Raw genomic sequence first — 144,179 nt, forward strand, 5'->3', positions numbered from 1 at the left:
TTTTTTTGCTCCTTTTGTGTCATTCCTTTATGGTTATGTGCCTGTATTTGATTTTGCATCTTTTTTTGCTTGTTTTGTATCTTTTTGCTTGTTTTGTGTCTTTTTTGCTCGTTTTGTGTCTTTTTGCAGGTTTTGTGTCTTTCTTAGCTTGTTTTGTGTCTTTTTGCTTGTTTTGCGTCTTTTTTGCTCCTTTTGTGTCGTTCTTTTATGGTTTTGTGTCTGTATTTGATTTTGCGTCTTTTTTGCTTTTGTGTCTTTTTGCTGGTTTTGTGTCTTTTTTGCTCGTTTTGTGTCTTTTTTGCAGGTTTTGCATCTTTTTTTGCAGGTTTTGCATCTTTTTTTGCTCGTTTTGTGTCTTTTTGCTCGTTTTGTGTCTTTTTTGCTCGTTTTGTGTCTTTTTTGCAGGTTTTGCATCTTTTTTTGCTCGTTTTGTGTCTTTTGGCTTGTTTCGTGTCTTTTTCAATCATTGGTTCCCTGGATGTGTTTCTGTTTGACGACAACAGCAGTTTGCACCAAATATTTTGAACTTGAACCAACAAACTACTCTGAATTGAAGGAATAAGGTTTCCGCTACAGAATCATTTTTTAATTTGATTGTCAGAGATTGTCCGGTTGTGTTTAGATGAAGGCGATGTGTCCAGTGTGTCATGTGATACCAGCAGCCCGCTCTGATTGGATCGTACCTGTAGCTGCAGTTTATTGTGATTGGTGGTAAAAACAGCAGCAGAACTAAACAGGTGGATGTTTCCTGTATCTGCGGGATGTAGATTTTGGTTTCTGTGACCTTCCACAGTGAGTCTGAGATGTAAAACCAGCAGATTGGCTCCTGAGCCGTCAGTCTTGAGGATCATCCAGAACCTGACAGTGAATAAAGAGGTGAAATCAGACCTGAGAGCAGCTTATTTCCTCCATCACAGCTGAAGATTTCCATCACGACAGGCGGCCGATCGGGTATCAAAGAAGATTCGGCCGCATTGTCTCCAGGATGGACGGGATAATTCAGCCGCCGCCTTCCACCAAACTGGCAGATGAAAGCAGCCGGACCGGGCCGAACGCCGGAGCCGCCTGGAGACGAAGCTTTCAAAGGCCGCCGGAATAAAAGTGAGCTTTGAGGCGGCCACTCAGGGGAAGGCCGGCATTCAGCTCTAATCTCAGATGCAACAAAGGAGCCTTTATTCCGACTGGAGGAAATCTTAGATCCACTTTCAGTGTCAGACTCACATCCAGAAGCAGCAGGTCTTTAACCTGCAGCAGAAGAACACATTCTGCTGGTTCTGGTCCTCAGAGAACATCAAAGCCCATGTAGAGGCGTCTACAGAACAGCTTGAAATATTTCAGCAGAGTTCAGTAGATCTACCTCACGAGGATCTGAAACATAAAGATGCTGGTGTTGAAGGAACTTGAAGCATTTCTACTTTATTAGTCTTCTTCAGTGACAGAATCTGTCCAACATCTACAGCAGGAGTGTCAAACTCATCTTAGTCCAGGTTCCACATTCAGCCCAGTCTGATCTCCAGTGGACCAGACCAGTAAAATCACAGCATAATAACCTATAAATAACCACAACTACAGATGGTTCCTTTGTTTTAGTGCAAAAAAGTGTATTCTGTTTATCATTTCCACATTACAGCTTCCAGATCACAGTTTGTCCATAAAGTATTTAGTCACAGGTGTCTGGAACGAAACGATGCAGTATTTTACCTTATGATCAAAACGACAAAAGTCAGACAAAATATTACAAAAAGGAGACACAAAATGACTAAAAATGAAACAAAAAATTTACAAAGCAACAAAACAATAGACAAAAAATGAACAAAACCACAAAAAAAGACAAGCGAGAAAAAAGGAAACACAAGACGAAAACAAGAAACAAAATGAGACAAACGACATGAAACAAAACAAAAAAGAGACAAAAAACTTACAAAGGGACAAAAAAATGACAAAACTGAGAAACAAAGCGACAAAAAAACGGACAAACAACACAAGCGAGACAAAAAACCCCCCACAAAATGATGCACAAACAACGAATAAAGCAAAACACAAAATGACAAAAATAAGACAAAAAACATAAGTGAGACAAAAAGGAAACACAAAATGGCAAAAACAAGACAAACGGCAAAAGTCAGAGAAAAAAAAAACCAAGACAAAATATAACGACAAATTAGACACAAAATGACAAAAAGGAGACAAAAGGCAAAAAATTTGACATAAATTTACAAAGCGACAAAAAATGGACATAAACGAGACAAAAAGGAAACACAAAATGACAACATGAGACAAACGACAAAAGTCAGACAAAAAAGACAAAAAACGACAAAAACAAGACAAAATATTACCAAAATGAGACACAAAATGACTAAAGAACAATGAACAATCTAGTATTTTACTTTCTGATCAAAGCAGCTTGTCATGGTCTAGAAATTATTTTAAATTTATAGTTTTACTAATTTACAATCTGCAGTTAATGTCTTCTCTGGGATTTTTACACTTTGAGGACCGGATGGGACCCTCTGGAGGACCGGTTTTGGCCCGCGGGTCACATGTTGGACACCCCTGGTCTACAGGATTTGTGTTTATTTCTTGTTTGCTAGTGATGTTCCTGCATTTCTGCTCTTTCTCCTTCCTGCTGCTGCAACTGTGGAGTTAATGAAGGATTAGTGAAGTGAAACCAGACTCCTGGACTTTCATTTTTACGTAGTTTTATGAGACTTAGTTTCACGTCTAAGTTTCTATTCATGGCTCTGAACTCTGCACTCTTGAGTCTGACACACCGTGAGGCAGGAAGGTGAGGAGAAGGTTTGGTTCTGGAGGGGTTGAGTTGTGGCTTGGAGAGTTGCATGATGGTTTGTAGGTTCCTCTCATATTTTGTAGGTTTCTCTGATGGTTTATAGGTTCCTCTGATGGTTTGTAGGTTCCTCTGATGGTTTGTAGGTTTCTCTGATGGTTTATAGGTTCCTCTGATGGTTTGTAGGTTCCTCTGATGGTTTGTAGGTTCCTCTGATGGTTTGTAGGTTCCTCTGATAGTTTGTAGGTTTCTCTGATACTTTGAGGGTTTCTCTGATGGTTTGAGGGTTTCTCTGATGGTTTTGTAGGTGTCAATGATGGTTTGAGGCTTTGTGTTGTGATTTGAGGGTTTGTGTTGTGGTTTGAGGGTTTGTGTGATAGTTTGTAGGTTTCTCTGATGGTTTGTAGGTTCCTCTGATGGTTTGTAGGTTCCTCTGATGGTTTGTAGGTTCCTCTGATGGTTTGAGAGTTTCTCTGATGGTTTTGTAGGTGTCAATGATGGTTTGAGGCTTTGTTTTGTGATTTGAGGGTTTGTGTTGCGATTTGAGGGTTTGTGTTGTGGTTTGAGGGTTTGTGTGATAGTTTGTAGGTTTCTCTGATGTTTGAGGTTTTCTCTGCTGGTTGCAGGGGTTTGTGCATCTCTCTGGGGGTTGTGTTGTGGTGGGAGTGTTTCTCTGATGGTTTGAGGAGTTGTGTTGTTGTTTCAGGGGTTGTGTTGCAGTGGGAGGGTTTGTGTAGTGGTTTGAGGGTTTGTGTGATGGTTGCGGGGGTTGTGTTGTGATGGGAGGGTTGCATGATGGTTTGTAGGTTCCTCTGATGACGTCGGGGGGGTTTGTGCATATCTCTGGGGGTAGTGTTGTGGTTTGAGGGGTTGTGTTGTGGTTTAAGTGTTTCTCTGATGATTTGAGCGTTTATGTTGCGGTTTGAAGCCTCGTGTTGTGGTTTGAGGGTTTGTGTGGTTGTTTGACGGGTTGTGTTGCAGTGGGAGGGTTTGTGTAGTGGTTTGGTGGTTTGAGGGTTTGTGTGATGGTTGCGGGGGTTTGTGTTGTGGTTTGTAGGTTTCTCTGATGGTTTGAGGGGTTGTGTTGTTGTTTGAGGGTTTGTGTGATGGTTTGAAGAGTTGTGTTGTTTGAGGGTTTGTGTGATGGTTGCGGTGGGAGGGTTTGTGTGATGGTTTGAAGGGTTTATGTTGTGGTTTAAGCGTCTCTGTGATGGTTTGAGGGTTTATGTTGCGGTTTGAAGGATTGTGTGATGGTTGCGGGGGTTGTGTTGTGGTTTGTAGGTTTCTCTGATGGTTTGAGGGGTTGTGTTGCGGTGGGAGGGTCTGGCTGTCAGAGGACATGAGGATGACGGGTTTGGCTGCCACTCACGGCGTCTCTCGCTGATCATCGCTGATGTTGCAGGACGGACATCAGCCCAGCCGGCGTCTCTGGCGTCCGGCCGTCCGTCCATCTGTCTGCCAGACAAACTGAACAACGTCTAGTTGGAGGCGAAGTGTCGTGGCTCTTCTGGCATCCCGCTTCATCTGGCGGTGCTCCGACGTCTTCGGGGTCCGTTTGCGGCGACCTGAAGCGCCTCCGTGTGTTTTTGTCAGGAAAAAGTGCCAAAGAAATCCGTCCAAAAGTTCCACGTCGGTGCCAACGTGACCGTCAGCTGCGACCCGCGGAATTGATGGTTGGCTTCTGATAATCCATTAAGACACAGCGAAAGGTCGGCGAGTATAAATAGCCTTCAAGGACGCTGCGTGATGATGAGGAGGCTGAGAGGACGCAGGAAGCCGCTCATTAATCTGCACTCGGAGCGTCGCGCTGACATTTGGTCTCCGGTGGACAAAATAACAGCAACACCTGAGAGCAGCTCTGACCCCGATTAGGAGGTTTTACTCAACAAAGTTTTCAGCAGCTTCCAGCTTCTCCTGTCAAACAGAATCATTCGTGATGAGCTTTTACTTACTGCCCCTGATGGGAGGACGGAGAGGAGTGTACTCTCCGAGAACCAGGAGAACTTTGAGGAACTCTGAAGGAACCTTTAACAGCTCAATGCAGGGAACAGGTTCCTGATTAAAAAGATGTTTTGTGGAGTTTATGTCGACCTCACTGACACTTTAACCTGCATTTGTCTTTGTTTTATTTATTTTATTTCTATTTGCTGCCATATTTCAACATGTATTTAATCAGTTTGGTTAATTTTATAATAAAAGAGAAACACAGCTGACAGAATTAAAACACTTTATTATCTGGTGGTGGAAAAAAGTTTTTGGACACCCTTAAAATTTTACACAATCTCAAATATTACCATGAAATATTTGTGGAGAAATCTTTTTAGTGTTCCTGAAGGTGCAGCTGCACCAGACACACAAACAAACACAAAAGATTTTTTATTTGGTTTATTGTTTACAAGTAAAACTAAATTCTACCAAAATGACCCAATACTCAAAATTTCTTCTGTATTTTTATGGAACCAATTGGTTTTAAGTTTCTAATGTCTTTTTTTTTAAAGTTATTTTTTTGGCCTTTTTGTTGGCTTTATTGGATAGGCACAGTGAGAGAGAGACAGGGGAAGACATGCAGCAAAGGGCCACGAGCGGGAATCGAACCCGGGCCGCTGCGTCAGGGACCAGCCCTGTACATGGGTCACCCACTCAACGCGTTGAGCTATACGGGCGCCCCTTTAATGTCTTTTTAAGGATTTGTTTCGTATTCTTGTTGTGACTGGACTAAAATAAATTACACTTGAAGAATTAAGAGTGATTTTAAATGCAATATTTCATAAATGTATGGGATGTCCAAAACTTTTTTCTACTTCTATTTGTAATCTGCCCTTAAGCTCTGGACTGAACTTAACCAAGATATTTTTTCGTGACCAAACCAAAACCACTTGGTTAATTTTAGGTACTTTAATCCTGGTTAGACTCAAAGAAGGATCCTGGTTCTGGTTAGAATACATCCGTTTTATTACACCTTGTATGTTTCCATGGTGACGATCTTACCTGAAAGTGTTCATCTGATCATCAGAGGCTCCAGATGTGACCAGTGACCCTGAGGTTTACTGACCGGTGATGATAACGGGTTCATTAATGGGTTCATATAATCAGACCTGTAAGCACCCGGTGAGGTCTCAGTGGGTCGGACGGTTCAGGTTCAGACTCTAATTGCTGCATGTTGTTTACACTGGTGTTAAATGTGTGTTTGGTTATGTTTAGTTCTGGTTCTGCTGCTGCAACCAGCTGGAAACTGGACCATCTGACAGCAATCAGAACCAGCATCAAAACAAACTGACTGCTGCTTAATGACTGAAGGACAGAAACTGGATGCTTAAAGTGGAAATTAATGCTTTTTTCTGTGATATTTTTTACTTATTGTTTGCAATTTAACTAAACAGGGATAATTAAAACACGTATGACAGTTAACACAATAAAAACACAGACCCAATTTATATAATTCTGCACTATAAGAAGTGAATCAATCGTTTCAATTGATTCACTTCTTATAGCGCAGAATTATGGAAATTGGGTCAACATTTTTCACACTAAAACAGAAAATATTTCATGTAATTTGTATTAATAAAATAATCTGTATGAATATTTCAGATTATAATCTCACATTATTCTGTATTTAAGGGAGGTTCAGGTTTTATTGTGGTCGTTTGATTAAAAGTTAGGAATGTTTATCACATCAACACAATGTAAAATAAACCACTTTAAGATTAGGTCTGATTGTGATTTATTAGATTATGAAACGAACGACTAGATAATTTAATTAAGTGACTAATGAGACTCAAAACATTTACCTTGAGGCTGGAAATATTTTAGAATGAATTAAAATAACTCTAAATATGGATAAATTCTACTGAGGTTCATATACGTGTTTGCAGATATAAATTAGAAATTTTTTTCTGTATAATTACAGAAAACAAAACAAAACACTGACGTTAATGAGTCACACAGCAGCAGATTTATTCTGGATGTAGAAGGTTTCAGTTCCAGAGAAAAAGTCACATCTGATTTGATTTGAGAAACTTTTCTCCGAGTTGAAGCAGCAGAAGAAGATGAGAAGCAACACTGCCTCCTGCTGGGAGCTCAGAGTCTCAGCAGCTTCACATGAAACCAGAACAGAAATCTTTTCTTCTGACTTTTATTGTTTAGATCAGGGGAGTCGAACACATTTCAGTTCAGCGGCCAGATTCAGTCTAATCTGATCTCCAGCGACCAGTAAAATCACAGCATAATGAGAGATAAATAACCACAACTCCTAATGTTTCCTTTGTTTTAGTGCAAAAAAGTCCATTCTGAAAATGTTCACATTTAAGGAATTATCTTTATACAAAATATTATGAGCAACGTGGAATATCTGAAGAAAATTAAGTTCAATTTCAACAATACTATGCCTCAGTGCCAAAAAAGGAACAAAATGACAAAAAAATAGACAAAAAACACAAGCGAGACAAAAAGGAAACACAAAACGACAAAAACATGAGAGACGTCAAAAGTCACACAAAAAAAGACAAGAAACAACAAAAATGAGACACAAAATGACAAATAAATAAAACAAAACAAAAAGAGACAAAAAGACAAAACAGTCAAGGTGACAAAAAAAATGTGACAAATGACACAAATGAGCCAAAACCCCCACAAAATGACAAAAATGATACACAAAACAACAAATAAAGCAAAACAGAAAATGACCAAAATAAGACAAAAAACACAAGCGAGACAAAAAGGACAAAAACGAGAAACAAAAAGACAAAAACATAAGACGAACAACAAAAGTCAGACAAAAAAACCAACAAAAACAAGACAAAATATTACAAAAACGAGACACAAAATGAACAATCTAGTATTTTACTTTATGATCAAAGCAGCTTGTCATGGTCTACAAATTATTTTAAATTTATAGTTTTAGTAATTTACAATCTGCAGTTAATGTCTTCTCTGGAATTTTTACACTTTGAGGGCCAGATTGGACCCTCTGGAGGGCCAGTTTTGACCCGTGGGCCGCATGTTGGACACTCCTGGTTTAGATCTAAACTCCACAAACAGCTTCTGAAACCACCAGCTGCTGCTTCACACTCAGTTTCCTCTGAAAGGTCACAAGACTTGCCACAGGTGAAACATACATTCTACTAAAATATGACCCAAATCACAGCTAGCACAGAGAAAAACATCTTTATGGTGAGAATATGAAGATAAAAACACACAGACATCCACTCAAACACTTGACTTTATATCTTCTCTTTGTATAAATGCATTAAATTAGATCACATTCAGTGCTGAATATTCCATTCAAAGACATTCACAAATTGCCATTTGCTGTAGATATCAGTCTGAAATAACTAGTTTAATTTGATTACAATTTTACATTAATCTTGAATGTTTTTATGTTAAATGGTTATAAACATCTTTACATAAAAGCAGCTGTGGCTCAGTTACAATATGGATAAGTGTATTAGTAATTTAACTGATTTTAACAACATTTAAAATGTAAATAATGTAATCCAATAGTAATAATAATAAGTGAAACTGGCACGCACTGAAGTCATAATAACCGACCGTTGAGCAATTTATACACGTTATTGTAAAGAATCCTGAATAAAATCTAAGAGAGAATTGAACGTGTTGTTGTGTAGAAGAACTAAAACCTTCAATAACATTAATAAACACCTATAAACCTGAAGTCAGCAAACTTATTAACCAGTTTAAATTAGATGTGCCTGGTATTTATTTACTTGTGCATGTGTTAAGTGCAGTAATTAATTAAATGAGCAAAACTGATGTTAAACCTGTAAATGTTCAGACTGTTTTATATGTAAAACTAAGAAATTATATTCTGTGTGATGATCCTCTGAGCTGTAATTCCTAAAACATAACTCCGTTGAATGAAATCAAGTTATTTTGATGCATGTTGATACATTTCAGTCACACTTTATTAGTTGTAAAGCTAAGTTAAATTGCTCCTTTAAAGCGATTTCAACCAGTAAAAACAGCTGGTTTGGTTATGATGTAAAACAGCGCAGGTAAAATACTACAGAAAAAAAAATCTTTATGACCGATAACAGCAGCTGTAGACGGATATAAATGGGCGTAAGTGGTTTATTTCAGCAGCTAAAACAGTTTCACTTCAGCTAATGTTTAATTCTAAGCATTATTGTTTATTCATAAATGGCTAAATTCAGAGTAACTCAGGTAAACGTCAGTGTCTTCTGACCTGTTTATTCTAGCAATTGAACAGTTAATTTCAGGTTAATTATGCTGTTTTACCCACTAAAGCTTCTAAGTTAGCTGGTAGTTGTTAAATATTAGCCCACGTTAGCAGCTAAGCTAAGCAGCTAGCATTTTATTTTAGCCACAACACATGAACATATTAGCAAATTAAATATTTCAGCAGTTATAACATTTCTGTTAAAGTTTTCTAATGTTTGATTTTAGCTGATAAGACTCTGAGGTTCAGGTTTGTAAGCATTAAAGGTTTATTGGGTTTGCTAACTGTTTGTTTAGCTCTTAAAACAATTGAATTCAGTTAGCACATTTTACCCACTGCAGCCTTTAGCTCAATAAGCTAACGTTTTTAGCAGCTAACATTTTTTTTCAGCCACTACAACATCTCCAATTCAGGTAATATTTTACTTTAAATAGCAAAGCTTTTGCCAGAATTAATTCTTTGTTTAAGAATGGTTCAATTCAGTGTGATCCAGGTTAGCTTTAGCATCTTTTAAACAGCTTGTTTTAGCAGGTAAACTTCTGTTAGTAAGGGTCCGTGTTAGCAGCTGAGCTTAGCTGCCAATTTTTAGTTTCAGTTGATAAAATTTTCACGTTCAGGTCTGCCAGCATTAATATTTTATTTTATAAAAGTCAGGTTGGCTTCTGAACTGTTTATTTTAGCATTTAATACAGTTGAATTCAGGTGGGTTAGCTTGTTTTCCATGCTAAAGCACTTCAGTGGAGTTAGCTGCGCTCACTTCAGTAGCTTAACTAAATAGATAATATTTAATTTAGCATCTACAAGAGTTCCAATTCAGCTAATGTTTTATTTTAACTGATTACATGTGTAAGTTCAGGTTTTCCAGAATTAATGTTTTACTAAAAACGGATAGGGTTAAATGTAATCCAGGTTAGCTTCAGTATAATTTCAGAAGAAGCTTCAGCTAACTGTTTAGCATTTTAAAGGTCATCTGTATTTTAGCAGCTAAAACGGTTTCTGGTAATGTCAGTATTTTAAGCTGTTTAAATGAATTATTATCTAAGCTCAGGTTAGCCATTTCTTATGTACAAACTGCTCTCGTGTTATTTATACATAGGTCAGTGGTTGAGCAGGTAAGTTAAGCTAAACACATGAGCATATTAGCTAATTAAATATTACAGCAGTTAGAACGTTATGTTCAAGTTGGCTAATGTTTAATTTTAGCTGATAAGACTGAAGTTCAGGTTTGTAAGAATTAATGGTTTGTTTGGTTTGCTAAATGTTTGTTTAGCTCTGAAAACAGATGAACTCAGGTTAGCTCATTTTACCCACTGAAGCCTTTAGATCAACAAGCTAACGTTTTTAGCAGCTAAGCTAATTAGTGAATTCTGGGTTAGATAGGGTTAGAAATCCATTCTAAACAGCTTTCAACACATTACAGACACATGTTGGATCACTCTGGCCAATTCTGTCTTCATTAGGATGATGTTTAGATATGTTCCAAAGCAGTTTAGACACTATTTAACTTATTTTGAACACAATTTAAGCCATTTTTGGCTATTTTGAGTCAATTTAAACAACTTCAACAGCTTCAGACTCATTTTAAGCAAGTTTCAAGCCATTTTGGGCAAATTTAACTCTGTTAGGAATATCTTTGGCTCATTTTGGACAAGTTTCAGGTCATTTTGAAAAAGTTGTGGGTTACTTGGGGCTTTACTACATTGTTAATGTGGTAAATGACTATTCTAGCTGGAAACGGCTGATTTTTAATGGAATATCTCCATAGAGGTACAGAGGAACATTTCCAGCAACCATCACTCCTGTGTTCTAATGCTACATTGTGTTAGTTAATGGTGTTGAAAGGCTCATTGATGATTAGAAAACCCTTGTGCAGTTATGTTAGCACATGGATAAAAGTGGGAGTTTTCATGGAAAACATGAAATTGTCTGGGTGACCTCAAACTTTTGAACAATAGTGTATATTTTTACTGTATTTTTTTACTATATTTTTACTATATTGTTAATATATTTTACTGCACTTTCTTTCTGCACTTACTTTATTTTACTTTAGTTTTTGCTAATTTTAACTGCATTTTAATGTTTTACAATTTTTTTACTGTATTTTTACAAAAATTTACTACATTTTTACTATGTTTTACTATATTTTTAATATATTTTTAAAATATGGTTTTCTGTATTTTTTTACTGCATTTTTACTATGTTTTACTGTATTTATACTATATTTAAAAATGTTTTTCTATATTTTTTACTGTATTTTTACTATATTTTTACAGTATTTTTACTGTTTTATGAGATTTTTCCTTTTTTGATTATATATTTTTAAAATAATAATACAATTTTTACTATATTTTTACTGTATTTATACTGTATTTTTAGTGTAGTTTTACTATATCTTTGCTGTATTTTACTGTATTTTTTGCTATATGTTTACTATATTTTTACTATATTTTTTCAATATCTTTATTGTATTTTACTGTATTTCATGTGACTCCTTTGACCCTAAACTTTAACGATAGTGTAAATCTGAATTATAATGGTATGCTTTAAACCGTCTTGTCAGCTATAATCTGAGGAAGAACCTTCAGTTCTGTAATAATTTGAGGATTTTGCATGTAAGTCCTGTCCAGCAGCCAGCTCAGCTAATCAGAAAACACCTCGGAGCAGATAATTAGTGAGTGTTTACAGCTGCTTTAACATGTCGGACAGCAGCTTATTGTGGTTCCAGAGAACATCTGAGCTGCTGAAGATCACAGAGGCTGAGAAATGAGACCGACTGTCCAGAACACAGAGACAATAATCAGGTTCCTCAGCTTAGATGTAAATAAAAACACAGTGAATATGATTAGAAACAGGATGAGACTCTCTCTAAACGCTCTCCGAGTTGACATGATTTAATTTCAGTCTGATCACAGTGGTTCTGGTTCCTCCAGGTTTCCAGAGGCGCCTCCCCCTCCTCACCTCCTGGTGTACCTGAAACCCCCCCAGCAACCCTCCATATCTCCGGCTCAATCGCATTCCTCCGTTCGGCCGCCACAAAGGGAGGACTGTTTGACGACGGCTCTGCCCTGGTTCAGGTATTCCCCCTCTGATTAGCAACCTGAGCTCCAGACCCCCCAGCTCCTCCTCCAGACCCCCGACTCCCACAGATACACCAGGTTCTAACGCATGATGCTGCCTCCGTCGGTCCTGGAGGGGGAAGAAAAAGACAAAAACATCCGGATTCTGTTGGTTAGAAAACCTTAAAACACACGTTTCTGTAGAAAAACACCAGAGAAGGAGACGTTTGTGCAGAGAAATGAATCAAACTTAATTAATCTAACTGCATTTACACACAAACTATAGTATAAATATACTAAAAACAATATAAATATTACATAAATATAAACAATAAAAGAGCAGAATGTAAAATAAAATACAGAGCTTAAAAATACCGTTGTACTGTGGATAATTTCAGAACAAGTAGATTTTGTTGACATTTGAAGGTAAAAGTTTTTCTAAACAGCAATAATATACAAATATAAACATCATCAGTACATCAATAAACAGTTCCCATTTAATAATATATTGTAGTTTTCTATTTACAAATATATAAGATTTAAGACATATTTTCTATTTTATACGTAACCTCCTAAATATATCCTCACATATCTGGTGTCTTTCTGTCTCTATGTGAAATTAGAAGTTAGTTTGTTAGTATTAGTTTTGTATTAGTATTAGTTTGTTTGAATTTTTAAATTAAAAATGAATTCATAAAGTCTTTATCCTAAATGTTTAAATTGTTCACAGACATTATATCCATAGAAAAGTGGAGTGTATCTCACTGAGGGACAGTTTAAGGTCAGAAATTGATTAAAAATGCTGAATAAAATCTTTAATTATGTTTAATAATCGTTTATTAATGCTTGTTATTTCAGTTATAATCCATAAATATAAACAGTCAGGCTTGCTTTAACCTTTTTAAGCTTTAATTTACTAAAGGATCCTTTAACTCTGAACTTCTGAGAAAACAGAATATATGGAGCAAAAATATTCAGATTCAAAATAATGCAAAAATAAAAACTACATTAAATTAAATACAAAATAGTTTAAACAGAACATTTCTTCAGAGACTGTAAATTAATTTAATCATTTCAAATAAAGTCTCTTCTATCATCAGTATTAAACATTTTATAAACAGGAATAAAATCTTAAGATATCTGCTAAATATTTAGTTTCTGCACAGCTATCCTGAAAACATAAAGATATAAAAACCATAATAAACGTTCTATTTTAATCTACTTTCACTATAATTAAAACACAAATCCAGCCTGAAATAGAAGCTATTCGTGTTTTAAACTGAAGTTCGAAGCATAAAAATGTTAAACAATCTGTTTTTTCTGCTTTAAATGTAACAAAAGTCTCTAATTTTAGTGTATTTCTGAGAATATTTAAGAGTCTAAGCTCTGAATGAAGCGGGTCACTCACTCTGATGTTCCAGGCTGGTGGAGCTGCTCCGTCCGGAACCGAAGCCTCCAGTCCGGACGTATTTATGGCGGAACACCGGTGCTCTGCTGGGGGTGGAGGGGTGAGGATGGAGGGGTGAGGGAGGGGACAGCCTCCCCCCTGCTTCCCCCCCACATTAAAGCGATGAAGAAGAAGTTCGGGTCCAGTTCTGGTGCCGCTGCCGGAGCCCCAGTGGAAGCATCAGGACGCGGGGAAGCGATGCGTAAAGCTGCGGTCCTCCGGCGGAGCCAGTGGGAGTGTTCCTCCCGGAGCAGATGATCCGCTCACCTTGCCACGGGGTCTGCAGGAGATTGGTCCATTGTCAGCAGCAGGCTCCTCTTTTTTTTTTTTTTTTTTCCCATGATTCCATATGGTTCCGAGCGGGCTACATGTTGCCCAACATGCCACAGCAAATGTTTTCTCAATTAGGCATCTTATCTCCGGTGAGCGGCCGCAGCAGATGAAGCTCGCTGACAGCGCGATGGCAGCGAAGAGCTCGGACGGGTCCATCAAGTGGCAGCTCTGCTACGACATCTCAGCCAGAACCTGGTGGATGGTGAGTTGGCACCGGAACCTCTCTTCTTCTTCCTCCTCTTCTTTTTTTCCTCTTTTTCTCTCTCCTCCTCCGCTCGACTCGGCAGCGGGTTTGGGGTTTTTAGCGGTTCCGCTTCTGAGGAAACTTGTGCGTCGGAGACCCGCCGCCCCGGTGGTGTCCCGGGATGTAGCGGGGAGTAGCGGGGTGGGTGTGGGTCTCCATGAGGACTTCGGTCCGCCTCGCGCTCCTCCACTCCGACTGGTTAACGCTAACTTGTGCGCTTTGACGCTGCGTCGGAGACCCTCTGTCCCGGTGGTGTCCCGGGATGTAGCGGGGAGTAACGGGGCGGACGGGGGTCTCCATAAGGACCCGGCACGGAGAGGGACGAACCGGGGCGGACTGGGTCTTCATGAGAACTCCAGTCCGCCTCCAGCTCCTCCGCTCCGGCTGGAAACTTGTGCGCTTTGACGCTGCGTCCGAGACCCGCCACTCCGGTGGTGTCCCGGTATGTAGCGCAGAGTAACGGGGCGTACTTGGGTCTCTACGAGGACCCGGGACGGAGCGGGACGAACCGGGGCGGACCGGGGACGGCGGTCCGCCCCGGTTCGTCCCGCTCCGTCCCGGGTCCTCGTGGTCAGCGAGGCCCAGCCGACCTCTGACACTCCGGCACCGGCTGGGTGAGGATCCAACCGGGGGACAATGGGGCTACTGTGGCCGGTGGACCGAACCGGGACATGAAAGAGGTTCATTAGAGGACAGCTCGTTATTACCGACACTTCTCACACTGCAGCGGCACCGGAGCGGCGGCGGCTCCGCACCGGACCGGTGCCGCTGCTTCTGGCGCTTTCTCCGGCCGGAGACAAAGGCGGCTTTATCCAGGACCGGGACCGTGAACTTGGAGAATTCCTACCGAACACACACACGCACACACAGACACACACACACAGACACACACAGACACACACACACTCTGTCCGTCCTGGATGCCGATGATCGGTGCGGGCCGCGGCGCTGCTCCGGCCGGTTGTCGTTGTTTGTTTGTTTTATTTATCAGAATTAAAAGTAGAAATGGATCCGTTTCTGTCCGTATTTTCCTCGAGTTTTTCTGCTAATGATTAGATCAGTTTTATTAGTTTTCCTGCTGTTGTTGGTCGATCAGTTTTCATTTGGTTTTAATGAATTTTAGACCTTTTAGGATCACAATTTCTTTCATTTCTCGCTGAATTTTTCACGTTTGAGCTCAAAAATTTAACCAAAAATCTGTTTGGGTGTGTTTTGAATCTCACATTAAATGCACTGAAACTGATGGATTTATACTTTAATGTTATAAACGGATTCATTGCGTATTTATTTCATAAATTACAGAATCAGAAAAGCCTTTAGTGGAGTTATAATACTCAGCAAAAACAACAGACAATAAAGGAATAAATACCGAAATCTAAATGTGAGAAACTCTAAATAGAAATGCTAGAATTTTAAGACGTACTGCGTAAAAAGTAAAGTGTAAAAGCAAAATACTGTCAAAAGAAGGCATGCATTTGCTTCAACCAGGGAAATAAGTTAAAATAGAATTTAAATTACAATATTGCACATTTAGATTTTAATTAAAAAACATATATTTAAAATTACAGACAATTCCTTCCTTTCTTTTTACCAAAATATAAAAACACCCCAGTGATAATCAGACAGTAAAACAGTTAATTTATGGATGTTAAAATAATTAAAAGGCTCATTTATCTGCTGCTTTTATTCTCATTCTGTTTCCGGTGAATCTTTTCTTCCAGGAATCAACAGTTTTGGTGTTTTCTAACGAGGAGCTGCTAATTAGCTGGACTTAAAGCTGTGAAGCAGCAGAAAAAAGGTTAAAGTGGCTGAAAGCACAAAGAGGATTATCTGCTCACATTTAAAAAAAAAAAAAAGCAGCTGTGATTATTCCAGATGATTTCTCCTTTCAGGCCACAAAGAGCGGCTTTTTAATTCTGAGCTGGGATGGATTTTAGTTTTTTAATCACATCTAAATATTTTTTATTATTTCTGGATTTAATTTGCCCTCGATTCATTCTGTGATACGGTTAAAATAATGATATAAAACCCTAAAATGTGGTCATTTCAGCCTTTAGAAGTGTTTAAATTCACCCTGTTTGCCTCAGATTAATTCCTCTGGTGTAAAAAAAGCTCCAACAGAACATTTAAATCCAGCCGAGGAACTCAAACTGATGCGTTTTGAGTTTCCAGTTCATGAGAAGATGCAGGTTTCTGCGTCTCTCTGATTCAGTTTCTGTTCTTCTTCTGTTCTTCTGCGTCGCTGCACATCCAGGACAATCACGATTAAATGAAGCTCTTTATTAACCGGAGCTGAATTATTGCCAGTTTGTATAAATTGCTGCTGCTGGTCGTCTGTAAACACGTCTCCTGGTTATTAATATTTATTAATATTAACTGTGTGGCGCTGGAGCAGAGGAAAGCGTCCAGAAGTACAGGAGTAGAGGACCGTGGATGAATAAATTAGATTTATTTAAATAATAATTCAGGTTTGAACTGATCCGGTGACGACGTTTAGTTCATGTGCAGACAGAAAAACTGTAGAGAATCAATCAGAGAATCAGAAATAATGAATCCTGCTGCTGCTGCTGATTGTTCTCAGTGTGAAGAAACGTTCACACACTGCAGGAGATAAACACACACTAATGCACACATACCAAAATACACACACACTAATACACACACTAAAATATACACACACTAATACACACACTGCAGGAGATAAACACACACTAAAATACACACATAGAGAAACACACATAGAAACAACCCACATTAATACACACATTAAAACTCAGAAACACAGAAACACACACACACTAACACACCGCAGGAGATAAACACTCAAAAATACACACACACATTAAGTTACACACATAGAAACAACACACACATTAATACGCATGCTAAAATACACTAAAACACAGAAACATGCACTAAAATACACACACACATGGAGAAACACGCATTAATATGCGCACAGAGAGACACACTAAAACACACACACATTAAGACACACAATAAAACACATAGAAACACACACACTGCAGGAGATACACATTAATACACACACATAGAAACAACACACACATTAATACACACACATAGAAACAACACACATTAATACACACTAAAACACAAACACAATAAAACACATACACACACTGACCACAGACAGACAGACACACACACACACAGTAACTCACACTCAGTTGTGGAAAAAAGTTTCTGGACTCCTTTAAAATTTTCCACAATCTCAAATATTATCCTGAAATATTTGTGTTAAAATGTTTTTGTGTTTCTAAAGGAGTGGAGAGTTTAGTGTCATTGAAGCCGTAGTGAAGAAACTAACAGCAGAGAATTTAAAAAAGAGGATTTATTGCTGATGAGAATAGACTGGTCGGCTGGTTATGATTTTGCGGCTGTGTAGCTACTTAGCCTGTTTTTTTTTATATATATATATATATATATATATATATATATATATATATATATATATATATATATATATATATATATATATATATATATATATATATATATATATACACACACACATATTATTGTTATTATTATTATTTAGTTTTATTTATTTTTGCTCATTTTGTTTCTATATTTGGGTCTTACAGGGTTTTAATAATACGACTGTTCTGTGTATAAACTGTGAATACGATGCAGACAACTCATTAATATTCACTGGAGCTCATAATAAAATGTCTTTAATGTCATATAAAACTGATAAAACAGCAAATATTCACAGTAGAAACAGTTTCTGGATAAAGAAAAGATTAATCTGGTATAAAAATGTCGAAAACGAGACAAAATGACAAACACAAGACATTTTTATATGAAACATGAATCAGATCTCCTTTTTGAAGGTTCGTATGTTCAGTTTTAGGCGTTTCTATGATTTAAAACAACAAACTGGAGCTTCATGATTCGCTGCAGGACTGTTAGCAGGTGGAATGAATTCATTAATATCTGAGTGAGTGTTTACTGGACCTGCAACCATTAACTGTTCAATTAATCACTCATTACTTTAACAGTCATTTTAAAAATAAAAATTCTGTGATTTTAGCTTCTTAACGTCTGAATATTTTCTGCTTTCTTCCCTCTTGACGATAAACGGAAGAGCTTTTTAACATTTGATGAAACTGATCCACTTTTTACTGTTTTAATTCATCTATCAGACTAAATTCCATAAAACACTGAAGGTTTTCTTCCCTCTCATGTAGTTTTAGTCCATATAATCTGATTGAATACAGAATATCAAGGTCATTCCAGAATTGAAGGACATCTGGGTTTCTAAATGTTTAAAAATAACCCTTCTGTTTTCCAGGTTTCTGCTCCATAATGATCAATAATAGGTATTGATTGGCTCAGCTTCCACATCAATGGTAGCATTTTTATTCCATGTTTTCTGTGTTATTTGCTAACCCTACTCTAATCACAGTAACAGGGATGCTAATCCATGCTAATGTTAGCTTTTTCTCAGCAGTAGAAGCTAGATATTTAGCTGCTGTTACTGCTGACCAAGAGGACAAACTGACTGATGGAAAACAGTCCAAAGAATGAGTCTGATCCTGATAATATGAGGTAGAATGAGACATTCAATCAAGGCTGACAATGGGATGAAATTATGAAAAATAGAAGAGAGGACATAGCTTTGCTCTACACATTCTTTAGGAACACTGTTGGATGATGTTAATGACAAAAACAAGACACAAAACGAGACATAAAATGACAAAAATAAGACAAAACGACTATAACAAGACAGAGAACGACAACAACGAGACACAAAATGACAAAAACAAGACACAAAATGACAAAAACGAGACACAAAAGGACAAAAATGAGACACAAAACGACTAAAATAAGACAGACTGACAAAAACGCGACACAAAAGGACAAAAATGAGACAGAAAACAACAAAACGAGACGTAGAAGACAAGACACAAAATGACAAAAATGAGACACAAAAGGACAAAAATGAGACAAAATGACAAGAAAAGAAACAGAAAAAAACAAAAACAAAACCTAAAACGACAAAAACAAGACATAAATGACAAAAATGAGACATAAAGGACAAAAACGAGACACAAAATGGGACATAAAATGACAAAATGGGACATAAAATGACAAAACGAGACATAAAATGGGACATAAAATGACAAAACGAGACACAAAATGGGACATAAAATGACAAAACGAGACACAAAATGGGACATAAAATGACAAAACGAGACACAAAATGACCCAAAAAAGGCATAAAACCGACCAGAGTTCTTCCAGCTTCTGTCCTCCGAGGTCAGAAAAACCCTCCGCTGGTAGAAAACTGAATCAATCTGCAGACGAGGACTGAATGAGATAAAAATAACCTTCTGGGTCCATCAACAGCTCAGAATGCAGGAGGAGGAAAGTGATGAATAAAAGACGATGAACCCTGTTAAAACATGATATTATCACTGATCACTGTGTAAAATCCACTAAAAGTTCTAAAGAGTGAATAAATAAAACAGCACATCGTCTGAACATCATCAGGTCATTAAACAGGATGACCAATAATAATAAGAAGATAGTTTCACAGTAAAATATGTAAGAATATATCATATATAAAGGAAATACTGTGTGTGCAGCTTTATGTACACCTGGTATTTATCAGGGAATAACTACTAATAATTTATAACAGTAGATGCATATTAAAGGATAATTATAAACTGTAAATATGTGTAATGTTTATTTATAATTATTTTATACGTTTAATGTCTAGATATATGTTGTATAATATAAAACTATGACCGAACGTGTCACAGGATTCTCCATCTCTGCAGAAATAGTGTCAGTTTTCTTTATTTTTTTAACAAGTGTGACCTAAATAAGTGTTTAGTAAAGTCACAGTCCGGTCGGCAGCGTGTCGACCTTGAACGTTGCCGGATTATTAATGATGTATGAATTATTTATACTGAAATATGTTTAATTTGGACTAAAATCTCTGACTTTAAAGGCCTCCTGCCGTGTTTCTGCTTCACCTGCAGGTTTTCTGATGCTTTCAGAGGAAACTTTAAGGAGATTTTCTCTCTTGAAGTCAGAATAAATCGGTTTTAATTTGATGTTGAGCTGAACTTCCAGCTTCATGATGTTTCCTCTTTTCTGGTTTTGCTGCTTTAACGTAGTTTGTGTTTTTCACTTCTTTGTTCCACCAGACCTGATGTAGAATTGTGGACAGATTTCATCTCATTTAGGACAATTGTCACTTTTTAAATCACTTTGGGAAGGTTTCATGTGACTTTAGATGATTTTCAGTCATTTTGAACAGGTTTTTATCACATTTTTGACAATATTTGCATAGTTTTGCACAGGTTTCAAGTCATTTTGAACAATTTTTAGTCATTCTGGGCAGTTTCTGAATCAATTTGAACCAGTTTTATCACATTTTGGATGATTTTCAGTTTTTTTGAACAGATGTTATTGCATTCTGGACAATAATTGAATAATTTTGCACAGGTTTCAAATCATTTAGAACAATTTTTAGTCATTCTCAACAGTGTCATTTTGAACAGTTTTTTAAATCACATTTTGGACAATATTTGAATGATTTTGCACAGTTTTGATGTAGTTTTGAACAATTTTTAAGTCATTCTGGACAGTTTATGAGTTAATTTAAACCAGTTTTATCATTCTGGACAATTTCGGAGTAATTTTGAACAGCTTTTAACACTTTTTGGACAATATTTGAATAACTTTGCACAGGTTTCGTGTCATTTTGGACAATTTTTGAGGAATTATGGACAGATTTCATCTCATCTAGGACAATATTGGACACATTTTGAGTCATTTTAGGCATATTTCATGTGATTTTGGACATTTTCTGAGTCCTTTTGAACAAGGTTTATCACATTTTAGATGATTTTCAGTCATTTTGAACAGGTCTTTATCAAATTCTGGGCAATATTTAAATAATTTTGCACAGGTTTCAAGTCATTTAGAACAATTTTTAGTAAATCTGGATGTTTTCTGAGTCATTTTGAACATGCTTTATTGCATTTTAGATGATTTTTAGTCATTTTTGAATATTCATAGTCATATTGATTATTTATTGATTCTTTGAGTATTTTTAAAGGAAAACTCTTTAATTTTGTGATTGCAGCTGAAGCTTCTTCACTGTTTCTGGTCTTGTGTCTCATTGCTCTCATTTTCCATCTTTTTGTGCTGATTTTGTGTCTCTGAGGTCAGTTTTTCTCAGGCGTAGAAGCTAAGTATTTAGCTAGCAGTTTGTTAAACACAAAACGACAAAAATGAGACAGAAAACGACAAAAGCGAGACACAAAATGACAAAAGCAAGAAAAAACAACAAAAACAAGACACAAAATGACAAAAACAACACAAAACGACAAAAACAAGACAAAATGACAAAAATGAGACAGAAAACGACAAAAATGAGACACAAAATGACAAAACAAGACAAACGACAAAAACGAGACAAAATGACAAAAGCAAGACAGAAAATGACAAAAAACAAGACAAAACGATAAAAACAAGACACAAAACGACAAAAACACGACAAAAACTACAAAAACAAGGCACAAAATGACAAACAAGGCACAAAATGACAAAAACAAGACAGAAAATTACAAAAAATGAGACACAAAACGACAAAACAAGACATAAATGACAAAAGCACGGCACAAAATGACAAAAATGATACACAAAATGACAAAAACAAGACACAAAACGACAAAAAATGAGACACAAAACGACAAAACAAGACATAAATGACAAAAGCACGGCACAAAATGACAAAAATGATACACAAAATGACAAAAACAAGACACAAAACGACAAAAAATGAGACACAAAATGACAAAAACAAGACAAAATGACAAAAAATGAGACGACAAAAACAAGACACAAAACGACAAAAACGAGGCACAAAATGACACAAATGAGACAAAACAACAAAAACAAGACACAAAACAAAAAAAATGAGACACAAAATGGCAAAAGCAAGACAAAATGACAAAAGCAAGACAGAAAATGACAAAAATAAGACATGAAATGACAAAAACGAGACAGAAAACGACAAAAAATGAGACACCAAATGTCAAGAACCCGAAACCTTACCATTTTTCTTGTGTTGCAGCTTCAGGTTTAGCTGAACATCGCTGCATGTTTTGGTTTTAGCTGCTGATGTCTTTATTGATCCAGAACCTCGGATTATTGATCTTTCTGCTCGGCCTGTCGGTGTTTTGGGGTCATGGGTTCAGCGGAGGCGATGCTCGGCTCTGTGAAGCGTTGAGTCGTGGCGGCGGCTCGGTTCTGTGTTTTGGTCTGTGTGAGGTCCGCTTCATTAGCTGGAGTCCACGAGTTAGAAAAGCAGCGTTAATGAGCTCAGGGGAGAGAAACTCTGCAGACAGAAACAGGAGCAGTCAGAGGAGCTAAACCAAACGACGAGTCCAGAAACTTCTACAAACCGGACCGTTGTTTGGGTCAAACTCAGGAGTTAAAAATGACATTTCAGAGCACGTTAACCAGCAGGTTTCACTGTCAGTATTAATTATCTGCTGCTGGTGGCATCTACCAATGCTGTAAAATAAGTGGTTTGGTTCTAGAAGATGTTTCCTCACCCAGTGCACATTTCAGCCAGCTGAATGCAAAACTTTACTCATCTTTGATTCCAGTTTAAATGTAGTTTTCAGACTTTTTATGTACTGAACAGTGTCAGCCTGATTCAATGGCTGTTATCTCTTTATGCTATCATTCTAGCTAATGTTATTTAGTCTAATGTAGCAGCTAACATTATCTTGTTAACGTGGTGGCCAATGGTATTTAGACATAATGTAGCTCATAATATTAGCAGCTAACTTAATGGCTAATGTTATCTTGTTCAGTCTAATGTAACAGCTAACGTTATCTTTTTCAGGCTAACGTGGTGGTTAATGTGATCTAGATTAGACATAATCTCTTTAGGCTATTGTTCTAGCTAATGTAATCTTGCTCAGACATAATGTAGCTCATAACGTTAGCAGCTAATTTTCTACAGAAAACAACAAAAACAAGACACAAAACAGCAAAAACAAGACACAAAATGACAAAAACGAGATGTGATGTAGCTCATAACGTTAGCAGCTAACATAATGGCTAATGTTATGTCTTTATGCTAATGTTCCAGCTAACGTTATTTAGATTAGACATAATGTAGCTCATATCGATAGCAGCTAACATAATGGTTAATGTTATCTCTTTAGGTTAATGTTCTAGCTAACGTAATCTAGTTCAGACATAATGTAGCTCATAATGTTTGTAGCTAACATAATGGCTAATGTTATCTCTTTAGGCTAATGTTCTAGTTTATGTAGTCAAGTTGAGACATAATGTAGCTCATAACGTTAGCAGCTAACATAATGGTTAATGTTATCTCTTTAGGTTCACGTTCTAGCTAACGTAATCTAGTTCAGACATAATGTAGCTCATAATGTTAGTAGCTAACATAATGGCTAATGTTATCTCTTTAGGCTAATGTTCTAGTTTATGTAGTCAATTTGAGACATAATGTAGCTCATAACGTTAGCAGCTAACATAATGGTTAATGTTATCTCTTTAGGTTCACGTTCTAGCTAACGTAATCTAATGTGATCTAGATTAGACATAACCTCTTTAGGCTGTTGTTCTAGCTAATGTAATCTCGCTCAGACATAATGTAGCTCATAACGTTAGCAGCTAACATAATGGCTAATGGTATCTCTTTATGCCAATGTTCTAGCTAATGTAATCTAGTTTAGACATAATGTAGATCATAATGTTAGCAGCTAATATAATGGCTAATGTTATCTTGTTCAGGCTAATGTTCTAGCTAATGTAATCTAGTTTAGACATAATGTAGTTCATATTGTTTGCCGCTAATGTCGCTACTGCTCAATTGGTCAGAATTAGTTAGACCTTGATAATATGTTGCAATCTGTTGTTGTGATGAATTCTTGTTGGTGTTAAATTTGAGATCATGAGGAGTTTTTTCTGTTATTTTGAGGTCTCCGGTCCACACATGTGGAATAAATCTGTTTATTCTGACAGACTTTAAACCCAGCAGAATCTGCTTTTTATTAGCGTTTCATGTAAGTCTTGTTTTGTCTTTCCTCCAACTGATTCTAGGTGTATTTATGTTGTAGTTCTGTCTTGATGAGATCACCTCTCCAGCCTGTTCTCTGTTAGTCTGTTTTACACTTGTACAAATAAGCAGTGCTAGCTAACGTCACCTGCATGTTTCCACCGCTGTCAGAGCTGATTAGAAAGACACAGATTGTTATTCTGCTTTATGACCTAATCTCTAATCTGCTGCTCAGAACGTCGCTGTAAAGTTTCTGAATGAAGCTGGATGTGTTTCCTCCTCTAATACCTCAGAGTTTACTCGGTTTGATCCGTCAGCTGATGGAATGAGTCACTTCTTCACACTGATTTCACCTTTTCAGCACCGAGAGCACATGGAGAAAACACGGGAAGGTCACATGAACGCGTGTGTTCATGTGTGTGTGTCATATTGAGCAGGAGATGTTTCCAATTTGGAGGTGGCCATGAGCATTTTGTTAGACACAGAACGACAAAAATGAGACACAAAACGACAAAAATGAGACAGAAAATGACAAAAATAAGACAAAAACAAGACACAATATGACCAAAAACGAGACACAAACCGACAAAAATGAGACACTAAATGACAAAAACAAGACAGAAAATGACAAAAACGAGACAAAAACAAGACACAAAATGACAAAAAACAAGACACAAACCGACAAAAATGAGACACAAAATGAGAAAAACAAGACACAAAATGACCAAAAACGAGACACAAACCGACAAAAATGAGACACAAAATGACAAAAACAAGACACAAAATGACAAAAATGAGACATAAAACGACAAAAACAAGACACAAAATGACAGAAATGAGACACAAACGACAAAAACGAGACATAAAATGACAAAAACAAGACACAAAACGACAGAAATGAGACACAAACGACAAAAATAAGACAAAAGGACAAAAACAAGACACAAAATGAAAGAAATGAGACACAAACAACACATATGACAAAGAACAACAAAAGCAAGACACAAAACGGCAGACACAAGACACAAAATGACAAAAACGAGACACAAAATGACAAGACACAAAACAACAAAAATGAGACACAAAATGAAGAAATGAGACACGAAACGACAAAAAATGAGACACAAAATACAACACACAAAACGACAAAAGCAGGACACAAAATGACAGAAATGAGATACAAAACAACAAAAATGAGACACAAAACAACAAAAACCAGACAGAAAATGACAGAAATGAGGCACAAAACGACAAAAACGAGACACAAAATGACAAACAAGACACAAACTGGCAAAAACAAGACACAAAATGACAAAAATGAGACAAAATGATAAAAATGAGATATAAAACGACAAAAACAAGACACAAAATGACAAAAATGAGATACAAAACGACAAAAACGACATAAAACAACAAAAATGAGACGCAAAACGACACCAGAGTTTACTCGGTTTGATCTGTCAGCTGATGGAATGAGTCACCTCTTTACACTGATTTTACCTTTTCAGCACCGAGAGCACACAGAGGAAACACGGGAAGGTCACATGAACGTGTGTGAACGTGTGTGTTCGTGTGTGTGTGTGTGTGTGTGTGTGTGTGTGTGTGTGTGTGTGTGTGTGTGTGTGTGTGTGTGTGTGTGTGTGTGTGTGTGTGTGTGTGTGTGTGTGTGTGTGTGTGTGTGTGTGTGTGTGTCATATTGAGCAGGAGATGTTTCCAATTTGGAGGTGGCCATGAGCGGCCAGAGATGATTAGAGAGGAGGAAATTGGGGGATTAGAAATGTCTGCTTGAACTTCCTGAACACGCCGTGCTCGCTCGCCCCCTCCCTCTCTCCCTCTCTGTCCATCCGTCCTGCCGTGGTTATTCCGTGTTCTTCCCATGTTCCTCCCATGTTGGTCCCGTTGTCGTCCTGCCGTGTGGAAAGTGTGAGGACACATCTTGTCCTGAGCTCCCGGCGTTTCTCAGGCTGTCGGACGTGACTCACTCCTCTGCTCACCTTTTTCCTTCATCATCCTTTTTTTATTCCTTTACTTTCTTCTGCTGTCATTCCAAATTTAGCTTTTCTGTCTTTCAGGGCGTCCTCCCTCCTTTTCTCTCTCCTCATCTTTGTTTATTCTTTAATCTGTAATGTACATGACCTACCTGAAATCTTTTACATTCTTTCTTTTTCATCTTTCCTTTTCCACTTTTTGCCTTTTCCTTGTCTGACGTTATTGTGTTTAGACTAACAGCAGCTAACAGTATCTTATTTAGGCTTACAGTAGCTAATGTCATATTTAGGCTAACTCAGTGGCTAACGTACCTTCTTCAGGCTAACAGCAGCTAATGTTATCTTGTTTAGGAAAAAGTAGTGGCTAACATTAGCTTGTTCAGGCTAACAGCAGCTAATGTTATCTTGTTTAGGAAAATGTAGTGGCTAACATTAGCTTGTTCAGGCTAACAACGGCTAATGTTATCTTGTTTAGGAAAACATAGTGGCTAACATTAGCTTTTTTAGGCTAACAGCAGCTAATGTTATCTTGTTTAGGAAAACATAGTGGCTAACATTAGCTTTTTTAGGCTAACAGCAGCTATTATGACCTTGTTTCATATAAAACAGTAACTAACATTATCTCGTTTAGGCTAACAGCAGCTAACAGTGTCTTTTTTAGGCTTACAGTAGCTAATGTCTTATTTAGGCTTACAGTAGCTAATATCATATTTAGGCTAACTCAGTGGCTAATATTATCTAGTTTATGCTAACTCAGTGGCTAATGTAATCTAGTTTAGGCTAACTTAGTGACTAATATCATCTAACTAAGACTACCTCATTGGCTAATATTATCTTGTTTAGGCTAACTCAGTGGCTAACATTATCTTGCTTAGGCTAACTCAGTGACTAACATTACCTTGTTCAGACTAATTTAGTGGCGAACATTACCTTATTTTGGCTACCTCAGTGGCTAACATTATTTAGTTTAGGCTAACTCCTTGACTAACATTACTTTGTTTAGGCAAACTCAATGACTAGCATCTAGTTTAGGCTAACTCAGTGGCTAATATCATCTTGTTTAGGCTAACTCAATGGCTAACATTATCTTGTTCAGGCTAACTTAGTGGCTAACATTATCTAGTTTAGGCTAACTCAGTGGTTAATATCTGTTTTTAATATTTTTTCTTGTTTTAATAGAATTACTGTTGTTTTTGCTGCAACTATAATAGAGAAAACATTTTTTTTGTAGTTGTGAAACAGCTGAACTGTTACTGTCAGGTGTTTCAGGTGATTTGTATGTTTTGGTATTTGGCTTTTTGGGTTTTATCTTTAGTTTTGTCTTTAAGTTTTTCAAGTTATTTCAGATGTTTCACTTCTAATTGACATCTTGTAGAGCTGTGAAATAGCAAAACTATCCCTAAAATTAAATATTCTTGACTCAGAACAACAACCAATGCTGGTAAATAATGAAGAATGTTGGAGTCTGACTTTCATCTTCCGTAGTTTTTTATCTTTTTAAAATCCTGTATTTCAGTTTTCTATCTTCCTGTCATCGGGTCAAAGGTGTGTAAACTTTGACATGTTGTGAATAAAGCAGCAGCTGGACGTTAAAGTTTTACTTCGACCTTCTTCACGTTGTTTGACAGGTTCTTCTGAGAGCCTTCTGTCTTTGCCGTCTGCAGCGTTGGTTCGAGTGTCGGTCTGTCCTGTGGTTTGTGCTGAAGTTGCTGAGCTGTGATTCGGATCTAATGCTGAACAGAAGTTGGGCTCTGCAGCTTCTTTCTCTAGTTTCTGTCCAATAAGAGCTGCAGCTGGAGGCTGTAATATCCGCTGGTCTTAGTGAGGGAAGCTGAGCCTCAGGCGGCCGAGGAACCTTTAAGGAACGTTATTCTGCTCCTCACCTCTGAACCAAAGCTAAACTTATGACCCAGATCTGCTACATGACCAGAAGTATGCGGACGGCTCAGCTTTACATCTGCTGGTGCAGTCCTTCATCAAACGTACGGCTTATTATTGATCCACCGCCTTTGGACACTTTTAAAACTAATTAAAACTTCTCTGTGCAGTTAAGACTTTATGTTGTTTGTTACCTGAGGCCTTGAGCTGCAAGTCTGGTGTTCAGTGTTCCACCCGACTTTTAGATCATGGCTCAAGGTCCTACAAGGCCGTCAAGAAGCCCCTGACCAATGTTCGTTGGGCCCAAGCACTCAAGAACTGGACATCCAGGAAGTGGAAGAAGACTATGTGGTCAGATAAATCCAAACTTGGTCCAGAATAACTCAAAACTACTCCAAATTGAATTTAAAAGTTCCATAATTACTCAAAATTTGTCCAAAATGACTCAAGATTAGTTTAAATAGCTCAAGATTAGTTAAAACTAGTTAAAATATGAAAAAACAATCTTAAAGTTTGTCTAAAATTACTTAAAACTTGTGCAAAATGACTCAAACTGTTCAAATTTACTTAAAATTTGTCCAAAAAGAGTTAAAAAGGTCAACAAATGACTACAAATGTGAATAATATTACTTGACATTCATCTGAAATATCTCAAAATTTGTCCAAACTGACTTAAATTTGTCAATGTTTGTGGACATTTGTCAAAAAATACTTGAATAAATATGATCTGAGGCAGAAATTGCCTAAAATTACTCAAAATTTCTCCAAAATTACAAATTCTGTTTGTCCAAAATGACCTAAAACTCATGAAGAACGACTCGAAAACAAGGAAGCCAATGCAGGAAACACACCTGAAGATCCAGAATCTCAGACAGGAAGTGCGGATGCAGTCCTTCAGCAGCTGAGGACGGACAGATTGAAACTGTCAAGAATTTAGTTTTGTTAGTTTTTCTTGTAAACAATAAACCAAAAAATTATCATTTTATGTTATTAGTTTGTGTCTGTCTAATGCAGCCACACCTTTAGAAACACAAAAAAAATAATTTTCCACAAATACTTCCTGATAATATTTGAGATTGTCAAACTTCAAGGGTGTCCGAACACGAATATTTTTATCCTTTTTTAGGTTTGTGCTCTTTATAAAGGGCTTAGTGGTAAAACAGTCTCAATAATTTCTACAGAAATTCCTTCGATAACAGATGAACAGAGTATTTTAGATACCTGTAAACACCTGTCGACTAAAACACACACAGTGTTAGAAAAGTATTATGAAATCAGATCTTTGGTATAAATTTTCTTTATCTACGTCTTCTGAAAACAGTTTTGTGATAAAACGATCTCAATCATCCCGGAGAAGAACAGATTAATTAGATAAACATGTTCAGGCTGCAGCAGCAGGAGACGAAGTCCAAACAACAGAAACAAGAAGATGTCTGAAAACTGAAACTGTAGAGAGTTAAAATCAGCACGAGACGAGGCGGCCGTGGTGAGGACGTCATGAGATATCAGTAAAGTTTGGATTGGTTTCCTCCTTTGAAGGAGCCGGACTGAGAGCTGAACGTCCTGGAGGGAGATGAAACTCAGATCCATCCTCTCATGTGAAGCTCTAAAAGTCAGACGGTTCCTTGAATGTGTCTCTGAAGTAAACCTGAGTGAGCAGGTGATTCCTGAGAGGAGACGATCTGTTCGCCGGCGTCTTCCTGCTGGTGGCTTTTTGGCAGCAGCTTGGATGGAGGAGGAAACAAACCGGTCTGGAGCGACTCCAGACCGGTAGAGATGCTGAATTCAGCCGATTATTTCTGTGACTGAGAGGATTCAGACAAGTTCAGCTGAATCAGTTTTCATTTGTCGTGAACTTTGGCTCCTCGGCAGCAGAATCAGGACAGTTTACAGAGACATGGTGAGGACATGGATTCATTCTCTCTGGTTGAAACAGCTCATTTTATTAGTATTTAGCAAATTAGAAGGTGGTTTTATTAAATTCAGACAGTTATTTAGTTGACATTTTAGTGATATCCAGTCATTTTTTATGAAAAACTGAGACAAAAAATGACAAAAATAAGACAGGAAACGACAAAACCGAGATGCAAAATGACAAAACAAGACACAAAACAACAAAACTGATACACAAAACAACAAAATTGACATATTAGTGATATCTTGTCATTTTTTATTTAAAACTGAGACACAAAATGACAAGAACAAGACAGGAAACGACAAAACGGAGACGCAAAATGGAAAAAACAAGACACGAAACAACAAAACTGATACACAAAACAACCATATTGAGACAACAAAATCGAGACAGAAAACGACAAAACCGAGGCACAGAATGAAGAAAACAAGAGAGAAAACGACAAAACCGAGGCACAGAATGACAAAAACAAGACAGAAAAGGACAAAACTGAGACACAAAGCGACAAAACTGAGACACAAAGCGACAAAACTGATACACAAAACGTCAAAAACAAGACACAAAATAACAAAACGAGACACAAAACAACAAACTCGAGACAGAAAACAACAGAACCGAGACACAAAATTACAAAAATGAGACAGAAAAGGACAAAACTGAGACACGAAATGACAAAACTGATGCAGAAAATGTCAAAAACGAACCAGAAAACGACAAAAACAAGACACAAAGCAATAAAAACGAGAGACAAAATGACAAAAAATCCGTTTTCATTTGTTGTGACCTTTGGCTCCTCGGCAGCAGAATCAGGACAGTTTACAGAGACATGGTGAGGACGTGGATTCATTCTCTCTGGTTACCAAACCCTTTGAACGGTTTGCAGGAAGTTCAGGCTTCTATTTAACTCAAACATGTGGATCTCAGTGGTTCATAGTGTTCCTGTTTTAAAGCGCCTCATGGATATTTAGTTTAACGTCACATTTCTTGGGGACTACAGGAGGTCCTCAGTTTACGACGTCCTTGACTGTTTCGTCGTTACGTCAGAACTGGTTACATGGAACTAGTTGACCAGCAGATGAATACGTCGTCACGCAGTGCTATAAGACAGCTTTATTTCCATTCTCTGGTTGTACGCCACCTTGGATTGTGCTACATTCACTAAGTTTTTGCCCTTCATTATGGCTCCAAGTGTAAGTCAGACTCTTCTGATGCTTGCAAGAAAAGGAAAGCCGCCTCCATGGAAGTGAATTAGACAGAATAAAACGCTGGGAACAGGTGAAGCTAGTATTTAGCTTTTTAGAAGGTGGTTTTTATTAAATTTTGATGGTTATTTAGATGACATTTTAGTAATATCCAGTCATTTTTTATTGAAAACTAAGATACAAAATGACAAAAATGAGACAGAAAAGGACAAAACGGAGACACAAAATGACAAAACTGAGACACAAAACCACAAGAACGAGACACAAAATGACAAAAACGAGACACAAAATGCTAAAAGTGAGACACAAAATGACAAAAATGAGACAGAAAAGGATCAAACCGAGACACGGAATGACAAAAACGAGACACAAAGTGACAAAACTTTTTCTGAATCAGCTCATTTTATTATTGTTTAGCTAATTAGAAGCTGGTTGGTATTAAATTTGGACGGTTATTTAGTTGACAGTTTAGTGATATCCAGTCGTTTTCTATTCATAAGTGATTCTTTCCATAATGAATAATTACGGAATTTGTAAAGACATGATCATAATGAACATAAAAAACATTACTTTTTTTACTTTTAATAAAAATGTATGCAAGATATATCCCATGGACTTCAGAAGTCCCTCAGTTATAGATTGACCCAGACAAGTTTTGAGTCATTTTGGACAAATTCCTTGTAATTTTCAACAAGTTTTATGTCAGTTTGGATCTTTTCTCATCATTTTGCTTAATTTTTGTGTCTTTGGGATCATTTTCGAGTTATTTAGGACAAATTTCATGTCATTCTGGACGAATTTTCTGTATTAACTATCATTTTCGAGTCATTGTGGACAATTTTTGAGTCATTTTAGACATTTGTCAAGTCATTTTGGTCAATTTTCAAATCATTTTAGATGAATTTTCTTGTCATATTCAACAAGTTTTATGTCAACTTCAATCGTTTCTCGTCTTTTTGGATCATTTTTGTGCCTTTTGATAATTTTCGAGTCGTTCAGGACAAATTTCTTGTCATTCTGGACTAGTTTTTTATAATAATCAGTCATTTTCCAGTCATTCTGGACGGGTCAGTATATGATTACGGGACTTATTGTATCATAGTTGACATTTTAGTGGCATCTAGTCATTTTTTATTAATCAGTGATTCTTTCCATAATGAATAATTACTGAATTTGTAAAGACATGATCATAATGAACGAAAAAAAACCCAATAGTTTATTTACTTTTAATAAAAATGTATGCAGATATATCCCATGGACTTTAAAAGTCCCTCAATTATAGATTGACCCGCACAAGTTTTGAGTCATTTTGGACAAATTTCTTGTAATTTTCAATAAGTTTTATGTGATTTTGGATCATTTTTGTGTCTTTGGGATAATTTTCGAGTCATTTTGGACAAATTTCATGTCATTCTGGACTCATTTTTCATAATTATGGATCATATGGATAAAAACTATTTAATTCAACCCAGTAAACTATTTTTATTGAACTCATATATCATTAATTTCTGTCTAGTTCCTCCTTCTAATGCTCCTGCAGCTCCTGTCATCCTTCTCATCCATTTCCAGCTCTTTGCTCCTCCTCCTCCTCCTCTTCATCCTGTCTTTGTCCTCCTCCTCCTCCTCCTCTTCATCCTGTCTTTGTCCTCCTCCTCCTCCTCCTCTTCATCCTGTCTTTGTCCTCCTCCTCCTCCTCCTCGGCCTCCTGCTCGCTGTCTGTTCCTCCCTGGAGAAACGTGGCTACCAGCCAAGACAGCTGCTTCTTCTTCAGCCGCTCGCCTGTTTTTCTGCTCCGGAGCTGGACGTCCTGCTGGGAGCTCAGACAAAAAGCCGCTGATGAAGATGATGAGGAGGATGACACGGAGCTTCCTGTTTAAAAACACCTTTCAGATAGATTCGCTGCTTTTACTGGGACTAGTTTCAGTGGCGGATTAATCCACGTTTGGAGCTCTGTAGTGAAGCAGTTCCCCTTTTTCTGAAGCCCTTCATCCTTTTCCAAATAGAAAAACTGCAGCTGATTTTAAAATGTAACACTGATAATTATTTCAAGTTATGTAAAAAAGTTTTTTATATTCGTCAGCTGTTTGAGAGACATTTCATAACTTCTCACTTTTTAGAATTATATTTATAATAATTATTACAATAATTATTTCAGCTATTTATTATGTGATTTTATTCATTACTATTGTCTATTTCAGATGTTTATCCAATGTTATTGACAATATTAGTAATTATTATGATTATTTCTGCTGTGTAGCTGATACTTTGATTACCTTAATATTCCTTAATTAGTATTGATTCAATATTTTTGACATTGACACTGATTATATTGATTATATCTGACATTATTATCTATTTATAGTCCTTAATCACCTTAATCACACAACATTAACAATAACTTTAATGATTATTTCAGACATTAATCTGATCGTTTCAACATTTATTAGAATTTGAAGCTTAATGTATTAATTCCTGTTTCAATATTAACAATATTAATTGTAATTATGATTATCTCAGAAATTTATTTTACACTTTTCAGCATTTATCCATTAATAATCGTCCATTTCAAGCTAATGCTTATCTTATTTATTTATTTTTTAAATGAACTAATTATTTTTTATTGTTAAATTAATTAAAATTTATTCTCTTTATTATTATTTCATTATTGTTAGCTTTAGTAATAACAATTGGAATGATTATTTGACATTTATCTGATGATTCTCGACATTTATTTTTTCCATTACTTTGTTTATATTTAACTATTTATGTAAAACCTTTGATTATTTCCACTATTTATGAGTTAATTTGTGCTATTTGAACATCTATGCTTTAGTTTTAGTGATTTAAACTGTTACTGTTTAACTAGAACTGTCTCAAACATTTATTATTTCCTTCATCTGTTCATACTTTGGTCTTTAACTTACCTGCCTTCTGTCTAAGTGGTTTTCATGCCTCTCAGGTGTTGCTGTCGGCTCTTATGTGGACATCTTGAGTCATAATTTATTTACGTGTTTTCAGTGGCTTTTCTCTTAGTGGTCTTAATATTTTAGCTTTTTAAAATAGGGATTTTTCTAACCTGAGGACAGTTTATCCGTGAGGCCGATGATAAACCACTGAACTGTTTTGTGGTGGAGAAACCTCTGCGACTCGGCTGGTAAACTCGGTGTCGGTTTGAGTCTGTACATGAGCAGGAATATAGAATTTCGCTGCAGGTATCCTGTCATGTGACGGAGTTCAGGTGTGTGGACAGAGGAAGGATCTCTGTGAACAAAGTGAGCCTTGTCTCCGAGCTCGGAGCCGTGGATGGCTGCCAGCCGAGGCTCAGTATCACAGGTCCTGGATGCTGCTGCTTTTAAATAAGCTGCTGCTTTCTCTGCTCAGAATCACTTTAAACCTGTGGTGATGTTGTCCACCTTTAGGGGAAACCATCTCATAAAAATATCCTCCTGGGCGGCACACCTGCATTGAAAGGTTATTTCCTCCCAGAGATTTCCAGTTTGAAGGAGCTGCAGTGATCGATTAGCTGTCAACGGTTAGATTAAGGTTTCATCTCTTTTCGCAAACCAAATAATCAGTTTGAGTTGTTTTTAACAAAACAGCAAAAATTCTATGATTCTTATTATCTGTAATGTAGGTATAATAATAATAATGATAATTATAATGTCAGACTGAGAAATATTAAAGAGAACCTGATCGGTTAGTCAGGATCAATAAATCTGCAGATCTTTACACTGCTTTAGTTCCCGGTTCTCTGAGATGTTCCTGGTCTTCATCAAGCTGTAGATTTGTTCTTTGTGTCCAGCAGGTCGAAGTATTTGAGTTAATAAACTGTTCAGTTGTTTGTTCTTTTTGTTCTTTGTTGTTAGTGGAAAACCAGATTTTCTGTAGCATTTGCAGGGTTCATATTCAGAGGTGGGCTGCACAGTGGCGTAGTGGTTAGCACTTTCGCCTTGCAGCGAGAAGGTCCCTGGTTCGCGTCCCGGCTTTCCCGGGATCTTTCTGCATGGAGTTTGCATGTTCTCCCTGTGCATGCGTGGGTTTTCTCCGGGTACTCCGGCTTCCTCCCACAGTCCAAAAATATGCTGAGGTTGATTGATTATTCTAAATTGCCCGTAGGTGTGAATGTGTGAGTGCTTGTTTGTCTTTGTATGTAGCCCTGCGACAGACTGGCGACCTGTCTAGGGTGTCCCCTGCCTTCGCCCGAGTCAGCTGGGATAGGCTCCAGCACCCCCCGCGACCCTAGTGAGGATTAAGCGGTGTATAGATAATGGATGGATGGATATTCAGAGGCTGGTTGGTTCGATGTTGGTTAGATGTTGGTTGGTTAGATGTTGATTGGTTAGATGTCGGTTGGTTAGAGGCTGGTTGGTTAGATGTTGGTTAGATGTTGGTTGGTTAAAGGCTGGCTAGATGTTGGTTGGTTAGATGTTGATTGGTTAGATGTTGGTTGGTTAGATGTTGGTTGGTTAGAGGCTGGTTGGTTAGATGTTGGTTGGCTAGAGGCTGATTGGTTAGATGTTGGTTGGTTAGATGTTGGTTGGTTAGAGGCTGGTTGGTTAGATGTTGGTTGGCTAGAGGCTGATTGGTTAGATGTTGGTTGGTTAGATGTTGGTTGGTTAGAGGCTGGTTGGTTAGAGGCTGGTTGGTTAGATGTTGGTTAGATGTTGGTTGGTTAGAGGCTGGTTGGTTAGATGTTGGTTGGTTAGATGTTGGTTGGTTAGATGTTGGTTGGTTAGAGGCTGATTGGTTAGAGGCTGGTTGGTTAGATGTTGGTTGGTTAGATGTTGGTTGGTTAGAGGCTGGTTGGTTAGATGTTGGTTGGTTAGATGTTGTTTGGTTAGATGTTGGTTGGTTAGAGGCTGGTTGGTTAGAGGCTGGTTGGTTAGATGTTGGTTGGTTAGAGGCTGGTTGGTTAGAGGCTGGTTGGTTAGATGTTGGTTGGTTAGATGTTGGTTGGTTAGAGGCTGATTGGTTAGAGGCTGGTTGGTTAGAGGCTGGTTGGTTAGATGTTGGTTGGTTAGAGGCTGATTGTTAGATGCTGGTTGTTAGAGGCTGGTTGGTTAGATGTTGGTTAGATGTTGGTTGGTCAGAGGCTGGTTGGTCAGATGTTGGTTGGTCAGAGGCTGGTTGGTCAGAGGCTGATTGGTTAGAGGCTGATTGGTTAGATGTTGGTTGGTTCGAGGCTGGTTGGTTAGAGGCTGGTTGGTCAGAGGCTGATTGGTTGGTTGGTTAGATGTTGGTTGGTTAGAGGCTGGTTGGCTAGATGTTGGTCAGTCAGGCTGTTTTCAGTTTAGTCTGGTTAAAACATGACGTCTTTTCTTTGCTGTGATGTTTGTTTTTCTCAGCCATCGGTTCTGAATCTCCTCCGGTTCAAAGGAAGGTAAACCTGCCGCATGGAAGCTTTCCAGCTCAGATGCTCCGAACTGTCCCATTGGACGGATTTCAGTCGTTTGTCAGAGAACCGAGCCAGTCAGGGCCGAGTCCAGCTGTGAGGTTTTTACTGAAACGTAAAAGTTTAAATTTAAACCATGAGTTGATCTGTGATCAGGTCTGTGTGAATGAGGCAGAAAAGGATGTTTGTCTCCAGAGGAGCAGCTCGTAGATGTGAGTGTTGCTGATTTGTGTCTGTGGTTTTACACACTCGCTCTTTTGTGATTGTAACACAAAAAAAATTGGAAACAGAATCCAGAAACACCATCTGGTATTTGTGAGTGTGTGTCTGTGTGTGATCGTTTTGTGCCACACAGTTCTTGGTCTGCAGCCATTCGGCGTTTGGCTGCCAGCGGAGGTGTCAGTCTTCAGGCTGTTTGCTGTTTGCTCGATTGGCAGAAATGGATTTCTGCCATGTTTTTTTCTCGGTAAATATCACCTGTTCTGTCGCTGCGCCGTCAGCGCTCTGGCCGGGAAACAACGCTCTCAGGATTTACACTTTCCTGCCATAGTTTCCCTCCTGTGGGCCTGTTTGTTTGACAAATTCAGAATCTCAGAATTCTGCTTTTGTGTGAGAAGATTGTTCGTCTGGAGTCAATCCAGAATCCTCTCAATGTTTACAAATTCTGTTTCTGGACTCCCTGTGCTTTGACAAATTGAAGGGAAATTATGGAATATATCAGAAACATATGTGATGTGAAGCAGTGGATCTCTGTTAGATCATTTTACGGCTCATCTTTTTCGTTTTCAGCAAATTAATGAAGGTCTAACATTTCTCCACATTTAGTGATTCAGCTCCAAACACCACAGAGACGTTTCTTTCCTCCAGGACTCTATAATCCTGGTTTTAGTTCTAAACTGTTTCTGTAGCTATAAATAAGCTGCTGCTGGCCCTGCCCCCTTCAGGACGAAGACTCTCTCTGTCTGACACATGAATGAGGCTTTCTGTCTTCTGACTTTCTCTCTGAGGATCATTTTACAGTAAATCTGAGTGAATGTTTTTAACTATTGGCTGGTTAGATGTTGGTTGGTTAAATGTTGATTGGTTAGATGTTGGTTGGTTAAATGTTGGTTGGTTAAATGTTGATTGGTTAGATGTGTGAACTGCTGTGTTTCTTGCTGCCTTCACTGCCTGTAAGACAACAGAAACTCAAGTTTTCAATAGTTTTATTGTTATTATTATTATTTTTATTTTTATGATGTATTTTATGACTTGTTTTATGATGCTACTCTATTTTTAATGTTTGATGATTTTTATGTAAAGCGTGTTTGAGTGTTTTGAAAAGTGCTATACAAATAACATGTATTATTATTATTATTTAGTTTGGTTCCAAAGAATCTGTTCTGGCTGCACTTTAGCGCCCTCTAGCTGCACAGCAGTCCAACAACATGTGAAATCGTTGTTACATAGTTTTGTGGGGGCTGCACAGTGATGTAGTGGTTAGCACTTTTGCCTTGCAGCTAGAAGATCCCTGGTTCACGTCCCGGCTTTCCCGGGATCTTTCTGCATGGAGTTTGCATGTTCTCCCTGTGCATGCGTGGGTTTTCTCCGGGTACTCCGGCTTCCTCCCACAGTCCAAAAATATGCTGAGGTTAATTGATCATTCTAAATTGCCCGTAGGTGTGAATGTGAGAGTGATTGTTTGTCTGTATATGTGGCCCTGTGACAGACTGGCGACCTTCACCCTAAATCAGCTGGGATAGACTCCAGCCCCCCGCGACCCTGATGAGGATCAAGCGGTGTATAGATAATGGATGGATGGATAGTTTTGTGCTAAGTTTGTGACTCCATCGATGGGTTCTGTTGGTGTGTTGAGGAGGTTCAGAGTGTGTTAGCGGGCTGACAGGTGTGTGCTTTCACCTACATCACTTCGGGTTGTTCAGACACGACTGAACATTCACAGCTTCGTCCTAATTAATTATTTCCCATCGCAGCAGCTGTGCAACGCTGTGAAACGTCCCTCTAATCACATGGGTTTGCCCCGCTGCAGTTTAACCTGCTAATGCTTTAATAGCAATCCCAGTGATTAAACAATTAAACAAATGGAAATAAAACCAAGAGTGCTACTTAGTTCATTATGATCAGCGGCGGGGGATTAATGGAAGCTGCCAGATGTTTGCATATCATCAGCTGCTGATTAGAGTTAGTCAGTTAGAGCTGCACATTAACCCTTGGATGCACTACATGGGTCAGAAGGTTCCCATATTCAATGGAATGTGGGAACCTTTTGACCCATGTTGCACATCAAAGGGTTAATCAGGAGTTAATCCGTTATTTCAGTTAAAGTACTGATACCACACTCAAAATGACACGTTCAGAAGATCTGACAAACTGCTGCAAAAATCATCTGCAGAAAATAAAAAGAGACGCTGATGGAGGCTGTAAAAGAACCAGAACCAGAACCGGACCTTACTTACACGCATACATACATATACATGTCATGCACATTTTTTTCACTGACATGTATGCGCTTCCATGCTTTTTACTAGTTGACCTGTTCTATGTTATGTTTATATGTGGTTTACAGGTGTATTTGTTCCTGCTGGAGCTTCTTGGTCATGTTCACAAATGAAAACTGGTTCTCAAACATTTTTACCAGATAAAATAAAGGTCAAATAAATAAATAGACTGAGAAAGTCCACAGAAACAAACAGGTTAAAGGCTAGTTGGTTAAATGTTGGTTGCTTAGATGTTGGTTGGTTAGATGTTGATTGGTTAGATGTTGGTTGGTTAGATGTTGGTTAGATATTGGTTGCTTAGATGTTGGTTGGTTAGATGTTGGTTAGTCAGATGTTGATTGGTTAGATGTTGGTTGGTTAGATGTCCTCTATGACAGCAAGCTGAAGATCTTTGGACCAAACAAGACATTTTAGAAACTCTGATCACATTTTAGACAATTTTCTGACATTTTAGAGTCGATCAGCTGATCGATTCATCAATGAAAGGAGGTGAGTGTTAGTTACAGCTTTCATATGGTAACTTTAGTTTTATAGTTTTATTGCCTCGCTGGTGTTTAAATACAGATTAATTCAACATTTTAATAAAACAGAGACAAATATTAGAGAACTAAACTCCACTGAAACAGCTCAGTTCCTGTTGGTTCCTTTAATCTGTGAGAATCTGCAGAAAACCAGCTGCAGCTCAGAGCGATGCAGCGTCGCCGTGGTAACATATGTGTGGACATCAGAGGTCCATTTAACAGCGTCCAGGGCATTTGTCAGCAGCTTCATTAGCAGCCGCCTCGTTCTGAGAGCTCAGCCTCTAATTAAGTTGATTCAGAGGCTGCCTGGCTGCCTGCAGGACCCCATTACTCTGCTGCCGACCCGCTCAGCCTGTCGCCGTGTTCCGACCCGGGGGGCCGAGGACCGGCAGCTGGTCGGGGCATCGTGGGAGACCTGGGAACTCCCACCGCCCTGCTCCTGAAGGGGCTCAACATGGGGTCCAGAGACCTCCGGGGGTCCTGACTTCCTCCTCAAACACAACAAACTGAGGCGAACAGAAAGTCAGACAGCAGAAATACAAATGTTTAGTCATTTTCAACACGTTTAGAGTCATCTAGGACACATTTTGAGGAACTTCTGAGTTATTTTTTGACAGATTTTAGATGTGCTGGTCCCCTTCGACAGAAGGAAATGTGCTCTTCATTCCATCACTTTAACCCTCTAAAGTCCATTGTAGCGCTATGATTGCATATTCATGTCTGATTGGTGGTAGATGTGAAACCAGATCACATAGATCCATCATTCTTTCTGCAGATAAAATCTGGGGAGTTCCATGAACATTTCACACATTCAGCAGGTCTCAGAGCGCACAAGACAACAAAAAAGAGACACAAAATCATCAAAGCGAGACACAAAGTCACCAAAACAAGACACAAAGTCGCAAAGTAATCAAAACAAGACACATTGCAAAAATGAGACAAAAATCACAAAAATGAGATGCAAAACGGCAAAAATGAGACACAAAATCACAGAAACGAGACAAAATTACAAAATGAGACACAAAATCATCAAAACAAGGCACAAAATGGCAAAAACAAGACACAAAATGGCAAAAATGAGAAACAAAATCATAAAAACAAGAAACAAAAATCACAAAAATGAGACAAAATTGCAAAACTTTGACACAAAATGGCAGAAACGAGACACAAAATCACAAAAACAAGACACAATCACGAAAATGAGACTCAAAATGACAAAAATGAGACACTATCAAAATTGTCAAGTTGTTTTTTTTTTACAGTTTTTGTTTTTAGTGTAATTTTGGTTGTTTATTGTCTAACTTTTGCTCATTTTTGTTGTTTTTAGTGTAATTTTGGTTGTTTTTTTGTCTGGCTTTTGCTCATTTTTGTTGTTTTTAGTGTAATTTTGGCACTACAGTATGTAGAAATGTCCTGGTGGATTGGCACAGTGATAGGTCTTAAAGGTCTACGGGGGCTCAACATGAGGTACAGGGACCTCCAGGGGTCCTTCAGAGGCCCACAAGGGGTCCTGACTTTCTCCTCAGACACAACAAACTGAGGCGAAGTCAGAAATACAGACAGTGGAGGTAAACATTCTGTCATTTTCAACACGTTTAGGGTCATTTAGGACACAATTTTAATAACTTCTGAGTCATTTTCTGCCGTTCCCCTTCGACAGGAGGAAACGTCCTCTTCATTCCTCCACTTCAAAGGGGCTCCACATGAGGTCCTGGGACCTTCAGGGGTCCTTCAGAGGCTCTACAGGGGGTCCTGACTCCATATCTGCTCATTTTGTGTGACTTTATAAACTCTGCTGCTCTCCAGTGGCTCCGCCTGTCGAAGGTTTGATAAATTAGGTTTGTTGCAGTCAATATTTTACAGATTTACCTTCTGATGAGAGCAAAGAAACACGGCAACGTACCGTCTGAGAAATTTTTAAACCATATGTAATATGGTGTAAACATGTATAAAGATATCTAATAAATATATTATTTTCTAAAAATAAATATTTACACAGCAGTCATTTATTTCAAGGATGATGAACCCACACTGCAAATAAAAATAATTTTAACAGTTTTGTTAAATTACAGATAATAACCAGTAAAATAACCACAATTAAAACTAATAATTTACATTTTAACTGTAAAAAATCCTGGCTAAACCTGTAAATAAAGTCCACATCAAAAATCTGTGTTTTTACTAATTCATTAATTTTTTTTACAATGTTTGACCATAAAATTACTGCTTTACCTTATTGAAATTAGATTTAAAAAAACATTCTTTTGCAGTTATTTTCATAATTTTTCAACCTCCATATTTTTTCCTGCTGCCTTGCTACCAGATAATAATAATAGAGTTTAAATGTTCAATTCTTATAATAAATAATAATAAATAATAGTTTAAATGTTCAGTTCTTATAATAAATAATAATAAATAATAGTTTAGATGTTCAGTTTTTTTTATAATTAATAATAGAGTTTAGATGGTCAGTTTTTTTATAATTAATAATAGAGTTTAGATGTTCAGTTTTTTTTATAATTAATAATAGAGTTTAGATGTTCAGTTTTTTTTATAATTAATAATAGAGTTTAGATGTTCAGTTTTTTTTATAATTAATAATAGAGTTTAGATGTTCAGTTTTTTGTAATAAGTATAGTTTAGATGTTATAATAAATATATTTTAGCCTCCTCGGTGCAGATGAACCTCCCCCCTCCATCCTGCCAGCCAGGCGGTGTGGAGGGCAGCCGGGGCAGCGAGGACCCGGTGCTGCCTGATGGCGGTCAGGACGGGCCGGGCTCTCCTACAGATGTGATGCCAGCTTTTACCGGGGGTCACCTTGGAGAGGCCGATGGCAGCATGTCCTCCCCCCTCCACCGCCCCCCACCCTACAGCTGGCTCCCTGCTTAATCCGCCACGGGGGGGAGGACTGAACGTACGGGATGGAGGAAGGAACCGGTTTAAAACACATCACTGAACCAGTTTAAAACACTGAACCAGTTTAAAACACATCACTGAACCAGTTTAAAACACTGAACCAGTTTAAAACACATCACTGAAGCAGTTTAAAACACATCACTGAACCTGTTTAAAACACATCACTGAACCAGTTTAAAACACTGAACCAGTTTAAAACACTACAGCTTTAACTGAGAGAGGAAACACTTCAAACCCTTTAGAATTATTTTGTGCAAAAATCAATCAGCTGTTTGGTCTAAAATGTGAGAAACTGGTAAAAAATGTGGACCAGAGTTTCCTCAAAATCTTCAGTTTAGTCATTTTGAGTGTAGTTTGAATAACTGTGGACAGTTCTGAGGGAATATGAACAATCTTTAACTTTTTTCAGCCCAATCTGTGTCATTTTATACGAGTTTCAAGGAATGTTAGACAGTTATGTTGGACAAATTTCAAGTCTAAATATCCTAAAACTGGAACCTTGTCTGGTCAAACTTTAACCCATCAGATTCTACTGATGTTAGAGCCTCAACAGTTGGAGAAATGTCGACCAAAGGCTGTATTTCAGTAGAAATATGGATCCATCCATAGATATACACTTACAGGAACTTTAAGGAGACACTAGACCAGCTTGAATTGAACATTTTCAAGGACTAATAATTGTTGATTATTGTCATTTTGGACAATATAGAGTCATTCTAGGCAAGTTTCAAGTCACTTTGGACAGTCTGATTTTGGACACAATTTTCATTAATTTTGGACAAATTTTGAGTGATTTATGGCAATTTTGAGTCATTCTGACCAAGTTTAAAGTCAGTTTTTCTCTTATTTTGGACAGATTTTTGTTAATTTATACAAGTTTCATACAACTTTGGACAGTTTGAGGTCATTTTGGGCAGTTTTTGATTTATTGTAAACAGACTTCAGGTCTAGAAATCAAAAAACTGGAACCTTGTCTGGTCAAACTTTAACCCATCAGATTCTACTGATGTTAGAGCCTCAACCGTTGGTGAAATGTCGACCAAAGACTGGATTTTAGTAGAAATATGGATCCCTCCATAGATATACACTTAGAGGACCTACATGGAGACACTAGACCATTGAACAGATTGAACGTTCAGCCCTTTTTTCCATTTTCAAGACATTTTGGACAGTTCTGAGTCATTCTAGGCAAGTTTCAAGTCACTTTGGACAGTCTTTTTCCAATTTTGGACACATTTTTGTTAATTTTGGACAAATTTTGAGTCATTTTTGGCAATTTTGAGTAATTCTGACCAGGTTTCGAGTCAGTTTTGATCTTATTTTGTCAAAGCAACTTGTCATGGTCTAGAAATGATTTTAAATTCATAGTTTTGCTAATTTACAATCTGCAGTTAATGTCTTCTTTGGAATTTTTACACTCTGAGCGCCGGATTGGACCCTCTGGAGGGCCGGTTTTGGGCTGCGTTCCACATGTTGGACACCCCTGGTTTAGATGGAGGCAGATTGTGGGTGTTGTCCTCCACACAGCAGGGGGCGCTGCTGCACAAAGGGCTGCAGGTTGTCTTGTTCAGTTCAGTCATATTGATGTGTGTTACCAGTGAAGAATGTGGATAGATGACTTTGGTTAAAGTTCCTTCGTAGAGGTTTGATTAGTTCTAGATCCTGGAGTTTGTTGTGTTCGGTGACTTCTTCAGGTCCTCTGACTTTCACATTTGTTCTCCTGGAGAAACTCTGCTGAGGTAAAGTGGAGCTGGAAGGTGAAGCTCTGCCCACCTCCACCTGGCAGACGTCCATCCTCCCTCCAACCACACACCCCCACACCGAGTCCTTCCATCGAACCTTCCAGTTCCACACACTTCCTGTTTGTTGGTTTATCTGCAAACTCTGGAAACTTCCTGAGTTTGTCGTCGCACAAACTGATCAGCATCCTCCTCTGAGGTCCTCCTCTTCTTAATCTGGTCATTCCATTTCAATCAGCTGATTTTAAAAAATTAAAATATGCTCATGTAATTTAAAAAAAACCCTCCTTGGACCAGACTGTTTACGGATATTTCTGTTTTTGTAGTTCAACTTGTCAAATCTGCTTAATTAGTTACAAAAAGGTCAACTGAAACAACTTTATGTTCATTTCTGTGACCCAGTATTTCATATATTAGTGTGTTCTATATGTTTAGTTTGTATCTTTAATCCGCCAAGGAACATGGTGGAGTTATGAGACAATTGCTGTTGGTCTGTCTGTCTGTTAGCAACATTACTCAAAAACAGACTAACAGATTAGGATGAAATTTCATGGAAGATCAGAAATGACACAAGGACCAATTGGTTAGATTTTGGCAGTGATGCAGCTTATAGTCTGGATCCACGGATTTGTTAAAGATTTCCATATCATTGCCAGATAGCGGCACAGCATCACTGTAACCATGACAACAAGTGAACGCTACATCAGCTGCGTGCTGACGATCACATGATTGTGATCCTACTACAAATCCACCGCTGAGGACTTATCAGGACTTATCTGTCAGAAATGATCCAAGGAACAACTTATTAAATTGTGGGGGTGTTTCTGAGTCCCATCAATTCCCGCCGTCCGCTACATATTTAGGTCACGTGATTCGGTATATGTACATAACGTGCACACGCATAACACATGCCTGTGCTCAGGTCACTTTGTTTGTGGGTACATCTTTTTTAAATGGACACATTCTATGGTGCTGTGATTTCTGATCATCAATAACTAATAAATAAATGCAGCATATCTGACATATGGGGGAATGAGCAACCTTGGAGGTGGACTGAGCAGCCTTGGAGGAGGAATGGGCTCTCTGAGGGCTTTTCTAGTTGTGACCTACAGGTACATGTGGTTCAGAAAATATCACTAGTTGACTTCTGATTATCCGTTTTTTTTTTTTTTTATTTATGAGCTCAAAGATGGAACTTTTCATGAAGGCTTTGATGTTTTTTCTATATCAACTCCTGGTTTTCTGCTGGTTGTAAGGTGGTTTTAAGATAGGTTTCTGCTGGTTTTAAGCTGATTTTAAAGTGGTTTCTGCTGATTTTAAGGTGGTTTTCTGCTGGTTTTAAGGTGGTTTTAACCTAGTTTTAAGGTGGTTTTCTGCTGGTTTTAAGGTGGTTTTACGGGGGTTTTCTACTGGTTTTAAGGTGGTTTTCTACTGGTTTTAAGCTGGTTTTAAGGTGGTTTTAAAGTGGTTTTCTGCTGGTTTTAAGGTGGTTTTCTATTGGTTTTAAGGTGGTTTTCTGCTGGTTTTAAGGTGGTTTTCTGTTGGTTTTAAGGTGGTTTTCTGTTGGTTTTAAGGTGGTTTTCTGCTGGTTTTAAGGTGGTTTTCTGCTGGTTTTAAGGTGGTTTTCTGCTGGTTTTAAAGTGGTTTAAATGTGGTTTTAAGGTCGTTTTAAGCAGATTTTAAGGTGGTTTTGTGGACTCTGTGGTTTGGACTCTAAACTTTCAGCCTGCTCCAGTGTGTTCTATGTGGAACGTTATTAATCCTGGTGAAGTAATGCAGCAGATATTCTGTAGTAGATATTCTGTAGTAGATAGTCCGTATAGCTCTGAACTCATTCAGCTCCGGTGGGCTGCAGAAGGTGAAGCAGCCGTTTCCAGTCTGGATCCATCCTCCTGCTAATCAGCCGTACATCTGCTTGGTTCTAATTGTTTCCATCTCCGTCCTGATTCGCTCCGTTTACGCTGCTCTGGATTCTGGTTCCACTGAGGAACCTGCAGCCATTAACAGATCAACGGAGGGATATTACATTTCTGTTCCTGATGTTTGTTCTGATAAATCTCCTCTCTGTTCAAACACACGACTTACATCAGATTTATGCTGAAATTAATGCTGATTATAATGAATTTACAGAAACATTTTACCTCATTCTGTCCATTAAAACTATGTTAAACGAAGTTTAATGATTAAAATACATTACAGATAAAACACATTTATGAATCAAACTTAAAGCTCTCAGACCAATACCACCTGGTTTTAAGGTGGTTTCTACTGGTTTTATGGTGGTTTTAAGGTAGTTTTAAGGTGATTAATGAAGATTTATAAAATATTTTACAGATAAAACACATTTATGAATCAGACTTAAAGCTCCCAGACCCACAAAAAGTAAATAAATGTTAAATTGATGCAAAATAAGCTGGTTTTAAGAGTGGGTTTTGGCTGGTTTTAAGGTGGTTTTAAGGGTGGGTTTCTGCTGATTTTAAGGTGGTTTTAAGGAGTTTTTTATGGTGGCTTTCTGCTGGTTTTAAGGTGGTTTGAAGGTAGTTTGAAGGTAGTTTTAAGGTGGTTTTAAGGGTGGGTTTCTGCTGGTTTTTATGGTGGGTTTCTGCTGTTTTAAAGGTGGTTTTGAAGGTGGTTTTAAGTTGGTTTTAAAGTAGAATTAATGTGGTTTTGAAGGTGGTTTTTTTATGGTGGGTTTCTGCTGGTTTTAAGGTGGTTTTATGGTGGTTTTAAGGTGGTTTGAATGAAGATTTTAAAAAGATGTTACATATAAAACACATTTATAAATCAGACTTAAATCTCTCAGCCTCACAGAATGTAAATAAATGTTAAATTAATGCAAAAATCTACAGATTTAAATAAACCTCTGAAACTGACAAACGATAAATAACCATCTTTTGATGCTTGATATAATAATGTTGCCTCAGCTTAGTATTATTTGTAATTCCATCTCAGATTTTTGATTTCAGACTGAAGTTGTTCAAGTCGAACTAACTCATAAAACAGACCTGACTTCATTTTTCCTACTTTACTTCGCTCCTTCATCTGAACATGAGTGGGTTTATTAAAAAAGGAGAAGTTAATTCCTGTAAATCGGTTTAATTTGTTGGTCGAACTTAATGTAATTAGAAGTTGTCAAAGATGCAAACATTATTTTTAGTCAGGCTCAGAAGTGTTGTAATGGTCCTTGAACAAAGGAGCTCCAGTGGAGCAGGTAGATCTGCAGGTGAGTGAAACCAGAGAGCTGCTCTGCTGATGGTCGACTGGGAGCATTAATGAAGCAGATTAAGTGTCCCGGTGTTACCCTGCAGGCTGCACAGGACGGACAGGCTGCAGATATGTGCACGTTCTCCACCAACAGGCTGCTCAATGCAACAGGAACCTGGAGGAACCTGAGGGAACCTGGGGGAACCTGCGGGAACCTGGGGGACATGTTATAAACAGACAAAAAAAAAAGACAAAAAACAGCAAAAGCAAGACAAAATATTAGAAAAATGAGGCACAAAATGACAAAAACGAGACACAAAATTACAAAAATTAGACATGAAATATTACAAAAATGACACACAAAATGATAAAAATGAGACAAACGACAAAAGTCAGACAAAAGAAGACAAAAAACAACATAAAAAGATAAAATATTAAAAAAATTAGACACAAAATGACAAAAAATTGACCAAAAATGAGACCAAAAAGTTACAAAGCGACAAAAACAGGACAATAAATTACACAAATGACACAAACGAGACAATAAATTGACAAAAACAAGAAACAAAACAACAAAAACATGAAACAAACAACAAAAATCAGACAAAAAAGTAAAAAAAAAACAACAATAATAATAATAACGATACATTTTATTTGTAGGTGCCTTTCAGAACACCCAAGGTCACCGTAAAAAGGAAACAAAGGTAAAACACATGCAAATAAACAATATACAATTTAAAGATGCAAAAAATTTAAAAGAAGGAAATTTAGCAGTTTGGTGGAGAGGTAGAGCTGGGTGTCGTCTGCATAGCGGTGAAACTGTATATTCCCAGAATATATGACCAAAGCCCTATTCGCACAGGATTAGTATTACCTGGGGACTTCTGGTAATTTGTGAATTACCCCAGGACATCTGTGTTTCTCGCAGTGCGTTCTCACAGGATAAGCAAAGTGTGTATTTTACTCGAATTTACTGACATTACAGCCCGGATATGATGTCAAATCTGTGCAGGTCGGAACATCCGCTGCAAGCCTATGTTGTAACAGCGCTATTGTTATAGGGTCTCATTAGGTTTGGACACAAAAACCACTTGGTTAGGTTTATGGAAAGCTTGTGGTTCAGGTTAAAATAAGCACTATTAACGTGGTATGTAGTCGTCATGGCAACAGTAAATATGTCAAAGCAGCAACGTGACTTGAGAACAGCGGGCAGCGTTATCGGGATAACGGGCCGTCATGGCATTTGTATTAAGCCTGTTGAAAGATAGGCCGAGAAAAATGTTTCTTACCGCATGCTGCTATGCCTGTCATCCATCTCTATATCCTCCCAAATCTCCCTCTTCTTGTTGATCTGATTTTGCCGTTTCTGTGAATACTCCATAGGCCTGTTGTGTATCGGCCTACTCCTGCATTTGCTCCTAAAATGCTGTCAATAATTTCCACTGCAGCCTCCATAATTCAACCAAGAAAGATGTAGAAAAAGATGCGCAATTAAAAAAAACAACTAAAATACCCCCCAATCACCGAGATGCAGAGTCGCACGGGACTAGTATTATCCCAGGACATCGGTGTTTGGCGAAATATAGTAGGTAATTTGCGGGGGAATTATTACCAATTACCGACATGGCGCATTCGCACGGGATTAACATCACAGACATCCTCCACAATTATTACAAATCACCAGAGGTCCCCAGGTAAAACTAATCCCGTGCGAATAGGGCTCAAAGGGGAGAAGATAAATGATGAAAAAGGATGGGACCAAGAACAGAGCCTTGGGGAACACCGGATGAGTGGGGAGATGGATGGATGTGAATATTTTTATCTGAATGAACCGAGTGCGACCAGAGAGATATGATGAGAACCAGCCCGGGGTGTACAAGATAAACCGATGGATACCGTCTGTGGAGGAGGATGATGGGAAATGGTGTCAGAAGCTGCACTCAGGTCGAGAAGGATGAGGATGGATAAGAATCCAGAATCTGCTGCAATCAGGAGGTCATTGGTTATTTTTAGAAGAGCTGTTTCTGTGCTGTGGTGGAAACCAGACTAGAGTTGTTCATAGAGGTTGTTATTGGAGAGGTGAAAGTGAACTATCTTTTGATGCTTGACAAAATAATGTTGCATCAGATTAATATTATTTGTAATTTAATCTCAGATTTCTGATTTGAAACTAAAGTTGTTCAAGTTGAGGTAACTCAAAATAAACCTGACGACTTCATTTTTACTACTTAATCCTCATTAAGGTTGCGGGGGGCTGGAGTTGATCCCAGCTGGTTTTAAGGTGGTTTTAAGGTGGTTTTAAGGTGGATTTCTGCTGTTTTTAAGGTGGTTTTGAGGTGATTTTAAGGTGGGTTTCTGCTGTTTTTAAGGTGGTTTTAAGGTGGGTTTCTGCTGGTTTTAAGGCGGGTTTCTGCTGTTTTTAAGGTGGTTTTAAGGTGATTTTAAGGTGGGTTTCTGCTGGTTTTAAAAATGTTTTCAAAATTAGACCCCAGAGCGCAGGGTCAGCTGTAGTTCAGCGTTCCTGGAGCAGGAAGGGTTAAGGGCCTTGCTCAAGGGCCTTGCTCAATGGCCCAACAGTGGCCACATCGGGCTTTGAATCTCTGACCTTCTGGTCATTAGTCCAGAGACTTAACTGTTGCGCCACCACTGCACCCTTAAGGTGGATTTAAGGTGGGTTTCTGCAGATTTTAAGGTAGTTTTAAGCTGGTTTTAAGGTGTTTTTTTATGGTGTGTTTCTGCTGGTATTAAGGTGGCTTTAAGGTGGTTTTTAATGAAGATTTATTTAAAAATATTACAGATGAAACACATTTAACCCTTAACCCTAACCCTTGCAAGGTGACAGGTGCTAACCTGTGACCCACTGTGCATCAAATATAAAAATCTAAAAAGATCTACCAAACTCTGGCCGACATTATCCAGCAGTATAAACAGCTTCTGGACCAGCTGACCAGCAAAACTGAGCTTCTCCTCTTTCCTCATGGCAGACTGACCCGGTTCTACCGGTTTATGACCCACTAACCAGTTTCCAGTTTCATTAACCAGCTGGCTGACAACAAGGACTAGAAACTTCTCCCTGAAATCCTCTTCAGCTCATCAAACTAACAGAGACTGTTTGTGTTGACGTGAATCATCCAGCTTTAGTCTCATGGTTCTTAAAGGTCCAGATCCAGACGGTCCTGGTCCTCCACCCTGGACCTGGTTCAGCTCCCACACTGAGTTTGTTTAAGAGCGGAGCCGCCCCATAAAAGAGCCATTTGGGGGTGAATGGAGGTCTGTTGAGGGCCGCGGGACAATGAAATGGGATCAGCGAGCAGCGGATTTAATTAATCCATGAATGAGGAGAAAGCAGGAGAGACAGAAACCCAGCTGGACTCAACAGACCGGCTCAGTTCTGAAGCAGCCGGGCAGCAGGCTTCGGTTTCAGCGGGTCCAGCAGGACCGGATCAGAACAATACCTGGATTTATAGACCTCAGACCACCTTTCTGAGGAGATTTTGTGTCGTTTAAGGGTAATTTTGGCTGTTTTTGCGGTGAATTTCCATGTTTTTGCTGGCATATTTGAACGTTTCAGGGTAATTTTGGTGTTGTTTGAGGTGATTTTGCAAGTTTTTTGTGCCGATTTTGAGTTTTTGCCACAGTCTCAACAGTTTTGTGGTAATTTTGGTACCTTTTTGTGGTGATTTTGGGTGTTTTTCCTGGCATGTTTGAAGCTTTCAAGATAGTTTTGGATCTATTTGGAGTGATTTTGTCTTTTTGTGGTAATTTTGGCTGTTTTTGTGGTTATTTTGCTTGTTTTTTGTGCCAAATTTGAGTTTTTGTCGTAATTTCATTTGTTTTATGATAGTTTTGGTCCTCTTCGTGGTGGGGGGGGAACTTATTCTGATTATTTGGTTTAATATGGACTGACCTCTACCTTTCCTCAGGTTAATCTCCATATTAATGGCACTGTAGGAAACTGTAGGTATTTATTCCAGTCCGGTGAGGCAGTTTCCTATCTTTTAATATTAAACTAGTTTTATTGAACATCTCATGGTTCTTCTAGCAGTAAATAAATAAATAACCAGCAGCTGCGTCTCCTCAGATCAGATCCTGATGTTTCGTTTCCTTCCTGTTCAGTCTGAATGTTTGGCGTTAATGAGCCCTGAGCGCCGCGTGACAGGTGACTGACAGGCGATGACGGCTGCCTGGGGACTCTGTCCAATCAGAGGGGAGGATCCTCAGCTGTGACCTCTGACCCCTGGCTGGTTACCTCGCAGGTTAACCCTCGCAGTGCCTCGGCGTGCCGTAGCTCCATTTATGACGCTGCTAACACACTTTAACCGCAATAAAATATAGAATCATGGTCAACCGACAAACCGATTTAAAGGAATCGATGTTTTTAAATAAATATAAGTTAATTATTTATTAAAATTAGGTCATTCCAGCTAGTTTTCATGTGTCTTTTATTGGCTTTAGTTTAAAATTAGTCTCCATAATTAGAGACTATTAAGTCAGTCAGGTGAAGTACTTCTTTAGTAATATTTTATTGAAGTACTCATGAAAACACTGCAGTTTTACAGTAATTCCAGATGTTGAAGTCAAGCTTTGACATCATCTGTAGTTAGCTGGTATGATGGTGCCGCCACCATGCCATGCTGGATCAACAACCAATGGGAAGCCTCACATAGGCAGTGACATCACAGTGATTCAGACCAATGAGGTTAGAGATCCATGCAGCTGTTATTGTGATTACTGGTTTGACTGGTTAAACTGGTCAGAAGGTTGCTGAGACTTCGTTCTTCATTGGTGTTTCTGTGAGTTTCATGTATCGATCGCTGGTTATTGATCAGTTCAGAATCACAACAAAGAGAAGAAATGTTTAAAGTCAGATCTCAGAGTTCTGGAGAATCATCTGATGAAGATGAAAAGATTCTCTAAGGTTCCTCCTTCTGGTGGACCTCGAGCCTCCTCCTCTTCTTTCCCCTCCTCCTTCTCCTCCTCTTCCTCCTCCTCCCCATCTTTTTCTTCTTCCTCCTCTTATTCTTCCTCCTCCTCCTCCTCTTCCTCCTCCTCTTATTCTTCCTCCTCCTGCTCTTCCTTTTCCTCCTCTTTCTCCTCCTCTTCCTCCTCCTCATCTTTTTCTTCTTCCTCCTCCTCCTCCTCCTCTTCCTCCTCCTCTTATTCCTCCTCCTCTTCTTCCTCATCCTCTTATTCTTCCTCCTCCTCTTCCTCCTCCTCTTCCTCATCTTTTTCTTCTTCCTCCTCTTATTCTTCCTCCTCCTCCTCCTCCTCCTGGTATCAGGTGGACTATAAACCAGTGTTATAGATACCTGCTCCTGCCTGAGACCCCTGCTGAGAACAAGCTGTTGTTCTGCTGCCTCCTCCCCACCTCCCCCACTCCTCCTCACCCCTCCTCACCCCGACACACCTGTCCTCCTCCCTCTCCTCCCCCTCCTCCTCCTCCTCCTCTTCCTCTTCCTCTTCCTCTTCCTCCTCCTCCTACTCCTCCTCCTCCTCCTCCCCCTCCTCCTCCTCTTCCTCTTCCTCCTCCTCCTCTTCCTCCTCCTCCTCCTCTTCCTCTTCCTCTTCCTCCCCCTCCTACTCCTCCTCCTCTTCCTCCTCCTCCTCCCCCTCCTCCTCCTCCTCCTCTTCCTCTTCCTCCTCCTCTTCCTCCTCCTCCCCCTCCTCCTCCTCTTCCTCCTCCTTCTCCTCCTCCCCCTCCTCCTCCTCTTCCTCCTCCTTCTCCTCCTCCCCCTCCTCCTCCTCCTCAATGCTGGCCTGGTGCCTCAATAACTGACGAAGCCTGAAGTATGAAGTGCTCTTTAAGTCGTGTCCTCAGGCTGAGAGTTCACTCTTCAGAACTTTAGATTGAAGTTAAATGATGATATTTAAAGGACTTCCTGTTAATTTAATACTTTAATATTTAATCGTTTAAATTATAAAAACACTTCCTGCTTGATTCTGCTGCTAAAAGGCAGAACTCTGATGGAAACAAACCGTTTGTTTTTCTTGTGATGAAGTTGGTTGAATTTCCAACATTATTTTTTGTTGTTAAAACTGATTTCATGTGCTGCTTGTTGTTAATGCTGCAGAACTGTGACCTGAAGCTGTGAATTCTTAGTTGCAGGAGCATCTTTATATTATTATTATTATTATTATTATTATTATTATTATTATTGTTATTATTATTATTATTGTTATTATTATTATTATTATTATTATTATAATTATTATTATTATTATTTTTGATCAGCTGCAGGACTGCTGTGTCTGAGTCTGAAACCAAACCAGCTGCAGTTTAAATCATTTCTCTCTCAGTGTGTAAACTAGGAGATCTGCTGATGCCGTAGATATTAATCTGGTTTAACAAGAGGCTATTGATTGATTGATTTCTTACAGTGTAAGTATACCAGCTGTTTCAATCTTTCCGTCACTTTATTGAAACATAAAGAACTGTATCATCTGCGAACAGATGGATTTGTCTTCGCCTAGTGAAATTTTTATTATTTTTGTTTCTATTTAACCTCCAGTAAACCAGGCTGTTGACTGTGTTTAAGTTTAAAGCATCACATCAGATAAAAATAAAACAAATCCAGTCATTACGGCTGCTCAAATAATCAAACATTAACCACGATTTTTGCTTCTCGCAGTAAAACGAACATGATCAACTGTAGTACTGACGTTATAAATGATGGTAGAAAACAGCCACATGGATGACAACTAGCGTCAAATGAAGTCAAACTGCTTCCTTTCACTGTTTTCTAACTAATATTAATAAAATCAAAACATTTAATAATAGCTATAAAATGGTGCTAAAGAAATCTGTGAATTTATCGGTTAAAGAATGAATGATTTAACGTTTTAAGGTCCGTATTGTTCCCTTTATAGTGAATTAATTAAAGTCTCCCTTACTGTGTTTTCATTTCCTTTGAAGGTGATTCATTTCTCCTCGACTTTATGAACTCTGTTTTAATCTGAAGACCAGTCAGAGTTTTCAGGAAGAAAACTCTCTCTCTGCACAGTTTGAGCTGTACAACGAGCCACAGAAGTAGTGATTTATATAAATACTAATACGAATCTTATTTTTAAATATCTATATTTATAAATCTGAATTATTATATGATTTTCTGCATAATTTAAAAAATGTGAGGAATTCATACCATTCTGAATTATTTACAGAGTTTCATAAAACTTCAGTATTACTTCAGTATTTCTACTTTCCCGTTTTATTTCTTTACATAACTATTAATTTATGGACCCCACATTTAGCAGCATCAAGAATAATCTTTAGATCAGAGAAGAAGCAGCTTTGACTTTCAGGTTTTTTCTCATTTAATGCTGTAAAACCCGCTGTTGGAGAAATACATCTGTTTTGTTTTTCTAAATATTATTTTCGACACTATATTTCCAAAAGTATTCGCTCACCTGCCTTGACTCGCATATGAACATAAGTAACATCCCATTCCTAATCCATAGGGTTCAATATGACGTCGGTCCACCCTTTGCAGCTATAACAGCTTCAACTCTTCTGGGAAGGCTGTCCACAAGGTTTAGGAGTGTGTTTATGGGAATTTTTGACCGTTCTTCCAGAAGCACATTTGTGAGGTCACACACTAATGTTGGACCAGAAGGCCTGGCTCTCAGTCTCCACTCTAATTCATCCCAAAGGTCTTCTATGGGGTTGAGGTCAGGACTCTGTGCAGGCCAGTCAAGTTCATCCACACCAGACTCTGTCATCCATGTCTTTATAGACGTTGCTTTGTGCACTGGTGCACAGTCATGTTGGAAGAGGAAGGGGCCAGCTCCAAACTGTTCCCACAAAGTTGGGAGCATGGAATTGTCCAAAATGTCTTGGTATGCTGAAGCATTCAGAGTTCCTTTCACTGGAACTAAGGGTCCAAGTCCAGCTCCTGAAAAACAACCCCACACCATAATCCCCCCTCCACCAAACTTTACACTTAGCACAATGCAGTCCGACAAGTATGGTTCTCCTGGCAACCACCAAACCCAGACTGGTCCATCAGATTGCCAGATGGAGAAGCGCGATTCGTCACTCCAGAGAAGGCGTCTCCACTGCTCTAGAGTCTAGTGGTGGCTGCTTTACACCACTGCATCCCACGCTTTGCATTGCACTTGGTGATGTATGGCTTGGATGCAGCTGCTCAGCCATGGAAATCCATTCCATGAAGCTCTCTGCTGAAGCACTGTTCTTGAGCTAATCTGAAGGCCACATGAAGTTTGAAGGTCTGTAGCGATTGACTCTGCAGAAAGTTGGTGACCTCTTCGCACTATGCTCCTCAGCATCCACTGACCCCGCTCCGTCAGTTTACGTGGCCATAAAATTTGCACTGACATTCTTGCACTGCACATCTCTGCACTTTTAAACTTTATTTTTATTTTTATTTTTTCTGTTAAAAAATTTTGCCACCCTTGTATATATTGTAAATAAAGCTGCTGTAACAATGTAAATTTCCCCTGGAGTGGGGAGAAATAAAGAACTTTATCTTATCTTATTATCTTATCTTATCTACCACTTGGTGGCAGAGTTGCTGTCGTTCCCACACACTTCCACTTTCTTATAATACAGCTGACAGTTGACTGTGGAATATTTAGGAGCGAGGAAATGTCACGACTGGATTTGTTGCACAGGTGGCATCCTATCACAGTTCCATGCTGGAATTCACTGAGCTCCTGAGAGTGAGCCATTATTTCACAAATGTTTGTAAAAGCAGTCTGCATGCCTAGGTGCTTGATTTTATACACCTGTGGCCATGGAAGTGATTGGAACACCTGATTCTGATTATTTGGATGGGGGAGCGAATACTTTTGGCAATATAGTGTATGTATTATTTTTGCTCATTTTGTTGCTCATTTTTTCTATATTTGTTTTCTATATTAGTTTTTTAGGTTTTTGGTCATTTTCTTTTATATATATATATATATATATATATATATATATATATATATATATATATATATGTTGCTAAATTTTCGCTACTTTTTTCTACATTTGTTTTATATATATATTATATATATATGTATATATATATATATATATATATGTATATATATATATATATATATATATATATATATATATATATATATATATATATATATATATATATATATATATATATATATATATATATATATATATATATATATATATATATATATATATATATGGCTGCACAGTGGTGTAGTGGTTAGCACTATCGCCTTGCAGCTAGAAGATCCCTGGTTCACGTCCCGGCTTTCCCGGGATCTTTCTGCATGGAGTTTGCATGTTCTCCCTGTGCATGCGTGGGTTTTCTCCGGGTACTCCGGCTTCCTCCCACAGTCCAAAAATATGCTGAGGTTAATTGATTATTCTAAATTGCCCGTAGGTGTGAATGTGAGAGTGATTGTTTGTCTCTGTATGTAGCCCTGTGACAGACTGGTGACCTGTCTAGGGTGTCCCCTGCCTTCGCCCGAGTCAGCTGGGATAGACTCCAGCCCCCCCCCCCCGCGACCCTAATGAGGATTAAGCGGTGTATAGATAATATATATATATATATATATATATATATATATATATATATATACAATTTTTGTTTTTTTTGCTCATTTTCTTCTATATATGGGTTCTTTTTGTTTTTTTTGTTTTATTTCATTTGTTGCATTTTTTTCTATATTTGGGTCTTACAGGGTTGAAGAAACCAACACGTGTTCATGTGCAGTAGGATTGTATTTTGATTTGATGCAGTGAAATGTTTAGAAATAAGACATTTCTGAGGAATCACACAGGCTCATTTAACATCTATAAAGATATCCTTCTTGTTCTCATTCAGCAGAGATCAGTCCGATGTTCTGTTTTGACATCATGAAGTCAGTTTCCAGTTTGCAGGTCAGACTTTGTGCCGTTTTCTGATTCTTCCTGCCGTGTTGTGGAGCAGCTGAGTCCATCGTGGTGCAGCAGGAGGAGGCTCAGTGTTCGGTATCTCTGCAGGACTGCATCTAATAAAACTAAACTGGGCCTGAGGGGAGCGGCTGAACTTCCTGTAGCGGTGGTATTTATTTATTCGGAGGTCCGTTTCAGGTCTCCAGAGTCGGCCGTAAACAAAGAGCTCTCCTCCTCCGTCCACATCGCCGGTTTCGCTCTGATTTATTTATAATTCCCTGAAACCACTCTGCTGCAACCCGATCGCTGCCAGCTCGTCAAAACGTCGCTAAAAACGGAGCGACTCCCCCGTCCTCGCTCTTCCTCCTCCTGCACCGTTTAATTCCAGCCCTCGGCCACTCACGCAAATAAATACCTCTCTACTTAAACATACATGGGATAATTAATTTAGCCCATCTGTTCCTCGCTCTGCATCGCCTCCATGACACACACCAGCTTCCCCAAACACTTCTGGCTCACGTTGCACCGATAACTGGGCTGTGAAGAAATGTTTCCACTAAGATGAAACAAACAGATCAGATGGAAGCCGGTCTTTGGCTTCTTCACACTCTGAACAGATCATCAGCAGTCAACTGAAGTTGGTTTACCCAGGAAACACAGCGTTCTGTCCTGAAATGTCGTTCCGCAGCTCCTCTTTCTAATGGAGATGACGGCTCAGTCCGAATTACTACAGATTCTCGAAAATAGTTTGGCTTAATTTCATGTTTTCAGACTCAAAAAAGAACTGAGAAGCAAATTAATGGTCCAAATATCTCCATAAACTAAACCAACAGCCATGAAATGTGGTGAGAACAGACGGAATAGTTTCATCAGATCAGAACGACTGAATGGACCCAGCAGAGGACACAGTTTAATTATTGGTCCTTAGAAATGGTAAAAACTACTGAATGTTCAATCCAGGCTGGTCTAGCTTCTCCATAAAGTTCCTGTCAGTGTATATCTATGGATGGATCCATATTTCTACTAAAATACAGTCTTTGGTCAACATTTCTCCAACTTTTGAGGCTCTAACATCAGTAGAATCTGATGTGTTAAAGTTTGACCAGACAAGGTTCCAGTTTTTTTGTTATTTTAACTTGAAACCTGCTCAGAATTTCATGAAATGTGTCCAAAATGACTCAAAATTTTTCGAAAATTTCTACAAATATCTCCTAAATGACTCAACATTTGATCAAAATGACTTCAAACTTGCCCAAAATGACTCAAAATAAGCCAAAAATTTAAAAAAATTACCTCAAACTTGTGCAAAGTGACTCAAAATTAGTTCAAAATAACTGAAAATTTGTCCACGATTACTCAAAATGGTCCAAAATGGCTAAAATTAGTAATACTGGCCTTTGAAAATGGGGAAAACGGTGCATAATCTTCCAACAACTGTGGTACCGTGACCCCATAAAGTTCCTGTAAGTGTATATCTATGGATGGATCCATATTTCTACTAAAATACGGTCTTTGGTCAACATTTCTCCAACTGTTGAGGCTCTAACGTCAGTAGAATCTGATGTGAGGAAAGTTTAACAGAACATGGTTCCAGTTTTTAGATAGGTTGACTTGAGTTCTGTCCAAAATGATTTAAGGGACTCAATACTAATCAAAACTGACTTGAAAGTCATCCAACATTAGTAAAAAAAATGACCTCTAACTTGTCCAAGATTATTCAAAAAAATTGTCAAAGTTGACTCGAAATTATTCAACATGACCCAAAAATTGTCCAAAACCACTCTAAATAATCTAAAAATTATAATCATGTGTCATCATTTGACCTTAAAAATGGGGGAAAAAGTGCAAAATCTTCAATCCAGGCTGCTCTAGTGTCTCCATAAAGTTCCTGTCAGGATCTATGGATGGATCCATATTTCTACTAAAATACAGTCTTTAGTCGACATTTCATCAACTGTTGAGGCTCCAACATCAGTAGAATTTGCCATGATTTCAGTTTTTTTCGGCATTTTGACTTGAGAACTGTCCAAAAGTACTCAAAATTGTCCAAAATAATGTAAAAAAAAAAGCAGTACAAAATGACAATAATAAAAGTCATTGGCCTTTGAAAATGGGAAAAATGTGCACAATTTTCAATCTAGGTTGGTACTGTGTCATTGGAAAATTCCTGCAAGTGTATATCTATGGATGGATCCAAATTTCTACTAAAATACAGTCTTTGGTCGACATTTCACCAACTGTTGAGGCTCCAACATCAGTAGAATCTGAAATGAGGAAAGACAAAGTTCTGTTTTTTTTACTATTTTGACCTAAAATCAGTCCAAAATTACCCATATTTTGTCCAAAATGTCTCAAAATGGACCCAGATAACTTAAAACTTCTCCACAATTACTAAAAATTGTCTAAAATGTCAATAATAAATAGTTTTTGGCCCCTAAAAATGGGAACCAAGCTGGTTTAGTGTCTCCCTGTCATTCCTGTGGAACCAGAGTTTCCTGTAGAACTGATGTTTCCAGTAGATGTTTCCTGTAGAACCAGAGTTTCTTGTAGATGTTTCCTGTCGATGTTCCCCGTAGAACCAATGTTTCCTGTAGATGTTTCCTGTAGATGTTTCCTGTAGATATTTCCTGTATTTGTTTCCTCTTGTAGATGTTTCCTGTAGATGTTCCCTGTAAAACTGATGCTTCCTGTACAACTGATGTTTCCTATAGAACCAATGCTTTCTGTAGAACCAGAGTTTCCTGTAGATGTTCCCTGTAGAACCTATGCTTCTTGTAGATGTTTCCCGTAGAACCAATGCTTCCTGTAGAACTAGTGTTTCCTGTAGAACCAGAGCTTCTTGTAGATGTTTCCTGTATGTTTCCTGTAGAACCGATGCTTCTTGTAGATGTTTCCTGTAGAATCGATGCTTCCTGTAGAACTAGTGTTTCCTGTAGAACCAGAGTCCTGTATGTTTCCTCGAGAATCGATGCTTCTTGTAGATGTTTCCTGTAGATGTTCCCCGTAGAACCGATGCTTCCTGTACAGCTGATGTTTCCGATTGAACCGATACTTTCTGTAGATGTTTCCTGTAGAACCAGAGTTTCCTGTAGATGTTTCCTGTAGAACTGATGCTTCCTGTAGAACCAGTGTTTCCTGTAGATGTTTCCTGTAGACGTTTCCCGTAGAACCGGTACTTCTTGTAGATGTTTCCTGTAGAACCGATGCTTCTTGTAGATGTTTCCTGTAGACGTTCTCCGTAGAACCAGTACTTCTTGTAGATGTTTCCTGTAGAACTGATGCTTCTTGTAGATGTTTCCTGTAGAACCGGTATTTCCTGAAGAACTGATGTTTCCTGTAGATGTTCCCTGTTGAACCAATGCTTCTTGTAGATGTTTCCTGTAGAACGGATGCTTCCTGTAGAACTAGTGTTTCCTGTAGAACCGATGCTTCCTGTAGAACTGTTTCCTGTAGAACCGATGCTTCCTGTAGAACTAGTGTTTCCTGTAGAGCCGATGCTTCCTGTAGAACTAGTGTTTCCTGTAGAACCAGAGCTTCCTGTAGATGTTTACTGTAGAACTGATGTTTCCTGAAGAACAAATGTTTCTTGAAGATATTTTCTGTAGACATTCCCCGTAAAACCGGTACTTCCTGTAGAATGTGTACTGTGAGGCAGTAAACGATGTGATTAGCAGAGAACAGATCAGCTGCAGGTTCTCCCAGCTGTTGTTCTGCTGCTAACCACCAGCTGACTGACATGTGAGGAACTCAGCGGAGACCTGACAGTTGTTGCTGCTGCTCCAACATCTGGACGTTCCACTGAGGATTCGTCCCGCTGCCCCTCGGCGACGGAACAACCGGCTATAATTGTAATATTTAGGGAAAAAGTTTGCAAGGAACTTGATTTAACCCCCGAAGAACCGTTCTGGAAACTGGCTTCAGGCTGCCGGAGAAAAACCCTCCAAACCGGAAACAACATCTGATTGTGTTTTAGTTCTGTTAGAGGGTCGGATCAGAACCCTGAGAACCTTGTGTATGGGTTCAATTGTTAATCCAGTTATTATAATAGAATAAGACAGACACACCATGCAATTACAGTATTTTTGTGTCTCTTAGTGGTCATTTTGAGTCTCGTAGTGGTTATTTGCATCTCTTAGTGGTAATTTTGCGTCTCTTAGTGGTAGTTTTGCATCTCTTAGTGGTAGTTTTGCATCTGTAAGTGGTCATTTTGAGTCTCTTAATTGTAGTTTTGCGTCTCGTAGTGGGTATTTTGCGTCTCTTAGTGGTTATTTTGCGTCTGTTAGTGGTAGTTTTGTGTCTCTTAGTAGTAGTTTTGCATCTCTTAGTTGTAGTTTTGCGTCTCTTAGTTGTAGTTTTGTGTCTCTTAGTGGTTATTTTGCATCTCTTAGTGGTAGTTTTGTGTCTCTTAGTTGTAGTTTTGTGTCTCTTAGTTGTAGTTTTGTGTCTCTTAGTGGTTATTTTGCGTCTCTTAGTGGTAGTTTTGTGTCTCTTAGTTGTAGTTTTGTGTCTCTTAGTTGTAGTTTTGTGTCTCTTAGTTGTAGTTTTGTGTCTCTTAGTGTTAGTTTTGCATCTTTTTGTGGTAGTTTTGCGTCTCTTAGTTGTAGTTTTGTGTCTCTTAGTGGTTATTTTGCATCTCTTAGTGGTAGTTTTGTGTCTCTTAGTTGTAGTTTTGTGTCTCTTAGTTGTAGTTTTGTGTCTCTTAGTGGTTATTTTGCGTCTCTTAGTGGTAGTTTTGTGTCTCTTAGTTGTAGTTTTGTGTCTCTTAGTTGTAGTTTTGTGTCTCTTAGTTGTAGTTTTGTGTCTCTTAGTGTTAGTTTTGCATCTTTTTGTGGTAGTTTTGTGTCTCTTAGTGGTGGTTTTGCGTCTTCTTAGTCATTATTTTGTGTCTCTTAGTGGTAGTTTTGCATCTCTTAGTGGTCATTTTGCGTCTCTTAGTGGTTATTTTGTCTCTCTTAGTGGTCATTTTGTGTCTGTGGTAGTTCCGTGTCTTTTAGTGGTGGTTTGCATCTCCTTTTGGTCGTTTTGTGTCTTAGTGTTCTGAGCGTCCTATAGCAGACAAACAGAACTTTATTAGCTTATAGACATTTAAACAGAGTAAACAATGAGTACGTGTTTTCCTGTCAATTTCCTGTTTGGAGGTTTTTATGTGTTGACAACAGTTTGTTCTGGATTATTGTCTTTCGAAAAAAACAACAACTTTCAAGCAAAAACACCGGCATTAAAATACAGTAGTGGAAAACAGTTTTCAGACACCCCATGCATTTGTGAAATATTTCATTAAGACTCACTCTTAGGTCAAGTGTAATTTCTTTTATTCCAATCACAGACATAATACTAAACAATCTTAAAAACTAAAAACTTCAAACTGATTGGTTCCATAAAAATAAGACATTCTGGGTCATTTTGATAAATTTAGTTTTGTTAGTTTTTCTTGTAAACAATAAAATAAAAATCATGTGTATTTGTTTGTGTGTCTAATGCAGCCACACCTTCAGAAACACTAAAAAGACTTTTACACAAATATTTCAAGACAATATTTGAGATTGCGTAAAATTTTAAGTGTGTCCGAAAATTTTCTTCCACTGCTGTATAAAAAACACTAGAAAAGCCCTCAGAGAGAGCAGTCCTCCTCCAAGGCTGCTCATTCCCCCATATGTCAGAAATGCAGCATTTGTTTATTAGTTATTGATCAGAAATCACGGCAACATTTAATATAGATGTACCCACAAACACAATGACCTGAGCACAGGCGTGTGTTATGCATGTGTACGTTATGTACAGATATCGAATCATGTGATCTAAATATGTAGTGGGCGGCAGGAATTGATGGGAGTCAGAAACACCCCCACAATTTAATCAGTTGTTCCTTGGATCATTTCTGATGGATAAGTCATGATAAGTCCTCAGTGGTAGATTTGTAGTAGGATCACAATCATGTGATTGTCAGCAGGTAGGTGACGTAGTGTTCACTTGTCATGGTTACAGTGACCTGGCAATGATACAAAAATCTTTAACAAATCTCCACATTTGTCCAAAATGATTAGAAATTTGTCCAGAACTTGCTCCAAAAATCCTCTTTTCCTGTTCACAATCTGTCCAAAATGAGTTAAACATCTAAAAAAATGACTAAAAACAATAAAAACACGTCCAAAATGACTCAAATTTGACCTCAAAAAATAAGTGTGTTCTCTAAATGTTGTCCAAATTCATCAAAAATGACCCAAAGTATGTGCAAAATGACTAGAAATTACTCAAATTAGTCCAGAACTTGCTTAAAAAAATCCTCCTTAACTGTTTAAAACCTGTCCTAAATGAGTTAATGGTCTACGATGGCTGAGAAGGGTTAAAAAATGACTGTGTCCAAAATGACTTTAAAATGTCTTCAAACTATTACAATTTTCTTTAAAAAGTAGGAATTTCTCAACATTCGTGGTCCTCAGCGGTGGATTTGTAGTAGGATCACAATCATGTGATCGTCAGGTTGTTCATCATTACTATTATTATTATTATTATTATTATTACTGAATTAAGATCTCAGATTTTTTCCTCTTTCTTCTCCTTCATGAGTTTCTTGATTTCTTCGAATTTTTAGTTTATCTACATATTAGTGTGTATTAGTGTGTGTGTGAGTGTGTGTGTGTATTAGTTTGTGTGTGTGTGTGTGTGTGTGTGTGTGTGTGTAGTGTGTGTATGTGTGTGTATTAGTGTGTGTGTTATTGTGTATAGCGTGTGTGTGTGTATAGTGTGTATTAGTGTGTGTGTGGTTTCCAATCGATGGATCCAGCAGCTTGTTTCTCTGAGCAGCAGCTGTTTCCAACCAGAGGCTCCACTTTGAATATTCATGAAGCACCTTATTCCCTGGAACCTTCGTCTGCAGCTGGACACACACACACACACACGCACACACACACACACACACACACACACACACACACACACACACACACACACACACACACACACACATGCGCTCAGAGATAGACAGTAAACATGATAGTAAAACTCGTCTCTAACACCTCAGTCGGTTCCTCGAGGGTTCAGGTCATCGGTTTATTTTCTCAAAGCTTCAGGATCCTTCATGATCTCCTGCAGGTTCAGCTGGACTCATTATTTAACACTTTAGAGCGGATTAATGAACCTAAAACACTCGGTGGCCCAACATCACGGCTACGAAGAAGACGACCAAATACTAAAACAATAACTCTGAGTTCACACTTTGACTCTGGAGGACAAATTCATGGAAACAACCAGGTGGATGTTGGAGACAAAACTGCTCTGGTTGTAGAGACCAGCTCTATAGGACTCTCTCTTGAGTCTCTTAGTGGTAGTTTTGCATTTTAATGGTAATTTTGTGTTTCTTAGTGGTTATTTTGTGCTCTTAGTGGTTATTTTGCGTCTCTTAGTGGTAGTTTTGCATCTCTTAGTGGTTATTTTGAGTCTCTTAATTGTAGTTTTGCGTCTCTTAGTGGTTATTTTGCGTCTCTTAGTGGTAGTTTTGTGTCTCTTAGTTGTAGTTTTGCATCTCTTAGTTGTAGTTTTGCGTCTCTTAGTGGTCATTTTCTGTCTCTGTTAGTTTTGCATCTTTTTGTGGTAGTTTGGTGTCTCTTAGTGGTGGTTTTGCGTCTTCTTAGTCATTATTTTGTGTCTCTTAGCGGTAGTTTTGTGTCTCTTAGTGGTCATTTTGCGTCTCTTAGTGGTAGTTTTGTGTCTCTTCGTGGTCTTTTTGCATCTATTAGTTGTAGTTTTGTGTCTCTTCGTGGTCTTTTTGTGTCTCTTAGTGGTAGTTTTGTGTCTCTTCGTGGTCTTTTTGCATCTATTAGTTGTAGTTTTGTGTCTCTTCGTGGTCTTTTTGCGTCTCTTAGTGGTAGTTTTGTATCTTAGTGATCATGTTGTTCATCTTCGTGGTCCTTCTCTGGTTCTTCCTGTTCAACTGCTGCTTGGTCGCTTGGTGGTAACCATGGTAACCACAGACCCTCCTCTGGTCTCCATGACGATCCTCCACCTGAAGGTTGATCATCACTGATGGTCCAGAAACATCTGGACCCAGAGGCTCCTCAGCTGGTCTGGAACAGTGTCAGTACGTTGTGATCACACCTCCTCCTCCTCCTCGTCCTTCCTCCTCCTCTCCTCATTCAGCTTCAGTCTGACGGTGGAACATCTGGTCTTTGTTTCCTCTGACTGTAGGAACATCAGAACTAACACAGTGAAGAACTCCTGACATCAGAACCTCCACTAGAATCTGTTCACTTCCAGCCTGAACCCTGAATGAAGCTGGAACCAGTGAGGTGCATGCTGGGATATTTGACCGAGGTTTATTTATTTATTTCCTCTGCTTTGTTTGTCCTCTGAGGAAACTTTGATTGTATCTCAGCAGGTGAAGCGCTTCTCCTGTTTCCAAGCCTTACTGAGACACAGGAAGTGATGTCACGGCTGCAAAGACGCTACTTCCTGTGTCCTTCCGGTTAGTTAATGAAGAGCTGCAGATTCTTAGTTCTGGATAATATAATCTCTAAAAACTCGTCAAAATCTGGCTGCAAAATAACAGCAAATATCTGTAAAATAAAGATTTTTATTTATAGCTGATAAAAAAAGTTCATCTGTGTGATTTTACAGTCAAACGTTGTGAAAGAACAAATTATTACTGCAGTTAAAACAGTTCAAATGTAAATTCATACTTTATAAAGTATTACTATCCTAAATTTAACAAAACTTGGAAAACCTGTAAAATAATAGTAAATAATTCAGAAATGTAATCTTAAAAATGTTTAAAGTGTTTTTGCAATGTAGCTTATAAACGTCATCTTTATCCTGAATACAATATTTAGTTTAACTATTGTGACGTCATCAGAAAAACTGAATAAAACAGAAGAAACCAAGAAGAAGAAATAAAATAAATCATTTTATCACAAGATAATCTGACTCCTCCTGAACCTCCTGAACCTCCTGAACCTCCTCCTCCTCCTCCTCCTCCTCCTCCTCCTCCTCCTCCTCTTCCTCCTGGGGTTTCAGCCTCCCTCCGGCCGGATGAGGAGTCCTGGAGCATGAAGAGGAGAAGGAGACATGTGCTTCTCATTAAAGTCTGCGGAAATAAGAGTTGACCTGCTGGTCAGGAGGGAACATCAGTTACTGCAGAAACAGAAGGGGAGATAGAGGGAGGATAGAGGGGGAGAGAGGGAGGATAGAGGGAGGATAGAGGGAGAATAGAGGGGAGGATAGAGGGAGGATAGAGGGGAGGATAGAGGGAGGATAAAGGGAGGATAGAGGGGGAGAGAGGGAGGATAGAGGGAGGATAGAGGGGAGGATAGAGGGAGGATAGAGGGGAGGATAGAGGGAGGATAAAGGGAGGATAGAGGGAGAATAGAGGGGAGGATAGAGGGAGGATAGAGGGGAGGATAGAGGGAGGATAGAGGGGAGGATAGAGGGAGGATAAAGGGAGGATAGAGGGGGAGAGAGGGAGGATAGAGGGAGGATAGAGGGGAGGATAGAGGGAGGATAAAGGGAGGATAGAGGGGGAGAGAGGGAGGATAGAGGGGAGGATAGAGGGGGAGAGAGGGAGGATAGAGGGGAGGATAGAGGGAGGATAAAGGGGAGGATAGAGGGGGAGATAGGGAGGATAGAGGGAGGATAGAGGGAGAATAGAGGGGAGGATAGAGGGAGGATAGAGGGAGGATAGAGGGGGAGAGAGGGAGGATAGAGGGGAGGATAGAGGGGGAGAGAGGGAGGATAGAGGGGAGGATAGAGAGAGGATAAAGGGGAGGATAGAGGGGGAGATAGGGAGGATAGAGGGAGGATAGAGGGAGAATAGAGGGGAGGATAGAGGGAGGATAAAGGGAGGATAGAGGGGGAGAGAGGGAGGCTAGAGGGGAGGATAGAGGGAGGATAGAGGGGGAGAGAGGGAGGATAGAGGGGAGGATAGAGGGAGGATAGAGGGAGGATAGAGGGGGAGAGAGGGAGGATAGAGGGGAGGATAGAGGGAGGATAAAGGGGAGGATAGAGGGGGAGATAGGGAGGATAGAGGGGGAGAGAGGGGAGGATAGAGGGGAGGATAGAGGGAGGATAAAGGGAGGATAGAGGGGGAGAGAGGGAGGATAGAGGGGAGGATAGAGGGAGGATAGAGGGGAGGATAAAGGGGAGGATAGAGGGGGAGAGAGGGAGGATAGAGGGGAGGATAGAGGGGGAGAGAGGGAGGATAGAGGGGAGGATAGAGGGAGGATAGAGGGGGAGAGAGGGAGGATAGAGGGAGGATAGAGGGGAGGATAGAGGGGGAGATAGGGAGGATAGAGGGGAGGATAGAGGGAGGATAAAGGGGAGGATAGAGGGGGAGATAGGGAGGATAGAGGGGAGGATAGAGGGAGGATAGAGGGGGAGAGAGGGGAGGATAAAGGGAGGATAGAGGGGGAGAGAGGGAGGATAGAGGGAGGATAGAGGGGGAGAGAGGGGAGAGGGGGAGAATGGGGAAGGATAGAGTGATGATGGGGGAGGTAGTTAAGGTGGAATGATCAGCTGGTTCTGGTTGGTAGTTTCAGTCCAGATTGTCAGAATTTAACAGAAAGATCAGCTGAAACTTCAATGATTCTGATCGTTCTGAGGGACAAACTCGTCCAAATTAATTCATACTTTTAAAAATTACTTTAAAAATCTCCTAGAAATGTCCAAACTGATCTTGACCTAAATTTGTTCCAGATAACTCTAAATTTATTCTAGATGACTCTAAACTAGTTCCAGATGACTCTAAACTTCTTCCAGTGACTCTAAACTTCTTCCAAATTACTCTCAACTTGTTCCAGATTACTCTAAACTTGTTCCAAATGACTCTAAACTTGTGCAGTGACTCTGAACTTGTTCCAGATTACTCTAAACTTGTTCCAATGACTCTAAACTTGTTCCAGTGGCTCTAAACTTGTTCCAGATTACTCTAAGCTTGTTTCAATGACTCTAAACTTGTTCCAGATTACTCTAAGCTTGTTTCAATGACTCTAAACTTGATCCAGATGACTGTAAATTTGTTCCAGATGACTCAGGTGAACCACAGGTGACTGTGTGTCTGTCAGGAGGTTCTGGTCCAATCAGAAGCTGAGTTCTGTTCTCGGTTGGTCAGACTGAAGGTTAAACTGCTGCTGCGTTATTAGAGAGAAACTGAACATAATCCGATTCTGTGACGGACCGATGCTCTGATCCACATGACAAACACGTTTGGCCGCCGCCCAGGTGCTGCTCAGGTGCTGCTCAGGTGATGCATCATCCTCAGACCCAGATCCGTCTCAGTGGGAGGGGCTCTGACTGATGGCCACCCAGCGACCCACTTCCTGCTGCAGCATCCGTCATCTTCCTGCTGCTTCCTGCAGCGCTCATCATTCTGCTGCACACACACACACACACACACACACACACACACACACACACACACACACACACACTCCAAAACAACTCTGAAATACACTCAACAGATTTTACTGTCAAAACTGTGAATTCCTGCAGCTGTGTTCTCCAATATTTTACTGTATTTCAGTGTTCAATTCAATTCAATTCAATTTTATTTATATCGTGCCAATTACAGTCAAATTGTCTCGAGACGCTTTACAGAACCCATATGCCTGACCATGCCTGAGTGTTATCATATTATTATTATTATTATTATTATTGTAATTTACTTCAACGAGTAATTACTGTATATTTCAAATGCATAAAGTATGAAAACACCTAAAACAACAAAGAATAAAAGATAAAGTTCCATTTTCATGCATCGGACAAAAAAATAAAAAATTCTAGAATTTAACTCAAAATAAATTGATTGTAAAACAGTAAAATGTTCAATAAATAATGATAAAAGCAGCATAAAACAGGACTTAAAGCCAGTAAATGAGTTCTTAAGGGTCGGTGAGGTTCTACATCTGATGATTCAGGTTTTTATTTTCAAGCTGTCATAAGGTAAGAACAGTTTAAAGAACCGATGGAAGAACCAGCAGAACTTTTCAATCAAATTAAACACATTTACAGTGTTTGAAGTAAAATCTTCTAAATCTGACTCTCGGTCCGTCGGCTGCAGCTTCTGGATCCTCTGGATTTGGAATTGTGGATGTTTGGAGATGTAGGAGGAGGTGGAGGAGGTCTGAGGAGGTTTAAGGAGGTGTGAGGAGGCTTTAACCGTCTCTGATCTTCTGTCTTCTTCAAGACCTCAGACCAGAAAACATCCAAACAGACAAATGAATGTTCTGCCTGACTGAGACCAGAACTCTAAGCAGTCCAGAAAGAGTCAGATGCGTCTGTTAGAGGTTCTGCTATCTGGTCTATTAGAGGTTCTATGTGGTCTGTTAGAGATTCTACTATCTGGCGTGTTAGAGGTTCTACTATCTGGCGTGTTAGAGGTTCTACTATCTGGTCTGTTAGAGGTTCTACTATCTGGTCTGTTAGAGGTTCTACTATCTGGTCTGTTAGAGGTTCTACTATCTGGTCTGCTAGAGGTTCTACTATCTGGTCTGTTAGAGGTTCTACTATCTGGTCTGCTAGAGGTTCTACTATCTGGTCTGCTAGAGGTTCTACTATCTGGTCTGTTAGAGGTTCTACTATCTGGTCTATTAGAGGTTCTACTATCTGGCATATTAGAGGTTCTACTATCTGGTCTGTTAGAGGTTCTGCTATCTGGTCTGTTAGAGGTTCTACTATCTGGTCTATTAGAGGTTCTACTATCTGGCGTATTAGAGGTTCTACTATCTGGTCTGTTATAGGTTCTGCTATCTGGTCTATTAGAGGTTCTACTATCTGGCGTATTAGAGGTTCTACTATCTGGTCTGTTAGAGGTTCTGCTATCTGGTCTGTTAGAGGTTCTACTATCTGGTCTATTAGAGGTTCTGCTATCTGGCATATTAGAGGTTCTACTATCTGGTCTATTAGAGGTTCTACTATCTGGTCTATTAGAGGTTCTACTATCTGGTCTGTTAGAGGTTCTACTATCTGGTCTGTTAGAGGTTCTGCTATCTGGCATATTAGAGGTTCTGCTATCTGGTCTATTAGAGGTTCTACTATCTGGTCTATTAGAGGTTCTACTATCTGGCGTATTAGAGGTTCTACTATCTGGTCTGTTAGAGGTTCTACTATCTGGTCTGTTAGAGGTTCTGCTATCTGGTCTGTTAGAAGTTCTACTATCTGGTCTCTTAGAGGTTCTATAGAGGAACATCTCCAGTGCTGAACATCCTTTAATAGAGCTCTGTCTCCTGGTGTTCTGATGTTCTCTGTTCTCTTCCTCCTTCATATCCTGATAAACTGAGTCCCAGTCGTTTCAGTTTGGTGTAGTTCCTCTGATCAGCCAGCAGATGGCGGCGCTGCTCTGTGATTGGACGCTGCTGAGTCTCATGAAACCTCCAGACTGAAGCTTGGGTTCCTTCATGTCCTGGTGGGTTCTAGCTGCTGACAGTCAGGTGTTTCCACCAGAGCTGGTCTGGATGAAGACGTTAGAGGAGCAGCAGCAGGATTTGTGGACTTTCTCCCTCCAGAGCAGCAGCTTTGGTCTGACAGCGGCGTGTTGTGGGAAGATAGCGGGCGGCTTCTTCACACAAAGATGCTGCTGGCAGCCGGCCGCCGCTCGACTCCGCCTTGGAGCTGTCGCCCCACGTTAGTCACACCGCAGGAGATAGACGGGCCTGCAGACCGAGGCCACAAAAGGCCGAGAACCTCTGAGAACCGCTGAGAACCTCCTCAGAGACAGACGAGACGGGATCAATTAAAACGGCATTAAAGGGGAGAAGGTTCATAGATTTGTCTCCTGTATTTCACTGAAGAGACACACAAATACATGAAAACTGACAAATAAATACAGGTTTAGGATTTAAAATTACTGGGGATGTATTTGGGTAAAATGTCTGTGAAGATTTACAGGAAACAGAATCAGTTTCTCACTAAAACTCTTTTTTCTTTTATTTTCCTGAATGTCGTCTGTTAACCACAGGATGTTAGAAACCATTTAAAGCAGGAGAGTCAAACTCATCTTAGTCCAGGTTCAACATCCAGTCGAGCTTGATCTCCAGTAAAACCAGTAAAACCACAGCATAATAACCTCTAAATAACCACAACTCCTACTGGCTCCTTTGTTGTAGTGCAGAAATGTTCACATTTAAGGAATTCTTTTTACTAAACATCATGAACAACCTGAAATGTTTTTAGAAAAATAAATTCAGTTTCACCAACATTCCTCCTCAGTTTATCATTTCCACATTACAATTTCCAGAGTGTCTACAAAGGAACACAACATTTAGTCACCTGGAACTGAACCATAGAGGATTTACTGGAGGATCAAAACCACAAAAGTCAGACAAAAGACAACAAGAACAAGACAAAATATTACAAAAACGGGACACAAAACAAAACAAAAAAGACACAAAAAAGTTTAAAAAACAACAAAAAATGGACAAATGACAAAAACAACACAAAATAATAAAGCAAATCACAAAATGACAAAAACAAAAGACACAAGCAAGACAAAAAGGAAACAAAAAACGAGAAACAAAACAACAAAAGCCAGAAGACAAAAAACGACTAAAACAAGACAAAATATTACAAAAATGAGACACAAAGCGACAAAAGCAAGAAATTAAATGACAAAAAATGAGACAAATGACTCCAAACAAAACAAAAAAGAGACAAAAAGTTACAAAGCAACACAAAAATGAAACACAAAATGACAAAAGAACAATGAGCAATCTAGTATTTTACGTTCTGATCGGAACAACTTGTCATGGTCTAGAAATTATTTTACATTTATAGTTTTACTAATTTACAGTCTGCAGTTAGTGTCTGGAATTTTTACACTTTGAGGGCCGGATTGGACCCTCTGGAGGACCAGTTTTGGACCGCAGGCTGCATGTTGGACACTCCTGGTTTAGATTAGATGAAACTCACTCTCAGAGCTGTTGGTCCTGAACTGTTCTCAGGAGAAGATTTAGAATTTGATGAGCTGAAGGTTTTTTTTTTTCGTTTTAATTAATTTTCTCCTTAATCGACTGTCAGACCGCTGAGAACCTCCTGACGGCCTCTGGGAGGCCCTCGGACCACAGTTTGAGAATAGTGGAATAAAATCTCCCTTCGTTTATTTTCGTATGTCGTCCCGATTGGCTGATGAACCGTCCAATCAGGAAGCAGCTCTGTGACGTCTAACGAGGAGCCTCTGATCAATCATCTCCTCACTGTAATTAAGGATCCTATTGGCTGTCGGCCTGCCTCACACCTGCCTGTGCGTGTGTGTGTGTGCGCGTGTGTGTGTGTGTGTGTGTGTGTGTGTGTGTGTGTGTGTCTCCAGCTGTGTTTCCAGGCTGGTGTTTTCATGTGAACAGCTGGCAGGTCTCCTCTGTTGTTTTCATATTGTGTTTGAGGGGGGCAGCACATCTGTTTATGTGTGTGTGTGTGTGTGTGTGTCTGTGTCTGTGTGTGTGTCTGTGTGTGTGTTGTTGTTGTTGTTGTTGTTGTTGTTCAGGTGAATTTGCTCCGTTCTAAACACCACCAGCTGATTAAAGCGTCTGTCGGCGTCACATTGAAGCTCGTCACGTTTAAATCAGAGCTCATTTTAATCTGCATATTATTGAAGTCATATTTAAAATCTGTATTCAAGACGATAAAATCAGAGAAATTCTCACTCAACCCTGAACTGAAGTAGCTGAATTAAAGCCTGGTGCTGCTGAGACGAACCTATTAAAATAAAACTGATTTCTAAGATGTTCTTTTACCTGTAAAGTGTCTTCAGAGCGGCACAGAGACGATCATCTCCACCGTATCCAGACCAGTGTCTCTAAACATGGATCAGTTTCCTCACATCTGCTTTAGTCCAGAGAAACCAGAAAATATCCACTGAAGGAGCTGAAACCACAGGATTTAAAATGACTGTAACCGAAACACAGCAGTAGAAGATGAATTTACAGATCGACACTTTATTGATTAATCTGGAGTCATTTCTAATAAAAAGTCTAACATTTAAAACTCACTAAAAATTTCATTAAAGTAGTATTTTTTAAACCCAGTTTAACCCTGCAGAACTCACTGTTGCAAAAATGCAACATCAGTTTAACTTTTTCTTATTATTTTCTATTATATATCTATCTCTCTCTCTCTCTCTCTCTCTCTCTCTCTCTCTCTCTCTCTATATATATATATATATATATATATATATATATATATATATATATATATATATATTTATTTTTATTTTTATTTTATTTTATTTTTTTACACACTTTTTTGGCACTTTTTTTCTATATTCGGGTTTAGATATATGTTAAACCTTTATTGATCCCACAGCAGGAAAATTTATGAATATATATATATATATATATATATATATATATATATATATATATATATATATATATATATATATATATATATATATATATATATATATATATATATATGTATTCATTTATTTATTTTTTGCTCATTTTTTCTATATTTGGGTCTTACAGGGTTAAAAATCAGGGTAAAATCTGGTTTTCAGGAGGTACAGGGAAGAGGAGGGGCTCTGACATGAATATATCACTGATTTTTTATTATTTATTCATTTATATTATTTATTTTCCATTTTGTTGGTAAATATGTAGATAAATAACTGGGAGTTGGGTACTGGGACGGAGAACAGGTCGGTGGAAATCAGGTTCTGCTTCATTCTTTTTGGATCTGTTTAGTTATTATTTCTTGTTTGTTTTGTTCATTTGTTTTATTGTTTTGTTTTGTGGCTTTTTTTCCCCCTCACGCGTCTGAAATAAAACCATTCATTCATTAATTCCTAATACAGCTCAGAGTGGTAAATATAGAATTATCTTCACCCTTCTAACCACAAGCCTAACATATAAAATTGCAAATAAATAAAATTGTCATTAAAATATCATCTTCGGATGATGCGATAAATCACTACAGGCTCCTGTTTCACTGCTATATCCAATACACGGACAATACTGTCATTTAAATAATATTCTAATTTATTACCTGGTTTAGGTAAATTTATGTCTTTTTTTAACACAGTACTTCTTATACGTCTCTTTTTATTTCTATCATTTTTATTTTGACTTTCTCTGATTTATATTTCTGTATTTATTCTTCTGCTGTCTGTTGTTGCTGAATACTAGAACTCCATTCACCACCTCAGACTCCTTGTTTGTGTCAACTCACCTGGCAGGAAAGGCTTTTCTGATTCTGATTCTAAAGAAACCGATTTCAAATGGTTCCAGAACTGGTTCCAGAACTGGTTCCAGACTGGTTTTATACTGGTTTCTGGCTGGTTTTAGATGGTTTTTAATGGTTCCAGACTGGTTTCAGACTGATTTCTGGCTGGTTCTAGATTGGTTCCAGACTGGTTTCAGATTATTTTCTGACTGGTTTCAAACTGGTTTCAGATGGTTTCTGGCTGGTTTCGGACTGATTTCAGGTTTCAGACTGGTTTCAGAGTGGTTTCAAATGGTTTCAGGCTGGTTCCAGACTGGTTTCAGGTTTCAGACTGGTTTCAGACTGGTTTCTGGCTGGTTCTAGATTGGTTCCAGACTGGTTTCAGACTACTTTCTGACTGGTTTCAAACTGGTTTCAGATGGTTTCTGGCTGGTTTCAGACTTGTTTCAGGTTTCAGACTGGTTCCAGACTGGTTTCAAATGGTTTCTGACTGATTTCTGGTGGGTTTAGATGGTTTTTAATGGTTTCAGACTGGTTCCAGACTGGTTTCGGAGTGGTTTCAAACGGTTTCTGACTGGTTTCTGACTGATTTCTGGTGGGTTTAGATGGTTTTTAATGGTTTCAGACTGGTTTGAGAATGGTTCCAGACTGGTTTCAGACTGGTTTCTGGCTGGTTACAAACTGGTTTTAGATGGTTTCTGGCTGGTTTCAGACTGGTTTCAGGTTTCAAACTGGTTCCAGACTGGTTTCAGAGTGGTTTCAGACTGGTTTCTGGCTGGTTTCAGACTGGTTTCAGACTAGTTTCAGGTTTCAGACTAGTTTCAGACTGGTTTCTGGCTGGTTCTAGATTGGTTCCAGACTATTTTCAGACTGGTTTCAAACTGGTTTCAGATGGTTTCTGGTTGGTTTCAGACTGGTTTCAGACTGGTTCCAGACTGGTTTCAAATGGTTTCTGACTGCTTTCAGACTGGTTCCTGGCTGGTTCCAGACTAATTTCAGAGTGGTTTCAGTCTGGTTTCTGACTAGTTTCAGACTGGTTTCAGACTGGTTTCCTATGGTTCCTGGCAGACTGAGGGAGTGTCGGCTGCTGTTTGTAGTTTTCGGGGGATCCGGCAGCTGCTCGGCCTCTTAGCTTCCTGCCTGAAGGCTTCTTCTCAAAGCAGCAGAATATTTTTTGGGCGCCCAGTCAGGTTGGTCCTGGTAAAACCTGGTGTGCGTGGGAAGGATTAACATGAGTGTGTGTGTGTGTGTGTGTGTGTGTGTGTGTGTGTGTGTGTGTGTGTGTGTGTGTGTGTGTGTGTGTGTGTGTGTGTGTGTGTGTGTGTGTGTGTGTGTGTGTGTGAAATGTAAGACAGAAGAAGAAGAGACGAAGAAGATTCTGAGGAGCTCGTCTCTGTCAGGTCGACCTCTGACCTGCTGCTGCTTCCCTTCAGCGCTCAGCAGATATTTTAGTTTGTATAATGTGAAACTTTCTGCTCAGTGGATCTATAAAGTGAACACACAGATAAAACACACAACACACACACACACACACTAGCACAAACAGACACACACACACAACAAACACACACACCAACCTGTTATCAAGGCGGATTTTTGGCATTTTTAGACTCCTGGTATTGTTATTTTTATTGGCCGTTTATCACTAATAAATTAATAATAAATTAACTGCTTCCTTTGGCTCTCATGCAGCTCCTCTCTCAGTCCCGCCTACAGCTCTCTCTGATTGGCTGTCAGAAGTAACGATGATTGTTTACACAGACAGACAGACAGACAGACAAGCACATTAGCTGAGTGTAGCGGCTCAGGTGAATTAGAAGAGCTGTTTGAAAGTGTCATGATCACAACAATGCTAATGTTAGCATGAGGCTAACGCTAATTGGAGCAGCGTAGCATGTTGCTAAAGTCAGATTAACTCTCTGTTCTGACAGACTTGTCTCTCTGCAGAGAAACTGAACAAGAAGCACAAACATCAACACAAATCAGGACATTAGCTGCTTTCACAGCCGCTAATGCTGTGCTAACAGCTAGCAGCTGAGTTAGCAGCAGCCACAGATTCACCTGAAGCAGAATCTGGAAAACAAAAACTAATAATACTTTAATATATGGACCTTAGTGGAAAATAAACGTGATAGAACAGAAAAAGATGATCAGCAGGTAGAACTGCAGGAGACAGTTATTGATCTGAATCTATCGATCGATCAGGAAACAGGAGAGCATCGTAGCGTCATGTGATGCTATGACATCATGACTCCTGTTTCTATTGTACATATTTAGTTACAGTGATGATTACAAATGAAGCAGTTACAATCATGTGATCATCAGCAGGCAGCTGACGTAGCATTAACTTGTTGTCATGGTTACAGTGATGCCGTGCCGCTATCTGGCAATGATACAGAAATATTTAACAAATCTGTGGATCCAGACTATAAGCTGCATCTCTGCCAAAATCTGATCACTTGGTCCTTGTGTCATTTCTGACCTTCCCTGAAAATTTCATCCAAATCTGTTGATCTGTTTTTGAGTAAAGTTGCTGACAGACAGACAGATGGACAAACCAACGCCGATTGTCACATTACTCCGCCCGTTCCTTGGTGGAGTAATAAATAACTTTAATGTAAATTAGTTATCAGCTTTTCTCAATGACCAATTTTTGACATCAACACTGGCCCTAAAGACACCATACTGGTCAATCTCCAACATACAATTACAGACATTAACACACAGTAACACACATTAACACACACATTAACACACAGACCGACACATTAACTGTCTCTGTGGAGGTCTGCGGTGAGAAAGCAGCAGGTTTGTTGTGTTTCTGAAGATCCGCTGACTCGACTCGTCCTCCCAGCGGTTGGTTGTTCCACCTTGAACTTCCTGTCGGTCGTATGGAACCTTCAGATCTGCTGCAGTCGGTAGTTTAGAGCTCAGACGGAGAAACAAACAAACTGCTGATTCCTTTTAGATCAGTTTGTTTCAGACCTTGTCAGGTTCATCAAGTCTTTTTAGAAAACAACAGAGTCTCAGCTTCAGCTGGAATCAAACAAATGAAGCTTTTTTATTTTCCAGCTGAGATAGAAAGATCATTTTTCTATCGGTGTGTTTGGTACAGCTTTTCTCAGGATTGATTCTACCTGCAGATTATCATCCTGAATGAATAAACTGTCAGAAACAGCTGGTAACAGAATAAACCACTGGAAGCCGGTTAGTTTCTACTGAAAGATGAGATCAGAGCAGCTTCTTCTGGGGATATCTCATGGTTCTGTGGTGATCTGAAAATTTTGTGTAATTTCACTTCTTTTTGTGAGTTTTAGCATCTTTTTGACCTATTTTAGTGTCTTTTCGAAGTGTTTTAGCTTTTTTTGTTGTGTTTTAGCATCTTTTTGAGGTGTTTTAGCATATTTTTGCGGTGTTCTAGCATCTTTTTGTGGGTTTTTAGCATTTTTTTCTTAGCAGGTCCAAGATGTTGGTTGTGGATCGGGTTTTTCCTCCTCTGGAGAATTTTGAGGCCAAGTCAACACCTCGGGCTCTTGGTCGTGTTCATCAACCCATTCTGGAGTAGTGTTAGAGGTGTTGGGGATGCACTGTCCTCAAGGTTCCTCAATGGTTCTGCAGAGCTCCATCACTAACTGGAGAACATCTTTGTTTATACGATGGCCTTCACCATCTTCATGAGGTTCTTTAAGGGTTCTTCATGTTTACTGGAGTTCTTTGGTTTGGTGGCAGGAATCATCCAGAACCTAAAACATTTAACATGTTTAAATGGAAGGAACCAAGAAATGCTGCAGGTTCTTACATCGGACATTTCTGTCTAGAAATGACTGAAATGATCCTTAAGTCCAGTTACTGAAATAGAACCAGGTGGAAAGAATGTTTTTGTTGAAGTTCTTTGTAAAACCATTTTGGGGAACCATTTTTGAATGGTTCTTTGAGGCACCTCTGGGTGTTCTTTAAAGAACCATCCTACTAAAAGGCTCTTTGTGGAAATGAAAAATGTAATTTCAACACAAAAGAACCTGAAGGTTTGTACTGATTCTGTACTTTATTTCTAAATCAGACCATGATCTTACAGTCAGCAGTGTGTTTGGACCCTTCATGTTCTGTTAGTGCTGCGGTTATGGGTTCTATCAGGCAGTGTGTGTTAAAAGGAACATTTATGTTTGTTTCAGAAGAACCGAAATGAACTAAAATGTTAGAATTTAATGCAGAACAATAATCAGTAATATTAATAAATGTTGGAACCCTCCAGTGTGTCCCAGGGTCCATCCAACATATTTAATATATCTCTGAGCAGAAAGTCAGGATGTTCGTCTGTCGGTTCCTCAGTTTATCAGAGAACCTCAAACATTAATGAGCCATCAGTGATCTTAATGTTGTGGCTGAAAACGTGTTAATTAACTCAAACGTCCAGCTGTAATTAGTTTCCCTCTAAAGCTCTCTGACCGGTTCCGAGCCAGAACTCCGTTTACGCTCTTGTTCGCTGCCACTAAAGCAGCTGCATCATTAGACTGTTTGTGTTCTTTGTGTGTCTTTGTGCGGCCGTGTGAATGCGCTGATTGCCGAGCAGAAAGACTCGGTTTGTGTTCAGGCGACTGTTGGCAGCAAAACTGTTTGTGTGTAAACTGGAAATAGTCGACTGGAGCTCTGAGGGATGTTGTGTGACGACATACTGTCTCACACACACACACACACACACACACACACACACACACAAAACACACACATAACACACAGACACACATACACATGGAAACACACACATAACACACAGAAACACACATAGCACACTCTGGGTCGTCAGTGAGGGTACTGAAGGGGTTCTGATGGTTCTAAAGGTTTTTTTTTTTTTTTGGAGGGTTCTGTGGGGAGGCTCTGGGGGTTCTGTGAGTTTCTGAAAGAGGTTTTGGAGGGTTCTGGGGGGTTCTATGGGTTTTGAAGTGGTGCTATTGGGGTACTCGGGGGGGTTCTGATGGTTCCGAGGGAGTGCTATGAGGGTTCTGGGGTGGTACTGGGGTGGTTCTGACGGTTCTGGGGGAGTCCTATGACGGTACTAGGGGGGTTCTGTGGGCTCTGACAGAGTTCTGAGGGGGTACTGGACAGGTTCTGGGGGGTTCTGATGGTTCTGAGTTGTTCTAGGGGGGATTCTGTGGGGGTTCTAAGGATTCTGGGTGGTTCTATGGGGGATCTGAGGGGGTACTGGGCAGGCGCTGATGGTTCTGAGGGGTTCTGTGGAGGTCTAGGGGGGTTCTATGGGGTCTATGTGGGTTCTGGAGGGGTTCTATGTGTGTTTGGAGGGTTTCAGGGGGTTGTGTGGGGGTACTGATGTTTCTGTGGATTCTGTGGGGGGGTTCTATGTTTGTTCTGGGGGGTTCTATGGGCTCTGTGGGGGTTCTGAGGGGGTTCTATGGGTGTTCTAGGGTGGTTCGGGGGGGTTCCAGGGGGTTCTGTGGGGGTTGTATGGGTGTACTGGGGGAGTACTAGGCGGGTTCTGATGGTTCTATGGGGGTTTTGGGGGGTTCCGGCCCCTCCGTCTCTGCCAGACCATCTGTTCCTGTTGCCTCCTCTCTATAGCTGCTTCCTGTTTCATCCTCTCTGTCGTTGTATTTCTGCTCTCTGGGTTTGTGGTGATTTTTTGGCTCAGGAACGTTTCCAGACGCCAACTGGAACCGAGTCCAAGGTCAGCGACAGTCGAAGCTCCGCTCTCAGAGAACAGTGAGAGAAGCAGACGCTGTGACGCTCCGAATCAATGATCCGGTGTTTATTTCAGATGTTAGCCGTTAGCTTGTCAGGCTAAAGTCCTGAAAACACGCTGATGGTTTACAGAGAGAGAAAGATCCTCAGGAATTACATGAGATCTGCTGCTCCTGTAAATATCTGAAGGTTTTAATCATTTTAATCCTTGGAATAATTTTTATTTGTGCTTCCAGTTCATCCTGCAGCTGACATTATAAAGTACATCAGCATTTTATTCATCCACGAATCTTTTTATAAAACGTTTCAACTCATTAAATCTTTTTTAACACATCACTTCTTAACTATTATGACATCAGTGGGGTTCGGCTCCACTCATTGGTTGGCTGCTACAGGTTTATAAAGGTGGTTTGTACATCTGTTAGCTTCTCTCCTGCTCTATGTGCTCATTAAACTACATTTTAATCCAGCTGAACTACAATAAAGATCCTCTCATTTCCAGACGACATGCTAACATGCTAACCAGCAGTAGCTTTGAGCTAAAACTACAAAATTGCTATAAATACTGAGCATGCTGTAGGCTAATGTGGCTAACATTAGCTTTGATGGTAGTAGTAATGTGGCTAATGTTAGCTTTGATGGTGGTAGTAGTAATGTAGTTCATGTTAGCTTTGATGGTGGTAGTAGTAGTAATGTGGCTAATGTTAACTTTGATGGTGGTAGTAGTAGGAACGTGGCTAATGTTAGCTTTGATGGTGGTAGTAGTAGTAATGTGGCAAATGTTAGCTTTGATGGTGGTAGTAGTTGTAATGTGGCTAAAGTTAGCACTGATGCTCAGATCCCTGTATAAACCTTAGCAATGACATTCAGAGATGCTAAACTTTAATTTACGCCAGGACTGGGAAGGTTGCTGTGTTTTCATGTTAGCATCTGTTAGCATCTGTTAGCTTCTCTCCTGCTCTCTGTGCTCATTAAACTGCGTTTTAGTCCAGCTAAACTACAAAAAAAAAGCTGCTCTTATTTCCAGCAGAACGAGGATGAAACAGATGACATGCTAACATGCTAACCAGCAGTAGCTTCATGCTAACCTCTGCTGAACATACAGACTGAACTTGGGTTTGTTTTGGAGCCTTTCACTATGAATTTATCTTTCTATTTCTGTTTATTCTGTCAACATTTAGCTTCATGTTGTCCTGTGCTGCTTCATACTAAAACTAACAAATAAATAAGATTTTTTTTCTTTTTATTCATAAATAATAGTCATTTAGATGATTCCATTAATAACAGGATGTATTAACCCTGGTTTCATCCTCCTGATATTCTGGGTTTAGCTGCTGATGAATCATCTTGGATCCTCCATATTCAGGGAACTGTGACGTGTTTCTGAGGAAAGTTTTAATAAATAAACCTCCTGAATCTAAGCAGGTATAAATAAAAATGAGTCAGTCCGACGCGAAAACAAACGCCGAGTTTGGGTTGTCACGGGAGACGCCGGCAGCCGGCCAATCACACGTGAGCTGAAACTCAAAAACTGGAGCTGGGCGTCGCCATGGAGATGGCTGATGTGGGTCTGCATGCGGTACCAGCGATGGATGGGGGATGGAGGCTCCACCTGCTCCCACCGAGCTGCTGCCAGCCTGGACCTCCGCCAGCAGAGCCGAGCCTCCAACCAGGAGCAGGTCAGAGGCAGGAGGAGATGGATCTGAATCCTCGTTAGTTAAAGAAACCATCTCTGCTGCTCAGAGAGGAAAACTCTGGTTATTTATGGTCTAAACGTGCAAAATATTTCCCTTCATCTGCATCAAAACGGAAAAACACTCGACTCTAGAAACGAACACGAGGCAGCAAAAAGAAGGAGAGAAGCTAACAGGAATAATTTAAAAAGAACAGCAGCAGAAAGAATGAAAAGAGCTAAAAAGAGGAATGAAAGGTGGAATATCTGGATGTTAAAACCTGAGAAGACCTCTGAACAGTCACATAATAAGTCTAATAATTTATTTAAAGAGCATCAGATTAACCCTTTAAGACCTACCATTGTGCTGATCCACCAGGACATACCGTAATTTCCAGACCTGAATATAAGCCGCACCCACTAAATTTAAAAAGAAAAAAGTTTTGTACATATATAAGTAGCACCTGATTATAAGCCGCAGGTGTCAACGTTGTAACATGGGATATTTACACAGAATTTTTTTTTAAAAGTTTTAATTAAATACTTTTTCTGAACAGTGCCTGTAACACGGCAGTAACAGGCATTGAGTGAGTTCACGCTGCCGACTCCAACGTTTCACAATTGATTCATTGATGCCAAGCTTACTGCAGCAGCTCTATTTCCTTCTTCGACAGTCAGATCATTTGCCTTTAACTTAAAAGCTGTATTGTACGCATTTCTTCATGTGTTTTTCATGATGAGGGTGTGTGCATGAAGCGCAAAATGACCGATCTGAAGAATTTAGTATGAGTGTGTTTGATTTAATTCGAACAGTTTCATTGATTCACTGTGACCTGTTCGGTAATTTCATTCTGATGTGACGAGGCTAAACGTATTGACGCCATGAAGCTCATTAGCCCGTAAAAATCTATACATTAGCTGCATCGTGGTATAAGCCACAGGGTTCAAAGCATGTTAAAAAAGTAGTGGCTTTAGTCTGGAAACATTTTGGAGTGTTTTAATTTTCTTTCTATCAATATAACCCTTAAATCCCAAGTTTTAAGAACATGCATTGACTTATGTCTGAACTACTACAATAAATTATTTAAAAATGCAACAAACCTAAAAAATTAAAACATTTTTGTTATTTTCACATATATTTCAAAATACAGAAATATTATAGCTGTATCCCTCACATTAGTAAAAAAAAAAAGTTGCACAGTAGATCCTCAGTTTACGGCGTTTCGTGGCTATGTCTCCATCTCCCATAAATTTATTCAGAAAATCTTGTTCCATCATTCTGACGTACGGCATTTACGACGATAAAACAAATTTCACGTGGGAACTAGTTGTGAGTGGAGCGGATGAATACGTCGTCACTTGGCGCTTTATGAGGAAGACGGTTTACATTATGATTTTATCACTGTGTCAAGCGTAGGTGAGTGACATAAGTACTTATGTACAGTATGTGAGTTCAGACTTACTGCGAAAATTGCGTTGCGTCGCGGCGTAGGAACGGAATTCCCACTTAAGTTGAGGACCCCCTGTATTTATGGATTCATTTCCGAACATACAGTATAAATGGAAAAAGGAGGTCTGGTTCTGGTCCTGAAGCCGGTTCAGTCTGCAGAATCCACGTAAAGTTCATCCAGGATCTGGAAACTAGAAGAAGAAGAAGCTGTGGAGCAGATAGTTAATTTAGAATCCAGTCTAAAGAGTAAAAGTACTCTGATGAAAACTCGTCCACGAACTTTAAGACGTCTAGTTTCTATGAATCTGAGTTTGTATACAAATCTCCGAACTTCATCTGTTCCTCCTAGAACCTGGATGATCTCTGAGCTGAACTCCTTCGTCCTCTTCAGTCCAGAATTGATCTCAAATTCATTGATAAGTTGGTGGTTTAACACCCCCACCACCACACACGGACTTTAACATGGACCTCTGTGAACTCTGTGCCATTTTGCACTCTGCAATTTATATCTACCATGATACATTCTTGCATCTACCTCATTGCCATATTGCACCTACTTTTCATTCATATTTGCACTATGTATGACATATTTGCACTAGTATGTTACTAAGCTGCGTTTTGTCTTATTTCTCTTTTTTATTTTTTATTCTTATTACTTGCTCTAGACTTGTATATATATTTATCCCTATTTCTTATTATGTCATGTTGCACTGCCTGCCCTACGTACCTTTTTAATTGCCCTCTGGGGACAAATACATTTTTCTGAATCTGAATCTGGAGGTGGCACCGACTTATGGCAAAAATCGCGTTACGTTGCGGCATAGGAACAGAATTCCAATGCAAGTCAAGACCTCCTGTATCCCGTGGTCTGGTTTATAAGGATCTTTGTTATGTGCACTTTATTGTGTATTTTTACAAACCCATCACTGCAACCAAAAAGCTCTGAGACCTGGTGAATGTGTGAAATGTTAGTGGAACTCTCCAGATCTTATCTGCAGAAAGAACGATGAATCTATCTGATCTGGTTTCACATCTACCACCAATCAGACATCAATATGAAATCATAGCGATGCAGGGCTCTAAAGACTTTAAATAAAGCAGCAATGTTCACTTCAGAGGAGTCAGATTTCTATTAATATCTTGTCAACTTAATTTGGATACACTTAATTCAGCTGCATGTTTCGGATTGAAGTGATGGATTTAAGTTGGTGCATCGGTTTAGTGTTTGAACTTAAATATAAATAAACAGCATCAGAAACATCAGAGAGATGAAATAATATTCAGTTTAATATTCACAGTGTCTACAGTTTATAGTTAATGTTCTGAGAGCTGAGCAGCTTCTTCTGGATCTTCTGCTGATTTGTGTCCTTTAACGAATCAGATTCTGCATCACTGATCATGTGACCTCTGACATCACAGATTAACATGGTGATGACATCATGAAATCAGTTTTCGATTCAAAAACAAGAAACCTTTTAAGAATTTAAACTTTATAACAGAAACAGTTGAATCCTAATGAATTTACACACTGACCTCAGATCAGTTCATCTCTAGTGTATATATAGTGTTTATAATCCAGTCTGTTGTTTATTCTATAAACTAGTCATTGTTTTCTGATTCTGTCTCTGAATCTTCAGCTGTAGCAGTTTTCACTCTTTAATATTCCAGTTTTCACTCTTTAATATTCCAGTTTTAATTCTTTAACATTCCAGTTTTAATTCTTTAATATTCTAGTTTTAACTCTTTAATATTCCAATTTTAATTCTTTAATATTTCAGTTTTAATTCTTTAATATTCCAGTTTTAATTCTTTAACATTCCAGTTTTAATTCTTTGATATTTTAGTTGTAATTCTTTAAATTTCCAGTTTTAATTCTTTAATATTCCAGTTTTAATTCCTTAATATTCCAGTTTTAATTCCTTAATATTCCAGTATTAATTCTTTAATATTCTAGTTTTAATTCTTTAATATTCCAGTTTTAATTCCTTAATATTCCAGTATTAATTCTTTAATATTCTAGTTTTAACTCTTTAATATTCCAGTTTTAATTCCTTAATATTCCAGTATTAATTCTTTAATATTCTAGTTTTAACTCTTTAATATTCCAGTTTTAATTCCTCAATATTCCAGTTTTAATTCTTTAATATTCTAGTTTTAACTCTTTAGTTTTTCACCTTTATTTCTTTAATATTCCAGCTGTAGTTTAGAGGCAGCAGGTGAAGCTCATTCATTCATTTCGTGTTTTTTTTTTTAAACCAACCTGTTTTAACTGAATGAATCCAAGCTGTTAGTCAGAATTCTGTTTAGATTCTCACACGAATCTTTTATCAGAAATCAAAGGTTTTATTTCTTCCTAGAGGCAGATTGAGGTTTTCCAGGAGGATCAGAGTCTCCTTTCACTTTTAAAATAATGCAGTTCTAATTACTCATTAATAAGAATAATATTCTTTAACACCGTATATTTATTTATGAACAGCCTGAGTTTGGTGTCAGTTGATATGTTGGTGGTTTTTTTCCACCTCTTTCTCATGTTTTAACCAGCCTCAGTGTCTGGACCTGGATTTTTCTGACATTTTTTGATGATTTCTAATTTTTTCTCCCTCATCGTCGTCGTTCCTCGTGTTGGTTTGAGACGGCAGCAGTTTCGGTCTATTTTAAAATCCGATTTATTCCATTAACGTTATTTTATTTGTCTTCAGTTCCGTCAGAATAATCCTGATGTGGATATTTTTAAAGGAATTAATGCATAAATGAGTTTTACTTTTAGAGATTTCAGTTTGGATTTCTATGTTTTCTTCTTGGATCTGAGCTTCGTTTATTTGTAGTTGAACTGAAGGTTGACATGTTTTATTAATATCTATAATTTAATATTTAAGTTCAGTTTCAGTTTAAAACTATTTCGGTTTTTATATTCAGTCTGATGCAAAATCATGTCTGTAGGATCAGTGTTTCCTCCACTCTCTCTCTCACACACACACACACACACACACACACACTCCTCCACGTTGTTTCACTGAGGTGTAGTTTGTATTTTGGCCTCTAGGTGGCGCCTCAGGCTGCTTTTCTGACTCCTACGTTGGTTCGACATGAAGGTCTTTTTAAATCTCGTCCAGCTGCTCCTCCTGTTCAGAAAAACTCCTGAACTCTGCCGTCCGGTTCCCTTCTTTTCTAATATTAACAGAACAGGATGGAACCTGTTTAATGAGCCGCTGAGTCGGGTCCAGACAGAGCAGAAGTTCAGGTGAAGTAGAACCTTTAGTTCTGTTTGTGAGATGAACAGAATTTATCCTCCACGTTTGTCTTTATGATCAGCTGATCGGTCTGGCTGCAGGTTGGAGGTTCTGGACGCTGATCCAACAGAACCAGGATCAGTCTGGAGTCTGCAGCAGAACATGAAGAACTCTCAGTGAAGTTCTGTGCATCAGAATTGGAGCTGTAACTGGTTCCATCCCTCAAACGGACCCAGAACTTTAGGTCCATCTGTGGTTGAAGTCTCTGTGAAGTTCTGACTTCATGGACCTGAGGTGACCACAAACAGCAGAACTCAGCATCGTTCCTGCAGGAATGTTCTGCTGCTAAACTCTGATGATATTTATTCACCTGCTCAGGTTCTGGTTCCAGTGACAGATCGAACAGCAGCAGCTTCAACCGGTTCGTCTTCAGTCTGACTTCAGATGTCTTCTTCTGATATCTGGACGGGTTAAGCTCAGAGCTATGGAACTGAACCGGCGTCAGCTAAGTTCTGCTGTCAGGGAGTTTGGATCAGAACCATCAGATGATTTATTACCCGTTCACTCTGTCAATAAACTAATCAGTCGAATCATTTCAGTCGATGTTTGGATCCCAGATGAACGAACCAGAACCTAAAATGAACCCTCATGTGTTCCTCAGGCAACCATTAATTGATTATTAATAAATGAATTGAAGTCATCTCCAACTGTTTTGATATTAATCAGAAATTCAGTCTTCAGAGTGAATCATTTCTGGTTCAGTGAACATCTTTGGACCAAACATTTGAAGAACCTCTGATCCACATTTTTACATCTGATGGATTCATCCAGAAAATAATCCACTGATCAGAATCTTTATTTTTACCTGAGGTATATTTCTGAGCTGCTCTGATGAGGAGGACCAGAAGTTGCCTTTGCTGCTGTTAAAGTCATGATCCGTGATTACACATTAAGATTATTGATCATATCGAAAACCCAATTTAATTGCTATAATCTAATTAGCTTCTCTTTGTCTCGACCTTCGTTGCAGAGATGTTGTTTAGCCAGCTAATGCGGAGCAGCCTCAGATGTGTTTGAGGAAGTAAATCTGCAGATTGTCTTGTTAAATCACACCGGCTGTGCTTCTATTAACATAAAAGCTTCTGTTCATTAACCTCCAGCGACACTCTGCAGCCAACAGGAAGGAGATCAGCTCAGGTCACTTCCTCCGGCTAACAGGTGCTCCAGACAAACTCCACGACCAAAACTCTCGGCTTTTGCTTTGTTTTAATGAAGAGCCGAAGATAAATATGAGTAAAATCTAAGACGTCTGTTTTGAGATCAGGAGGCTTCAGACGCTGCAGGACTGAAGGACCTAAATCTAGATCTGATCTGTCAACACTTTTCTGAGTATGTTTCAGGAAAATTCCGTCTTTTTTCCTGGAGTTCCTCCACTCAGGAGTGTTTGGAGGTTTGTTCAGTTTGACGCCAGAAGATGTTTTCAGGTTTGTCTGCAGAAAAAAATTGATCAGATGTGACTGCAGAGGAAACCTAGATGAGATTTAAATAATATTAATAGCTCTAAAGCTGTTCTTCTCTACAGCATCTGTAGTTTGGTAGCTGAAGTTCTTAAAGAGGTTTCAGATCAGCAGCAGAAGTCTCTCAGGTCCAAACCTGGTACTGGTCCTTCAGTAGTATCCTGCAGTACTTCCTGGTGAGTACTACTACATGTACTATCACTGCTGGAATTTCATCTTAATACATTGGAAGCTTCGACTGTTTTCCTCATAATTACATCAGTCTGTTTAGTGGAATCAGCTCTTTGCTTTCTACAGCTCAGACTATTATTTACTGACTTTATTGACGTTTGTTCTGCTGATTGTGGGTCAGAATAACTAGAGAACCATGTAGGAACCTGTGTAGTTTCTGAACTAAATACACTACTGTCCAAAACTCTGGGAGCACTTAGAAATGTCCTTATTTTTAAAAATAAAACTTCTTTTTTCCCCCAATGAAGATAACATTAAATGAGTGGTAAATCCAGTGTAGGCACTGTTAATGTGATAAATGACTATTCTAGCTGGAAACAGCTGATTTTTAATGGAATATCTCCATAGGGGTACAGAGGAACATTTCCAGCAACCATCACTCCTGTGTTCTAATGCTACATTGTGTTAGCTAATGGTGGTGAAAGGCTAATTGATGATTAGAAAACCCTTGTGCAGTTATGTTAGCACATGAATAAAAGTGGGAGTTTTCATGGGAAACTTGGAATTGTCTGGATGACCCCAAACTTTAGAACGATAGTGTATTTCTGCAGTTTATGGTTTGATGGTGTGGTGTTGGAACCAACCTGTAGTCTGAAGTAGAATCCTACATCTCCCACAATGCAGTTGGTGAACAACCTTTAAAACTCCAGTTTGAGCTCCAGACTCTCGGTTGTATTTTTACTCCGACAAGGATGGTGGAGTTATGTGAGTGTTGGCGTTGGTTTGTCTGTCTGTCTGTCTGTTAGCAACATTACTCTAAAACAAACCAACAGATTTGGATGAAATTTTCCTTGAAGGTCAGAAATGACACAAGGACCAAGTGATTAGATTTTGGCAGTGATGCGGCTTATAGTCTGGATCCACGGATTTGTTTAAGATTTCTGTATCATTGCCAGATAACGGCACGGCGTCACTGTAACCATGACAACAAGTGAACACTACGTCAGCTGCCTGCTGACGATCACATGATTGTGATTCTACTACAAATCCACCGCTGCTGACTTATCAGGACTTATCCATCAGAAATGATCCAAGGAACAACTGATTAAATTGTGGGGGTGTTTCTGAGCCCCATCAATTCCCGCCGCCCGCTACATATTTAGGTCACGTGAGTCAGTATCCGTACGTAATGTACACATGTATAACACACGCCTGTACTCAGGTCATTGTGTTTGTGGATACATCTATATTAAATGTCGTGATTTCTGATCATCAATAACTAATAAACAAATGCTGCATTTCTGCCATATGGGGGAATGAGCAGCCTTGGAGGAGGACTGTGCTCTCTGAGGGCTTTTGTAGTTGATAATGTGATTATTGTTATGTTCAGTTTCTCTGTATTCTCAGGATGAACTCTGCAGTTCTTTAGCATTTAGTTCTGACCCTTTTATCTCGGACCTTCATAAACTCTGAATGTTCAACTGTGGTCTTCAGGATGTTTTATGCTTTTTAATTTAAACAAGGTTCACGTGACGTAAATGTCCAGCAAAAAAACAAACAACCGAGAGACGACTGAACTCCTCCAACTGTTTCAGAAAACTTAGGGACCCTTGTTTCAGGAGGTTTGCTGTTGTCTGGACTTTAAAGAGACTCGCTGATGGAAACCTGGAGGACAGATGAAAACACATGAAGGCAGGAGTGGACTTCTTGTTGTTCAGAAGCAACCAGCCCAGAGGTGCTCTGCTCAAGTCGACATTTTAGTGTGGAACCCAACAGGTCCTGGTTTAATGTGTTCTAGTGCAATTTACAGCAGGTTCTCAGTTTACGGCATTTCGTGGCTACGTCTCCATCTCCCATAAAGAAAGTCTTGTTCCATCATTCCGACTTATAGCGTTTGTGACGTTAAAACAAATTTCACATGGAACTAGTTGGCGAGTGGAGCGGGTGAATACGTCGTCACTTGGCGCTTTATGAGGAAGACGGTTTACATTATGATTTTATCACTGTGTCAAGCGTAGGTGAGTGACATAAGTACTTATGTACAGTACGTGAGTTCAGACTTACGGCGAAAAGTCGGAACGAAATTCCGACGTAAGTTGAGGACCCCCTGTGTTCCGAACATTCAGTATAAATGGAAACTGGAGGTCTGGTTCTGGTCATGAAGCCGGTTCAGTCTGCAGGATCCACGTAAAGTTCATCCAGGATCAGGAAACTACAAGAAGAAGAATTTAAGAATCCAGTTTAAAGAGTAAAAGGACTGTAATGAAAACTCGTCCATGAACTTTAAGCTGTCTAGTTTCTACCAATCTCTGAGTTTGTATACGAATCTCTGAACTCCATTTATTCCTGCTACAACCTGGATGATCTCTGAGCTGAACTCCTTTGTCCTCTTCAGTCCAGAATTAGTCTCCAGTTCATTGATAAGGTGGTGGTTTGTTTCAGGGGTTGGTTGGTTGGTTGGAGGTGATGGATGCACATGGTTCACGTGCATCCATCACCTCCAACCATCCAACCCCTGGAACAAACCACAGATTCAGGTTTCAGAGTTCAGACGGGTTCTGGCGAGTTCTGCTCAACCAACAATCTACATTTAGTAAAAGTAAAAGTTTACAGAAATAAGGGAATTATTTTAAATTGTGCAGTCAAACGTTTAACTCGAAGCTTCTCCAGTAAAAAGTCCTCAAAGAATAAAAGAGTTTGAGGAAGATGAAGCTCCAGAAAACAGCAGATTTTTTTTTCGGTTTTAATCTGAAATCACGTTAGAGTGAAGCAGCCTCTGGAGGAACTTCTGTCCATCAGCACCGGTTCTGCAGTTCAGGTGTTCGTGCTGCAGCTGCTGCATGAAGCTCCGCTGCAGAGCTCAGATCTGCACCGACAGCAGATTCTCCACGGGGCTCCGCTCGGCTCCTCACCGGCGGCAGAGACATGCAGGGCGGCCGGGAAGCAGCGGCGGCTCCGGGCGGCGCGGCGGCTCCTAACCGCGGAGCTCCGCAGCTCTGAGCCGGGAGGCAGCGCTTCTCTCCGGCCGCTGCAGGACGCACGCAGCGCTGCAGCAGCACGGAGCGGCCGCCGAACCGAACCGAACCGGGTTATGAGGAGGATGGTGAGTAGAAGAACCGAACTCACTGGTCAGGTATTGATCAGCTGTATTGATTATTGAGCGATCAGCTGTAGAACTCTTAGCGTTTTTTTTTTGTTTTTTTTTTTTTTACCTGAATGTTTCGTCCAATCAGACGCGCCTCTGACGTTCAAATCCGTCCGGTTGGACCAGTCAGAGAGCGGGGCTGTGACGTAGCGAGTCCTGATTGGCTGAACTCGTTCTATGATTTTACATTTAATTTTTCATTTAATTTACTCCACATTTTATTAGAAGCTTCATTCATATTTCAGCTTTAATCAGATCTAATATCATTGTATGGAGTCTTTATGTTTAATTATTTAGTTTTATTACATTTTTTATTTCCAGTAATGTTCCCTTAATGTTCCTCTAAGAACCTTAAAGTCCTGTTGGTCTTTATAATAATTATAATATTTAATGTGTATTTATATTTCTGCCTGGTTTTATCAGAACATGTGCGGATATTTCAGTCTAATGCTCCAGCAGAGACCCAGTCTGTGTTTTATGGAGCTTTTATTGAATTTAGAGGCTCTCTGATGTTCTCTAATATCCTGTAAAGGTTTCATGGAGGTTCTGGTGGAACTTTACGGCTCTCAGGTGTAATCTGCTCTGGCTAATTATAGCTGCAGAGATTCCTCATATTTAACATCTCATTCACACTGATATATTTAAACCCTTAAGTCCTCTGAATGCTTCAGGATTTATTCAGATCTGGGAGAGGGTTTCTGCTGTTTAATGTTTGTTTTATTTCAGAAATATAAAAACAGAATCAAAGTATAAATGAGAATCTAAAGCTGTAAATTTACAATCAGGTCAAAATGTGTTCCTGATAAAGAAACGGTGACAAATAAATAAATATGTCAGTTTATATAAGAACTGATTGGCAATAAGTCAATAACATGATCTCACTGATATTATATAAGACAGTTATATAAAGCAGCTCTGAGCTCCTCTAATAATAATAATAATAATAATAATAATAATAATAATAATAATAATAATAATAATAATAATAGAGCAGTGGAGCTTCGTGAGGTTCTCCGCATTAACCGGACACGTTCCCCGGTTGGCGGCGGGTTTCTCACCGGGCTGGAGGCAGAGAGTGCCGGTCCAAAGTTAGCAGAAGTTCTGGAGAATCTGAGATTAATTCCCAGAGTCTGATCGGATCGATGCTGATCAATAAACCCCCAGCCTGAACACACACACACACACACACACACACACACACACACACACACACACACACACACACACACACACACACACACACACACACAAAACACGCACGCTCACGCACGCGCCGCGGCATCAGCGGGTTGTACTTGTGAAAGTGCGCGCGGCGGATCGATGGCAGAGTGATCAGCTGATCAGCGGTCAGATCGTTCAGTCTCAGCGACGCAGTCCGGCGGCGGAGCTCTGAAGTCCGGCAGCAGCAGCAGCGGAGCGGAGGAGGAGGCGCTCCGTGCGGGACACACCGACTCTCTCTCCTCCCTCTCTCTCCTCCCGCCGAGATAAATTAACGGAAAGCAGCTGTCGGTGGTTTTAGAGGCGAGGCGGCCGTCTGCCAGCTGAGGATCCGCTCTGCCGTTCCGTTCCTCTCGGAGCTTCTTCCCGGGACTCCTCCAACACGCTGCGGCTGCACCGCCCTCCTCCGTCCCGAGCAGCGAGGAGCCGCACCGCCGCACGCCGGCCACAGCGCACCGCGGGACTGACAGACATGTTGCCGAGGTCCGCCGGTCCCCGCGGCACTACGGCGCTCTGAGATGCAGTTTCGGGACGTTTCGGAGCTCCGCACCGTCCGCCGGCCGCCCCCAGCACCGACTCCCCCCCGTGACTCCACCGCCTCCTAACGGGACTTTTGTGTTGTTGCCGGAGATGTTGTTCGTGTCTGGGCGGAAAGTTGCCGGTTCCCCGGCGGAGGGCCTCTAACAGGTCCGGAGCGGAGCGACGGGGCAAAGTTCAGCCGTTCGGAGATGTGAAGGCTCGGCGGGCAGAAGGAGGGTCCCGCTGCCCCTCTCCGGCTCTTTCTCTGCTTTCTGCTCTCACACACGCGCGGCCGCTGTGCACACGTACGCGCACGCAGGCTGGAGTTACAGTAACACACACACACACACACACACACACGCACGCACGCCCCTCCAGAGGACAGCATGTATTCTCCGCTGTGTCTAACGCAGGTGAGTGGAACTTTTACCGAGTTTAACGGTGTTTGTCTGCAGCCTGCGGCCGCCCGGCAGCGCCTCGGTCCGGCTTCACCGTCTGGCTGCTGCCGCTGCGGCTCCCGGAGGCTCCGAACTTCGGCTCCGTTCTGCGGCAGAACCCGTTTGTGTTCTGGAACTTTGTGCAGCAGTTGTGTGGTAGTTGTGCGGGAGTTGTGTGGTTCTGGCGGCGAGTTGTTTTCCTGCACACGGTGTTCCGGCGGCTCCGGTTCGGCTGCGGAGCCTCGACCCGGGTCCTCTGGAGTCCGGGTCCGGCTGGCGGAACTTCGGTTCGTAAACTTTGGTTCCGGAGGATTAAACTGGAGGCTCTGTTCTGTTAGTTTGGGCCAAAGTTTGCGTGGAAATGATTCAGACATTTAAAGTTAGAGACGCTGCTGTGTGTGTGCGCGCGTGCGCGCGCGCGCGTGTGTATGTGTTTGTGCACTTTGGCGCAGAGTCGTCCTGAAGCTCTGCGGGTTTTTGCTGCTGGTTCTGTTCGCTGGAACCGAACTGGATCCTCATTAATCGCTTCCTTGCCTCCTCACGCACGAACCTCGGGCCTCACGCACGAACCTGCGGCCTCCCAGACACGTGCGCGCGCAGAGGTGAAGTGAGGTGATGTGGATCAGAACTGAGGTGCGTTCAGGGCCGCAGGGTGCGTTCAGGGTCGCAGGTTAAAGTGGAATTTAGGAGCTTTTTATTGGCTGAATTATCTGAAAACAAACAGAATTAAAATGTTTAAATCTGCACTGATTTAATTTATATTCCAGCACCTGACATGTTTTAATTCCTGTAATTCTGCAGGTTTATTTAAATTTAAACCTGAAGTCTGATCTGATTTTTTATTATTTTACTCTCTGATATTTGTGTTTCCCCCCCCCCCCCGTGGCTGTAAATAAATATGGATCGCCTGCAGTGAAAGCAGATAATTCAGGAACCATCTGCTCCGGAACATTTTAATCTGATATTTCGTCTCTGAATCCAGAATTCTGCACATTTTTTTTTTCTCGTGTCGGTTTGTTTCTGCGGCTTCGGTCTGAATGTGCAGCAGATTTACGCTTTAATCTGATTATCAGCCGGTAAAACCAATAATCAGCAGACAGCCTCTGACTGACTGTCGGTTTCTATAAATCTGCTCAGCCGAGGATTAAACGTGTTTCAGACCGAACACTTGTTTTATCTGTTTATTGCTTTAATTATTCCATTTATTCATGGATTCATAATTAGAGTGTTTTTATTTAAAACTCACATTTAAAAGTGGATATTTATTCAAAGCGAACATTAAAATGTCATATTTTTAGCTGCAGGTTTTTATTTTTACTGAAATTATAAATGAAATAAACTGGAATGGTTTCAGCGACTTCTTTCCAGCCAGCAGGGGGCGCCGCTAATGAAACCCTCTCGTAATTTAAGCGTTTTTAAATTAACGATTGTTTCTGGAACATATTTTAAGATTTTAGGGAATGAAGACAAACTGGAGGCGGGTTGTTTTTAACGACCGACGAGGATTTTTAGTTCGAAATCAGGAATTTTGTTTCACTTGTTTTTGGCTTTTTATGAATTTCTGAAGAAACATTTGGAAACGACAGAAATAGAAATAAGATAAAACCTGCAGATGATGAAGTTTTTATGGTTAAATCTGATTAAATCTAATTAGAATCAGGAGCTGATTAGAGAAAGAACCGATAAAAACCGGATCAGATCCAGAAAAAAGAACGTTTCTGTTGCTTCTTCGTTGTTTAAATCTGACGATCAGATCCTCCCGAGTGTCTGAGGGACACACCTGGAGGTTCCGGTCCTGGTCCTGGTCCTGGTCCTGGTTCTGGTCTGGGCTCTCAGAGCAGCAGGATTGAGGCGTTTTCAGGCCTGTCGCTCTGAAGCCTCGGACTCCTCTCAGGTTTTGAAACACTGGTTTCCTCAGAGGAGAAAGAAAGAAAGAAAGAAAGAAAGAAAGAAAGGAGGAACCCCGGGGAACCGACTGACTCTGAGCTCCAAGCTGCGTTAAACAGGCGGCTTTTATTCAGCGTGAAAACATCCGACGGTCTCACCTGGTTCCAGAGGTTTTAATTCTAACGTCACATCAGCGATTAATAAATAAACTCCAGAGCAGAGCTGGATTATCTCAGACGTTTTAAGGCCACATGTGAGAAGAAACGGCAGAAAAAAAGCTTTATTTAGTCTTTTAGAAAAGATCCAAACTGCATCTTTTCCTCTAAATATAAAAACGTGCTCGTAGGTTGAAGACATGAATCAATATTTATATTTGTAACAACACATTTCATTGATTTCTAGTCTTATTTCAAGATGCTTGAATCAATTTACACCAAATATGTAAAATAACTCTCGTATAAAATGAATTATTGGAGCAGAGGCTGAAAATGATCCGACTTCTCCAACGTTTCCTCTAATTTAGGTTCATTAAACGTCACCTTTTCCTCACAAAATCTCCAAAAACAGACATTTTGCTGAAACGAATCATATTTCTAGTTTAGAATTATTTTCTTTATTCTAATGAATAATTAACTGACAAATAAAAAAAATATCATCTTGTTTTTTAAGAATCATTATTTAAATAAAATGTCAGCAGGAACAAAATGTTCACTGAACTGAAGAAACAGCAGAAAGGATCCAGAAATGTGCCATTTTCTGAAAACAAACCTAAAAAAAACCTGAGATCAATGTCATATATCTGGTTCCGATCTTATTTATTATTTCTTCATGTGAGTGAAAGAGAAAGATTCAGAATTTAGTTTGATTTAAAGGAAAAACTGAAGCAAAACCTGAAACAAAATGTTGAGAAAACCTGAAGAAATGAACCCAGAAACAGCCTCTAGTGAGGCATAATTTCATATTTCTGGTTTTAAAGCAGCAGCTTTTATTCATAATTTTATTGATTCTAGTGAAGCTCCTCAGTGAAAACAGAGATTCAGAATAAAAAGAAGCAGAAAAGCTCGACTAAACCTTTCAGAAATGTAAAAAATTCCTAAAACAAACCCTAAAAATCTGCCATAATTCTATATTTCCACATAAACCGGCTGCTGTCTGTGCTTCTCCGGCTGCAGAAACAGGATTATTTGGTCTTAAGACATGTTGGAGAGAAGCTCCCAGAGAACAGGAGGGATTAGAGGTTCGGCCGGCGGCACAAACGTCTCGTTTTCAGGCTGAATGCGAGGCGAAGTGACTTGTTAAGTGGGCTTGTGTTTGCGGCGGAGGAAGACGGTGTGAGCGGGTCAGGAAGCTGTGAGGAATGTTGGTATGTGGCTGCAGCGAACATCCAGAGATCCACTGTGGAATGTGTTTGGAGATGAGGCCGAACACATCATCCGTCCAGCAGCAGCAGCAGCAGCAGCAGCCGTTCGGCGTCCTAATAACCGCCCGAGGACACGCAAACACAAACCGCAAATAACAAAAGCTCCTCGCCGTCCTGGAGTGAGATTTCAGAGCTCGGAAAGCGGCTGCAGGTTGCTGCTGAGCTGCTGGAGGCGCTTTTGGAGACAAACCCGTTCGCTGGACCGACTCCAAGAAGAAACAATGTGCTGTATTCAGACCCTGACAGGGAGGGTGAACAATGTTATATAAAAAAAAAAAAAGCCATGCAGCTGGCGCTCTAATGCACAGCCTGTAGATATAGTTTCCTCCTCAGTCAGAAGGTTCCATCCAGCTGCACTAAACTGCCTGAACTTCCTCCATACTGTCGCTTTTTATACGTTTAACCTCGACATGAACCTCAGATCTTCCCTAAAACGTATCGCCGGCTTTCAAACCCACGTATGGAGATGAGATTCTTTAATCTGCTGCTGAAAATAGTCAACTACCGCAGCGTTCGTTGGGTTTAAACAACAGAATAAAACTGTTTCTGTCGTTTAAATCCATCTGAGCCAAAGTGTTGGACATTTCTGGTTCAAATTCTTTTAATCGGGTCATTAAATTCTCCGTTTTATTGGGTTCAGACCTGGGGCTGTTTACTGGACAGAAATCTGAGCATTTTTATTCTTATTTCTGAAATAACAAAGTGGTTAAAGATCATTTTAATTCTTCTGCCGACGCCTTAAACCTCCGTAGAAGATTCCTCTCTGGTTCTATTGCAGACGTTCTGTTTTCTGTATTTCCTACAAATCAGTTTCTGGTGGAACAGTTGGATGAGAGTTGAAGGAAAAAGGATATTTGTCCACAGAATCTGTGTTTGAGAAGCAGATCTGGTCATTGCCGGAGACGTTTTCGTGACTCTGTTTTAAGATGTTGGTTCTTCATCTGTGAAAAATTAGAAATGAGGGGCGGTTTGGGTTTTTCTAAATTACAACACCGAGATTTTAGCACAAATGTGACGTAAACTATTAGTAGACTTTAATTATTTTACCAAAGATCTGCTTGAATTCATATTTTTTGTGAGATTTAAATTGTCGCTTTTAAAGTCCGACCTCTTTTCACAAAATTATAGGAGTCAAATCTTACAAACCCAAGCGGCCACTTGGGTTTGTAAGATTTGACTTGTTTAGTTCTGTGATAAAAGCTTTTGTAGAATCATGATGAATCGAAGCATCCGAAACCACCTTTAGAAATGTTGTTTTGAAGAAAAAGAACACGTGAATTCTTTCTATTGGAGTGTGTAGTCGGTCAGTAGGTGGCGCTACGTAGAAGATTCCTCTCTGGTTCTATTGTAGACGTTCTGTTTTCTGTATTTCCTACAAATCAGTTTCTGGTGGAACAGTTCGATGAGAGTCGAAGGGAAAAGGAGGATATTTGTCCACAGAATCTGTGTTCGAGAAGCAGATCTGGTCATTTTTGTGACTCCGTTTTAAGACGTTGGTTCTTTGTCTGTGAAAGATTAAAAATGAGGGGCGGTTTGGGTTTTTCTAAAAATCGACACCGAGATTGTAGTGTAAATGTGACGGAAATAATCCGTCGAGTTTTATTATTTTACCAAATATCTGCTTGAATTTTGGATTTTTTGGGCATTTTAAATTCTAGCAGGAATAAATTGAGTTCAGGGATTTCATATACGAACACAGAGATTCGTAGAAACTAGATGTCGTAAAGTCCTTGGACGAGTTTTCATCAATTCAGCATTATTTGAGGTCTGTTTACTCTATAAACTGTTTAAGGATTAAAATCTGCTTTTTCTGTGGAAACACAACTAAATCTCTCCTGTAAAACCATTTATATTTATTGTAAAACAGTGACTTAAACACACATTATCCTACAAGAGCTCCTTTCATGGAACTAAAGGACTCCAAATTCTCCCAAAATTATTCAAATTTGTCCAAAAAATGACCTTTCAAATTGACTCAGCAGTTCCCCAGAATGACCCAGAAATTGTCCAAAATTGGTCAAATTTCAATTAGTGTTCAGACTGAGACACTTGGATGGATGTAAAACTGATCTGGTGTCAGTTTTTAGCAGACCTCGAAAACAAGTCAAATCTTACAAATCCAAGCGGGTGTTTGGGTTTGTAAGATCTGACTCGTTTAGTTCTGTGAAAAGAGCTCTAGTAGAATATCGATTAACCAAATCTGCTTCGTTTTAATGAGCTGCAGCATCAGGAGGAGGTCGGGGTGGATGGATGGTTGGGGTTGGGGTGGATGGATGATTGGGGTTGGGGTGGATGGATGGTTGGGGTTGGGGTGGATGGATGGTTGGGGTTGGGGTGGATGGATGGTTGGGGTTGGGGTGGATGGATGGTTGGGGTCGAGGTGGATGGAGAGCACTTTGATCAGAGCCACGTTTTAATATAATCATCAAGAGCATCCGAAACCAGCTTTAGAAATGTCATTTTTAAGAAAAGAAACACGTGAATTCTTTGTATTGGAGTGTGTCGTCAGTCAGTAGGTGGCGCTGTGGGCTACGATAGCTGTAATAAAGACAGAAGTTACTCAGTAGACATGTGGCGGAGATCTTCATGTCGGCCATGTTTGATGATGTCAGAATCAGCTGATCAGTCACGTGACTCAGTTTATAATCATGAACTTTCTTAGAGAACGTCTTAAAGCACCATAGCCGAAACTGGGGAAGTTTATTAGAGTTTTTCTCTTTGAGATGCTTCAGAACGCTGAAGATAAAAACACAACACAGGATGTTGTCGACTGATTTTAATTTAAAAAATGCTCAGACTGATGAATGAATTATGAAAATAGTTGGAGATTATTTAATTATTTGACAGCCAATGAATTAATTCTTGCAGCTCCGGTGGAGAATCCACTACAGTTGGGATATTTTGTCAGAAATAATAATAGTATTGATGTGTTTGCAAGTTGTTTTTTTGATGAGATGCTTCAGAACACCAAAGATAAAAACATGGCACACGGTAAAGTTCAGCAAAGATCAAACCTGAACCAGTTAAACCAGAAAGCAGTTTAATTGAGCCGTTAGACTGTTAATTTATCTGTCAGTTAATATGTGGATTATTTCCTGGATGAGTCGATCACATGTTTGTTTCTAAAAAGATCCAAAGAGCTTCAGTTTACCATCACAGAAGGGGAAAGAAACCAGAAAATATTCACCCTTAAGGAGCTGAAATCACAGAATTCAGACAGTCTATAATAAAAATTTCCTCAAACTGACACCAGATCAGTTTTACATCCATCTACAGTCTAGAGCTTATCCAGATTGGACCACATTTGGACAATTTTCAAGTCATTTTGGACTAAATTTCAGGTCCTTTTGAACATGTTTGGAATAATTTAGCAGTCATTTTTTGGAAGATTTTTGTCATTGTCTGGAAAAAAAATGTAATAATTTTGGGACAGTTTAATGTAATTTTGGACATCTTTTGTCATTTTCAACAGTTTTTTTTTTAAAGCTATTTTTGACAGATTTTTGTGTAATTTTAGCCAAATTTCATGTGATTTGACCAGCTTTTAATAAAAACACATCTGAGTTCTGGTAAAAACTGACACCAGATCAGTTATACATCCATCCAGGTGTCACAGTCTGGATTTAATCTAAATCAGAGTGATTTCCTTCTGTCAGAGGAGGAAAGAAATTAGAAAATATTCACATTAAAGAACTGAAATCACAGAATTTAGCCAGTTTTAACTACAACATGCTTAAATTGATGAATGGATTATGAAAATAGTTGGAGATTATTTAATTATTTGACAGCTAACAGATTAGTTCTTGCAGCTCCAGTGGAGATTAACTGCAGTTGGGATGTTTTGGCAGAAATAATAATAGTATTGATAAATATGTTAATTAACAGCATTCCTTCAGCGTGTTTACAGGATACGTTGCAGCATTTTAGTTGCATCTAAACGAGGAGATGTTTCTGAGACACGAGTTGCTGCATCCTGAGATGAAACCAGCAGAAATGCAGCTCCGTCGCAGGTTTTTTTTGCCCTTTAATCTATCAATGAGGAGTTTCTTATTCCTGCTCTGACAGATTTTATCCAAATAAGAGCTGCTCCACTGACATGTTTTCTGTCCTCGGTGATGCAACTCTGCTGCTGTTTTTGTTCCTCTGTGTTTGGACGGAAACAAACTAAAATGACAGGTTTTAGTCCGCCGCAGACGGACGTCCAAACCCCCGAAAAACAGCAGAGGAAGCTGCAGAGAGGCCGGACAAAAACATTCACAGTGATTTTCCACCACGTTTCGCTCTAAACCCTCTCAGTTCTACCTGCTGCTCCACGGTCTCCTCGTTTATCACTGCTAAATGCAAAACCTACTTTTACACACTTTAATGGAAACCAGTCCACATTCTGTTAATGCTCTGTAAAATATATAGAAAATAAGTTGTTTAATCTAATTTTAATTACACTGTATAAACAATCCAGTTACTAATCTCTGTGAGACAAAACACGCAAGATGAATTTGACTGAGAACATTTTTATTGTGTTGTTTTTGTGATCATATCATGAATTTTATTGTCCTTGATGATCAAACAGCAACAGCGTGAATGAAAAACTGAAATCTAATCTGTCAAAGCTCCAGAAACGATCAGCGACAAACCACCAAAAACCAAACATCTGCTTGACTTTTTATTTTTTGTGTCGGTTTTAAAGTAGGATCAGAAAAGTAGGATATTTGTTCACAGAATCTGTGTTTGAGAAGCAGATCTGGACATTTTTGTGACTCAGTTTTAAGACGCTGGTTCTTCATTTGTGAAAACTTAAAAACGAGGGGCAGTTTGGATTTTTCTAAATTTCAACACCGAGATTTTAGTGCAAATGTGATGGAAACTATCAGTTGAATTTAATTATTTTACCAAATCTGCTTGAATTTTGGATTTTTTGAGCGATTTAAATTCCACCAGGAATAAATGGAGTTCAGGGATTCGTATACGAACACAGAGATTCGTAGAAACTAGATGTCGTAAAGTGAAAAATCAAAAATGAGGGCGGTTTGGGTTTTTCTAAATTTCGACACAGTTTGGAGATTTTCGCTCAAATGTGTGTCAGCTCTGATGGAAACGACAGTTTAATTATTTTACGGTGATGAAAACCAAACATCTGGTTGAATTTTTTATGTTTTGAGAGATTTAAATTGTGTCGCTTTTAAAGTTCAACCTCTTTTCACGGAACTAAACGAGTTGAATCTTACAAACCCAAGCGCCCTCCATCCACCCCGACCTCCTCCTGATGCTGCAGCTCATTAAAATGAAGCAGAGATTCAATTTATCATGATAAGCGAGTCAAATCTTACAAACCCAAGCGGTCACTTGGGTTTGTAAGGTTTGACTCCTTTAGTTCCGTGAAAAGAGCTCTTGTAGGATATTGTGTGTTTAATTTAATGTTTTATAAGAAATAAAAATGGTTTTACAGGAGAGACTCTGTTGTGTTTCCACAGAAAAAGCAGTTTTTAATCCTTAAACAGTTTATAGAGTAAAAATGACTCAAACGATGCTGAACTGATGACAACTCGTCCACGGACTTGACGTCTAGTTTCTACGAATCTCTGTGTTTGTCTACGAAATCGCTGAACTCCATTTATTCCTGCTAGAACCTCCTGCTAGAATTTAATTCGCTCAAAAAATACAAAATTCAAGCAGATGTTTGGTAAAATAACTAAACTAAAGTTTACGTCTGAGCTGACACACATTTGCGGTAAAATCTCGGTGCCGAATTTTAGAAAAATCCAATCCGTCCCTTGTTTTTACGTTTTTACAGACGAAGAACCAACATCTTAAAACAGAGTCACGAAAGCCTCTCCGGCAGCGACCAGATCTGCTTCTCCAATACAGATTCTGTGGACAAATATCCTCCTTTTCCCTTCGTCGCTCATCCAACTGTTCCACCAGAAACTGAATTGTAGGGAATACAGAGAACAGAACGTCTACAACAGAACCAGAGAGGAATCTTCTACGGAGGTTTAAGGCACTGGCGAAAGAATCAATGATCTTTAACCACTTTCTTTCGGCTCCGTTTTGTTTAAGAAATGGTGAGAAATAAGAAAAAAAGCTCAGATTCTGTCCTTGTTAGTTCTGTCAAAAGAGATCGGATTATAAATGTAGATGTTTGGTGGTTTGTCACTGATAATTTCTGGATGCGGCCGTTTGGGGTTGTTAGATTTGACTTGTTTAGTTCCGTGAAAAGAGCTCTTGTAGGATAATGTGTGTTTAATTTAAAGTTTTATAATAATTTCAGTCAGACCATTCTGCAGCTCTGTAGGGATTGGTCTGACTATGTAAGATTAGATAAAGACACTAAATTACATTGTGCCTATCTAATGTAAGGCTGGTTACCTGTCAGACCATTCTGCAGCTCTATGGGGATTGGGTTAAGGTTAGGCTAACACTACAGACCCTATGAGAGGGTCAGACCCTTCTGTTCTAAGGTTTTATTGGATGCTATCTGAGCCTCTCCTGTCCTTCCACAGGATGAATTCCATCCGTTCATCGAAGCGCTGCTGCCCCATGTTCGGGCCTTCGCCTACACCTGGTTCAACCTGCAGGCCCGTAAGAGGAAGTACTTCAAGAAGCACGAGAAGCGCATGTCGAAGGAGGAGGAGCGCGCCGTGAAGGACGAGCTGCTCAGCGAGAAGCCTGAGGTTAAGCAGAAGTGGGCGTCACGCCTCCTGGCCAAGTTACGGAAGGACATCCGGCCCGAGTTCAGGGAGGACTTTGTTCTTACGGTGACGGGGAAGAAGCCGCCGTGCTGCGTCCTCTCCAACCCTGACCAGAAGGGCAAGATGAGGAGGATCGACTGCCTGCGCCAGGCGGACAAAGTGTGGAGGCTGGACCTGGTCATGGTGATTTTATTCAAAGGGATTCCTCTCGAAAGTACTGACGGCGAGAGGCTGGTAAAGTCTCCTCAGTGTTCCAACCCCAGCCTCTGTGTGCAGCCGCATCACATCGGAGTTTCGGTGAAGGAGCTGGATCTGTACCTGGCCTACTTCGTCCACACAGGTGAGTCCTGCTCGGTCCTCAGAGTGTTTGTGGAGCTGAATGAGTCGACGCTGCTCGGCTGGGAGGAAACTATTGGATTGTTGTTCTGGTTTCGTGTTTTATTGGATTCACGGTCGCAGCTCGTTTTAACGTCTTTCTTGCTTCATGTTGAAATAATTTGTCTGGATTTCTGTGAGTCTTTGTGGTGACGTCTGTATTTCTGTTGTTGGCTGAGATGTGATCTGTTTGGTGAATCCATGAGAGGAAGTTCAGGAAAGAAAAGTGTTTCTGAGTCAACTGGTTAGTTTCCTCAGAGGTGAAACTGATGACGGATGGTGTGATAATTTAGAAGAACAGTTTCAGTTTTACATGCTGAACTAAAAGAAAACTTCTCTACATGTTTTGCTGCTCCGTGTCCAGACGAGTGTTTCTATAAAATCCTTGAAAAATGTTTCTTTATTTAGAAACAGGTTGAGATGTTTTCACGGTGAAGAGTCTGTAGTTTATGACTGAAACATCTCCTGAAACCTTCTTTTACTAAGAACAAGAACAAATTAAAAGGAATGAATGAGATGAGTTTCAACAGTGAGATGGGTCAGTTTGTCTCCTGGTCGTTGTACTTTGTTAAAAATATTTTTAACGCAATTTTCAATTGGTTTTGAGGCATTTTTTTGATAATTTTGGATGAATTTTTGTAGTTCCAGACAAGTTTCATGCCATTATAGACATTTTTTTTGTTTATTTAAGCAAATTTTGCACAAATCTTGCCATTTCAAACTGGTTTTGAGTCATTTTAGACAAGTTTCGTTTAAGACCTTTTTTTTGTCATAAAAGCAAACATTAAGTAATTTCAGGGTAAAGTCGCATCAGATTTTTGTCATGTCAAGCAAGTTTTAAGTCGTTTTTCAACAAATTTTTGTCATTTTAAACAACTGTCACTTCATTTAAGACACATTTTTATGACTTTACACAAATGGTGAGTGATTTTAGACTCATTTTAGAGAAAATTTTGAGCCATTTTACACAATATTTAGGCATTTTAAGCAAAGTTTGAGTCATTTTAAACGTGTTTTCATCATTCTGAGTCCTACTGCCAGAAGACATCTCTGAGTTCTCTCTCCGTCGTCATGATGTTGTGGTTCCACAGAGCTGCAGGACTTTAGATTAAAGTGAACCACAGTGAGTTTTAAATGAGATGGAAGTTAAAAACGCTGCTCTGGGTTTTGTCTCTGTTCTTTTATTTCGTGTCGTCTTTGCCATATTTTGTCTTTTTTTTCTTGTTTTGTGTCTTTTTTTGTCATTTTAGTTCCTTCATCTGTCTTTGGAACCATTTTGTGGTGTTTTGTGTGTTTTTCCATTTAAAAATGAACTTTTAAACATGTAAGTAATCAAAACAAGCAAACAAATTTCATTTTAAACCAATTTTGAGGTGTTTCAGAGAAGCTGTTAGTCATTTTGGATGATTTTCTTTTGTCATTTTTGAGAAATTTCATGTCATTTAAGACATTTTGTTGTTTTAAGTAATTTTTGAGTAATTTTAGACAATTTTTGAGTCAATTTGGACAAAGTTCAAGTCATTTTAGACCAGATTTTCTCATTTTAGTTGATTTTTTTATCTATTCTGTGTTGGTTTGCGTCACTTTAAGCTCATTTTGTGTCTCTTTGCTGTGATGTTGCTTCATCTAGTTGTTCTTTTACATCTGTCTGAGGAAGTTTACGCAGAAATTCTACTTCCTTCCTGGTTTCCATCGTTCCGAGTCCTACTGACAGAAGACATCTCTGCATTCTCCTCATGATGTTTTGGTTCCACAGAGCTGCAGGACTTTAGATTAAAAATGAGTCAAACTGCTGCTGAAAGTCTAAAGAGTTAAACCTGAGGTTCTTTAGTTGTGAGGTGATCAAAGTTTGGGTCGCTTTGTGAAACTCGTTCTCTCCGACGTGTTATCTGCAGCCGACAGCCGTGATTCCATCGGTGAAGCAGAAGAAGGAAACAGCATTATCTGGGAGCGATTGCTCAGCACGTTCCCTGATTTCCGACCGATTCTACGGGAAAATAATTTGGCTGGTTGGAATATTTGAGAGATGTTTGGCAGCAGCTTTAAATACTTGGCACTGAGCTGCTTCCAAGTTTGTTGGAGCTTCAGCGTTTTCCTGGAAACGGACGCCGGCCTCCAGATAGATGGAGAAATGATCCGTGAAGAGAAACACCAACCCAGAGAACCTAAAGTTCTCCAACTTAAATCTCCGTTTTCTTGATTTTGAAAGTTTATTCTTGACTTTGGAAGCTTAAACATTGACTTCATTTAGTGGCTGTTGGAGATTCAGCTTCGTGTTTTCCTCAGATTTACCAGAAAGTCTGAAACCTGGATGAAGACTTTGTGTTGGAGGTACAAGAATGAGCAGGAAGTTTTTTTTATTTGGAACGGTTAAACAGATTAAATGTGAGAAGAAAGTCTTTGTTTCGGTCATGTTTGTGTGAAAGTTTCTGGAAAATACTTGAAGCTTTTTAGTTTGTTTTATTCTAAGACTTCTCCGAAAATCTGAGACCATTGATGAGACATTTGAGGTCTAAAAATGAGCAGAAAGTCTGAATTTTTATTTCCTGTAGTTTCTGTTGGTGTTTTTCTGGAGGTAAAGTTTAGGATGCAGATGTCATTTCTAGAAATAGTTGGAGTTTCTTCTGCAGACGGTTTGTGTTTTTGTTTTCACTTTGTGTTAATCTAAGACTTTTTAGAAACTCTTAAATGTTTTTGACCTGCAGAAAGTTGAGATCTTCTAGATTTTCTTTGGGTTTCGGTCGTGTTTTTGTGGAACTGAAGTTTCTGAATCCGTCTGGAAAATACTTCAAGCTTTTTGGTTTGTTTTATTCTAAGACTTTTCAGAAAATCTCAAAACTTGATGAGGACATTCAAGGAGTAAAAAATGAGCAAAAAGTCTGAATATTTTTTTTTATTTCCTGTAGTTTCTTTTGGCGATTTTGTGGAGGTAAAGTTTAGGAGGCAGATGTTCGTTTCTAGAAATAGTTGATGGAGTTTGTTCTGGAGACAATTTTTGTTTTTACTTTTTTTTTTTTTTTAAGAAACTCTTAAATGTTTTCATCTTGCTGAAAGTCTCCCAAACTTTCTTTGGGTCGTGTTTTTGTGGAGGTAAAGTTTCGGCTCTGAACCTTTCTTCTGATGGTTTCCTCTGTGGGACTGGAGTCTCGTTCTGCAGCTCGTTCTGTATTTTCTGTCGTTAATCAGCTGCAGCTTCTCACTGAGCTCCTTCAGTCTCCGGGTTTATTGGCTGCTGGGGACAGAACGGTTTGTGTTTCGCTGCTCCGATGCAGCGCTGAGCCTCTTCTCCAGGAGTTTTGTGGAATATTTCAGGCCGATGCAGCTGATTAGAAGCCCGGCTGAGGGCCGCTAATTAAATTCATCCCCAAACCGCCGACTGCAAGAGGGAGGATAAAGAGCGGCGGTGTTGCCCGTAGAAACCGCAGCGAACTACCAACCATTTATTATTTAATCCTCTGACTGCAGCACCGCCGACTTCAAAGATGAGAAACCTGACGGAGATTTGAACTTTCTCCACCTGCTGCCGTTTGAGAGTAAATTTAGCCAGTTTTCTGTCTGACGGCTGTTTTCGGGAGGTCAAATATCAGAACAAAAAGTCCAAACATTTGTCCTGTGATGGATTTTAAAACAGATTCTTTTTACTGTCTCTTTTTTTCTGGATGAATTGATCAGTTTTTTGGTCTCGAAAATGTCTGAATATGCAGAAAAATTCAGTGGAGAGGAAACATGGAAATAGATCAACATCTATAGGATGAAGAGATCAAAGGAGTTTCAGGAGAAACTAAAGGTTCTGGAAGACGCTACGACAAAAACGAGACACAAAACAACAAAAATGAGACACAAACCAGCAAAAACAAGACAGAAAACGAGACACAAAACAGCAAAAACGAGACAGAAAATGACAAAAAAGAGACAAAACAAAAAAATGAGACAGAAAATGTTGAAATTGAGATACAGACCAACAAAATTGAGACACAAAAGACAAAAACGAAACAGAAAATGACAGAGGAGACACAAACCAGCAAAAACGAGACAGAAAACGACAAAAACGAGACAGAAATCGACAAAAACGAGACACAAAATGTCGAAATTGAGACACAAACCAATGAAATTGAGACACAAAAGACAAAAACGAGACAGAAAATGACAAAAACAAGACACACTCACACACAGTAACACAAACACACTAACACAATAACACACACCACACACTAACACAATGACACTCACTCAGGCAGCAGACAACAGGTTGGGGTCAGAGGTCACCCCTCCCCCTCCCCTCTCTGGTTTCTGAGCGCGCTCAGTGGGTGTCACTAACAGCACACGCTCAGAGGTCAGAGGTCGCGGTGTTGGAGGTCGTGACCCGGTGCTTGGACGTTTAACCTGCAGGATAAACACGGCAACGCCTCGTTAGCAACCGCTGGAGCACGCTTGGAGTGGAGGGGCGTGGTCAGAGTGGGCGTGGTCAGGGGCGTGGCATGAGGGGGCGAGTCAGAAATAAAGATGTTTGTGTTCAGTTTTGAACTAATTTTGAATAGTTTCAGAGAATTTGTTAGTCATTTTGGATGATTTTCTTTTGTCATTTTAGACATTTTTGTATTTTTGAGTAAGTTTTAAGTAACTAGACAATTTTTAAGTCGCTTTAGACAATTTTTAACTAACTTTAGACAATTTTAAGTTGCTTTAGACAATTTTTAACTAACTTTAGACAATTTTTAAGTCGCTTTAGACAATTTTTAACTAACTTTAGACAATTTTTAAGTCGCTTTAGACAATTTTTAACTAATTTTAGACAATTTTTGAATCGCTTTAGACAATTTTTAAGTCACTTTAGACAATTTTTAACTAACTTTAGACAGTTTTTAAATCGCTTTAGACAATTTTTAACTAACTTTAGACAATTTTTAAGTTGCTTTAGACAATTTTTAACTAACTTTAGACAATTTTTAAGTCGCTTTAGACAATTTTTAACTAATTTTAGACAATTTTTGAATCGCTTTAGACAATTTTTAAGTCACTTTAGACAATTTTTAACTAACTTTAGACAGTTTTTAAATCGCTTTAGACAATTTTTAACTAACTTTAGACAATTTTTAAGTTGCTTTAGACAATTTTTAACTAACTTTAGACAAGTTTTGAATCGCTTTAGACAATTGTTAAGTCACTTTAGACAACTTTTAAGTTGCTTTAGACAATTTTTTATGTGTTCAGTTGTGTTTGGATTCTCCTGCTGCTGTTGTCGGTCTGTGTGAGTCTGTCAGACGTCCAACGTACAGAACATTTACCCATTTCTGTTTACCTCATACGACCTGCAAACACACTGTGTGTGTGTGTTACTGTGTGTGTGCCTGTGTGTGTGTGTGTGTGTGTGTGTGTGTGTGTGTGTGTGTGTGTGTGTGTGTGTGTGTGTGTGTCTGTGTGTGTGTGTGTGCCTGTGTGTGTGTGTGACCCAGTTTTCTTGGTCCTCCTGAGCTCTTAACCAGATTTGGAGCTTCGTCTCTGAACGAGTTAAAACAGCAGAAACGCTGGACGCCATGTTTGATCTGCACACGCACACTAAAACACACACTAAAACACACAGTTACACACAGGTACACACTGTTTAACACTACACAACATGTCGGTTTGACCTGCAGCCACACACACTGAAACACAGTCACACAAAGTTTTACACACTTGTTTATACTCAGAGTTCTACACACTTTAGTACACAGTTTAGTACACACAGATACACACTTATGCTAACACACGTGTACACAATGTGTGTGTGTGTGTGTGTGGTTTTCCTTTCAGTAACACAATCCTCATCATGTCTGCGGCTGTTTGTTCGTCTCCTCTTACAGACGTTTTGCGTTTCTTCTGCTGTTCATCGTGTTTAAAACCGCAGCTGCTGTTCCTGAACTACACACTGACAACACACAACACGACAGACACAACACAACCACCACAAAAACAACACACAAACATCACAAAACCACACAAACACCACACAAACACCACACAAACAATACAAAAACACCACACAAACACCACAAACACAACTCACCACAAACCCAACTCACCACAGACATCACGAAAACAACACACAAACACTACACAACCACACAAACACCACAACTCAGCACAGACACCACACAAACACCACAACAAAAACAACACACAAACATCACACAAACATCACTCACCACAAACATGACAAAAAACCACACAAACACCACAACTCATCCTGTTGCGTTGCTGCTTTGAGGTGAATACACAGGCCGTGTGTCACCAGGAGGAGGCGCTGTAGCTCCGGTAGCTGGAATAAAAACAGTAGAAGAAGACAGAAACTAAGCCCATTAAAAAAAACTCAAAGAAGAAAAAGCAAACTGAAGATCGAGAGAAAAATCAGACCAGATTCTTAGTTTGATGGCATCAGAAACAGCTGATCAATCATGTGACCTCAGACAGGAGAGATGCATGATGGGAAACGTAGGAACCAGGTAAAGGATGAAGAACATTTTGATTCATTTTCTTTCATCTCCTCGTCTTTCTTCTGGAAAACTGTCTTCCTCCTCCTTCTCTCCTCTTCCTCCTCTTCCTCCTTCTTTTCCTCCTCGTCTTCCTCCTCTCCTCATCTTCCTGTCTTTCTTTTCCTCCTCTTCCTCTCCTCCTCCTCTTCCCCCTCCTCTTCCCCCTCCTCCTCTTCTTCTTCTTCTCTCCCTCCTCTTCCTCCTCCTCTCCTCCTCTTCCTCTCAACTTCTAAAGGTCGTCCTTCGTCTTCGTCCTGCAGGAATGTTGCTCCGTTGCCGGCGGTGATTTGTGCTGCTGAGAATCACTGCCTCTGTTGCTACGACGACCCCCTCCCTGGCGACGGGGGTCCGTAGCAACAGAACCCCTCCGGCGGTCCAGACTCGGCCATCTCCTGGCAGCAGATCAGGGGTTTGTTGGCGGCAGAGCTTCTGAGAACCAAAACGTCCTGCAGATTTCTGAGACGCCTGAACGCAGCAGAGACGGAAAAGAATCAGAGAATAAAAAAATTTAGAAGAAAATTAGTTTTTATCAGGAAATTAGAAATATTAGCTCTGATTTTATAGAATAAACCTCCTGAAAGCTGCGTTGTGTCAGTTAGTGGAACATTAACATCCAGACGCCGTCCAGATGCATGATGGGAGACAGAGTTATGTCGTCTTTGCTATTTATTTATTTATTGTCATGTTTACTTCCTTCATCCGTGTGTGGAACCATTTTGTGATTTTTTTGGTGTGTTTTTTGCATGTAAAACTAAACTTTTAAACACAAAAATAATCAAAACAAGCAAACAAATTTCATTTTAAACACATTTTAAGTTGTTTCAGAGAATCTATTAGTCAGTTTGGATGATTTTCTTTTGTCATTTGACAATATTTTGATGTTTTAAGTAAGTTTTGAGTAACTTTAGACAATTTTTAACTAACTTTAGACAATTTTTAAGCGCTTGACAATTTTTAAGTAACTTTAGAAAATTTTAACTAACTTTAGACAATTTTTAAGTTGGTTTAGAACAAAACAAATTTTAAGTCGCTTTAGACAATTTTTAACTAACTTTAGACAATTTTTAAGTGAGTTTAGACAATTTTTAAGTAACTTTAGACAGTTAAGTCGCTTTAGACAATTTTTAAGTCAATTTGGACAAATGTTTGTCATTTTAGACAAACTTTTGTTATTTAAACCTAATTTGGAGGTAATTTCTGTAAATTTTGAGCCTCGTCTAACTGAGTCCTACCGACAGAAGACATCTGTGAGTTCTCTCTCCTTCATGATGTTCTAGTTCCTCAAAGCTGCAGGACTTTAGATTATAAATGATCCACAGTGAGTTAGAAGGAGACAGAAACCAGCTGCTGCTCTGAGGTCAGACATTAATGAAAACAATCCAACAGTAATTAATGAATAAATCGGTTCCAGACGATCAGTAAACGTTCAGACGCGTCTCTAGTTCTGGTTTCTGATCCCGTTCATGGTGATGGTTTCCACTCAAAGTGTGACTGAAAGCCAGAGTTCAGTTTGTTAGTTTGGTTTTAGTTAGTTTAGTTTTATTTAGTTGTATTTATTTTGGTGTGTTGATGAGTTTCTGTCTGAAGATCAGCTGGATTTTAACGTTTCCTCACCTTTAACCTCAGAATAAAACCTGAATCTGGAGGTCAGGAAGAGACACGAGAGACAAAACACACACACATAGAAGTACACACACGTTGAAATACACACATATAGAAATACACTCACATATAGAAACACACGTATAGAAACACACACACATAGAAATACACACATATAGAAACACACACATATAGAAATACACACACATATAGAAATACACACATACAGAAATACACACAAATAGAAACACACACATATAGAAATATGCATTTGTAGAAATACACACATATAGAAATACACTCGCATATAGAAACACACATATAGAAACACACACATATAGAAGTACACACATATAGAAATACACACATACAGATATACACACATATAGAAATACACACACATATAGAAACACACATATAGAAATACACACACATATAGAAACACACCCGTAGAAATACAAACATAGAAACACACATAGAGATACACACACATATAGAAACACGCACATATAGAAATACACACATAGAAACGCACACATAGAAATACACACACATATAGAAACACACATAGAAACACGCACATATAGAAATACACACATAGAAACACACACATATAGAAATACACACATAGCAACACACACATATAGAAATACACACACATATAGAAACACACATAGAAACACACACATTTAGAAATACACACATAGACACACACACACATATAGAAACACGCACATATAGAAATACACACATAGAAACGCACACATAGAAATACACACACATATAGAAACACACATAGAAACACGCACATATAGAAATACACACATAGAAACACACACATATAGAAATACACACACATAGAAACACACATAGAAACACGCACATATAGAAATACACACATAGAAACACACACATATAGAAATACACACACATATAGAAACACACATAGAAACACGCACATATAGAAATACACACATAGACACACACATGTAGAAATACACACACACTCCTTCCCTCCATTGTGTATTAGGAGAACATCAGTCTTCAGGGAGAACGTCCACAGATGGTGAAGCAGAGAAACTCCAGAACGCCGTATGGCTGCTGGAGAATAAAGGAGGAGGAGGAGAAGAAGAAGAACCGGGTCAGAACACCTCCTCCTCCTCTTCCTCCTCCTCCTCTTCTTCTTCTTCTCAGTCACTGAACATTTCTGTTGAATCAGACTCATATTTATGATTATAATTCAGATTTTCAATCAGATGTTTTACTAATATTTTATCATTTCTTATTTTTTATAAAGTGAATTATTTGTCAGATATTTTTTAATGTTTTTCTTAAAATGTAATTATTAGTATTACATGAAAATATTCACTCAAACAAATCTAATTATTTTAGTATAAAATGGGATTTAAAATGAATAATAAAATTAGTCTGACAAAATTACAATACAATAACTTTATTAGTCCCCGAAGGGAAATTCAATGAAATAAAAAAAATAAAATAAAAATTGAGACAAATGTCAGTAAAATATTCTCAATTTCAAAAATAAAATATCCATAAAATGTGAGTATTTTCATCATAGACGATAATAGGGTAATACATTTGGTTATTTTGATATTTTCAGTTTTTTTTTAGTCTTGTTCTAATATTTTTAAAAATATTTGTGTATTTTTATCCATCAGCAGCTACATGTTGGTGTTTCTGTAACTGAGCAGTTAAATATCCTCAAAAATCAACTTTAAACTTTATTTTCCTGCTGATCAACAATAAATCTCTGGTCACTCGGAGGTTATTTGGTTAATAAATAATAAAACTAATGAATTAATCTGTGGTGAAACCAGCCGACAGCAGTGATATGGAAGCGATTAGTCGGATCATGAATGATTCTTTACCAGAAAGCAGCTCGTTAGTCAGGATGTGATTAGAATCATCTCCTGATTAATTATTCTGTGAATATTCAGCGCTTTCTTGGGAGAACTTGGCAGCGAAGCGGCGGCTCTGTGTGAGTCCTGGACGGAGCTACAGTTACACAAAACCACAGAGAAAACACCACAAACAAATACAACGGCTTCTGTTCAGGACGTCAGAAATCAGAAACTTTAAACTTCAGCTTTTAGAGCAGAAAGTTTAAAGAAAGAATGAAGGTGAAGAAACTGATTAATGAAACCCGAAAAGATAAATCTGACTATGAAGCCCTTTAAGTCCTCCAGGACATATTCTCACATTTTTACATCCTGTAGTGGAATTTTTCTGAGTATTTTTATTTGTTTTACGTCAATATAATCCTTATATCCCAAGTTTTAATAACGTATTGACTTACGTCTGAACTACAACAATAAACTGATAAAAAGTAAAATAAACCTAAGAAAGAGAAAAAATGAAAAACAACAAAAAAGCAAAGATTAGACAATAAACGACCAAAATGAACAAAAATTAGACAATTAAAAAACAAACTTAGACTAAAAAACAAAAATTAGCAAAAATTTGACAATAAACAACCGAAATTTGGCTAAAAACAACAAAAATTAGACACAAAACAATAAAATGAACAAAAATTAGAAATAAAACAACCGAAACTAGACTAAAAACAACAAAAATGACCTTTAAATAATTAAATTTTAAGAATAATCACCGTCCAAACGTATATTTATTATAACATGTAGAACACTGTGACTGTAGAGGAACATCTTCAACAAAAATTCCACTAAAAGTCAAACTGTTGCTTTAATTTCTGAACATTTAGTTTCTGTCTCAGTTCAGATTCAGAACGAGAGAAAAAAATTACAGTTTGGACTGAATCCAGAACGAGAAACACACAAAGAAGCATCCTGCTGCCTTTTGTTGTTGTTTTCTGAGTGTGTGTGTGTGTGTGTGTGTGTGTGTGTGTGTGTGTGTGTGTGTGTGTGTGTGTGTGTGTGTGTGTGTGTGTGTGTGTGTGTGTGTGTGTGTGTGTGTGTGTGTGTGTGTGTGTGTGTGTGTGTGTGTGTGTGTGTGTGTGTGTGTGTCGGCACTGTCAGATGTTCATTTTTAATTATTGACAACTGAAGGATTAGTGCAGGTTTGGGAGCTGATGACTGAATTATTGAGCTGCCCTCAGTGTCGGGGGGTTCTATGAGGTTCTAGGAGGGTTCTAGGACGGTTGTGGGGGGTTCTAGGGGGACTATAGGGGGTTCTAGGTGAATCGGGGGGGTTCTATAGGGGGGTTCTAGGAGGATTCTAGGGGGTTTTGGGGGGTTCTGGGAGGTTCTAGTGGGTTCTAGGAGGGTTCTGGAGGGTTATAGGGGGGTTCTAGGTGAATCTAGGGGTTTTATGGGGGGTTCTAGGAGGGTTCTGGAAGATTCTGTGAGGATCTAGGGGCTCTAGGAGGGTTCTGGGGGGTTCTAGGAGATTTCAGGGTGGTTCTAGAGGGTTCTAGGGGGGCTTCTGGGGGGGTTATAGGTTGTTCAGGGGGTTCTGTGGGGGTTCTAGCGGGTTCTAGGAGGGTTCTAAGAAGCTATAGGGGGTTCATTGGGGGTTCTAGGAGGGTTCTAGGGGGTTCCAGGAAGGTTCTAGGGGGTTCTATGGGTGTTGGGGTGTCAAGACGGCATTGAATGAAATGGATCGGTGTAAAATAACCCCTGATGAGTCAAACTGTGAGGATCTTTAATCTCTTTCTGGTCTTTTTGTGAGTCTTTGTGGTTGTTGTGTAGTTTGGAGCGAAATCCCAATAAATGTTCAGTAAACTTTCAGTGAATGTTAAAGGAGTGACAAGCTTGAGTTCAGTCTGAAGAATCTGAGTTTGTCAGCTGAGTTCACTCATTTGTTATTTGGTACCCAAACTAAGTTCTGTAAAACATGTTGAAGGAATTTCTAGATTTTCATCTTTTCAGACCTGAGAATTTTCACTAAAAAAAACACGCAAGATCCATTTTAATGGTTCAGAAATAAAACTAAGACCCATGAAAGATGGTGAGAACCAACAGAATAGTTTGATCAGATCAGAACGACTGAATGGATCCAATAGAGACAGTTTAATTATTGGACCTAGAAAATGGAACAAAAGTGCAAAATCTTCAATCCAGGCTGGTCTAGTGTCTCCATAAAGTTCCTGTCAGTGTATATCTATGGATGGATCCATATTTCTACTAAAATACAGTCTTTGGTCGACATTTCTCCAACTGTTGAGGCTCTAACATCAGTAAATCTGATGTTAAAGTTTGACGAGAAAGCTTTTTGCTATTTTAACTTTAAACTTGTCCATAATTACTCAAAATTAGTACAAAATTACTTCAAATTTGTCCAGAATGACTAAAAATTGGTCCAAAGTGACCCCAGAGTTGCTGGAAGTTACCTCTAACTTTTCCAAAATTACTCAAAATGTGTCCAAAGTGACTTTAAACTTGTCAAAAAATTACTAGAAGCTGTACGACATGTCAAAATGAATGCTTATGGGCCCCTTAGAATTAAAAAAAAAAGGTGCAAAATCTCCAACCCAGCTTGGTCTAGTGTCTCCATAAAGTTCCTGTAAGTATATATCTACGGATGGATCCATGTTTCTACTAAAATACAGTCTTTGGTCCACATTTCACCAACTGTTGAGGCTCTAACATCAGTAGAATCTGATGGGTTTAAGTTTGAACAGACAAGGTTCAAGTTTTTAGATATGTTGACTTGAGTTATGTCCAAAATGGCTTAAATGACTCAAAACTGGCCAAAATTGACTTGAAAGTCATCCAACATTAGTCCAAAATGACCTCTAACTTCTCCAAGATTACTCAAAAAATTGTCTAAAATGACTCAAAATTGTTCAAAATGACCCAAACATTGTCTAAAACCACTCTAAATAATTAAAAAACTATAATAATGTGTAATTATTTGACCTTAAAAATGGAGAAAAAAAGTGCTAAATCTCCAATCCAGGCTGGTCTAGTGTCTCCATAACGTTCCTGTAAGTGTATGGATGGATCCATGTTTCTACTAAAATACAGTCTTTGGTGAACATTTCTCCAACTTTCATGGCTGTTAGTTTATCTCTGGAGACCCTGAAACGTCTTCACAGGTTTTTTTGAGTCTGAATATTTCTCAGAACTTAGCTTTGGGTCCTAAATAAGAACTAAAGTGAAGAGTGGTCCAGTAGGATTGTGTTCTAATAACGACAGACTGTTGTGTTGCTGTAGTGTCATGTCCAGCCTCACATTCAGACCTTTTGTGTGTCTGTGTGCAATCGGCTTGTCGGTGTTGTTGTTGCGTTCGGCTCCTCAGACGTTTCTTTCCTGCACTCCAAGCAGAAAAGTGTTTTCAGAGGCGAGACAAAGAGCCACTTGATGAGGCGGTGGAAGTGTCTGGGAACGTGGGGCCCAGCGATGGAGCTAATTGGTAAAACCTCACCCTCCTCACCCTCCTCACCCGCCTCACCCCCACCCTGAAACCTGCTGCTGCTGCTGCTGCTTCAACACAATCCAATTACAGGAGGAGGAGAAGCTCTGAGACGAGGAGGTGAAGAGTCGCTGCAGCAGGAAGTTCTCAGGGTTCTCAGGGTTCCTAAAATACGCGTCATGTCAGAACATTCATTACTGCCCTGAGGGGTTTTATTTGAAGGACGAACCAAACCGTCCACTGAGATTTAAACTAAAACTCTTCCAGAAGTTTGTAGTTTTTGTTAAAGTCACCTGTTGGAGTCACTGCTCACCCTAAACCCCTAAAAATCTCCAAAATGACTCAGTTTATCAGTAAAAAAAAAAAACCAGTAAAAACAGAAAGAATCATCAGATTTTTAACTCTTCAAACTTTCCTTCAACTACTCATGTTTGAAACTGAACCAAATATGAGCTGAAAATCCTGAAAATTGCCAAAAAATAAACCGTTGGCACTCATTAGATCCTACAATACTAGTTGTTGGAGAGCCATTCAGCATAGTGAAACATCTTTCTAGAGAGAGGAAAAGTCTGGAGAGGAAACATGGAGACAGAAAAACATCTACAGGATGAAGAGATAAAATCACCAAAAGGAGACACAAAATGACAAAAAAAAGGAGACACAAATTCAAAACTGTTCCAAAGACCCATAAAATGACCAAAACAAGACACAAAAGCAACAAAAAAGAGACAAAATGACAAAATTGAGACAAAAACAAGACACAAATTGACAAAATTGAGACACAAATGACAAAAACAAGACCCAACAACACAAATAAGACACAAAACGGAGATGACATCTACAGGATGAGGACACATGTTGGTTTGAGGGCATCGTGACTTCTGTGGAGGTTAATGACCTCCAAGAGGAGATTTTAGAACCGCTTAATTAGCTTGTTTTGATCCGTCAGATCGTGGAGAACGTTGACAGGTTCTTGTTCTTGGAGGTAAAGTTTGGACTACAAGCAGCGGCTACAGACTCTCAGATGATGGATTTATGTCTCCATGTTTACGCTGGGCCCTGGGGGACCTTCTGGGGGTTTCCTGGAGCCGGTGGACCCCAGCCTCCTCCGGCCCGGGAAGCCCTGGAGATGCCCGGAGGAGCCGAGCTAACCTGCTTATGCTGCTGCCAGACTCCGGATAAACAGCAGAAGATTGATGAAGGAGAACTGGGAAAACAAATTAGATGAGGAGATGAATGTGATTCTGAGGCTGGATGCAGTCGCAGGACGGCTCACCTGAAAGTCACTCTAAGTGGAAGGATCCACCGTGTTCACGAGACAAATTAAAAACAAGACACAAAATGACAAAAACAAGGCACAAAACGACAAAAACGAGGCACAAAACGACAAAAACGAGGCACAAAACGACAAAAACGAGGCACAAAACGACAAAAACGAGGCACAAAACGACAAAAACGAGGCACAAAACGACAAAAACGAGGCACAAAACGACAAAAACGAGGCACAAAACGACAAAAACGAGGCACAAAACGACAAAAACGAGGCACAAAACGACAAAAACGAGGCACAAAACGACAAAAACGAGGCACAAAACGACAAAAACAAGACACAAAACGACAAAAACAAGGCACAAAACGACAAAAACAAGGCACAAAACGACAAAAACAAGACACAAAACGACAAAAACAAGGCACAAAACGACAAAAACAAGGCACAAAACGACAAAAAACGAGACACAAATGACAAAAACAAGGCACAAAACGACAAAAACGAGACAGAATTTGTCAAAATTAAGTTAAACTAATCCATAAATCCAACATGAAAACATCTCGTTCACTCCGGTTCTAGTAACTCCATTAATTTGTAACTGAATTTTTCTTCACCCTGAGTTCAGGATTTCTACCCAATAAACACACCTGACAGTTCTGCTTCAGAATGATGGGAACAATTTATTCTACAGCTGATGGAACATAACCTAATGCTAAGCTAATGCTAGTCATATTTAGATGTCTAAGCTAACCTTTAGTTTACTAAACTAGTGGATACAAATGATGAACCCTGCTCAGCTAAAGAGGATTTTCTATATTTATTTATAACTTGTGTTGTTTTTGTGTTATTTAAAGTGTAAAAAATGTGAAAAACTAACTTGGAACAACTTAATTTTTATGAATGATTAACTTCAGGAGGGAAATCTGATTCCCTGAACTCAGTGCAGTTTGTTGGTTGAACATGATTTCATTAGAAATTGTTTCTACTAAAGCAGTGAATTTGGAAATTTGTGAACATAGCTAATGCTAATCAGGTTTAATAGTAAAGTTTCTTCAGTTTACAAAACCAATACACACAAAAATACTTAAACAAGTCGACTCAGTTAGATGGTATTTATTATTTGTCTTTTTCTATTAGTTAAATAGTAGAAAGTCGTAAAAAAAAAGGTTGTAAAATCACTGCATAATAACCTCTAAATAACCACAACTCCAGTTTTTTCCCTTTGTTTTAGTGCAACAATGTACATTCTATAAGTGTTCACATTTAATGAACGATCCTTCTGACTTTTTGGGTTTTAAGCAGGAGGCGTCAGAAAAGTTATCTTTTTACTAAACATCATGAACAACCTGAAATTTATGAAGAAATATTTGTGCAATTTCATCAACATTCAGCCTCAGTTTATCATTTCCACATTACAACTTCCAGATCACAGTGTCTACAAAGGAACACAACATTTAGTCATCTGGAACTGAACCATAGAGGATTTACTGGAGGATCAAAACCACAAACGTCAGAGAAAACGAGACAAAAAACAACAAAATCAAGACAAACTATTGGAAAAATGAGACACAAAGTAACAAAAAACGAGGCAAACAACACCAAACATATGGCATATTGGTTCTGCAAAGCATCTTGAGACAGTTTGACCTGTGATTGGTGCTATATAAATAACATTGAATTGAAACTAAAAAAAGACAAAAAATTAGACAACAAAAGTTGGGACAAAAAGGAAACACAAAATGACAAAAACGAGACAAAACGACAAAAGCGAGACAGAACGACAAAAACAAGAAACAAAATGACAAGAACATGAGACAAACGCCAAAAGTCAGACAAAAAAAGACAAAATGCCAAAAACACGACACAAAATGAGTAAAGCAAAACATAAGACAAAACACACAAGCGAGACAAAAAGGAAACACAAAACAACAAAAGTCAGACAAAAAAAGACAAAAACACAACAAAATATTACAAAAATGAGAAAAGTGAAACACGTTACAACTTCCAGATCACAGAGTGTCGGCAGAGGAACACAACATTTAGTCATCTGGAACTGAACCATGTAGTAGATCTGGAAACTATTTTAAATTTATAGTTTTACTAATTTACAATGTGCAGTTAATGTCTTCTCTGGAATTTTTACACTTTGAGGGCCGGATTGGACCCTCTGGAGGGCCGGTTTTGGCCCACGGGCCGCATGTTGGACACCCCTGCTGTACAGTTTGACTCAGAGCCTGTGAGCAAGGCAGCATCCAGTGTGTGTGCAGACAGGACAGATAGAGCTGATGGACAGCAGGGTCACACACACACACACACACACACACACACTGATACACACAGTAACACACACACACTGATACACACTCTGATACACACTCTGATACACACTCTGATACACTCTCCCCCTGCGTGTGTGCGGCTGCTGCTAATTAAATTCCTGCTGTCCATTAGGGGATGGGCTCGCTGGACTGCTGACTCTGCACAGGTAGAGCAGCTCCTGCTAATGGCTGCGCTGCATTTCATTTGGCTGCTGAGTTTTTCACATCTCTGGGTCACCGCCGGCTTTCAAGGGTGCCGAGCGGAGCAGAAGCTCACACCGTCACAACGCTTCCACTCCCAAACGGACGCCGGGCTGGCCGGTGTCCTCTAAAATGTACTGACGGGCCGTTTCTGAAGCTCCACCCCCTCAGATCAGGACGTTCTGATGATGAAGGTCCAGAGGAACCATCAGAACCAGGACCTGAAGCTGTGACTGGGTTCTGTCTGGTTAGGTCTGTAGCCAATCACAGGTAGCTTCTAATCAACGTGTCTTTGTCATTAATTATTTACTGTCGACCAATCAGATGCTAGCTTTGGTACGACTCGTCACCGTGAACAACCAATGAGACAGATCTGCTCTGATCAAACCACCAATCTTACCGTTAGCCTTTAGCCGTTAGTCTTTAGCTTTTAGCCTTTAGTATTTAGCCTTAGTCTTTAGCAGTTAGCCTTTAGCAGTTAGCCTTTAGTCCTTAGCCTTTAGCAGTTAGCCTTTAGCAGTTAGCCTTTCGTCTTTAGCCTTTAGCAGTTAGCCTTTAGTATTTAGCCTTTAGCCTTTTGTCTTTAGCCCAGGAGGATTTTTTGAGCAAGTTCTGGACTAATTGGAATAATTTCTAATCACTTTACCCATATTTTGGGTCATTTTTGACAACATTTAGAGAACACACTTATTTTCTGAGGTCAAATTTGAGTCATTTTGGACTTGTTTTCATTGTTTTTAGTCATTTTTGGAACCTTTCTAAGCCATCCTAGATGTTTAACTCATATTGGATTGTGAACAGGAAAAGAGGATTTTTTGAGCAAGTTCTGATTAATTTCTAATAATTTCCGACAAATGTGGAGATTTGTTAAAGATTTCTGTATGACAAGTGAACACTACATCAGCTGCCTGCTGACGATCACATGATTGTGATCCTACTACAAATCCACCACTGAGGAATTATCAGGACTTATCCCTCAGAAATGATACAAGGAACAACTGATTAAATTGTGGAGGTGTTTCTGAGTCCCATCAATTCCTGCTGCCTGCTACATATTTAGGTCACGTGAGTCAGTATCTGTACATAACGTACACATGCATAACACACACCTGTGCTCAGTGCAAGGTCATTTTTTATTAAAGATTTCATCCGTCAGAAATGATACGATAACTGAGCAGCACTGAGCAGCCTTGGAGGAGTACTGAGCAGCCTTGGAGGAGGACTGAGCAGCCTTGGAGGAGGACTGAGCAGCCTTGGAGGAGGACTGAGCAGCCTTGGAGGAGTACATTTCTTGTTTTTTTCTGCTTCATGAAGCCTTTAATTAGTTCAGATTCTGACAGACTGGGTCCAGTTCGATCCACTCACTGGTTCATGCTCCTCTAAACCCTCAGAGCTGATTTAGCCATCAGGAACGTTTCCTTCTTCTTCTTCAGTGTCTGATTCATAGAGCGCTCTTCACCTTAATCTTAATAAGACACGTTTAGAGGATTTATAAAGTATACAAATCTGCTGAAGCACGCCGGATTAAGTTTCATCTGGTTGTAGCGGTTTCAGGTTTCTGTCAGAGAAAAGGCTCCATACGGAGGATTTATTGGATTTGTTGGGAATAAAAGTGGATTTGCAGGATTTGCTGCTGCTGTAGGTGAGCAGCTGTAACTTCACACCTCCCTCCTCCCCGAGGATCGGCCTGTATACAGGACGCTGCAGGAACTATTTAGGAAGTGACAGCTAATAAACAATGAAGAATTTACGCCGCAGGATGGACGGACGAACGGACGAGCAGAGGAGCTGCTGACTGGACGGTCTCCGTCACACGACACGGCAGAGCAGCTTTATAGCCTCATCGAGACGCCGTTCGGGGTTCAGCGAAGCGCCGAGGCTGAAGAGGACGGAGATTATTAGCGAGCATCAGACCTGCTTCAGTCTGAACCTTTACAGTCAAACTAACCTGACGAGAAACGGCAGAAACACGTTTTATCAGCAGCAATTCTAGTTCCTCTGGTGGAGGATTCAACTTTAGACCTCAAGTTTGAGCTTTTGAACTTTTAGTTTTATATTTTTTATAATTTTATTGCTATTTCGTTAAAATTTTGATGCGTTTTTGGAGAATGCAGCAGCTTTGGTCCTGTTTCTGCCTCTTCTTCAGCTGCAGAGGATCATGGGTAATGTAGTCTATCAGTCAGGAAGTTAGCTGAAGTTTGATTATTTTATTCAGGGATTGGTTGAAACCATCCTCACCCCTCTGACTCCAAACAAACCAGTAATTAGAAAACAACAACATCGTCTTCTCGTCTGCCTCATTAACATGTCAATCGCTGCTCTGGAGGGAGGAGGGGGAGGAGGTAGGGGAGGAGGAGGGGCCTCAGCCTTCTCCATCCTCGTCTCCATGGAGGAGAAGGTGGAGGAGGCCGAGGAGGTGAATGGAGGAGCGTCGGAGTGCAGCTGCCTCTTCATTCCCACACTGGTGGGTTTGTTCTGGTCCAGACTCCATTCTGGTTTTGGCTCATTTGCATCTCATTTGCATAACTTGTTGCTGCCCCTCCCTCCGCCCCCCACCCTGAAACAATGGCGGAGGTTTAATCCAGATAAAAGCGATCAACGCTCGCCTTTCTCCTCACCAATTAAAACTCTCGGTGCCGCCGCAGCTTTCGGTCGGATCTCGGGTCACGTGTTGGACCTCTGGGTTCATCTGCAGCACAAATCCTGCAATCTTCTGGAGGGTCTGGAGGATCTGGAGGTTCTGGAGGTTCTGGAGGATCTGGAGGTTCTGGAGGATCTGGAGGATCTGGAGGTTCTGGAGGATCTGGAGGGTCTGGAGGTTCTGGAGGTTCTGGAGGATTTGGAGGATCTAGACATTCTGGAGGATCTGGAGGTTCTGGAGGTTCTGGAGGTCTGAGAGTGACAGCTGAGAACAGAGTTTAGTTTAGCTGCTGGAAGGACAGCGATTGGTCAGAGGAGGTGAGGGGGCGGAACCAAGGAGCCACAGCGATGAGAGCCAGATGTTGGAGCGGCAGGGATTGGATGGAGAGCTGTCAGCACCCGGCATGGACCCACAACAAACACAACAAACACACAGACACACATACCCAAACACACACATTACACATAGACACATAGACACACAAACACACAAACAGGAGTGAAGACCTGCTGGCCTCAAGGTCACCAGACACAAAAACACACAAACTCACACACACACACACAAAAACACACACACTCCCTCTCTCCTGGTGTTTAATAAGAGCACTGTGGGGATCCAGCAGAATAAATGAGGATAAATGAGGAGGAGTTTCTCCTGAAGGTTTCTGGTGGATCAGAGCTTCTCATCAGGGTTTATTCTCAGATTTCACTAGTAGCTACCAGAACATCTGGAGGTGGATCCTGCAGCAGAATCCATCAGACCTGGACCTGAACCATCTGACCTGGACGTGAACCAGCAGACCTGGATCTGAACCAGCAGACCTGGACCTGAACCATCATCTGAGGACCTGAAGTCCTCCTGAAGACCTGCAGCATTCAGACTCAGATCTTCTGCTCCTTCAGTGACGCTGATCTTTGGAATGATCATCATCATTATCAGCTCATTTCCTGTCAGAGTGTTTTGGAGGGTTTGTGTACATTTAGACTTTTAGAACCTGTGTTTGGAGAGAACCTGGTCCTACCAGAGACGTTCTGATCAAAGGTTCCTGTAATCTGAGTTTAAAGCTGCTTAGAAATGAGAACTAATTTAAACTTCAGACAGTTTCTGGAGGTTTTTACTTGAATTTAATTTTAATTTTTATGTATATGTATTTTTATAGTTATGAGACGATCAGCGTTGGTTTGTCTGACTCCTCCTCTTCTTCTTCCTCCTCCTCCTCTTCCTCTTCTTCCTCCTCCTCCTCTTCCTCCTCCTCCTGCTCCTCCTCCTCTTCCTCCTCCTGCTCCTCTTCCGCCTCTTCCTCCTCCTCTTCCTCTTCTTCCTCCTCCTCTTCCTCCTCCTCCTCCACTTCCTCCTCCTCCTCCTCTTCTTCCTTCTCTTCCTCCTCCTCTTCCTCTTCCTCCTCCTCCTCTTCCTCCTCCTGCTCCTCTTCCGCCTCCTCCTCTTCCTCCTCCTCTTCTTCCTCCTCCTCCTCCTCTTCCTCCTCCTCCTCCTCCTCTTCCTCCTCCTGCTCCTCTTCCGCCTCCTCCACTTCCTCCTCTTCCTCCTCCTCCTCTTCCTTCTCCTCCTCTTCTTCCTCTTCCTCTTCTTCCTCCTCCTCCTCCTCCTCTTCCTGCAGATAAACTTATATTTCTGTTGTGATTCTGAGCTGAGAAGACAGACTAAGAGATGTATTATTGCCCTGCGCCTCCTCCTCCTCCTCCTCCTCCCTCTGCAGTCTGGGTGAGGAGGAGGTGAGGAGTATAATTTGTGGAGCTGCTCTCTGCTGACCTGAGGAATAAGTCACGGCGGCCTCAGTTTTTTTTCTGGTGCGTGAGGAGAAACTCCAGCTTTGCAGCCGGTTATTATCCTGAACCTCCTCCCTCCTCCTCCTCCTCCTCGTCCTCCTCCTCCTTCCTCCTCCTCCTCCTCCCTCCCTCCTCCTCCTCCTTCCTCTTCCTCCTCCTCCTCCTCCTCCTTCCTCCTCCTCCTGCTCCTCCTCCTTTCTCCTCCTCCTCCTCCCTCCTTCCTCCTCCTCCTCCTTCCTCCCTCCTCCCTCCTCCTTTCTCCTCCTCCCTCCTCCTCCTCCCTCCTCCTCCTCGCTCCTTCCTCCTCCTCCCTCCTTCCTCCTCCTTCCTCCTCCTCCTTCCTCCTCCTCCTCCTCCCTCCTCCCTCCTTCCTCCTCCTCCTCCCTCCTCCCTTCTTCCTCCTCCTCCCTCCCTCCTCCCTCCTTCCTCCTCCTCCTCCTTCCTCCCTCCTCCCTCCTCCTTTCTCCTCCTCCTCCTCCTCCTTCCTCCTCCCTCCTCCTCCCTCCTTCCTCCTCCCTCCTTCCTCCTCCTCCCTCCTTCCTCCTCCTCCTCCTCCTCCTTTCTCCTCCTCCTCCCTCCTCCCTCCTTCCTCCTCCTCCTCCCTCCTTCCTCCTCCTCCCTCCTCCTCCTTCCTCCTCCTCCTCCCTCCTTCCTCCTCCCTCCTCCCTCCTTCCTCCTCCTCCTCCCTCCTCCCTCCTTCCTCCACCTCCCTCCTTCCTCCTCCTCCTCCTCCTCCTCCCTCCCTCCTCCTCCTCCTCCTTCCTCCTCCTCCTCCCTCCTTCCTCCTCCTCCCTCCTTCCTCCTCCCTCCTCCCTCCTTCCCCCTCCTTCCTCCTCCTCCCTCCCTCCTCCTCCTCCCTCCTTCCTCCTCCTCCTTCCTCCTCCTTCCTCCTCCTCCCTCCTCCTCCTCCTCCTTCCTCCTCCTCCTCCCTCCTTCCTCCTCCTCCCTCCTCCCTCCTTCCTCCTCCTCCCTCCTTCCTCCTCCTCCTCCTCCTCCTCCCTCCTTCCTCCTCCTCCTCCCTCCTCCCTCCTTCCTCCTCCTCCTTCCTCCTCCTCCCTCCTTCCTCCTCCTCCTCCTCCTCCTCCCTCCCTCCTCCTCCTCCTCCTCCTTCCTCCTCCTCCTCCCTCCTTCCTCCTCCTCCCTCCTTCCTCCTCCCTCCTCCCTCCTTCCTCCTCCTTCCTCCTCCTCCTTCCTCCTCCTCCCTCCTTCCTCCTCCTCCTCCTCCCTCCCTCCCCCTCCTCCTCCCTCCTCCTCCTCCCTCCTTCCTCCTCCCTCCTTCCTCCTCCTCCCTCCTTCCTCCTCCTCCTTCCTCCTCCTTCCTCCTCCTCCTCCTGTGTCAGCAGCTCTCCTGTTAGCAGCAGTCTTCAGCCTCCAAGGGCTTTTGGGGGAGACGGGCTTTAAGATGCCACCGGAGCAATTAGCTGCAGGCTCTATTAAAGCCTCCCCCGCCTCCCCCAGTCCCCCTTCTCACCCTGCACTTAAATCACCCTGCCAGCCATCTTTAAGGCCTCTCCTCCTCCTCCTCCTCCGTCTGCAGCTCAGAGCAGGACAACCGGCTGCTGTTTCAGGTTTTACTTTCTTCTGGATCTGATTCGGTTCAAACGTGAGAGGATCAAACATCATTTCTGTATTTCATGTAGAAAACTGATCAGTAAATCACGTTAATCGCCGTCGAAACACAGAAACAAACAGCAGAGAACTACTGTTTGCTTCTAAAAGCTCTTTAACCCTCCTGTTGTCCTGCAGGTCAAATTGACCTGTTTTAAAGTTTGAAAATGTGGGAAAAAAAAATTTATTTTCACAATGAAAACTTTGACATTTTCAATATTTTTGGGAAATTTTTGAAAAATTTTTGGTGCAAAAAAAGAAATGCCAAAAAAAGTGACTGTAAGAACATTTGGAAAAAAACTCTAAAATTTTTCTGAATGTTCTTAAAAAATATTAGAACTTTTACTGATATACATGGAATCAGTTTAGATATTTTTAAGTTAAGTTTTAAGTTTTTTAGTTTTTAATATTTTTAATTTTAAAAAAAAAAAAAAAATTATTTCCTAATTTGGGGATTTAAAAAAAAAAACAACTTAACCTTTAAAGGAAACTTTTAAAGAATTTTTGGAATTTTCTTCCTGAAGATTTTGCAATTTTTTATAAATTTGGGGAATTTTTTGCTGAGGTTTTGGCTTTTTTTTCAGACAAAGGAGCAACTTTTTTTGGTGCTCGTAAATGAAGACAACAGGAGGGTTAAAGAGTGAAAAATGTGCATGAGTTTCCTCAGATGTTCAAAGATCTTCAATTTCCCATCATAGAGGAGGAAAAAACAGAAATGTTCACACTGAAGGAACTGAAATCACAGAATTTATTAAATTTTTGTATTAAAAAGTCATTCTGATTGATCGATCAGTGATCAGAATAGTCGTCAGCATGTGTGAACAGAAACTGGAAACAGAGCTGATCCTGGTTCAGCTGTGATTTTATTTAAAGTCGCTGCAGCTTTGGTCAGATTTACTGATTGGAAAAGATTTCTGCGTGGATCGTTGGAAAAATGTGGAAACTTCAGCACTGTTGGATGAGATTCAAGAAGTTCTTGACAAGTTTAAAATAATTTTGGACAAACTGAGTCGGTTTGGACATATTTTATACAATTTTGGACAACGTTCAAGTCATTCTGGACACATTTAGGGTCATTTTAGGTAAATTTTGAATCACTTTGAACAAGATTCATGAAGTTCTTGTGAGTCATTTTAGGCATTTTTTTTGTAATTTTAAAGAAATTTCAAGAAATTCTTGACAAGTTTAAAATCATTTTGGCCAAACTAAGTTTGTTTGGACATATTTTATATATTTTTGGACAAGATTCAAGTCATTCTGGACACATTTAGAGTCATTTTAGGTAAATTTTGAGTAATTTTGGGAGAGTCAGTTTGGACATATTCTGTGTGATTTTGAACAAGATTCACGTCATTCTCGAGAAGTTTGAGTCATTTGTAACGATCTGAGTCATTCTGGAGAAATTTTATGTCATTTAGGACAAGTTGTGAATTATATCGAACTAGTTTTGTAGAAAAAAAGATCAAAGAAATGCTTCTTATTCCTTATTCTAACTTTTGGTTCCTCAGAGCTGCAGGACTTTAAATTAAAATGAACCACAGTTGAGAAAAATGAGAGAAACTGCTGGAGTTTGGAGTGTAAGATCTTCTCTGACAACATATTTAACTGCTTGTTTAGTTCTAAATGTCTTTAAATGGTGAAACGTGGATCAGTTTCCTCAAACGTCTTTTTTAATCCTTCAGTTTCCCGTCACAGAGGAAAGAAACCAGAAAATATTCACAGTGAAGGAGGTGAAATCACAGAATTAGACAGTTTTCACTGAGGAGTTCCTCAGACTAGTCGATGATTGTTGGTGAATTAAAGTCCTGATGGTTGTGATCATCTTCCTGCTGTGTCGGTCTCTGGAGGTCTCAGCTGCCTTCAGCGCCTGTAAACCTGATTAATCCTCATCGTTGTTTGTCCTCGTCGCTCTGCTCGCCGTCTGAATGCAGTTGAGCTGTATTTTTACAGATCGCCTCATTGTAAATAAGGTAATTGGGCTCATTAAGCATCCTGAGAGTGGCTCGCTGTGGCAGAGACGAGCGAGAAGTGAGGGAATACTGAGGAGGAAGTGATGTCGAGGAGTCGGGAGACATCTTTATTTCTGTAAGGACGGCTGAGTTTCACATCCTGAAGGAAACGATGGATACAAGTAGAAGATTAGAGCCATTCAGAGCAGAATTATCTCTGAAATACTCTCTTTTTTAATGTTTTAATGCGTTTAATGCATTACATTTTAATAATAAAATAGAACAGTACAATAGAATAGAATAGAATAGAATAGAATAACTCTATTGATCCCTATTGAAAAATAGAAGAGAGGATATAACTTTGCTCTACCCATTCTTTAGGAACACGGTTTGATGATGTAAACGACAAAAACAAGACACAAAAATGAGAGAAAATGACAAAAATGAGACAGAAAACGACAAAAACGTCATCAACAGGTTCTGCTAACATGTTGTGGGACATGTTCCATGTATAATAATTATTTAAAATATTATGTTGATTAAAAAAATGTTCCCACAGTTACAAGAGACACCAATGAAAAAAAAAACAGAAAAAGGAGGTTTAAATTAGATTCTAACTGTTTTATTAGAGATGGATGGGTCAAGACAAAAATGGCATTTTAGGGGAACTCCAGATTTATTTGGTATTTTAAAATATTTTAAAGATTCTTTTCTCAATTTTAAACAGTTTTTTGATGTAAAATGTCCTCCAGTTCTGAAATGAACCCTGTAGTGACCACGATACAAATGAGCAGAAAGAATAATGTGGAGGAATTTGGTGGTTTCTACTCTGTTATTATAAAATATGCTAATGAGGATGAGGAGCAGGGCAGCCATCCTTCATCGCTAGCAGCCGACAACAACACAGCGGATCTTCCTCCAACTTCTCCATTATCCTTAATAACGGCCAGTTATCTCCCCCTCAATCACCACACCACGTTTAATCCCTCATCTTTGTTTTCAGCACACAGAGCTGCTGGCAGCCGGTTAGCTCCCAGCAGCTGGTTAGCTCCCAGCAGCCGGTTAGCTCCCAGCAGCAGCTTAGCAGCTGGTTAGCTCCCAGCAGCAGCTTAGCAGCTGGTTAGCTCCCAGCAGCCGGTTAGCTCCCAGCAGCAGCTTAGCAACTGGTTAGCTCCCAGCAGCCGGTTAGCTCCCAGCAGCTGGTTAGCAGCTGGTTAGCTCCCAGCAGCAGCTTAGCAGCTGGTTAGCTCCCAGCAGCCGGTTAGCAGCCGGTTAGCTCCCAGCAGCCACTTAGCAGCCGGTTATCTCCCAGCAGCCGGTTAGCTCCCAGCAGCGGCTTAGCAGCCGGTTAGCTCCCAGCAGCCACTTAGCAGCCGGTTAGCTCCCAGCAGCCGGTTAGCTCCCAGCAGCGGCTTAGCAGCCGGTTAGCTCCCAGCAGCCGGTTAGCAGCCAGTTAGCTCCCAGCAGCCGGTTAGCAGCCAGTTAGCTTCCAGCAGCCGCTTAGCAGCCAGTTAGCTCCAAGTAGCTGAGGTTAGCCTCCTCAGTCCTCGGCAGGTTCAGTGGTTGCAGCTGCAGGACGTTTCAGCAGCGAGTGGTGAAATAAACGAAGCGTTGAGAAGCTGCTGCTTTAACTTTACGTTACTCTACAGAAAATTTACTGGCTGGAAGCAAAAGATTCTGGGAAGGAAACACAAATTCATACCACAAACAGAAAAGGAGTTAGTTTGTTGTTTGTTAGAAACCTTATCTCTGCACAGCCAGACACACCCTAAAAGTAGCCATTTAACCTTTATAATCTCTATAACTAGTCCTGTAACCTCTATAAATAATCATCTAACCTCTATAACTAGTCATCTAACCTCTATGATTAGTTGTGTAACATCTATAACTAGTCATCTAACATCTATGACTAGTCCTCTAACCTCAATAACTAGTCCTCTAACTTCTATACGTAGTCCTCTAACTTCTATAACTAGTCCTCTAACTTCTATAACTAGTCACCTACCTCTATAGTCATCTAACATCTGTAACTAGTCCTATAACCTCTATAAATAATTTTCTAATTTCTATGACCAGTTGCCTAACCTTTACAAGTAGTCATATAACCTCTATAACCAGTCCTTGAACATCTATAACTAGTTCTCTAACCTCTATAGTCATCTAACCTCTATAACTAGTACTCTCACCTCTATAACTAGTTGTCTGATGTCTATAATATAATATAAAAATATAGTCTTCTAACTCTATAACTAGTCCTCTCCTCGCTATACTAGTCTTCTAACCTCTATAATTATTACTCTAACCTCCATTACTAGTCATCTAACATCTATAACTAGTAATCTAACATTATAACTAGTCCCAAAACCTTTATAACTAGTCATCTAACCTCTATAACTTGTCTTCTAACCTCTACAACTAGTCCTATAAACTCTATAACTAGTCATATACCCTCTATAACTAGTCCTATAACCTCTATAACTAGTCCCCAGATACTTTTCTGAGCTCAGCTTGAAGCTGATAGGACGTCCTGCTCTTCTCACCTGTAATTAGTCTGACGTGTTCACACCTGTCATCATCATCAGCACCTGAATTACACGCATGACTTTACACACATGCACGCACACACACACACACACACACACACACACACACACACACACGTTTCTGATTGGCAGATCGGAGCTAATTGTGTTTTTACTTTTTGTCACTACTGATTGAGGAAAAAGAACCGAAGTGATGCGACTCTAATCAGTAGAAGCTTTCAGTTAAAGCCTCGGAGTGGAGTAATCAGAGAGTGTGTGTTCAGTCATTACAAAGAGTCAGGCTGTGCAGACCTCCAACACACACACAGACACACACACTGCCAGACTTTGTGAAATGTTTAGATAGTAAGTAACACAACACAGACACACAACAGAGTAACACAACACAGACAAACATGTATGTGTGTGTTGTGTGTTACTTATGTTGTGTGCTACTGTGCGTTAGCGTGTTGTGTCTGTTGTGCGTCTATGTTGTGCGTTAGTGTGTTAGCGTGTTGTCTGTGTTGTGCATCTATGTTGTGTGTTACTGTGTGTTAGCGTGTTGTGTGTCTGTGTTGTGCGTCTATGTTGTGTGTTACTGTGTGTTAGCATGTTGTGTGTTACTGTGTGTTAGCATGATGTGTGTTATGTGTTACTGTGTGTTAGCGTGTTGTGTCTGTGTTTTGTGTCTATGTTGTGTGTTACTGTGTGTTAGCGTGTTGTGGGTCTGTTGTGTGTTACTGTATGTTAGCGTGTTGTTTGTCTATGTTGTGTGTCTGTTGTGTATTACTGTGTGTTAGCATGTCGGCTCTGTTCTCTCAGACCCTCTGGCTGCTCCTCCTCCTGCTGAGCTGTGAAACTTTAGATCATACATGACGAAACACACACGCCACATGTTTCCTCTCCAGCGAGGACAAACTCAGTAACCTCCTGCTGTAGCACAGACCTGAACCCACCGCTGCAGTGATCGCATTTAATGCGTTAAAAAGCAGCAAACGGCTGCAACGCATTCCACTGGACGGCTGGAAGAAACTCAGAGACTCAGTAACTGAATATTGAGTTAATTAAAGCCGCATTTCTGTATTTAAAACTAAATTCAAAGGGATAAAACTGTTATTGATTTATTTATAGTATTTAAAGTCTCCTCCTACCTGCTGAACTCACCTGGATGATCTACCTGCTGATGAGGAACAAATCTGATGCAGATTAATTCCATTTAATCAGTTAATCTGAACATTCTCAGTTTTGACCAACAGAGTTTGTTCTACAGCTGATGTTCTGTAGCTAATGCTAAGCTAATGCTAAGCTAAGCTGGAGTCACTTTGTTTACTCTAATAGTTTGTTACTAATCCCAGAGAATCTGTGACATTTCCTGGATTTAGATCCGCCAGGTGTGTGTGTGTGTGTGTGTGTGTGTGTGTGTGTGTGTGTGTGTGTGTGTGTGTGTGTGGGTGTGTGTGGGTGTGGGTGTGTGTCTGTGTGTGGGTGTGTGTGGGTGTGTGTCTGTGTGTGTGTGTGTGTCCTCCAGGTGACAGCAGCAGCTCCGAGTCTCCACAGCTGCTCTTTAATTATCTGAACTCTGCTGGACTCTGCTGGGTGTTTGACCCACACATCAATCACAGCGACACAACTACACAACTACGCAACCACACAACAATGCAACACTTCAGTCACAGCTACACAACACAGCTACACAACTACACATCACACTGAACAATCTGAGCGGCTGCAGCTTTTCTCTTTCTGTCCGGGCGTTTAATCTTAGGGTGCTTTCACACCTACGTCTTTTAGTCCGCTTAAAGCGGACTGGAGTCCGCAACACCTGCAAGTACGGTTCGTTTGGGCTGATGTGAAAGCATACCAGATTTTTTTGGTTCGGACTAACAAACCGCACCGAGACCACTTTTGGGAGGTGGTCTCGGTCCGCTTCTATGTGAACTCCAGTTCGGTTTGCTCCTGGTGAGAACACAAACCTGTCTCCATTCGGACCACTTGATGGCGCAGCAGACTTTTTGGTCTACGGGAGCTTCCGTAGCAACCTGCACAGGGAATTTTGGGAGGCGCAAAAAAACTCGCGCTAGCTAAACCACATTCTCCACACGAGTTTGATCGAGAGCCTGCGTTTACGATGAACAGGGGACAAACTTAAATGCCTTGTTTTGTAAACAGCGCCGCCAAACGACTGGGGGGAGATATAACATTAATTGGAGTAGGCTCAACTGCGAAAACACTGGTGTGAATGCGAACCGAACCAGTTGAAAATAGCAACATTGTAACAACTTTTGGGTCCAAACGAACCACTCTAGCGGACTAACAGGTGTGAAAGCACCCTTAGTGTCTCTGAACATCAGGAGTTGTGTTGCTGCTGTTACACACATGTTGTGTTGCTGCTGTTACACACATGTTGTGTTGCTGCTTTAAGCCGTTGTTGAACAAACAAACATAAAGTAACACAGCATTTAGCAGCTTGTTGCTGTTTGTGTCTCTGGATGTAGTCAGACGTTGTGTTTTACAGTTGGTTACACAACGAACCGCTGTCAGAACGTTCACACACTCACAGACACACAACAGCATTACACAACAACACAACAAAACAGAAAACAATATATTTTTGTTGTGTTTTGCAGAAAACAACATTTCACATGACAACATTTAGTGGCACTGCTGAGAGCAACACAACAGACACACAATAAACAGACACACAATAGAGACACAACAGACACAAACACAACAGACACACAATAAACACAGCAGATACACAGCAGATACACAACAGGAACACAACAGACACACAACTGAATGAAGGACTTGGTGTCTAATCTCAAAACAACAAATGTTCTCTTATGTTTTCTGTTTCCTGAAAAGTTGTTGTGTTTTGTATAAAGTTGTGTTGAACTGCTTTGTGTTGTGAGGCTGTGTGCTGTGAGTCTGTGTGTGTCTGATTAAACCTCAGAACTTCTCCACACGATGACACAACACAAACACTGCCCTCGTATTGGCCGGCTGGCGGGACGAAGCTCCGCCCCTCGGAGGCTTCACGCTGCTGAGTTGTTTTCAGTGTTTTGGTCCCTGATGACCGACAACTGCAGGTTCAGACCTCGTTCACATTCCAGAGATACAAGTATGATCCAGTAGACACACACACACACACACACACACACACACACACACACACACACACACACACACACACACACACACACACACACACACACACACTCTCGTAACACTGAACTCGGGTCCATCACTGCCCTTCACGGTGCAGCACTGCAGAGGAGTGGAGGTGCGAGTGTTTGTGTTTTTGTGTATCAGTGTGTGTGTGTGTGTGTGTGTGTGTGTGTGTGTGTGTGTACGTACAGACTGCCCTCATAAATAATTCTGCTCCATATTGCTTTTAAACGATAGCATCCCTCGCTGGCCGTTGCAGTTCTCCCATAAATGATCCTGTCAGAGCCGATCCACGCCTTCCACTGTTAAGGAGGCTGCAGCTGCTGCATCTCCAGCCTGCGGCGCTGCATCTCCAACCTGCAGCTGCTGCATCTCCAGCCTGCGGCGCTGCATCTCCAACCTGCAGCTGCTGCATCTCCAGCCTGCGGCGCTGCATCTCCAACCTGCAGCTGCTGCATCTCCAGCCTGCGGCGCTGCATCTACAGGCTGCAGCTGCTGCATCTCCAGCCTGCGGCGCTGCATCTACAGGCTGCAGCTGCTGTATCTCCAGCCTGCGGCGCTGCATCTACAGGCTGCAGCTGCTGTATCTCCAGCCTGCGGCGCTGCATTTCCAGCTGCACAGACCCATCAGCCCCTGTAGCAGGTGGCCGGTTAGATGATTTCCCAGAATCCCCTGAGACTTTTGTCATTTTCTGACATCTTTGTCATTTTTTGTCTCGTTTTTCTTGTTTTGGGTTTTTTTTTTTGTCATTTTAGTTCTTTCATCCATCTTTGGAACCGTTTTGTGGTATTTTTGTCAGTTTTTTCCATTTAAAACAAAACTTTTGAACACATAAATAATCAAAACAAGCAAACAAATTTCATTTTAAACTAATTTTAAGTTGTTTCAGAGAATCTATGTCATTTTAGATGATTTTCTTTTGCAATTTTCAACAAATTTCATGCCATTTAAGACATTTTTAAAAATTGACATTTTGTTGTTTTAAGTAAGTTTTGAGTCATTTTAGACAAAGTTCAAGTCATTTAAGATGAGACTTTCTCATTTTAGTTGATTTTTCTTCTATTCTGTGTTGGTTTGCGTCACTTTCAGCTCATTTTGTGTCTCTTTGCTGTGATGTTTCTTCATCTAGTTGATCTTTTACGTCTGTTTGAGGAAGTTTAGACAGAAATTCTACTTTCTTCCTACTGACAGAAGACATCTCTGAGTTCTCTCTCCTTCTTCATGATGTTCTGGTTCCACAGAGCTGCAGGACTTTACATTAAAAATGATCCACAGTGAAGAAAAAGGTGAACACTTGCACTTCTGGACGAGATTAAAGTCAATCTGGACACATTTTGAGTCATTTTAGGCATTTTTTTTAGTAATTTTGGACAACTTCCAAGAAATTCTTGACAAGTTTAAAATCACTTTGGACAAACTGAGTTGGTTTGGACGTATTTTATGGAATTTGGGATGAGATTCAAGTCAATCTGGAGAAGTTTGAGTCATTTTAAACTATCTGAGTCATTTAGGAGAAATTGTGAATTATTTTGAACTAGTTTTGTAGAAGAAATAATCCTAGAAATGTCTCTTTTTCATGATTTCTGTCATTCTAACTGCTGCATAGAAGACATCTCTGAGTTCTCTCTCCTTCTTCATGATGTTCTGGTTCCTCAGAGCTGCAGGACTTTAGGCTAAAAATGATCCACAGTGAGGTAAAATGAAGAGTTAATAAACCAGTTTAAATCTTGTTAATTAAAGCTGGTTTGATGTTCAGATGTCCAGCTGGTGATCTGCATCTCTCTGTTGCACCTTTTTTTTTTTTTTTTTTTTTTTTTTTACATTCAGCTAAATTTTCTCCAGGAGTTTTTTCTTTCTTTTTTTTCCCGTTGACTTTCTGGAGGAAGGTCTCTGCTACAAATCACTGCTGGGGGGAGAAACTGAGCCGAAAGCAGGAATCCAGACGGAGGAGGAGGATATTTTTAGGAGTCCAGATCCATCACAGCAGCAGCAGCAGCAGCAGCAGCAGCTTCCTCTTTAGGCCCCAAACTGTCCACAGAGCAGCAGCTAATCTCAGGCCTTCGCTGCTTCCAACCAGAGGAGGACACACTGAGCTGCTGGGAACCGGCACAGGATAAATAAATAAGCAGAGACAGAAAAACGTCCGTCCTCCAGAGGTCCGCCCTCCTCCGACCTCCCTCCCTCCCCACGGCCGAGGCGTTGAGGCGGCTCGGCGCTTCATGTGAGCAGAGCCGGGGGCCACGGCGGCTCGTGAACCTCTGCTCTGCACCAGGAAACGCTTTGGGGATGCGCTCAGCCTCTCTGCGTCTCTGAGACGCCGTTTTATCTACGTTTGCTGGATAAGAGGCGCTGAGCTGCAGACTCTTTGTCTTCTGTTTAACTTCTCTGCTAAGGAAAGTCTCTCTTTCTTCAGCTGCTTGTTTAAGTGTCTCTTGAGCAAATATTGGCCTCCTCCCGTCGCTGCCTCTTTGTCCTCGGCTCTGCGCTGTGATAAAAGCTTCACTAGGTGGCCGCCGTTTGGTTTCTCTGCGTTGGGTTGAAGTTGCACACATGTTTGATTGTGAGGATTAAAAAAGAGAAAAGGCCCGGCGGCGGTAAGCGGCGTCTTAATGAAACGCTGCCGCAGATAAATGAGCGCTGGTGTTTCCTGCTCCGGAGCGACGCCCCCCGCAGGGATTAAGTGGACTCCTCCTGGGCCTTTTGTGCTCGGGTTTCCCAGCAGCTCAGCGGAGGCCGAGTCGGCCCGCCCTGCTCACTTCATGCTGTCCGGCCGGCATCCTTACACTGCCTGAAGTTAATCCGGGAGCAGCGAGCCTCCATTCAGCTCCTGGAGCAGCGAGGAAGTTAGTGTTGGTTGGAGGCCGGACAGGTGACAAATAAATCCCACATAAATCAGCGTGTCGGCCGCAGCGTGAGAACCGATAAACAGGAAACTCTCCAGGCCTCAGACCGCCTTAAACAGCGCTGCTCTGATTTATGTCGTTCTACAGAAATGATCTAAGCCAGGGGTGTCCAACATGCGGCCCGCGGGCCAAAAGCGGCCCTCCAGAGGGTCCAATCCGGTCCTCCAAGTGTAAAAATTCCAGAGAAGACATTAACTGCAGATTGTAAATTAGTAAAACTATAAATTTAAAATAATTTCTAGACCATGACAAGTTTTTTGATCATAAAGTAAAATACTAGATTGCTCTTTGTTCCTTTGTGTCTCATTTTTGTAATATTTTTTCTGGTTTTTGTTGTTTTTTTTGTCTTTTTTGTCTGACTTTTGTCGTGTGTCTCCTGTTTTTGTCATTTTGTGTTTCCTTTTTGTCTCGCTTGTGTTTTTTGTCTTATTTTTGTCATTTTTTTGTGTTTCGCTTTATTTGTTGTTTTGTGTCTTTGTCGCTTTGTATCTGAGTTTTGTCATTTTTGGTCTTGTTTTTGTTTTTTTTGTCTGACTTGTTGTCTCATGTTTTGTCGTTTCCTTTGTCTCACTTGTGTTTTTTGCCATTTTGTTTCTTTTTGTTTTTTTTGTCTCGTTTTTGTTAATTTTTTGTTGCTTTGTAAGTTTTTTGTGGATGGATGGATGGATGGATGATGGATGTATGGATGTATGGATGGATGGATGTATAATGGATGTATGATGGATGGATGGATGGATGGATGATTGATGGATGAATGTATAATGGATGTATGATGGATGGATGGATGGATGGATGGATATTGGAAATGATAATGTGGACACAAAAATCACTAAAATAACTAGAAACACTCAGAAGACATCTGAAGTCCTGCAGCTCTGTCGAACCAGAAGAACATGAAGAAAGTTCTATTTTGTTAAATATTTTCCTTCCAAACATGTGAACCGTGAATCATCGTGTCCACAGATGTTTCCACCACAGGGACAGATGTTGTCTCCTCATACTGCAGATGTTTTATTTACATTTTAATGAGTTCCATCCTCTCTGCTCGGTGGAAACGCTGCCTGTTTCTGTCACCTGTTGGTCTCAGATGGTCCTGGAGAACATCTCCAGGAGCTCCACTCCTGGAACGTGAGGTTCTTCTGTCAGAGTGTAGAATGTTTGGTTCTAAAAGGAAAAACTAGACACTTGGGTTCCAATGTAAAGTTCTACGTAAAGCGGCAGCATGTTGGTTCTGTTCCACTCTGATCAGTGTTAATGTGAGCAGTGTGTGTCTGTTGCGTGTCTGTTGTGTGGTTTGTTTTTGTGGTACACCAGGCGGCAGCCTGAGGGTTTCTGGTATCGATACGACTGATGCATGCTGGGAGCGGAGGTCAGTGTGGCAGCTGACTGGTGACCCAAATACCAGAACAGCCTCACCTCAGCTGACCTCAGATCTGCTGCTGGAGTTTCACTCATCGCTGGTTAACGTTGTGTTGGAGTCACAGAGAACACCTGAAACACCTGAACATCTGAAAGAATGAACCAGTTTAGAGCGGTTGTGGTGATTCTGCATTAAAGACTAGAATCTTTCTCCCACAATTAAACATCTGAAACTGTTTTTTATCTTAAGAGTCATACAGAACTTTGTATGAAGCACTAAAATGAAGCTTCCTGATCGTGATCACAGTGATCTGAGTTGACTACAGCAGCCAAACACACATCTGCTCAAAGTCATAGGAGCTTCAGTAGAAACCATCTAGACTTCTGGCCTAACCCGAACCCTAACCCTAGGTTCTTGTTCAAAAATCTACAAGAGAACCCTAACCCTATTCATCCTAACCTTACTAACCCTAACCCCAACTCTAACCCTAACTCTACTAAGCCTACTATCTCTAACCCTTACCCTACTAACCCTCCCAAACTCAACTAACCCAAACCCTACTAACCTTAATCTTACTAACTTTAAACCTACCAACTCTAACCCTACTAGCCCTAACCCTACTATCCATAATCCTAACCCTACTAACCCAAACCCTATTAACCCAAACCCTATTAACCCTAACCTTACTAACTTTAACCCTACCAACTCTAACCCTAACCCTACTAATCCTAACCCTACTAACCCTAACCCTACCATCCCTAACCCTACTAACCCTACTAACCCTACTAACCCAAACCCTATTAACCCTAACCTTACTAACCTTAACCCTAACCCTACTAGCCCTAACCTATCCTTAATCCTAGTCTTGTGAAAAATTTGACAGAAACTGACACAAACGAAACATAAAATAACACAAAACAACACAGACAAGACGCAACAACAGACACAAAACTACGATTAATATTGATCACAGTGGCAGATCCATATTCATGATACTGGAAAGTACTAGTTATAGGTAGTGAAGAACCTGTCTGTCTGTCTTTCTGTCCGTCCGTCCGTCTGTGTGTCTGTCTGTCTGTCTATCTTTCTGTCCGTCTGTGTGTCTGTCTGTCTATCTTTCTGTCCGTCTGTGTGTCTGTCTGTCTCCCTCAGGCCTCCTGTTTCTGTTTTCTGTCTCTCCAGTTCTTCATTCCTTCGTGCGCTCAGCCTCCTCTGGGGCAGAACTAAGCAGGGTGGGGTGGATGTGGAGGGGTATTTGGAGGGAGGGGGGGTCAGAGGAGAGGAACATGGAGTCCTGTGTGGGGGAGGGAGGGGGTAGTTTAGTGGGGCAGAAGGGCAGATTCAGGGGAAGATGTAAGCCTTCGCCTTAAGGCCTGACAGCCACACAGGAAGCAGATCACAGGAGATCAGCCCCCCCCACTCCTCCCCCTCCACCTCCACCAATCCCACTGCCCTCAGCTATGCCCCGCCCCCCGCCGCCCTGTGAGGCCGCCCGCTTCGTCTGGAATTCCTCCTGAAGCTGCTGCAGTTTAGGACCAGAACAGAACAAGTTCTAGCAGAAAAACCACAAAGTTACAGCAGCAGACCTGATCAGTGATCAGTAATTAATATCTGATCATACAGAATCTTTTTAGAGAACATTTTTATAGTATGAAGACATTTTAAAGTCACTTTGGACCCATTTTAGTCATTTTTTTAAACCCTTCTCAGTCATCCTAGACGATTAACTCATTTTGGACAGGTTTTACACAGTTCAGGAGGATTTTTTAAGCAAGTTCTGGACTAATTGGAGTAATTTCTAGTCATTTTGCACATATTTCAGGTCATTTTTGACAACATTTAGAGAACACATTTATTTTCTGAGGTCAAATTTGAGTCATTTTGGACGTATTTTTATAATTTTCAGTCATTTTTAGAACCCTTCTAAGCCATCCTAGATGTTTAACTCATTTTGGACAGATTGTGAAATGGAAAAGAGGATTTTTGGAGCAAGTTCTGGACAAATTTCTATTAATTTTGGACAAATGTGGAGATTTGTTAAAGATTTCTGTATCATTGCCAGATAGCGGCACATTGTCACTGTAACCACGACAACAAGTGAACACTACGTCAGCTGCCTGCTGACGATCACATGATTGTGATTCTACTACAACTCCACCGCTGAGGACTTATCAGGACTTATCCGTCAGAAATGGTACCAGGACTGAGCAGCTTTGGCGGAGTACTGCTCTGTGCTTTTCCTGAAACATTTGTGTCGGTTTGAACAGGTGAGGATGGACAGGTTGGACTATTAACAGTCGGAGCTGCTCTGAGGTCTCTGTGTGATGTGTTCGTGTTTTGTTTCACACAAAAATGAAAATTGTGGGGGTGTTTCTGAGTCCCATCAATTCCCGCTGCCTGCTACATATTTAGGTCATGTGATTCGTATCCATACATAACGTACACATGCATAACACACGCCTGTGCTCAGCGAAAGTCATTGTGTTTGTGGGTACATCTATATTAAATGGTCACGTTCTATTTTGCCGTGATTTCTGATCATCAATAACTAATAAACAAATGCTGCATTTCTGCCATATGGGGGAATGAGCAGCCTTGGAGGAGGACTGCGCTCGCTGAAAGCTTTTCTAGCTGAAATGCCGCCGATCACCGATTAAGAAAATAGTTAACAATCTTCCTCCCTGACATCCTGCTGTTCTCTCTTTACCACCCCCAACATAAACCAAAGATCTCAATGGAACCAGAATCTCAGAGTTCAGGTTCCTTCAGTCTCAGGTTTTATTTCAGTCCTTTCCAGGTTTAGATGAGTTCGACCTCACAGAGTTTGTCATGAATGAGCCAGTTTAGTTCTGTTCAACCTGCACTGGACTGATCAGGTTCCAGGAGTAAAGGTTTGGTGTGAATTCTGTTAATAAAATGAGTTGATGAAAGTCTCCCGCCGAATCACTGGAGCTGAATTTTGTCTGTGTTTGTCTTGCAGTTTTAGTTTTAAACTCAGACGTTTGTTCAGAACATCTTAACTCTGCTGTTCCTGCTTCAGCTCCAGCTTGTCTAGTCCACCTGATGTTCAGAAAGGTGTCAACAGCGACATTTTATTATCATTATCATTAATGTGCAGCAACAGTTCATGCACCAACATTTACACTTTGGATAACCATTAACACAACTTTTCTAAGCGTTCAGACAACTTTTTTGCTTTGTGCACAAAAAATGGAATTTTCCGAACACTGGAAGTGCACTTATTCGTTCAGTGATGGATGTTTGTGTGATGCAGTTGGATCGGTTCAGCCTGGATGTTGTGTTCATGTTTGATATTAAGGGTTTTCAAGGGTTTCTACTGGTCGGTGTTGATGGATTCTGATGACATCAGAACTTCTTACAAACTGTACGAATCTGAGCTGAAACTCTTCAGTGTTTCTGAACATTTCCACCAGTAGAGAACGTTTCAGATGGTCCAGATTAGAGGTTTCCCTTTGGGATGTTTGAATCTCTGTTGGTGTGTTTCCAGACTTTACTGCTGACTTGGCTTCAGTTTTCAGCTTCAGACTGATAGCTGCATGATTAGATGAAGTTTCTGAGGATAGAGTGGAGGAACCTGAGTGTGTCCAGATGATTCTCAGCTTTAAACTCTGTTTGGAGAGAAACTGCTGCAGCTGTGATCTCCAAGCGTTCAGTCCATCCAGGTTCAGTGTGTTAACTGCTCCGACTGTTTGTGAACTTATAAATAGCAGCAGCCGCTTGATAAGCTTTCATTCCCACAGCGACTCCGAAGCATCCAAACCCAACCTGAACCAACCAGACTGGACCTTGGACCCAAACAGACTCACCGATCTGATAGAAAGACTCCTAGATTTAAACTGCAACCATTAACTAGTTAAACTAATCAACTGTTTGGATCGTCATGAGGACATAAAGCCACATTTAAACACAGTACAGTGCTGGAAAATAGTGTTCGGACACCCTTTAAATATTACACGGTCTCAAATATTATCATGAAATATTTATGTAAAAATCTCTTTTTTTTGGCTTTGTGCAGACATGAAGCACAACAACAAAAATTGTGTCTTTTAATAAAAAGCACGACCTTCATTAGTGGATCACTGGTACCAAAATGACCCAATACTCAACATTTCTTATGTATTTTTATGGAACCAATCAATTTTAGGTTTTTAGGATTTATTCACTGTAACCATGACAACAAGTGAACACTTCGTCAGCTGCCTGCAGATGATCACATGATTGTGATCCTACTACAAATCCACCACTGAGAACCACAAATGTTTATAAAACTGTAACTGTGAATAATTCCTACTTTTTACAGAAAATTTTAATAGTTTGAAGACATTTTAAAGTAATTTTGGACCCATTTTTAGTCATTTTTCACCCTTCTCAGTCATCCTAGACCAATAACTCATTTTGGACAGATTTTGAACAGTTTAAGAGGTTATTTGAGCAAATTCTGGACAAATTTGCGTCAATATTTGTCCAGAATCATTTTTCACATATTTCGGGTCATTTTTGACTTATTTTGACAACATTTAGAGAACATGTTTATTTTCTGAGGTCAAATTTAAATCATTTTGGATGTGTTTTTATTGTTTTTGGTCATTTTTGAAACCCTTCTAAGCCATCCTCGATGTTTAACTCATTTTGGACAGATTGTGAACTGGAAAAGAGAATTTTTGGAGCAAGTTCTGGACAGATTTCTAATAATTTTGGACAAATGTGGAGATTTGTTAAAGATTTCTGTATCATTGCCAGATAGCAGCATGGCGTCACTGTAACCATGACAACAAGTGAACACTACGTCAGCTGCCTGCTGACGATCACATGATTGTGATCCTACTACAAATCCACCACTGAGGACTTATCAGGACTTATCCGTCAGAAATGATCCAAGGAACAACTGATTAAATTGTGGGGGTGTTTCTGAGTCCCATCAATTCCCGCTGCCCGCTACATATTTAGATCACGTGATTCGGTATCCGTACATAACGTACACATGCATAACACACGCCTGTGCTCAGCGAAAGTCCTTGTGTTTGTGGGTACATCTATATTAAATGGTCATATTCTATGGTGTCATGATTTCTGATCATCAATAACTAATACACAAATGCTGCATTTCTGCTATATGGGGGAATGAGCAGCCTTGGAGGAG

At 40.1% G+C, this 144,179-nt stretch overlaps 1 protein-coding gene and 1 long non-coding RNA gene across 4 annotated transcripts; one reads left to right on the top strand and one right to left on the bottom strand.

Moving 5' to 3' along the window:
* Positions 1-7,932: 7,932 nt before the first annotated feature.
* On the bottom strand, positions 7,933-13,587 carry LOC129347579 (uncharacterized). Its single transcript, XR_008599770.1, has 2 exons — positions 13,446-13,587; positions 7,933-12,167 (listed from the first exon to the last, which is right to left on the bottom strand). It is a non-coding gene; the product is annotated as an uncharacterized LOC129347579 (long non-coding RNA).
* A 246-nt stretch (positions 13,588-13,833) lies between these two features.
* Positions 13,834-103,992, top strand: LOC111577026 (nuclear factor 1 A-type). Of its 3 annotated transcripts, none has more exons than XM_055005204.1 (2): positions 13,834-14,019; positions 103,261-103,992. In XM_055005204.1, exons 1-2 carry the CDS (start codon positions 13,834-13,836, stop codon positions 103,975-103,977), a joined length of 903 nt encoding a protein of 300 aa, XP_054861179.1. In that variant the 3' UTR covers positions 103,978-103,992. The 3 variants fall into 3 exon arrangements, with proteins under 3 accessions (XP_054861179.1, XP_054861182.1, XP_035810125.2); XM_055005207.1 differs by lacking the exon at positions 13,834-14,019 and adding an exon at positions 91,036-91,237; XM_035954232.2 differs by lacking the exon at positions 13,834-14,019 and adding an exon at positions 92,592-93,429.
* The last annotated feature ends 40,187 nt before the right edge of the window (positions 103,993-144,179 follow it).

Source organism: Amphiprion ocellaris, chromosome 2 (genome assembly GCF_022539595.1).
Source record: "Amphiprion ocellaris isolate individual 3 ecotype Okinawa chromosome 2, ASM2253959v1, whole genome shotgun sequence".
Lineage (NCBI taxonomy): Eukaryota > Metazoa > Chordata > Actinopteri > Pomacentridae > Amphiprion > Amphiprion ocellaris.

Bases quoted from the DNA above. Each gene is read 5' to 3' on its own strand.
- LOC111577026 (XM_055005204.1), top strand. From the start codon at position 13,834: ATGGTTCCGAGCGGGCTACATGTTGCCCAACATGCCACAGCAAATGTT. The intron at 14,020-103,260 runs GTGAGTTGGCAC...GTCCTTCCACAG, and splicing joins CAGCCAGAACCTGGTGGATG to GATGAATTCCATCCGTTCAT.